Raw genomic sequence first — 133,158 nt, forward strand, 5'->3', positions numbered from 1 at the left:
TTTTAAGTATTCTTATCTAATGAGAATGTAACATTTTTGTAATAAGGAAAATGTTAGTAAAAACAAAACACAGCATGTTTCAGCATGCCCTGACTCTTCTTTGAGGATATGTGATACAATAGATTGGCCTTTTGTGACTTTTACAAAAGGTTGTAGTTTTTGTTCCCTCCACACTTAAGAATTTTATCTCACATCATGAATATCTGACTTCTGGCTTTTTTTTTTTTTTAAGGTAAGCAAGCTAACATTTAAAACTGTGATTAAATAAGAGTATCTTTCAAGGTTTGGCTAAGGAGAGCTAACATTTCCGTGCTGTGCTGTTAATCAAAGGAACTTCTTCAGCTGGTTTTGTTTTGTTTTGTTTTGAGACGGAGTTTCGCTCTTGTTGCCCAGGCTGGAGTGCGGTGGCAGGATCTCAGCTCACTGCAACCTCTGCCTCCTGGGTTCAGGCGATTCTCCTCCTCCTGGGTTCAGGCGATTCTCCTGCCTCAGCCTCCTGAGTAGCTGGGATTACAGGCATGCACCACCACACCGGGCTAATTTCTGTATTTTTAGTAGAGACGGGGTTTCACCATGTTGGTCAGGCTGGTTCCTTTTTAACTGAAACATGTCAGAGAGGAAAAATTTTCCTCAACCCTCTTATGTTTTGTAACTGAGGGCCTGCAAATTAAACTAATAAAAGACATAGTAACAGGAGAAAAGGCACACCATTTTTATTAATATTTGCATGCAAAAGAGTTCTCAGGAAAGAAGTAGTTAGACTTGCGGTTTTATGTACCTTTTTAACAAAGGAAAGAGGGTTTGAGCTTCAAGGAACTAATTGTGGGGCACTGAGTAGGAAACATGGGGGAATTAATGGAAGATAAGGGCTATTTTAGAAAGATCTGTTTATGCAAATTCATCTTGGTGTTAATTCCCATCTTTGGTAAAAATCACTCTTCTCTCCCTGGTACTGGGTGGGTGGGGAAGCACCTTCCTCAATGGGAAATTTATGCCCTGCTTTTAGGCTCTGTCACCCAGGCTGGAGTGCAGTGACATGATCATGGCTCACAGCAGCTTCGACCTCCAGGGTTCAAGCTATCCTCCCGCCTTAGCCTCTTGTGTAGCTGGGACCACAGGCTAGCACCACCACACTCAGCTAATTAAAAAAAAAAATTTTGGTGGAGATGTTCCCGAACCGAACCAGGCCTGGCTGTATGTTCTCACAGCCCAATAATGAGATGCAGATGGACTGGGAAAGAAGGGAGTTTATTTCTGTAACTGGATACAGGGAGAAGATCAGAGATTATTCGCCAGACCAACTCAAGGTATTACAATTCTTCCCATGCTCATACATGTTTGGACTACATGCCTACGTGCAGTATCACATTTGCCTAAGTTTATCAGTAATTAATTTTGCTTCAACTAGAAGGTCAGAGGCCAAAAATGCCCTCTAAATCTACCTAATCCGTGAGGGTCCTCGTACCAGGGTGATTAAGAAATGTCTCCTAAATTTACTTAAGGAGGATCCTGGCACCAGAGCAATTACTTCTACTTTATCTTACCTACGGTTTGGTCCTAAGAGTTGCTCCAGACCCTCCTCCTTAAAATAAATCGTTTCAAGGACTGTCTATGTTACCTTGACTCGCCCCAGATGTCAACCCGAGACAGATCCTGGTACAAGGAATGTAAGGCTGTCTCCATTATCTTGACGTGCTCCAGGTTTTAGGAGAAGCCTGTGCAAGGCACTTACTGAACATATATTTCATTTCTGGTTCTGACGTCCGAGCATTGATTTTCCCTAGACTTAATTGTTAGCCCAATATTAAGGCAAGCGCTGTGGAAATTCATCTATGTAAATGGAGTGCTATGGAGCCCTGTCTGTGTGACTGTCAGGGAGAACTGGCCTGCCACAGATATGAGGTCTCACTATGTTGCCCAGGTTGGTCTCGAGTTTCTGGGCTCAAGTGATCCTCCTGCCTTGGCCTCCCAAAGTGCTCGGATTACAAACATGAGCCACCGCTCCCAGCCACCTGCATCTCCTGATTCTCAATTACCTTCAGCTCAAAATTTTCCTATGACAATGTGTCATATTTTGGGGTCGCATATTCAGATCCCCTTCAAACAAAGATGAATAAAGTCAAAACACCTATGGGGTAAAAATTCCTCATTCTGAAGGCACCAGGTAAAGATTATGCTCTTTGGAGAGACAAGATAGAAACTGCCATTGCAAAATTATAACTGAGAAAATTATGACAGTAAAGGAGATCTGAGCTAACCAACTCCATCTTGCTTCAAGCTATCCAATTTGACTCCTGGGTGTACGTAGAACTAACTCAGGGAGGAACTCAATTTATAGTTTAACTTTCCCCAAACAAACTTCCTTCCTGCTTGGGGACTAGACTGCCTTTGTAGGACTAAAAAATTCGCCACGAGATCAGAAATTATGGTTTAGGAGTTATGCAGCTGGAGGCTACAAGATTCTGACTGTCCTCAAATTTCTCCTGGGGATAACATTACTATTGTAAAACATAAGATTAGTGCTTGAGACATTTTGCAGACCGTACACTTGATGGATCAGCTGGCACTACCTAGCTTGGTAAACTGGCTCATCTAATCTTGTAGCCCCCGCCCAGGACCTGACTCAAGCAAAAGGACAGCTTTGACTCCCTGTGATTTCATCTCTGACCCAACCAATCAGCACTTGCAACCCACTGGCTTCCCCACCCACCAATTTATCCTTAAAAACTCTGATCACCACGAGGTCAGAAGTTTGAGACCAGCCTGGCCAATGTGGTGAAACTCCATCTCTACTAAAAATACAAAAATCAGCCATGCATGGTGGAGCACACCTGTAGTCCCAGCTACTCAGGAGGCTGAGTCAGAAGAATTGCTTGAACCTGGGAGGCAGAGATTGCAGTGAGCCGAGATCGTGCCACTGCACTTCAGCCTGGGCAACAAAGTGAGACTCCATCTCAAAAAAAAAATAAAAAATAAAAAACAAAACTCTGATCACCAAATACTCGAATGCTTGGGGAGACTGATTTGAGTAATAATAAAACTCTGATTTCCCACACAGCCAGGTCTTCATGAATAATTCTTTCTCAGGCTGGGCGCCATGGCTCATGCCTATAATCCCAGCACTTTGGGAGGCTGACACAGGTGGATCGCTTGAGCTTAGGAGCCTGGGCAACATGGCGAAACCCTGTCTCTACTGAAAACACAAAAATTAGTGGGGTGTGGTGGTGTGCACCTGTGGTCCCAGCTACTTGGGAGGCTTATATGAGAGGATCACTTGAACCTGGGAGATGGAGGTTGCAATGAGTTGAGATCATGCCACTGCACTCCAGCCTGGGCGACAGAGTGAGACTGTCGAGGCAGCGAGCAAGGTGAACCCACTGGGTGGTTACAAGATGGCACAGAGTTTATAAGTAGAAATTCTCTTGACTGCACAGCTTTCCATAGTCTAGCAATGTGCCCTTGGGAAAATGTATTCATCTCTTCGAGCTCAATGTCTTCACCTGTACAATGGTGTTCTGGTGAAGATCAAGTGAGATAAGGCACACTTAGCAAAATGCCTGGCACATGGCACAAAATTTTGTATTCCTCTTCAGATGTTTATTTCATAAGTATATGGACTCCTACTATCAGTCAGTTTGACCAGAGAAACATAAACACTATGAGTAACAGAGTATGGTTTACGATAGAGATTATGAGGATTTATCATAGGGATTAGAGTATAGACAGTTGTGGGAGCTGTTGGAGAGGTCTACACAAGGCTGTCGCCTTGGGTTGTGGGTTGTGTAGGGTCTGAAGTCACCCAGGCTGGCAGTCAGGAAGGCTGAATGTAAAGTAGGGAAGAGCAAGACTTGGGATCCATATGGATAGACTAGAAATCACAAGGACAAGCAATGACATTGGGCGACCTGCAGGAGAAGCTGTTGCCCTCTGCCACAGAACCACCCAATCACCTGGCCCAGGTCTAAGAAAAGCTGAAGGAGGAGATATGGTAGGAGCTTGAGGGGCCGTGGATACCACCGTGTAGGGAAAACTCTCCCTAACTGTGTTTTTCCCCTACTCTCACACCTCAACAATCAACACAGAAGACTTCTGTGGCCATGTGTTGTGTGGTTTTTTTTTCTCACATACCAAGCTGTGAAGAGCATGTGGGTACCCTCTAATTCTGATGCTATCTACCCAGAGATAGTGTCAGATGCTACAGGTTGAGGGCTCAGTACCCAAGACTGCCCCCTCACACAAACCAATCACAAGCCTGCGCCTCTGGAACTTCTGACTGGCTTCAAGTTGAGGTTCCCATGACCCCCTCTTTGGGTTCAATTAATTTGCTGGAGTGGCTCACAGAACTCAGGGAAACACTTACTGATGTTTACCTGTTTATTATAGAGGATATTGCAAAGGATATAGATGAAGAGATGTGTAGGGTGAGGTTTGGGGGAAGGGGCATAGAGCTTCCACACCCTCCCTAGGTGCACCATCCTCCAGGAATGTCCGCGTGTTTGCTATACAGAAGCTCCCTGAATCCAGTCCTCTTGGATTTTTTGTTCGTTTGTTTTGTTTTGTTTTGTTGAGATGGAGTCTCACTCTGTCGCCCAGGCTGGAGTGCAGTGGCATGATCTCGGCTTGCTGCAGCCTTCGTCTCCGGGGTTCAAGTGATTCTCCTGCCTCAGCCTCTCAAGTACCTGGGATTACAGGCACGCACCATGACATCCGGCTAATTTTTGTATTTTTAGTAGAGACAGGGTCTCACCATGTTGGCCAGGCTGGTCTCGAACTCCTGACCTCAAATGATCCGCCTGCCTCGGCCTCCCAAAGTGCTGGGATTACAGGCATGAGCCACTGAGCCCGGACCCTCTTGGGTTTTTATGGAAGCTTCATGATGTCAGCATTTCTTCCCCCAGGGTGTACAAGGGTCTTAAGACCCACAATCAGAAAGGAGGGAAACATTAGTGTCCTGCCTTGAGGCAGGTGAAAGGAGGGCAAGAGAAGCTCAAAGGCCCGCCTCCGAGGTCTGACACACCCCATATTACAACAAGACTGTACCAAGGCAGGGACCATGGATGAAAACCAATATACATCATAATGCCACCCTGCCCCACCCCAGCAAGGCCAGCTAGGGAATCAGCAACAATAACGCCTCACTGCAATAACGCCTGCCACTATAGCCTTACTTTCAGCACAAAGAAAATGGCAGATGCTTCACTTGTGGCTTCTAAAACTTGTTCATGTTTCTTCTGTGGTCAACTGCAACTCAGAATCATTCAGGGAAGGAAGCTGGGACACTTAGTTTGAATTTATCTAAGTCGACAGAGTACAAAGCCATCACACTTTTGTATTACTTATAACCCTGGCTACTTTAGTCTGAAACTAAAAACTTGGAGGCAAAAAACACACAGCATAACATTCAGACTTTTTAAGCCCAAGACTTTTATTTTGAAATTCGGGGACTTCTTTTTTTTTTTTTTTGAGACGGAGTTTCGCTCTGTCGCCATCTCGGCTCACTGCAAGCTCTGCCTCCCGGGTTCACGCCATTCTCCTGCCTCAGCCTCCCGAGTAGCTGGGACCACACGCGCCCGCCACCACGCCTGGCTAATTTTTTGTATTTTTTCAGTAGAGACAGGGTTTCGCCGTGTTAGCCAGGATGGCCTCGATCTCCTCATCTCGTGATCTGCCTGCCTCAGCCTCCGAAAGTGCTGGGATTACAGACGTGAGCCACCACACCCGGCCCGAAATTCGGGGACTTCTAACAGCAAAGCCAGTTACCTTCTCATTTCTGTGAGATGAATTCATAGTGAAGGAGTGAAGGATGTGCCACTCCAAAATCTGCTGAATTAGTATACTGATTATTTAAGCTAAAGACACTTTAGAAACTGTAGTTGCAGAAAGGGCGAGCTAGCCAGGCATGGTGGCACACGCCTGTGCCACAGCTACTCCGAAGGTTGAGGTGGAAGGATCACTTGAGCCCAGGAGTTTGAGGTTGCAGTGAGCCGTGATCGTGCCACTGCACTCCAGCCTTGGCAAAAGAGTGAGACACTGTCAAGAAGAAAGGAAAGAAAGGGCCAGGTGCGGTGGGTCATGCCTCTATTCCTAGCACTTTGGGAGGCCAAGGCGGGTGGATCGTTTTTGAGCTCAGGAGTTCAAGACCAGCCTGGGCAACACAGTGAAACCCCATCTCTACAAAAAATACAAAAATTAGCTGGGTGTGGCGGCATGCACTGTGGTCCCAGCTACTCGGGAGGCTGAGGTGGGAGGATTGCTTGAACCCGGGAGGCAGGGAGACACAGGTTCCAGTGAGTCAAGACCATGCCATGCTGCTGCACTCCAGCCTGGGAGACACAGCAAGACCCTGACTCAAAAAAAAAAAAAGAAAAAGAAAAGAAAGTGAGAGAGAAAGAAAAAAAGAAAGAGGTAGCTGACCTGTCCTTTTCTACCTGTTACAATCCATAAAAATTCCTTTGAGGAGAATGCTTCTTTGTACCAGGGTGAGAAAACAACCCCTATCTCCAGAGACTGGGAACTGATGCTCCAACAGGCCTGTATAAATAAACTTACTAAACTAACCCTTATCTTCCACTAGCTTTACACCTCTCCATAAATCTCCTAGTGACTGCCCTAGAATTTACTACTCCGGCCCAGATCCCTTTGTCTTGTCATTTCTTCACAAATTTATCATTCTTTATCTGAAAAGTAAAAAATCTTCCTACTTTTGTCATTTCTTTGAGTCTTCACTCTCTTGTGAGGGTCCCCATGTACATGCAAAAATTAATAAAACATGTATGCTCTTCTCTTTTTGATGTCTTGTGTCAATTTGATTTCTGGACCCTACTTAAGAAAGTCCTACTTAAGAACTAAGATGAGTAGAGGTGACTTTTAGGCCCTCCTACAATAGTTCAGAAAACAACAAGTATGGTGGTGGTGCTGGTAGTCCTAGCTACTTGGGATGCTGAGGTGAGGAATCACTTGAGCCCGGGAGTTTGAGGTTGCAGGGGAGCTATGATTGCACCACTGCACTTCAGCCTGGGCAACAGAGCAAGACCCTGACTCTTAAATTTAAAAAAAAATTTGTTTGCTTCAAAAGATGTAATTTTGAATGAATTATATATCGCACTAAATAGAAATTTGTTCAGATAAAAACTATCAAACTCTTGTGCAGATTTGGCCTGAGGGATGGCGGGATCTGAGCAAATCTCAGTGGGTTGTGACAGCGTGTGTGGCTTGATAGTTTCCTTGTTTGATTCTCACATAGTGCCCACCCACAGACAGCTTTTTTTTTTTTAAAGATGGAGTTTCGCTCTTGTCACCCTGCTGGGTTCAAGCGATTCTCCTGCCTCAGCCTCTGAGTAGCTGGGATTATAGGCACCCGCCACCACACCCAGCTAATTTTTGTATTTTTAGTAGAGACGGGGTTTCACCATGTTGGCCAAGCTGGTCTCGAACTCCAGACCTCAGGTGATCTGCCCACCTCTGCCTTACAAAGTGCTGGGATTATAGGCATGAGCCACTGTGCTGTGCCCAGCCAATTTTTGTATTTTTAGTAGAGACAGGGTTTCACCATGTTGGCCAGGATGGTCTCGATCTTCTAACCTCGTGATCCACCCACCTCAGCCTCCCAAAGTGCTGGGATTACAGGCGTGAGCCACTGTGCCCAGACAGCAGAGTAGTTTCTTGATGGCCAGGGGTGCTGTCTTAATTTGGAACTGGCTGGAAACCCTGTTGCTGATCATCTGAAGCTTGATGGTCTCTAGGCGAGAGAAAATGAATTTGGTTAAAAGATTTAATGGGAATTTCAGGGGTGGATACCTATGCTGTCAGGGATATTATAGGAATGAATTAAAACATTCTGTTGGCCGGGCGCAGTGTCTCACACCTGTAATTCTAGCACTTTGGGAGGCAGAGGCGGGTGGATCATGAGGTCAGGAGATCTAGACCATCCTGGCTAACCCGGTGAAACCCTGTCTCTACTAAAAATACAAAAAATTAGCCAGGGTTGGTGGTGGGCGCCTGTAGTCCCAGCTACTCAGGAGGCTGGGCGTGAACCCAGGAGGCAGAGCTTGCAGTGAGCCAAGATCACACCACTGCACTCCAGCCTCGGCGACAGTGCGAGACTCCATCTCAAAAACAAAACAACACAAAACAAAAACAACGTTCTGTTTAGGCCGGGCGTGGTGGCTCACGCCTGTAATCCCACCACTTTGGGAGGCCGAGGCAGGCGATCACAAGGTCAAGAGATCAAGACCATCCTGGCCAACATGGTGAAACCCTGTCTCTACTAAAAATACAAAAATTATCTGGACGTGGTGGTGCGTGCCTGTAGTCCCAGGTACTCAGAGGCTGAGGCAGAAGAATCACTTGAACCCGGGAGGCGGAGGTTGCAATGAGTGGAGATCACGTCTCTGTGCTCCAGCCTGGTGACAGAGCAAGACTCCTTCTCAAAAAAAAAAAATTGTTTAATTACTACAAAGGAAGTGATTCCAACCGTTTGAAAGATGGAAATCAATCTGCAAAAAATATAAAAACATGGCTACTGTTATCCAGCCTACAGTAACGATGCAACAAAACACCAAGGAAAATTGGTAGGCTTCTTCTTCTCTTTTGGCTGCCTTCTAAACAGGTACTTCAGGGCTTCCACAGGTTCACAGTGTAGTGGATGATGGGAACTTCAGGTTCCAGGTCTGGGGCTTCAGGTATCGCAGACTTGATCCTTGAAAGATGTATTGAACGATCTAATCCCAGTCCTTTGACCACAGAAGGTGTGGCCATTACCACTGAAAATGGTCCTTTCCATTTGGGTTGCAATTGTTGAGCAGGTGATCCCTCCTTGCATGTTTTAACAAGTACCTTATCCTGACTTGATTTTGGGTTACTGGTTAGTTCCCAGTATAGGGAGCCTTTGAGTTCCAAACTTTTGTAAAGCCTGCTGAAATTGACCTAGGTTAGCTAGGTATTTTACTAAACTGGCTGTTTCTGAATCAGTAATTAGATCATTAGTGAAGAATGCCCTTCCGTATAACATTTCCTATGAGCTTATATTAATTTCTGCTCTAGGGGTATTACAGGTCCTTAAGAAGGCTATGGGCAGTAGGCTGACCAAAGTTTCTAATGTTTCCTGACATAGCTTAGATAACACTCATTTTAGAGTTTGGTTAGCCCTTTCTACTTTCCTGGAGGATTGAGGCCTTCATGCTGAATGTAAATAGTATTTGATTCTATGATGGCTAATATTGAGTGTCAACTTGATTGAAGGATGCAAAGCATTGTTCCTTGGTGTTATCTGTGACAATGTTGCCAAAGGAGATTAACATTCCAGTCAATGAACTGGGAAAGGCAGACCCACCCTCAATCTGGGTAGGCACAATCTAATCAGCTGCCAGTGCAGCCAGAATAAAAGCAGGCAGAAGAATGTGGAGGGATTAGACTGGCTTAGCCTCCCAGCCTACATCTTTCTACCATGCTGGATGCTTCCTGCCCTTGAACATCAGACTCCAAGTTCTTCAGCTTTGAGACTCAGACTGGCTGCCTTGCTTCTCAACTTGCAGACGGCCTATTGTGGGACCTCACCTTGTGATTGTGTGAGTCAATACTCCTTAATAAACTCCCCTTTATATATACATCTATCCTATTAGTTCTGTTCCTCTAGAGAACCTTGACTAATACAGATTTTGAGAGCCTTAGCAACACTGTGAGTTATTTGGGAGATAAAGGTCAGGCCATTATCACTTTAGAGACTCTGAGGTAACCTAAACTTAGGGATTATTTCTTTTTAAGAGAAACTTTAGGCTGGGCGAGGTGGCTCACGCCTATAATCCTAGCACTTTGGGAGGCTGAGGGGGGCAGATCACCTGAGGTAAGGAGTTGAGAGCAGCCTGACCAACATGGAGAAACCCTGTCTCTACTAAAAAATATAAAATTAGCCAGGCATGGTGGCTTGTGCCTGTAATCCCATCACTTTGGGAGGCCGAGGCAGGCAGGTCACCAGATGTCAGAAGATTGAGACCAATTTGGCCAACATGGTGAAACCCCATCTCTACTAAAAAAATACAAAAATTAGCTGGGTGTGGTGACACACACCTATAATCCCAGCTACTCGGGCAGCTGAGGCAGGAGAATGGCTTGAACCCGGGAGGTGGAGATTGCAGTCAGCTAAGATCACGCCACTGCACTTCGGCCTGGCAACAAAGCGAGACTCCATCTAAAAAAAAAAAAACTTTTATCCTCTACAAGCTGGCACATGGGTGAAGTCTAATTGCCAGTCTTCCCCTGGCTAAGTTCCTCTCCTCTGGACTAGTTCTATTAGGGGAGGCATTTTGTGTCCCGGGTTATTAAGTGCACCCAGTGAGCAGACTTGACAGACCTGCTAAGTTAGGCCCAATGAAGAGCCTGTTAACCATGGCCAGGGTGGCATCTCTCCCCATATGGAAGGAGTCAAGCAGGGTTTTTACAATTCTCCATTGGGCTGTTTGAGGGAGATATGCTTTTGATCCCATATACCACCAGGATCCTTGTTTTTGTCCCCCCCTCCGTTATTAACTCTACAGTGTGTATTCAGGTTCTATTGGGAAATCATAGAAAGGAAGTAGTGCTAGGATCTGTTGGGATTGCACCCTGAGGCCTTCAGCTTTTGCTTCTCTATCAGCCTTTCTGTTCCTTTGTGCCATAGGAGTTAAGTTCCTTTGATGCCCCCCACAATGGATTATAGCTACGGCCTTTGGCAGGTGTATTGTTGCTAATAACTGAATAATTTCAAGCCCATGCTTTATAGGACAGTGTTTGCTAGTTAGTAGTAGTCCTCTTTCTTTCCAGATTGTAGCACGAGCATGAACCACAAAGAATGCATATTTAGAATCTGTATAGATGTTAAGGTTTTTCCTTTGTCCCAGCATTAATGCTCCAGTAAGAGCAATGATTTCAGCCTTTTGTGCTGATGTGCCAGGGGGCAGTGGCTGGGCTTCAATAATGGTGTTGTGATTTACTATTACATATCCAGCTCTGCACTCCCCATTTGACACAAAACTACTGCCATCTATGAACCAGTCACCCTCAGAATCTGGAAGAGGCTGATTTTTTTTTTTTTAAGACGGAGTCTCGCTCTGTTGCCAGGCTTGAGTGCAGTGGCATGATCTTGGCTCACTGCAACCTCCAACTCCCTGGTTCAAGCGATTCTCCTGCCTCAGCCTCCCGAGTAGCTGGGATTACAGGCACCCACCACCATGCCCAGCTCACTTTTGTATTTTTAGTAGAGATGGGGTTTCACCATGTTGTCCAGGCTGGTCTCGAACTCCTGACCTCAGGTGATCCACCCACCTCTACCTCCCAAAGTGCTGGGATTACAGATGTGAGCCACTGTGCCTGGCTGTGTCCCTTTATCTCTAAGACTGACTTTACCTGATTGGGGGTTAGAACTTCCAGCAGTTGGCCCAGGTTGATTTTAGTGGCTTCCTCCACTAACATAGCAGTGGCTGCTATTGCCCGCAGGCAACTTGGCCATCAGGAGGCCACTCCATTCAACTTCTTTGAAAAGTGGGCAGTTGGGGCCAGGCATGGTGGCTCACGCCTGTAATCCCAGCACTTTGGGAGGCAGAAGTGGGCAGATCACAAAGTCAGGAGTTCAAGACCAGCCTGGCCAACATAGTGAAATTCTGTCTCTACTAAAAATACAAAAAAAATAGCCAGGCGAGGTGGTGGGCGCCTGTAATCCTAGCTACTCAGGAGGCTGAGGCAGGAGAATTGCTTGAATCTGGGAGGTGGAGGTTGCAGTGAGCTGAGATTGTGCCACTGCACACCGGCCCCTGCAACAGTGTGAGACTCCGTCTCAGAAAAAGAAAAAGAAAAAGAAAAAGAAAAGAAAAGAAGTAGGTGGTTGGTCTGGGTTCTGATCCTAATTTCTGGGCTAGTACTCCCATAGCTATGGCCCTCTTCTCTGCTACATACAAGGAGAAGGGCTTAGTTAGCTCTGGGATGCCAAGAGCGAGAGCCTGGGTAAGGGCCTGTTTTAGCTTGGCAAAGGCTTCTCTCATTTCTGGGGCCCATTCCATTAGCTCATTTTCAGGCCCCCTTGTTGCTTCATATAGAGGCTTTGCTATGAGCCCAAAATTTGGTACCCATATTCTGCAAAACCCAGCCATTCCCCAAAAAGAATGAAGCTGCTGCTTGGTGTTGGAGGCAGGGCTCAAACCACATATGGTCTGTGCTCATTCTGGGGATATTTGCCAGGCTCCGGGTGTTAAGACATATCCAAAATATTGGAACCATTGGAGGGTAATCTGAGCCATCTTTGTATCCCGTATTCCAGGAAATTCAAAGTTTGTATAGTATTTTGGTCAGAAGCCACCCAGGTTGGCTACGCACAAGAAGGTCATCCACATACTAGAGTATACTCCCATTCTCCAATTGCAGATCCCTCAGATCCCTCTCTAAGACTCAGGCAAAGAAATGGGGGCTATCCCGGAAGCCCTGAGGGAGCACCATCCAAGTGTATTATTTTTCTCTGGTACTAGGATTTTCCCATTCAAAAGCAAAAAACCTATTGGGACTCTGGGGGCAGAGGAATGGAGAAGAAAGCATCTTTTAGGTCTAGGACTGAGAACTATTTTGCATCCCCTGGCACCTGAGCCAAGAGGGTATATATGGATCCACCACCAATGGATGGCCAGGGATAATGGCCTCATTAATTATTCTGAGATCCTGTGCTAGCTGGTATTCCCTCAAAGCCTTTAGAACAGGTAAGATGGGGATGTTGCAAGGAGAATTGAAGGGTTTTCAGAGCCCATGGGTAAGTAATATCTCAGCTCTGGATAGCTCAACTATTTTAACTATGAAGCCTTTTCTTGCTTCCAGCTTAATTGGTTTCTTATTTTTGTTTTTGTTTTTGAGACAGAGTCTCACTCTGTTGCCCAAGCTGGAGTGCAGTGGCACAATCTCGGCTTACTGCAACCTTCACCTCCTGGGTTCAAGCAATTCTTGTGCCTCAGCCTCCTGAGTAGCCGGGATTACAGGCATGTGCCACCATGCCCAGCTAATTTTTGTATTTTTAGTACAGATGGGGTTTTACTATGTTGGCCAGGCTGGTCTCAAACTCCTGACCTCAGGTGATCCACTTACCTCGGCCTCCCAAAGTGCTGGGATTACAGGCATGAGACTCCATGCCTGGCTGGGTATTTTTTTGTAGTTGTTGTTGTTGTTTTGAGACAGAGTCTCACTCTGTCACCAGGCTGGAATGCAGTGGCGTAATCTCGGCTCACTGCAACCTCCGCCTCCTCGGCTCAAGTGATTCTCCTGCCTCAGCCTCTTGAGTAGCTGGGACTACAGGTGTGCACCACCACACCCAGCTAAGTTTTGTGTTTTTAGTACAGATGGGGTTTCACCATGTTGGCCAGGATGGTCTCGATCTCTTGACCTCTTGATCCACCCACCTCCGCCTCCCAAAGTGCTTAGATTACAGCCATAAGCCACTGCGCCCAGCCCTGGCTTGGTATTATTTTCAATTGGGAAAATAGCTGGGGTCTTTAAGCTGTGTTTTGACTGGCACTTTTGTTTTAGCCTTCCCCGGTTTCCCAGTATACCATGCTAGCAGGTTAGCCTGTTTATTAATGTGGTCTGGGACATTGTATTTTTGACTATTAGCAATTTCACTGGGTGATGCTTAAATTGTAGTAGTGCCCCTATTTTAACCATAATATCTCTTCCCAACAGGAGGACTGGGCAGCTTGGTACTACTAGAAATTCCTGTTGGAAAAATTGTTTCTCAAATTGACAAATCAAAGGAGGAGTGAAGAAGCTTGTTTGTGGCCTTCCTTCCATTCCCATAACACTCATTGACTGGGAGGAAGGTTTTCCTGCACAAGCAGTAAGGACAGACTAATTTGCTCCTGTATCAAAAAGAAACTGAATTTGGGGGCCCATCACAGCCAGAGTTACCCGGGGCTCCTCATCTAATTCCTCCTTTTGTACTGCTAGAGCTTTGACTGACTGAGCCCCTCAGTGGGAACTGGGGCAGTCAATCCTCCAGTGCCAGGGGTCATAACCAGTACCCTCACGTTTTTGGCAAGGGCCTGGCATATGCTTAGTACAATTCTTTGCACAATGCCCAGCTTTCTTGCATTTGAAGCAAGAGCCCTTGCTGGCATTATCCTTATGGCTCTTCTGGTTTCCTTTGGACACTCTTTGGGCATTCACAGCATCGCCAATGATGGCTTCCATAATTTTGGCTTGCCATTTTTCTTTTCTTTTCTTTTTTTTTTTTTTTTTGAGACAGAGTTTCACTTTTCTTGCCCAGGCTGGAGTGCAATGGCACAATCTTGGCTCACCGCAACCTCCGCCTCCTGGGTTCAAGTGATTCTCCTGCCTCAGTCTCCTGAGTAGCTGAGATTACAGGCATGTGCCAGCAGGCTTAGCTAATTTTGTATTTTTAGTAGAGACGGGGTTACTCCATGTCGGTCAGGCTGGTCTTGAACTCCCAACCTCAGGTGATCCGCCTGCCTCGGCCTCCCAAAGTGCTGGAATTACGGGTGTGATCCACTGTGCCCAGCCTGCTTGCCGTTTTATTTTGCTCCCTTTTTCCTTCCACCAGGTCACGATTGTTATAAACCATAAAGGTGGTATCAAGAAGCTGATTTTGATTAGTTTGTGGCCCCATCTGTAGTTTTTGGAGCTTATGTCTAACGGCTGGGGCAGATTGGCTAATGAAATGCTGTGCCATTCCTATTTTGCCTTTGGGAGAAGAAGGGTCCAGATTAGTGTATTTGTTAAAAGCTTCCTCCAGCCTGCCATGAAACATGGCTGAATTTTCCTCCTTTCCCTGTGTAACCTCCCTTACTTTATCATAATTTACTGCTTTAGTTATTCCCTTTCTCATTCCTCCAAGGAGAGCCTAAAGAAATTTAGCCCAGTTGTTCATTCCCATGGGTGTGTTATAGTCCCAGTTAGGATCAGTAGTAGGGACTGTGTCTGGTCCTGGGTGATTGCCCTGAGGGTTTCGGGCAAATAAATTGTCTGCTTCCTGGCGGGCAGCCTCAAGGATGTGTTCCTTTTCAAAGGAGGTGTAACAGATTGCTAGAATGAATTGAGCGTCCCTCCATGAGAGATCAAAGGCTAAGGTCAAAGTCTGGAGCCCATCTATGAATTTCCTGGGATTCTCAGAACAGCTTCCTCACTTTCCCTTATGTTATTGTATATTAGTTATAGAGAAGGGGACCTGCACTAGGACTGGCCCCTTGGCTTCTGCTACTTCCTAAGGGGTAGCAGGGCTGGAGGGAGAGTTGAATGTGCTGTTCCCCTCCGAGTGTGAGGGGGACTGAGTAGGGTCCCCAGTGTTTGGGTTTTAGCCTCAGGAACACTTGGCAAGCGGCTATATGGAGGCAGTTGCTGTTCACCCTGAGAGACAGGTGGCCCTTGTAAAAGGGGGTCATCTATAATATCTAGTTCTGCCTTTGGACTTCCCTGTGGGGGAATTATTAGGTTTTGGTATAGGGCCATGAAGGCCTATACATATGGGATTTCTGACCATTTGCCCTGCCTTTTAAAAAACAGGTCTAATTGCAGGATGGTGTCATAATTAAGGCTACTATTGACCACCCATTGTTCCAGGCTGGGGAGCTTATAATGGGGACAAACAGTATTGGAGAAACAAAAATCATACGTTTTCTCTTTAGATTGTCAGGGTCAAATTGATTTCAATCCCAGAGGATGCAGCCAAGTGGGGAATCAGGTGGAATTGATGGAGAGTTGCCCATAGTGGTCTAGAAAAGAGAAGAGAACTTTGAAAAGTTGAGGGCTCATTAAGTAACCGAAATTTTAGCTGGGGTATCCCCCTGGAAAAATTCTGGCCCCTGATTGGGGTTCCCAGGGGGCATACCCTTAAGGGCCCCATCTTAGCCTGTCAGATGTCGCTAAACTCACATGGGTGCTAGCACCACTTTGGAATGGTTCCCTCCACCACTGATGGCCCACTATGAGCTTTCCCTCTTGTCCCTGGATGAAGGCCTTGACTTCTAGAATTAATTTGTAGTCAAACCTTTGGATTTTTTTTCCTATCCCACTTAAAACAATTATTTAACTCTCTACATTTAGGCAAGATTAAATTGTATATAAATTCCCTCTTATGAATCCACCCCCATGACTCACACAGACCATCTACAACATGCCCAAGCCCTCTGACTTGTCCTTAGCCAGTCGAGTAGGGAAGGAAAGAATTCAGCATAAGGAAAGAAGGTTTAAGTCACCTGAAACATGTATGAGTTAGCCCCGGGTGAGCTTCCACTGCCAATTACGTCACACATAGGGATCAGGGACTATAACCAGAAAAGATAGAAAAGAGTCCTTCCCCGTTCCAGGCAAGGCAGCCATCCCCATTCACTCCTTGGCCTTCAGGTTACACCAGAGACTGGCCCCAGCCAGTTGCCTTCAATTACCAACAGTCTACTAGAAAATGGCCGCTGAAAGACCGAAAAAGTAAAGGACTTGGTCTCAAGCCAGTTGGTGGCGGTCAGGCGCTTCCACATGGAAACCTTTCAGTTTCACTGGAGAGTGGCCCTGGCCAGAAACATGCTGTTGCCTCCATGCTTAGGCGCTGTCCACCAAGGATCCCAAATTGGAAAGGAAGAGAGAAAGAGAAAGAGGAAAAAGAGAAAAATAAATCCCAAACTTTGGGCTTACCTCCTGGCTGGCTCACCAAAATATGTTACCAGTTGAGGGTAGCTGTCCCAGTTCTTGGCATTTTAAACAAAGAATTGGACAAACACACAAAGCAAGACAGTGAAAGCAGAGATTTATTTTAAATGAAAGTACACTCCCCAGGGTTGGAGCCATCTCCAGCAAGTGGTTCACAGTATCGGTTACAGAATTTTCTGGGGTTTAAATACCCTCTAGAGGTTTCCCGTTGGTTCTATGCAAATAAAGTAGTGGCCAAGAACCAGTCTGATAGGATGCGGGAGGGGACCAATCAGAAGTACCTTCACGTTTCCTTTTTTTTTTTTTTTTTTTTTTTTGAGAGGGAGTTTTGCTCTTGTTGCCCAGGCTGGAGTGCAATGGTGACATCTTAGCTCACTGCAACATCCACCTCCCAGGTTCAAGCCATTCTCCTGCCTCAGCCTCCTGAGTAGCTGGGATTACAGGCATGCACCACCATGCCCGGCTAATTTTGCCTTTTTAGTAGAGACGGGGTTTCTCCATGTTGGTCAGGCTGGTCTCAAACTCCCAACCTCAGGTGATCCGCCAGCTTCAGCCTCCCAAAGTGTTGGGATTACAGGTGTGAGCCACCGCACCTGGCTGTACCTTCATTTTTCAACTGCCATGCAGAAAAAGGAGGGGTTGTAAAGGGAGTAGTCTCTGATATCCAGTCAGCAATCGGCCTTAGGTTCCCTGCCTCTAGACCCTATTTTCCTGCCTCAAATCTAGAGGCAGAAAAGTGGTGTTTTCATTCAAGAATGAGGGCTGAGCTGGGCACAGTGGCTTTTGCCTGTAGTCCCAGCTATGCAGGAGGCTGAGATGGAAGGTTTGCTGAGCCCAGGAGTTCAAGACCAGCCTGGGCAACATAGCAAGGCTCCATCTCTAAAAAGTAAAAGAACAATAAGGTCTGAATGGCATGACAATGAGGTTAAGTGAAGCTACTAAGATTAAGTCTTCAGTGGCTTTAGTTAACTTTGCAGCTGTAAGTACCCAAAGAGGGTAGGCAACTGCTACGGGGCCAAATGAGAAGATGTAACAAGAAACGGGTCTTTGATGTCCATCATGCTGTTAACACCTCTAAAATTTCTCCTGATTTTTTATACACAAATAGAAAGTAGAGTTTATAACAATTAGGGAATTCAAGGGTAGTGAGTTTATTTGGGACAAGAACTCAGGTGTGTCAACTAGTTTTGATTATAGAAAGGGGGAGCCAGTATAGACAAATTCAGAATCCAGTGTCTACAATATCACGAGTCCAAGAAATTCTCTAAATTATGTTCTGGTAATTGGCCAGGTAAAATCATAAAGAGCTTCCTTTCTCTGAAGGAAAAGAGATTTTCCCTTTTGCATGATGATGTCATGATCAAGATAATTCACTTTAGTCTGATAAAACTGGATTTATGGCCGGGCACAGTGGCTCACACCTGTAATCCCAGCACCTCGGGAGGTCGAGGTGGGTAGATCACGAGGTCAGGAGTTCAAGACCAGCCTGGCCAAGACGGTGAAACCCCATCTCTACTAAAAATACAAAAATTAGCCAGGCGCAGTCACAGGCGACTATAATCCCAGCTACTTGGGAGGCTGAGGCAGGAGAATCACTTGAGCCCGGGAAGCGGAGGTTGCAGTGAGCCAAGATCATGCCACTGCACTCCAGCCTGGGCGACAGAGTGAGAATCCATCTCAAAAACAAAACAAAACAAAACTGGATTTATCCTTTGAGAAGTTATGTCCCTAATTCTTCAAGATTTGGCCGGGCACCGTGGCTCACACCTGTAATCCCTGCACTTTGGGTGGCTGAGGCAGGACAGCTTGAGCCCAGGAGTTTGAGACCAGATTGGGCAACATGGTGTAATCCTGTCTCTTAAAAATATATATATAAAATAAAAATTCTTCAAGATCTTCTATCTGGAGAGCATAAGAGAAGATCCATTAATTATATAAGAGTTTCATCATCTCTGAATTCTGTAAGGAGATAAACTCATGGATAGAGATTACAGTATCCATCCTATAAATTCTTTTTTCTTTTTTTGAGATGGAGTCTTGCTCTGTCGCCCAGGCTGGAGTGCAGTGGCATGATCTTGGCTCACTGCAACCTCCGCCTCCCGGGTTCAAGCGATTCTTCTGCCTCAGCCTCCTGAGTAGCTGAGACTACAGGCATGTGCCACCACGCCCTGCTAATTTTTGTATTTTTAATAGAGATGGGGTTTCACCATATTGGCCAGGCTAGTCTTGAACTCCTGACCCCGTGATCCACCCATTTTGGCCTCCCAAAGTGCTGGGATTACAGGCGTGAGCCACTGCACCAGGCCTCCATCCTATAAATTCTTAAAATAATCCTAAATCCTTCAATGAATTTTTCTCTTTACGTAGGAGGATTTAGAAGGTTCTTAACTAGATTATGCAAACCTGAAATTGACCAAGGTTTAAAACAATAAGCTTAGCTAAGTTGGTTGTCATCATCACTTAGGTGTAAGGCATCACGAAGGGATACTGTCCAGTGAAAGGGGGGTGTTTAGGAAGGAGTAATGGAGGAAAGCGAAGAGGACCTAAGGAAGACACAGCAGGAAGGGAATGAGTCAAAGAAAGGTGTTATGGGAAGTCAGGGACCCCGAACAGAGGGACCTGCTGGAGCCGTGGCAGAGGAACATAAATTGTGAAGATTTCATCTTAATATGGACATTTATCAGTTCTGAAATAATACTTTTATAATTTCTTATGCCTGTCTTTACTTTAATCTCTTAATCCTGTTATCTTCGTAAGCTGAGGATATACGTCACCTGAGGACCACTGTGACAATTGTGTTAACTGTAGAAATTGATTGTAAAACGTGTTTGAACAATATGAAATCAGTGCACCTTGAAAAAGAACAGAATAATAGCGATTTTTATGGAACAAGGGAAGACAACCATAAAGTCTGACTGCCTGCGGGGTTGGGCAAAAAGAGTCATATTTTTCTTGTTGCAGAGGGCCTATAAACGGACATGCAAGTAGGAAACATATCGCTAAATTCTTTTCCTAACAAGGAATATTAATATTAATACCCTGGGAAAAGAATGCATCCCTGGGGGGAGGTCTATGAACGGCCACTCTGGGAATGTCTGTCTTGTGCAGTTGAGATAAGGACTGAGATAAGCCCTCCTCTCCTGCAGAATCCTTAGGCTTACTAGGGTTGGGAAAACTCAGCGCTAGTAAATTTGTGGTCAGACTGGTTCTTTGCTCTCAAACCCTATTTTCTGTTGTTTAAGATGTTTCATCACTCTCAGCTTTCACCTCAGAGGAGGCCAAGGTGCAACTTTCTTTAGTCATCCCAAATCCAGGTTCATCTGACACCAGCCGCCTCCACCATGCCACCGAAGTTCAACCCTAATGAGATCAAAGTCGTATACCTGAGGTGCACCGGAGGTGAAGTCAGTGCCACTTCTGCACTGGCCCCCAAGATCGGCCCCCTGGTCTGTCTCCAAAAAAGGTTGGTGATGACATTGCCAAGGAAACAGGTGACTAGAAGGGCCTGAGGATTACAGTCAACCTGACCATTCAGAACAGACAGACCCAGATTGAGGTGGTGGCTTCTGCCTCTGCCCTGATCATCAAAGCCCTCAAGGAAGCACCAAGAGACAGAAATTAATAGAAAAACATTAAACACAGTAGGAATATAACTTTTGATGAGATCGTCAACATTGCTTGACAGATGCGGCACTGATCCTTAGCCAGAGAACTCTCTGGAACCATTAAAGAGATCCTGGGGACTGCCCAGTCTGTGGGCTGTAATGTTGATGGCCACTACCCTCATGACATCATAGATGACATCAACAGTGGTGCTGTGGAATGCCCAGCCAGTTAAGCACAAAGGAAAATATTTCAATAAAGAATCATTTGACAACTAGAAAAAAAAAAAAAAGATGTTTATCAAGACAATATGTGCACCGCTGAACATAGGCTCTTATCAGTGGTTCTACTTTTGCCCTTTGCCCTGTGATCGTTGTTGGACCCTAATCAGTGGTTCTGCTTTTGCCCTTTGCCCTGTTCCCTCAGAAGCATGTGATCTTTGTTAGACTCTTATCAGCGGTTCTGCTTTTTGCTCTTTGAAACATGTGATCTTTGTACCTACTCTCTGTTCTTACACCCTCTCCCCTTTTGAAACCCTTAATAAAAACTTGCTGGTCTGAGACTCAGGCAGGCATCACAGTCCTACTGATATGTGATGTCACCCCTGGCAGCCCAGCTATAAAATTCCTCTCTTTGTACTGTCTCTCTTTATTTCTCAGCCAGCCAACACTTATGCAAAATAGAAAGAACCTACATTGAAATATTGGGGGTGGGCTCCCCCAATAGAAAGGCAGGAGGAAGTTGAGGGCCAGGGGTCTAGGATGTAAGTTAATCCCGGGTTAGGCAAGAGATGGAGAAGAGATTTAAACGTTGGCTTTTAGGTCCTCTATATTTTTATTGGCCTTTTCTAATAAGTCCTTAATAGAAGCTATTTTAGAATTTTCCTTTGAGAGGACTCTTCCTGGTCATTTAAAAACGCTAATTATTGAATATCTGGGAACATTTAACCATTGACTGTAAGGTGCCAAAAACAGATTATCTTATTCACATCCAAAGTTCACCAGAACAGCCACTAAAGTTCTAGAATGTCCTTAGTAAGATTCTGCCATAGGATCCAATATTTAATTCTATTTACCGCACAACATTGAGCTCATATTCAAATAAAAAGAACAAAGAAGAAATAAATACACAGGCCCCAAAATTCTCTTGGAACTATGAGCCCAGGTCATCTGTGAGAACCTTGAGTAGTAAAAACAAATCATATCCAGAGGCTTATACCAAAGACAATAAAGGTAACGAAGGCTTAAGTGGGGCTGGGCATAGTGGCCCACACCTGTAATCCCAGCACTTTGGGAGGGCCGATCACCTGAGGCCAGGAGTTCAAGACCAGCCTGACCAATATGGTGAGACCCTGTCTCTACTAAAAATGCAACAATTAGCCAGGCGTGGTTGCCCGGACCTGTAGTCCCAGCTACTCAGGAGGCTGAGGCAGGAGAATGGCTTGAACCCGGGAGGTGGAGGCTGCAGTGAGCTGAGACTGTGCCAGTGCACTCCAGCCTGGGCAACAGAGTCAGACTCAGTCTCAAAAAAAAAAAAAAAGGCTTAAGTAGGCACAGTAGCTCACACCTGTAATCATGGCACTTTTAGAGGCTGAGGTGGGTGGATCACTTAAGCCCAGAAGTTCAAGAACAATCTGGGCAACATGGTAAAACCACATCTCTACAAAAAAATACAAAAATTAGCCAGGCGTGCTAGCACACACCTGTGGTCCCAGCTACCCTGGAGGGTGAGGTGGGATGATCTCTTGGGCCTGGGAGGTTGAGGCGGCAGTGAGCCGTAATTTTACCACTGCACTCCAGCCTGGCAACAGAGTGAGAACTCATCTCAATAAAAAAGAAAAAAAAAAGGCTGAGGTGATGATTCAAAGTTGTGAGACGGTTGGAAGCAGGGCTCATTCAGCTGAGCAGTCCCTGTGACTTGTAAAGGAGAAATAAAAACATCTTAGGACCCCCAAACTTGTTATGCAGCAGTGCTGGGTCATGCAGCACTGCTATCCTTTTCCCAAATAGACAGCTATTACTTTACAACCTGGTGTCAAAGCATCATACATTACCCAGACCCTCACAGAAAGGCAGAAGGTCTGATACCATCTCCACATGATGGCCCTCATAAATTTTTCCCAACTAAACTCTTTGCTGGCCTCAAAACCTTTCAAGATGTACATCCTCCCATAAAACAAGAACCATGTCCATTTTAACTTTAGGTCTACCATCTAAGTCTAGCTCCTAAAACTAAAGTTTGCTAGAGTCACACTGATAATGTCAATTACAAGCTGATCTTCCCAGGAGCAGAACAAATCATTCCTCCACCTACCCTGAGATGTTTGCATAATTGATTCTTCCTCTACTCCCTTTTTCTCTGAATTCTTTATAATATAATCACCTTATCTGTATAAAATGTAGATTTACTGAGCTCTAATTAATTAATAGTTCCACAAAAGTATAACCATTTGCCTCACCACCCTACCCCCTCCTTCCCACATGCCTTCTCCCCTTTAAAGAAATGTATAAATACTGTATTAGTCCGTTTTCACACTGCTATAAAGAACTGCCTGAGACTGGGTAATTTACAAAGAGATTGAATTGACTCATAGTTCCACATGGCTGGGGAGGCCTCAGGAAACTTACAATCACGACAGAAGAAGGGGAAGCAAGCTACCTTCTTCAAAAGGTGGCAGGAAGAAGTGCTGAGCAAAGGGGGAAGAGTCCCTTATAAAACCATCGCATCTCAAGATAACTCACTCAATATCACGAGAACAGCATGGGGGAAACCACCCCCATAATCCAATTACCTCCACCTGGTCTCTCTCTTGACACATGGGGATTATAGGGATTATAATTCAAGATGAGATTTGGGTGGGGAAACAGAGCCTAACCACATTTTACATATTTGATTTTTTAAAATATTTGATAACTTTCATTTTGAATTAATTTCCTTTGTAATCTCACATATTTTATTTTATGCATTCAAAAGATTATTCTGGCCAGGCATGGTGGCTCATGCCTGTAATCCCAGCACTTTAGGAGACCGAGACGGGTGGATCACTTGAGGTCAGGAGTTTCTGACCAGCCTGGCCAACATGGTGAAACCCTGTCTGTAATTAGCCGGGCTTGGTGGCCCATGCCTATAATCCCAACTACTCAGGGAGGCTGAGGCATGAGAATCTCTTGAACCTGGAAGGCAGGGGTTGTCGCTGAGATCGTGCCACTGCATTCCAGCCTGGGTGACAGAGCAAGAATCCGTCTTAAAAAAAAAAAAAAAAAAAAAAAAAGATTCTAAGAAGGTGTCCATGGGCTCTACCAAACTACCAAAGAGGTTTATGGTCAAAAAAACAGAGAAGAGTTCCTGCCCTCAGGAGTTATTTCTTTTTTTTTTTTTGCATGGTTGAAATTAAGTTACTGCCATTTCTACATTCCAATCCAAGCAAATGTAAGAAGAGTTTCACGGTAAGCCATTCCCTTAGGCAGAAGTTGCATATAACATTTCTGCTTATATGTCATTATGAGAACTGAAACTTGACAACATCTAGCTGCAAGAGAGACTTGGGGGAATATAATCTCTACTTACATTCCAAGTGACTACATACAAACTGACTTTGTACCCAGCTAACCATTACTAACAAGAAGGGGAAAGAAACAAAAAAGAAGGGGAGGCCTGGCGTGGTGGCTCATGCCTGTAATCCCAGAACTTTGGGAGGCTGAGGCAAGCAGATCACTTGAGGTCAGGAATTCTAGACCAGCCTGGACAACATGGTGAAACCCCATCTCTACTAAAAATACAAAATTGGCCAGGTGTAGTGGTGCGGTCCTGTAATCCCTGCTACTTGGGAGGCTGAGGCAGGACAATCGCTTAAAGCAGGGAGGCGGAGGTTGTAGTGAGCCAAGATCATGCCACTGCATTCCAGCCTAGATGACAGAGTGAGGGTCTATCTCAAAAAAAAAGGAAGAACGGGAAACAGATTATAGGGAGCAATCAAGAAAAGAAAAAGAACTAATGACCTCATTTACAACTTAAATGAATAGGCATTTTTTTTTGCAAACCAAAATAACTTTTACTATAGATATGTTAATGATGTCATTAAAACATTTTCTAAAACATATTTTATAAGTTTAAGAGTTAACAAGCCTTGGCCAGTTTCGGTGGCTCACGCCTGTAATCCCAGCACTGTGGGAGGCCAAGGCAGGTGGATCACAAGGTCAGCAGTTCAAGACAAGCCTGGCCAAGATGGTGAAACCCCATCTCTACTAAAAATACAAAAAATTCACCGGGCCTGGTGGCGGGTGCCTGTAATCCCAGCTACTCGGGAGGCTGAGGCAGAGAATTGCTTAAACCTGGGAGATGGAGGTTGCAGTGAGCCGAGATTTTGCCACTGCACTCCAGCCTGGGCGACAGAGCAAGACTCCGTCTCAAAAAAAAAAAGACTTAACAAGCCTTAAGGCTAAGTACTATGCTCATGAAAGACTCAGATAGCATCTAAGAGAGCCTTTGTTTTTGAATGCTGGGAAACATAGGGAGAGGATCCCGTAATTTATGAAAGGGAGCATAGTATGGAGCAATCTAATCTATGAGGGGAATCTTTCCCAAGCCTGACCAGTTGACAAGGCTTTCTGGCACACTAGGTTGTAAATCTCTTAGAGAGAAGACAGTGTAAAGCTTGGCTCTTGAGTAAACAAACTTTCAGGTCCATGAGATTGCATTCTCCCTTTGCAAGTTTCTTACTGGTGACCATTTAAGACTACTCTATTGATGAATATCACTTGTACTTTAAGACTGTGCAAAGATCAAACACTTTTGGAAAAATCAGACAACCTTTACTTACCTAGCAGAGAGAGGATAAAATCAGCACAAGTACAGACAAGGATACATGGCAGAGAGATCAGCTACTTTATCCCAAATGCTTCCCAGACATTAAATCCTAACGGACACTAAGCCCTCCTTAGGCTGTATAGGAGTGGGGTCCCTATCAGAATTTCCGGCAACAAAAGTCCCTCTCCTTGGGTTTGTTTTTACTTGCTGACCTGCGTGGCTAGGTGCTAGAAAATCCCTTATCTGAGCCAAGTGTGTCCAGCTATGTTCCAGGAACTGCTCCTAGTGAGGTATATGTACTAATTCATGTAACTATCTCAAAAATTAAATAAGGTAAGTATTATTGTTATCCCCATTTTTCAGAAGAGCGAAAAAACAAAAAAATGAAGTGATTTTCCCACAAAGTTCTATCACTAGGGAGCTGCAAAACAAGATTCAAACCTTGGGGCATACTTAAGAGCACTGAACAGGTTTGAGCCAAAGAGCCATTAGAGGGCCAGAGCCGGGTCCTGAACCAACAATAGACGGAGATGTGCTAGACACACTGGAGGTGCTGGGGTATAAGGGACCATTGCTAGAGGAGCAAGCCCTTATGAAGGCAGCAGAGTGGACTATATGTAGGAGCATATACGGTATAGGATTATATATATAGGCTTTTATACAGGAAGAAGGTGGTATATACTGTAAAGGAATAGATATATAAACTATATAAATTCCTATACAGGATATGGTTAGGCTTTCAAATAAAATCATTATGCAACTTGGAAGAAAGTATGACTTCTGCTGGAAGAGATGATCTAGAGAGCTTCCAGCTTGAGGTAAATGATTTTTTTAAAAGAAATGGCATGTCCATATTCTGTACTCATATCAGGAGATACTAAAGATCATTTTAAAAAAGGAGGACTGGCTGGGTACAATGGCTCACACCTGTTATCCCAGCACTTTGGGAGACCAAGGTGGACAGATTGCTTGAGTCCCAGGAGTTCAAGGCCAGCCTGGGCAACATGGTGAACCCCATCTCTACAAAAAATACAAAAATCAGCTGGGTGTAGTGGTGCATGCATGTTGTTCCAACTACTTGGGGGCCTGAGGTGGAAGAATTGCTTAAGTCAAGGAGGTCAAGCCCACAGTGAGCTGAGATCGCGCCACTGTAAATAAAAAAATATAAAAAGGACTGTTTGAAACTCCTATTATTTTTAAGTACAGAACTTGAAGCTTCACAGATATTACAGAACAAGAAACATTAAAATTCTCAATTAGATAAAAATAATGAAATTTATCAGGAAGTTCAAGTTCTGTGTGATAACCTTGGTGTACCCAAGTAAACAACTTCTGACATTCTGGTTATGCTAAACCAAGTGGAATCAAAGGTGAAAGACAGGCAGGACGCAGTGGCTCATGCCTATAATCCCAGCACTTTGTGAGGCAGAGATGGGAGGATCTCTTGAGCCCAGGAGTTGGAGACCAATTTGGGTGACATAGCAAGATCCCATCTTATTTCAAATTTTTAAAAATTGTTAATTTTTTTATTAAAATTAAAGAAAACCACTCTGCTGAAAATTAATTTAAATTTGAAACAGGCAGAACAACTGGAAAGAGTCAATGATGCTCTTTCCTGTGAACATGAGTGCCTCTAGCGAATGTTATGAAACAATTAGATGCGGCAATACAGTCCGTTGCACGGTGTGATACAGCCAAGGTAAGAAAAGATGACACAGCAAGAATTTACCAGCCTCAGTGTTATGCTTTGTCACCCAAGACAGCGATTATAATGGTGCATCTACTTGCTGCTCATGATAATCTATCCAAGATCATTAGGACAAGCAGTGGAGCCAGCCAGATGATGGCATGTGCCATTAATAAGGTGCTGATGGGAAGGGTGCCTGACAGGGGAGGCTGGCCAAATGAAATTGAACCACCACCCTCTGAAATGCCCCCTTGGCAAAAGAGACAAGAAGGCAGTGGCGGAAGGGGTGGTTGGGGTGGTGGTTGTGGAGGTAGAGGTGGTAGTAGAAGAGGCTGTGGGGGTGGAGGTGGAAGAGTTGGCTGGGGTAGAGGAGGATGGGAAAGTGGTGGGGGAGAGGGAGGAGGTGGGATGGAGGTGGTAAAGGAGGTTTCTAAGGCAGAGGAGATGATGGTGGGAGGGGAGATTATGGTGGAAAAGATTATGTAGATCCATATGGAGGAGGTGGTGATGGTGGTGGATATAGGAGATACTGAAGACTACAAAAATTAAAAACCAAAACCAACAAACCTCAAGCGCAAAGGAATAGTCTGCCCTCTTATGTCACAAGCACTAACTAACCACCTCTGCCCTTTCTCATCCCTTAATCATTCAGACAAGATTTCCTTGTTTACTTCCTCCTATAAAAACCCTAAGTCTATTTCATTTTCTTTGAAAAGATTCCTCTGCATTAATGGATGTTGTCCTTACTACAATAGCATGAAAAAAAAAAAAAGTCTCCTTAATGCAGCTTAGCAATTTTCCAGGCTTGATATCAGTGACTCCATCTTGGGCTATTGACTCCATGCTGAGCTGCTGCTAAACTTTGAGGCCCACGAAGAAACTGTGAAAAATATTTCCTTCACAAACAACTGTTATAAATAAAGTTTTGGTGTTGCAAAAGAAATAGCACTCGAATATAAATTTTCTTTTTAATTCTCAGCAAGGCAATGTACTTCTTTTTTTTTTTTTTTTGAGACAGAGTCTTGCTCTGTCGCCCAGGCTGGAGTGCGTGTCGCAATCTCGGCTCACTGCAAGCTCCGCCTCCCGGGTTCATGCCATTCTCCTGCCTCAGCCTCCGGAGTAGCTGGGACTACAGGCACCTGCCACCACGCCCAGCTAATTTTTTGTATTTTTTAGTGTTAGCCATGATGGTCTTGATCTCCTGACCTCATGATCCGCCTGCCTCGGCCTCCCAAAGTACTGGGATTACAGGCGTGAGCCACTGCGCCCGGCGGCAATGTACTTCTATAGACGGGTGCGCCCTCACAGATGGAGCAATGGTGAGCTCACACCTGGGCAAGGGAGGGGAAGGGGTTCTTATTCCTGATGCACGTGGCCTCTGCTGCTGTGTCGTTCCCCTGTTGGCTAGGGTTAGACCGCACAGGCTAAACTAATTCTGATTGGCTAATTTAAAGAGAGTGATGGGGTGAGCGGTTTGGCAGGAAAAATGGTTAAGGCGGGGCAGGAAATCGGAATGAGTCAGGGTGGAGCAGGTGATTGAAATGAGTCAGGGTGGAGCAGGTGATGGAAAAAGGTTGCTTTACGAGGAAGTTAAGTTTAAAAGTAAAAGGCAAAGATTGACCATACTGACATATTGATTCTTTGAAGAGAAATTTAGAATTCATATCTAACACAACCGTTTTTGCAACAACACACAACCCAAGAAAGCTGGTCTCAATATTATTATTATTATTATTATTATTTTCCGAGACAGGCTCTTACTCTGTCACCCAGGCCGGAGTTCAGTGGCTCAATCTTGGCTCACTGCAACCTCTGCCTCCCAAGCTCAAGTGATCCCCCCATCTCAGCCTCCCAAGTAGCTGGGACTACAGGCGCATGCCACCACTCCTGGCTAATTTTTTTTGTTTTTTGTATATTTTTTGTAGAGATTGGGTTCACCATGTTGGCAAGGCTGCTCTCTCAAACTCCTGGCCTCAAGTGATCCTCCCCAAAGTGCTGGGATTACAAGCATAAGCCACCACGCCTGATCCCCAATCTTTTTTTGTTTGTTTTGTTTCATGAGACAGACTCTTTCTGTGGCCCACGCTGGAGTGCAGTGGCGTGATCTCGGCTCACTGCAACCTCTGCTTCCTGGGTTTAAGCAATTCTCCCGCCTCAGCCTCCCGAGTAGCTGAGAATTACAGGTGCCCACAACCACGCCTGGCTAATTTTTATATTTTTAGTAGAAACAGGGTTTCACCATGTTGGTCACGTTGGTCTCAAACTCCTGATTTCAAGTGATTCACCCACCTCAGCCTCCCAAACTGTCAGGCCTCTGAGCCCAAGCTAAGCCATCATATCCCCTGTGACCTGCACGTATACATCCAGATGGCCTGAAGCAACTGAAGATCCACAAAAGAAGCGAAAATAGCCTTAACTGATGACATTCCACCATTGTGATTTGTTTCTGCCCCATCCTAACAGATCAATGTATTTTGTAATCTCCCCCACCCTTAAGAAGGTTCTTTGTAATTCTCCCCACCCTTAAGAAGGTTCTTTGTAATCTCCCCCACCCTTAAGAAGGTTCTTTGTAATTCTCCCCACCCTTGAGAATGTACTTTGTGAGATCCACCCCCTGCCCGCAAAACATTGTTCCGCGGAGCCTCTCCCAAAACCTATAAGAATTAAAGATAATCCCACCACCCTTTGCTGACTCTCTTTTCGGACTCAGCCCGCCTGCACCCAGGTGAAATAAACAGTCTTGTTGCTCACGCAAAGCTTGTTTGGTGGTCTCTTCACACGGATGCGCGTGACACAAAGTGCTGGGGTTACAGGCCTGAGCCACCACACCTGGCCACCCCCAATCTTTAAGAATATTCTGGCCGGGCGCGGTGGCTCATGCCTGTAATCCCAGCACTTTGGGAGGCTAAGGCGGGCGGATCAAGAGGTCAGGAGATCGAGACCATCCTGGCTAACATGGTGAAACCCCGTCTCTACTAAAATACAAAAAATTAGCCGGGCATGGTGGCGGGCGCCTGTAGTCCCAGCTACTTGGGAGGCTGAGGCAGCAGAATGGCGTGAACCTGGGAGGCGGAGCTTGCAGTGAGCCGAGATCGTGCCACTGCACTCCAGCCTGGGCGACAGAGCGTGACTCCGTCCCCCCCCCAAAAAAGAAAGAATATTCTGTATGTAGTTTTTTTGTTTTGTTTCTGACAGACGCAAACGCACTCTTCTAGTAATGACTAAAGACTTCTTCGTTTAATTCACCAATGAACTAATCTGACAATTTATGTAACAAATAAATTCCTATAAACATAAGCTCCCTTGCCCCTCTCCAGTGGCACAATCTCTGATTTGCCATCCTGGTTGCAACCTTCATTACTAAGTAAACGCTTACGTAAACCTTAATAATGAGATTCGGGCAATATGATTAAATATTGGTTTATTTGAGTGCAAAGTTTGAGGATGGCGACCCGGTAGGACACAGACTCCAAAAGATGGGGGTCAGTGCTTCGAAAGGGAGAAGTTTGAGGGTCGTTTACACAGGCAGGGTCTGGGAAGCTTAACAGGATGTCAACATTTTCCATAGAAGGTTAACGCATAGCAATTTGATTGGTTCAAGGCAGTGTTTCTTTTTGGGAAGGGTCTATTTAACATTCCACATTAAGGATGTAATAGTCAAGCGGTCATTTATCTTATTCAATGCGTATTTTATCTCAGATGCCATCTGGTCTGAGCTGGGAACAAGAAAATAAGGGAGTTAATCTATAACAAAAGGTCGGCAATTAAGAGGTCGTGCTTCGTGATCTGGTCTCCAAAGTCAACTTTCCTCAGGGACTTTCAGAATCCCCAAATAGACTATCCACTTTCTTTCACACTTATTTGCCTCTAACTTGTTGATTTCTTTTTTTTTTTTCTGTTTTTTAAGGGTTAACAATCTCTTGGGTGCACTCTGACTTCCATGCGCTTTATAGAAAAAATTGGTCCTGAGGCCAGCAGCAACAGTCGGTCTCAGGAACTTGTTAGAAATGCACATTTTTCAGCCCCACCCCAAACCTACTGAATCAGCAGTTTTGCTGGTGGTTCTCAATCTCTCTTTAACGTGCCCTCTGGGTGCTGCGGATGCACGCTGAAGGTAGAAGATCGCTGCAGGAGATTTCCGCGTCGGGCAGATGAAAGCGCTCTGCAAGCCCGGGTGTTATCTGCGGGCCGGGTCCGCGGCTTCTCTGGTGGCACTAGGACCGCGGCGGCGCGGCCCTCGCAGCCACCGCCTCGGGCGTGAGGCGGAGCGTAGCTGTTCCTGGATCCTGGGCCTGGCTCCTCGACCCGCCCCTGGAGGCGGACCCCACTTGACTTAAACTCTGGGGCCCGGGAGGCCGCCGGTTTTCTCCCCGCTTGCCGGGGTGGTCCTCTTCCCTTTGTCGGTAAGTGTGAGACGAGCACCCCGAGGTCCCTCCGCCTTCCGGGGTCCGGGCGGGGCGGGGGCCGGGAGCCGGGAGCCAGAGGCACTCGCGGTCCGGGCCTGCGCGCGGCGCAGAGCGCTTTTGTTCTGCGGCAAAGACGCAGTCGCGGGCGGCCCCGGAACCCGGGCCTCGGGCCCCGCCGGCTCGCGCGTCCCGCCGTCCGCCCACCGGAGCTGGGCCGGGCCGCCGCGCTTGCTTCTGCCCGCCGCACCGGGGCCGGCCCTGGGCCTCCGCGGATGCCGAGCCTTGCACCGGAGGGCGGGCCTCGCTGGCTGTTTTCCCTCATTGCCTGGCTCTGCGCGGTAGAGGTCGCGAGTGGCGAAGGCTAGGACGCATTTTGTCGAACTGCGAGGCGCGGCTGGTGAGGCGGGTGGGTATGAGAGCTGCTTATGTTTTTAAGGCTTTCCTGTCGCTGGAGTGAAAAAGAAAAATCTTTTTTTTTTTTTGCTATTTCCCGAGGGTTCTCCTCCTCCCCGGCCCTCTTAAGCCGAAGCCTCCTGGAACAGAATTGCTGTACTGGCATCTATCTCCAAGTGGTCCGCGAACGCTTCTGCGCCGGCGATGGTTTCTGTTCCTCAGCAATAGTTCCTTGAGGCATTTTTAAATGCACAAACGCATACCCATCTTAGGTGTTCTCGAGGGACACGGATTCCCTAAGCAAACGTCCTTAGGGTCCTGAGTTCAGCAGCAAACTTTCGGGGAATCATTTCCGTGAAAACAATTTATTTGTAGTACATCGAGTGCATACTGTCTTAACATAAGGATGTGTATGAGCTTGAGGCGCATTTTCATTTAGTGGCGGGCGGGTGCATTTCAGTAGGCGGGCCGCAGAGCTTGTTTGGGGATTGCATTTTTCTGCTAAATGTGTTAGCTTTAATCATGTTTCAGTCACTGTTAATGTGCATGCATGTTAAGGTTTTAGGTTTTTTCCCCTGTGCAGTCGGATTTTTTTCTGTTTAATATTAATCCAATAAAGACAAGTGCAGAGATAAAGTATTATTGTTTTGCAGTGATACTACAATAGCGGACCTAGAGGAGCGCACATAAATTCTAACTTAAGTGAATGGTATTTTCAGGCCAGACCTAGTTTCTATTTCTGTTACTTAGGACACTTAATAAGAATTCAGTAAACTTAGCATGCTTTCAGTGCAGCCATAAAAGAAAACAGTTTTGCACAGCAGTGTCATATCTAGTAAACACATTAGCATGTGCTCTTTTATTATAAAATGTTTCTTGCTGTCCCTAGGACCAAAGAAGTAAACACTGTGTGGAGAGGGACTGACGTGTTTGGAGGGAAATGGGAATGTACACGATAATTAAAGAGTAAAGTTGTGCTCAACGGTAAGTGTATCACCTCTAAGAAACCCGCCCTGATTTAACCAGGCGGTTATTCACACTCAACTATGGAGTAATTCACCTATTACCGAATAAAATTACTAGCTCAGTGAATCAACATCGGTTTTAAATTAAACTGTGGGTCACAATGGAATTGACAGCAAAGCTTGAGAAGAAATGTTGTTGGCATAGTACTGAAAAATCAGTTGTTAATCTTAGCAAAATAAGGAAAGAGGTCTTTGGTAAGGGAATTGTGGTGGAAGTTACCTGGGCAGAGGTCTGCTTCTGTCTGTGCTGTGTTTATTTGATTGTTTTTATTATATTTTATTACTGTTGGTGGCACATAGGGGAATGTGGCGCAGAGCACCACTCTGGGAGGATGCTTCCCGTGCAGCCAAAGTGATCATGTCCAGGGCTTTCATCTGTAACCACAAAGTGTGTTAGGAAGTCTCACCTAATGATTAAGACCATGGTCCCTGTAACCACACTGCTTTGGTTCAGATCTTGGCTGTAGCACTCAGCCAACCCTGGAAAATAAACCTCTGCCTGTTCTCTCATCTATAAAATGGGGACAAGCACTAATGTCATAGGATTGTTATGGTAGAGTTACATGAGTTTCATGCATATCACAGTTAAACAGCTCCTGATGCATGGCAAGTGCCCAATAAATGTTAGCTATTGTCATGTTAGAGGAAATAGATTTTGTGGCCTGGGACATGTAATGCTGCCTTAGCAGAAATTCAGCTGGTTCATTTAAGCTCTAAATTTATGAGCTTTTTATTGATTAAACCCATCACTGTAGATCCTCTTAGATTCTCTTTTTTGTAGGTCTTGTTTTGTTAGGAAGTACCTGTCACTACTGGTCCACATCTGGATTTACCTGCAGGCTTGTTTGGAATAAAAAATGCCTCCAAATTCCTAGGCAGGACAAACTTGCCCCAAAGCTTTGTTGTTCTACATTATCTCTGTGATTGTACAGGAATCTCTCTTCCCTCCTAGATTATCAGTGTCTTGGATATAATTGGAGCTCAAATGCTTAGGGAATTGATTTAATGTTGCTTAAAACGTATTTGTAGGCCAGGTGTGGTGGCTCACGCCTATAATGCCAGCACTTTAAGAGGCTGGGGCAGGCAGATCACTTGAGGCCAGGAGTTCGAGACCAGCCCTGGCCTCAAGTTGGCCAACATGGCAAAACCCCATCTTTACTAATAATAACAAAAATTAGTCGGGCGTGGTGGCACATGCCTGTAATCCTAGCTACTCAAGTGGCTGAACCCAGGAGGTGGAGGTTGCAGTGACCTGAAGTCACCCCATCGTACTGCAGCCTGGGTAACAGAGCAAGATTCTGTCTTTTTAAAAAAAAAAAAAAAAAAGCATTTGTGAAGGTGAATTTCAAGAATCTAATCAGGCCTCCCTCCCTCCCCCATTAGAGGCACACTCTATTATGTAAAACAGACAGGGAGTGTATTCATTTTGAGATAAGTCCAGGATAACAGTTGACTAACCCTGGCTATAGATACGCAAGTTAAACATTCACTTTGGAAGAAGATTGTGAAGAAAGAATCTTGGACCTTGAGGAATTCTAAATGCTTTGTTGGGTGGCAACTATGCAATACTTACACTATTCCTAATACCTTAAGTGTACTTGTAAGTGAAGAGCAAAGTTGGAGGCTGTTGAGGTAAATAATCTCAAGTGAGATTGGAACTATACATTTTATGCTCCTGGTTTTCATGATCGCAAAGATTTAATGACAGTAACTTAAGATTCTCTTGATGTATCAAATTACAAGGTTTCATTTGTAAATAAGGTGATTAAAATGACAAAGTGTATTAAAAGAAATTGTATTGTCCAGTGAAGTTTTAAGAAACAGAAACCATAAGGTGATTATTATTTTTCAAGCCCCAAAGGAGAATTCATTAGATGACATACTTTTAAAGTTCATGGATCAGGGTCGGGTGCGGTGGCTCATGCCTGTAATCCCAGCACTTTGGGAGGCCAAGGTGGGCAGATCACCTGAGGTCAGGAGTTGGAGACCAGCCTGGCCAACATGGTGAAGCTCCATCTCTACTAAAAGTACAAAAAATTAGCCAGGCGTGGTGGCACATGCCTGAAATCCCGGCTATCCGGGAGGCAGAGGTTGCAGTGAGCTGAGATCGCGCCACTGTACCCTAGCTCGGGTGACAGAGTGAGACTCTGTCTTAGAAAATAAAGTCCATGGGCTGGTCGCAGTGGCTCACGCCTGTAATCCCAGCACTTTGGGAGGCCAAGGCAGGTGGATCATGAGGTCAGGAAATCGAGACCACCCTGGCTAACAGGTGAAACCCCAAAATTAGCCAGGTGTGGTGGCATGCGCCTGTAGTCCCAGCTAACTCAGGAGGCTGAGATAGGAGAATTGCTTGAACCCAGGAGGGGAGGTTGCAGTGAGCTGAGATCACACCACTGCACTCCAGCCTGGACGACAGAGCGAGACTGTCTCAAAAAAAAAAAAAAAAGTTCATGGAGCACAACCTTTGGGTTTTGATGGATCCAGGATCTAAATCCAAAAGAGAGTTTTAAAGATTTGGGACACTGTATCTTTGAGCTCTGCTGTCCTCTGCTTTGGTTTTCAGGCAGACCATCCCTCCACTGGGCAGCCCTGACATCTCCAGATGCAAGCAGCTTCAAGTTGTTCAGAGCATGCCTTTTGTAACTATAGTTAGAGATAAAATTCATAAGCCATTTATTCACTCATTTACACCCAGTGTACAGTTTCAGTGGTTTTTAGTATATTCAGAGTTGTGCACCCATCACCACGTCAATTTAAGAATATTTTATTACCCCCAAAATATCTCCATACTCAATAGTGGTAACTCCCCATTTTCTCCAACGCACCTTTCCCTAGGTAACCATTAATCTACTTCTGTAGGTTTGCATATTCTGAACACTTCATATAATTGAAGTCATAATATTTTTCATCCAGCATGTTTTCAAGGCTCATTTATGTTAACACATGTATGTTACTTCATTCGTTTTTATTACCAGATATTCCGTTGTATGGATATGCCACTTTTGCTTATTCTTCCATCAGTTAACAGACGTTTGACACGTTTTCACTCTTTGACTACTGTGAATAGTGCAGCTATGATCATTCATAGTGTTTATGTAGACGTGTATTTTTATTTCTTTTGGGTAAATACCTAGGAGTGGAATTCCTTGGTTATGATAACTGTTTAACATTTTGAGGAACTGCCAGGCTATTATCCAAAGTAGATTTACCACTTTATTTTTTATTTAACTTTTGTTTTATGTTTGGGGGTACGTGTGTAGGTTTGGGGGTACGTGTATAGGTAAAGTTGTGTCATGGGGGTTTGTGGAACATTATTTAATCACCCAGGTATTAAGCCTAGTACCCAATTAGTTGTTTTTTTTTCAAATCCTCTCCCTCCTCCCACGCTTTGCCTGCTTATAGGCCCCAGTGTGTTGAGCCCCTCTACATGTCCATGTGTTCTCATCATTTAGCTCCCACTTATGTGTGAAAGCATGCAATATTTGGTTTCCTGTGTTAGTTTGCTAAGGATAATGTCCTCTAGCTCCAAGCTCCTGCAAAGGACATGATCTCATTCTTTTTTTATGGCTGCATAGTATTCCCTAGTGTATGTGTACTGTTTTCTTTATGCGGTTTACCGTTGATGGGCATTTAGGTTGATTCTGGGTCTTTGCTATTGTGAATAGACATGCACAATTTTATACAGCAATGTTTGAGAGATGGTTGGTCTACATCCATAGACACTTAACTTTTATAGCCATAGAAGTGAGCCTGAAGTGGTAGCTCATTGTGGTTGTGATTTGCATTTACCTGATGATTAGTCATGTTAAGCATCTTTTTATGTGCATGTTGATTTCTTTGGAGAAGTATCTATTCAAAACTTTTGGCCTTAAATTTGTGTTGTCTTTGGATTGTCAGGTTGTAAGTTTTTAAGATATCCTGGATTCTGATCCTTCCTTACTAGGGACCATAAATGTGAGGGTTTACTCCTGGGTTCTAGGTTCTGTTCCATTGATCAATGCCTGTCCTGTGTCAGTACTATATGGTCTTGTTTATTGTAGTTTTGTCGTTTTGTTTTTTTGTTTTTTGTTTTTAAGACTGAATCTCACTGTGTTGCCCAGAATGGAGTGCGGTGGTGTGATCTTGGCTCACTGTAACCTCCGCTTCCGATTCTTCTGCCTCAGCCTCCAAAGTAGCTAGGATTACAGACACTTGCCACCACACCGCGGTAATTTTTGTATTTTTGGTAGAGGCGAGGTTTCACCATGTTGGCCAGGCTGGTCTCGAACTTCTGACCTCAAGTGATCAGCGTGCCTCTGCCTCCCAAAGTGCTGGAATTACAGGCGTGAGCCACTGCTCCCTGCCGGCTACTCCCTTTTCAACCCCTCCTTTTTCTGTGTCAAAGTTGCTGAGTGGCAGTCAGAAAATGAAAGTACCTCTGATTGGTCCCCTCCCACAACCAATCAGGCTAGTGGCTGGCCACTACTTCATTTACATAACGTGAATCCATGGTAAACCTCTAGAGAGTATTTAAACTGCAGAAAATTATGTAACTTGACTGTCTTGAGCCACTGCTGCCCCCGCTCCCACCCTGTGGAGTGTGCTGTCCTTTAAAATAAGTCTCTGCTTTGGCTGCCTTGCTTGTGTGGTTTGTTCAGTTCTTTGTTCAAGACGCCAAGAACCTGGACAGCTACCCTCAACTGCATGGTTTAGAGGAACTCTTCTGTTCCACTGAAGGCATTTTGTCTATCTCCAGTGGCAGAAAATTGACTCACTCATAATAGGAGCGATGAAGAAGCGATACTTCTGGCCAACATGGTGAAAAGCCATCTCTACTAAAAATACAAAAATTAGCTGGGCGTGGTGGCGTGTGCCTGAAATCCCAGCTGCTGGGGAGGCTGAGGCAGGAGAATCGCTTAAACTCAGGAGGTGGAGGTTGCAGTGAGCCAAGATCACGCCACTGCACTCTAGCCTGGTGACAGAGCGAGACTTCGTCTCAAAAAAAAAAAAAAAAAAGAAGTGATACTTCGAATACAGTTTTTACCTCAACACAGTGTTGTCTTAATATGGTTTGTACCCGCCTGCCACACACTGATGTGTCATGTATACTTGGGGGTGCTTGTCAGCGCTTTTCAGATATTTAAGATCACCAGACCTCTAGTACACGGTGTGTCCAATCTTTTGGCTTCCCTAGGCCACTTTGGAAGAAGAATTGTCTTGGGCCACACATAAAATACACTAACACTAACAATAGCTAATGAGCTTTAAAAAAAATTGCAAAAAAAAAATCTCATAATGTTTTAATCATGCTTATGAATTAGTGTTGGGCCTCATTCAAAGCCGTCTTGGGCTGCATGCTGCCCATGGGCCGCGGATTGGACAAGCTTGATTTAGTAGATGTTTCCTTGAGTTGGGTATCCAGAGGGCTCCGAAATGAATTACTTGGCAGAATTCTCGTAGGGTAACTGGCTTCCGCTTCATGTGTTCTCTGTTGTCTTTAATTCCCATTTTAGGGAATAATACAAATAGAAAACATGGTCTAAAATTTGTCTCTGGCTTCTCTGCTCTGAAGGCACAACAGACTAGTGTCAGTATTCTAGCCTGAATGATGATAGTCTGTTGCATTGGTCTGAACTTCCTGCTGGCCAGTCAAGATGTGTGATTGCCAGCACTTCATGCTGTACCTGTGTTAACGAGTCAGAAAAAGTAGAGCAATTTATTTCTCCCTTTTTTAGGGAGAAAGCCCTGTGGCTCTCACTGGTGAAGCTTGGTAGTTGGGATATATTTAGCTTACTTGGCTCTGCATGGGGAACGTTTGGTATGTCCTCCACAATAGGTGTGATCATCCTGCTGGGAATCACGATTGCAGGCACTTTTTAATCCAGTGTTGCCTAAGACAAAGTACAATGGATTAGGATATCTGATTGGATGGCCTGTGGTTCTGAATAGAGTTTGTAGCTGGATACATGAAAGATGGGAAGGCAGAGTTGTAGGTGAACAGCTTCACCGTGGTGCCCTGATGACTTGCTCTTCTCATAGACCATGGAGGCAAAGCTTAGGCTTAATCACAGGCTGACCCATATTCTGGCAGGACAACCCTGCAGGTCCTCCAAGAACAAAGTGAGAGAAAAGCAGCCCTGTGAGAAACAGTCACAAAGCAGTTTCTCATCTGCCTCCTTGGTTTCAATTGTGCATAGGACTTTACCACCTTGGGGGGTATACTTGCTGGCTATAAAATGGCCACAGTTTGGTGTTCTCATCTGGCTTGGTGTCATCCCGTGGGGCTGGGGATACTGATCTTGATTTTGCTGTTGGACTTAGTAATATATGAATCCATTTGGCCTTTTGCTGACTGCAGTTACAGAAGCATAGAGAACTGTTCTGCCCCTTCTAACCACTGTGCTGCAAGAGGGAGGATTGCGAGTCTTTGTTAATTTGTTGTGATACTTAAATGAGATAAAAGTATATGAAGCATTCCACATAGTTCTTTACATACAGATTTTCAAATGTTAGTTGTTTATAGTAGTACAGATGTACCTCAGCTTACGATGGAGTTACATTTCGATAACCTGTATTAAGTAGAAAATGTAAGTCAAAAATGGGGTTTTATAGACATGATGGGATGGGAAAACACAACATCCAAAAAACTTAGCTAACACAGTACACCATTGATTGGTTTTTTGTTTTTTTTAATGTGCCGTGGGAGGGGCAGCCCTGCACGCCCGCCCACCCCCACCCCCCACAACACCAGCCTGCCTCCGCAGGGGGGATTTTTGTTTTTTTTGTGTGTGTGTGTGTTTTTCATTGATTGTTAATGCTCATGATCACGTGGCTGACTGGGTGCTATGGCTTGCTGCCACCACCCAGCGTGGAAGAATATCATACTGCCTATCACAGGCCCGGGAAAAGATCAAAATTCAAAGTACAATTTCTGCTGAATGCCTGTATCACTTTTGCATCATTGTAAAGTCAAAATTATTAAGTCATACCATTGTATTGTGGTCCAGGACCATCTGGGCTTAGAAAAATGGATTCTAGAAAGCCTATTTAAGGACTGATAGGCTAATTTTTTCTGTGACTAAGGTGACAGAAAGCCAGAGCTAGTACAGGTTGAATAAATTGTGTTACATTTGGAATTCCTGAAAAGTGGCTTTTTACACTGAATTGTTAGTATTGGTGGTTTGTTAACTTTCTACAGGTATCTCTAATTTTTCGAATGCTTATGTTGCAAGTCAGGTTTTCAATGAAAAATAGACTTTACTCAGTTTAACCATATCAGTGGATACTCTTCAAATAAACTTTCCTTTGTGGAACATAAGAAGTGGAACTTAAAAAGCCATAAGGGAAGTTTTCAATTTAAAATACCAGAGCGAATTTATATATTTTAGGTATAAGAATAGTATTTTAATGTATATTATTTATTTCTTAAGTCCTACGTCTTTTAGGTACTGAAATGCTTACAGATGAAATCATGCTATGTCTGTGGTTGGCATAGATAGAAAAGGAAACAGAAGTGGTCAGGACTTTTTCCCATCTATAAGTTTACATTAGGACTTCTCTTTTTTTTTTTTTTTTGAGACGGAGTCTCACTCTTTCGCCCAAGCTGGACTGCAGTGGCGCTATCCCGGCTCACTGCAAGCTCCGCCTCTTGGGTTCATGCCATTCTCCTGCCTCAGCCTCCCGAGTAGCTGGGATTACAGGCGCCCACCACCATGCCCGGCTAATTTTTTGTATTTTTAGTAGAGACGGGGTTTCACCGTGTTAGCCAGGATGGTCTCGATCTCCTGACCTCGTGATCCGCCCGCCTCTGCCTCCCAAAGTGCTGGGATTACAGGCGTGAGCCACCGCGCCCGGCCTAGGACTTCTCTTTAATGGGGTGTTCAGATAATGTTTGTTTATTCAGCAAATACTGAAACCTGCTAGACATTATCTACATGCATGTGTCTTTTGGGTTGGCCTGAAAGACTTTTATGCCTGTCGTATTGGCTGTTAATAGTACTTTGATTCACTCTGATGATGTTCCACTTACCTTTAATAAATTGTCAACCCACTTTTCTTTCCCTTTTTTGAGACAGATCTTGCTGTGTCATCCAGGCTGGAGTACAGTGGCACTACCATAGTCCACTGCACTCTCGACTTCCCATGCTCAAGTGATCCTTCCATCTCAGCCTCCCAAGTAGCTGGGAATATAGGCGTGTACCACCACGCCTAGCTAGTGTTTCTATTTTTATTTTTATTTTTTTGTAGAGACTGGGTCTTACTGTGTTGCCCATGCTGGTTTTGAACTGCTGGACTCTGCCTCAGCCTCTCAGCATGCTGAGATTATAGGTGTGAGCCACCACACCTGGCCAGTGGTAACCCCTGTGTATAAAACAATTCTTAGGCTGGGATGGCTTGAGCCTCAGGAGTTCAAGACCAGCCTAGGCAACATGGAGAAACCTCATCTCTACAAAACATTAAAAAAATTAGCCACACGGTGGCATTCACCTGTAGTCCCAGCTGCTTGGGAAGCTGTGGTGAGAGAATTGCTTGAGCCCAGGAGGTGGAGTTGGCAGTGAGCTGAGATCGTGCCACTACACTCTAGCCTGGATGACATAGTGAGACCCTGTCTCAAAAAAAATAAACCAAAATTCTTGCTGTGGCTCAGTTTATACTTCCATATTCTATTTCTTGCTGTTTTATCTGACCTACAGCAGACCTGGCCACCATGCCATATTCACAATATTAGGTTCATTTTCTGGTTTGTTTGGTTTTCTTTTGTTTTTGAGACGGAGTCTTGCTCTGTCGCACAGTCTGGAGTGCAGTGGCATGATTCCCGCTCACCACTGCCTCAACCCCCTGGGTTCATCCAATGCCTCAGCCCCCCAAGTAGCTGAGAATACAGGTGTGTGCTACCACAATGCTGCCCAGGTTAGTCTCGAACTTCTGAGCTCAAGTGATCTGCCTGCCTTGGCCTCCCAAAGTTCTGGGATTACAGGTGTGAGCCACTGTGCCCAGCCTAGGTCTATTTTCTTATACTTCTTTCTATTCATGTGTATGTGTGCTTGTGCATGTGTGTTTAACATGGATAGTAATATGGTTATTTCCTATAGGTATAATTTTAGATTATTTTTTGCTTTATAATTTTCTGTAGTAAGCCCAATTTACAAATAAAGGAAGCTGCTGGGTTGACAACTTTTCAGTTATTTGCATTGTGTGGATATAGAATATTTTTTAAATTTCACAGATATTGTTAATCTTAGTGAGATCTTTAATATGAAAGTCCACATCCATAATTATCTTTATGCTTTCTTGCAGCTGTTTACTTCTAATTATTTCCTGATTCACAAATTAATTTTTGCAATTCACAACTTCAAGAATACTTGGACTATTGGATTCAATCCATAGTAATCTGCAAAAGAAGAGAAGCAGAATTATACCTAGAAGTCTACTAATGGACAGTTAGTCACCCACCTACATGTTGAGGTACTCTGGACCTTTTTCTTTCACCTCACTGGAAGGGAATGTGGGTGGGAATTTAAGACATCTACTTCCTTGTTGATTTTCCACCTATTTGTTCTATTCATTGTTGAAAGTAGGGAATTGAAGTCTTCCACTCTTATTGGTGAATTGTGGTTTTTGCTTCTTGTATTTTGATGCTCTTTTAGGTATTAATAACCTACAGATCACATTTGACAGTTTTAAGTAAACAAGCTTCCAGATTAACTTGCTTTGGGGAGGTATTGTGATACAAGATGGTGACATCCTGTCCTTGAGTAAAGAATCTTACACATTCCTCAAATGGGTATACTGATTAATGCATAACCTAACACTCAAAAGGGTGCTGCTTTATTTGTAAATCAGGTTTTATTGATGCAAGTTTTCTTGCACTTAGACATTTTAGCCTATATGTTGCAATCAGTAGCCAATGATTATAACCTCAGTATTGTATCCTCCAACGAAAAAAGACAATTTGAGTATTAGGAGTCCCCCTCCCTTCTCCTATAATTTCATATAAAAGCCTTCCAACTTGTAGCGGACTCCAGAACACTTTGAACTCTGTTGGTATGTCTTCCCAGATTGATCCTCACATTTGGCCTCCAGTAAACCTTTATCAGATTATTTCTACCTCAAGAACCTTCGTTTTAGACAACAGTGCATATATGTTTGTAATTGTTACCTTGATGGGTTGATCCTTTTATCATTATAAAATGCATCTCTTTATCAGCATTTTTTGTCTTAGTCTGTTTTGTCTGATACTAGTATAGGCATTCCTGCTTTCTTTTTTTGAGACGGAGTTTCACTCTTGTTGCCCAGGCTGGAGTGCAGTGGCACAATCTCAGCTCACTGCAGCCTCCGCCTCCCGGATTCAAGTGATTCTCCTGCCTCATCCTCCCAGGTAGCAGGGATTACAGGCATGTACCACTATACCTGGCTAATTTTTTGTATTTGGTGGAGACGGGGTTTCACCAGGTTGGTCAGGCTGGTATTGAATTCCTGATCTCAGGTAATCCACCCACCTCGGCCTCCCAAAGTTCTGGGATTATAGGTGTGAGCCACTGTGCCTGGCCTGCATTCCAGCTTTCTTGTAGCTATTTGTGTGATACTTTTTCATCATTTTACTTTCAGTCTGTGTTTTTGGATCTAAGGTATATCTCTTGGAAACAATAACATATAGTTGGATAGTTTTTAAAATCCAGACTGACATTCTCTGTCTTTTGGATTGTGATATTATGAAATATATCTCTGGTCTTTATCCCTGTTTTCAGGCATACACTCCTAAAATTCGAGCAGTCTCCAAAGTGATAAATGTCTTTTTTGTATGCTAATGAGTTGACTTATGGCTGACATCCCCTAGTTTCAGAATGGAGGGCTGGTCACCTGAAAGACCAAGGCCCGATTAAAGGGTTGGGACTTTTCAGCCCTACCCCTAATTCCTGGTACCAATTGTCTATCTTAGTCCATTTTCTGTTACTTATAGCAGAATAACTGAAACAGGGGCCTTTATGAAGAAAAGGAATTCATTTCTTACACCTTTGAAGGTGCACCTGGTTGAGAGGGAGGGGGTGAGGTTAAGTTGATCACCAATAGCCAATGGTTTAATTAATCAGATCTGTGCAATGAAGCCTCCATAAAACCGGAAAGGATAGAGTTTAGAAGGCTTTTCAGGTTGCTGAGCAGGTGGAGGTTCCTAGAGGGTGGCGTACCCAGGGAGGGCATGGAAATGCTGTGCCCCTTCTCATGTGACCTTGCCTTCTACATCTCTTGAACTGAATCCTTGGTAATATACTTTATAATAAACTGATAAGGTGTTTCCCTGAGTTCTGTGAGCTGCTCTAACACGACAAACCAAAGGAGCGGGACATGGGAATCCCAGTTTACAGCTGGTCGGTCGGAAGCACAGGTAAAATAACCTGGGACTTGGTGTTGGCATCAGAAGTGGGGGGCAGTCTCGGCTGGGCGCAGTGGCTCACGCCTGTAATCCCAGCACTTTGGGAGGCCGAGGTGGGTGGATCACGAGGTCAGGAGATCGAGACCATCCTGGCTAACATGGTGAAACCCTGTCTCTACTAAAAATACAAAAAATTAGCCAGGCGTGGTGGTGGGCACCGGTAGTTCCAGCTACTCAGGAGGCTGAGGCAGGAGAATGGCGTGAACCTGGGAGGCGGAGCTCGCAGTGAGCCAAGATGGTGCCACTGCACTCCAGCCTGGGTGACAGAGTGAGACTCCGTCTCAAAAAAAAAAAAAAAAAAAAGTGGGGGCAGTCTTGCAGGACTGAGCCCTAAACTGATGAGATCTGACACTATCTTCATATAGATAGTCTTGGAATTAAAATGAATTAGAGGACACCCACCTGGTGTGTACACTGCAGAACTGATTGCTTGTTATGTGGGGTGAGACACCCACACATCTGGTGTCAGAAGTGTGAGAAAGTTTATTCCTACATTCTCAGAATTGTTTATATAAAAATGTTATTTTTTATATAATTACATTTACCTCTAATGTTTTACTTTTTGTTTTTATGTCTCGTCTTTTTATTCCTTTCTTATTCCTTAGTGGGGTTTATTTTGCATAAATGAGTATTTTCTAATGTAGCATTTTAATTTCTCTTTGTTTTTTCTGTTTTTAATTTCTTTAACGATATTTTCACTGTATTTTTTGTAACTTCATGGAAGCACAAATTCTTTTTAAAAGTATTTTTTATATTAAACTATCAGTGATGGAGGCTGGCAGAGATCTTGGGGCGAGAATTTATTCTCTCAGAGAAATGGTAGTGATGGACCATGGAAACTTGTCTATGGTAATCTGTGTTAGAATATATTCTTGAAAGTTCTAAGAATACATTATATCCACAAGTAGATTATGCCATCCTAGAGACTGCAGCTGACCCTTGAACAATGTGAGTTTGACCCATGTGGATCCACATACACATGGATTTGACTTTTTTTTTTTTAAGAGATGAGGTCACTCTCTGTTGCCCAGGCTGGAGTGCAGTGTACAGTCATAGCACATTACAGCCTCAAACATCTGGGCTCAAACAGTCCTCCCATCTCTGCCTCCTGAGTATCTGGGACTGCATCCACACACTACCTTGTCTGGCTACACTTGGAGTTTCTTCTGCATCTGCCACTCTACTGCCACCCTAAGTCGTAATCCCTATGTTGTTCAAGGGTCGATTGTATTTTCCTTTCACAGTCTATTTGTGTAGCTAGTAGGCAATCTTCCAAAAACTTCAATTTAGGTCGTTCCGGAGTGCTTTTCGAGTTTTCAGTTTTCTTCTATGCCAGTGAAGGAGAGGGATGGAGGAAAAAAAAAAAACCAAATTAACATAAAGATAGTTTCCCTTCCTACCCATATGCTCTGTATTAATTGCTAGGGCTGTGTTTGAGATAGGAAAACCAAAACTTCTTCACACAACTGACCACTTCATCTCTGGTCACCAGAATGTATTTGGATTTCTTCCCATCCGCAAACTGTTTTCCAGCTGACAACAACTGGGTGTCCTACAATTCAATTACATGTTGGCATCATCTACCTGGAGAAAGCTTCAGATCCCACAGGTTGAGGACTCAGTCCCACAAGACTGCCCCTGACTTCGCCAGACCTGTACTTTTGACCAACCTGTTACAAAGAGGGGATTGTCAAGACTCCCTCCGTGGATTTGATTAATTTGCTAGAGCTCACAGAACTCAGGGAAATAGTTTACTTATTATAAAGCCTATTAGATGAAGAGCCAGGTGGAAGAGATGCATGGGGGAATGCATATGTGAGCGCTTCCATGCCCTCTCCAGGTGCTGCCCCACCCTACGGTCACCTCTATGTTACCAGACACTCCTGTTACTCAGGAGATTACAAAGGTCTCAGGAGCTCTGTGTCAGGAACCGGGTTCAAAGACCACGTATTAGTGCAAAAGATTGTATACCCCAATCTACAAGAGTTTTAGGTGCCCCGTGTCTGGAATCATGGGCAGAGACCAAGTATGTATTTCTTATCGTGGGCTACTATGACAGTAATGCCACAGACTGGGTGGAGAAATTTATTTCTCCCAGTTCCGGCGGCTAGAAGTCCAGGGTCAATATGTTTGATTTCTGTTCTCTTGAAGCTTCTCTCTCAGTGGCTTGCAGGTGACTGTCTTCTTGCTGTGTCCTAACGTGGTCCTTCCTCTGTGGGCCGACATCGCTGGTGTCCCTCTTCCTATGGGGGATACTAGTCGGATTAGAGCCCCACTCTAATGACCTCACTTAACCAATTATCTCCTTAAAGGCCCTATCTCCAAATACACTGAGGGTCAGGGCTTTCACTTATGAATTTTGGGGAGGGTACAATTCAGTTCATGAGACTCTCTCCTCCAAGTTGACGTAAAAGCCAGGGGACAGTGAGGGGGACGGGCAGTTATGAAGCATCATTAATTCTCCTTAGAAGTGCTGCTTTTCTTCTGTCAGTGAACACTGTGACCCATTCTGCTTCCAACCTTGTGGACTAGTCAAAGTAGTGAGAGGAACAGAGTCCTAACGCCTGAGAGTTGTAAAATGAGTGTCAGCATGTGGTGGCTGCCTTTTTTTTTTTTTTTTAACGGATAGACTTTATTTTCTAGAAGAGTTTTAGGTTTAAAGAAAATTGAGGTCAGGCATGGTGGTTCACGCCTGTAATCCCAGCACTTTGGGAGGCCAAGGCAGGCAGATCATGAGGTCAGGAGTTTGAGACCATCTTGGCCAACATGGTGAAACCCCATCTCTAGCAAAAATATAAAAAATGAGTCAGGCATGGTGGCGCGCGCCTGTAGTCCCAGCTACTCGGGAGGCTGAGGCAGGAGAATTGCTTGAACCCGGGAGGTGGAGGTTGCAGATCGTGCCACTGCACTCCAGCCTGGGCGACAGAGCGAGACTCCATCTGAAAAAAAAAGAAAAAGAAAACTGAGCTTATAGTACAGAGCATTCCCATATAAGAGCTTTATAGGAACCTCCCATCTCCAAAACTCTAAGGTTCCACTATTAGCAACTTGGATTAGTCATACTGATATGTTATTATTAAAGTCCATCACTAACATTAGAGTTTACTCTGTATCCAATGGGTCTTACGGGTTTTGATAAATGCTTAATAGTATGCATCTACTATTATAAGAGAGCTTTAAAAAATAACTTTATGAAATCAAAACATACCTAAGAAAGGGTACAAATGGTAAGTGTATAATGCAGTGGATTATGTAGGGAACACACTTGTGTGTAAGTATCACCCTGGTCAAAAGCAGTCTTCATGCTACTTAACTACCAATTGCTATTCCATCACACTTTGTAAAAAGTACCACTACAGTCCCTAGATGGTTGGTTTTGTCTGTGTTTCAATCTTTATATAAATGGAATCATGGATTATTCTTTAATCTCTGGCCTTTTTCACTCAGTCTTGTGTTTGTTAGATTCATGTTGCATATAGCCTTTTATTTTTGTTACTATAGTGTTTCATTAATATGAATACATTTCTATTTTGTTTGTTTCCAGTTTTTGCTTACTGCACCTAATGCTGCTGGCAGTGTTATAATTATGCATTTCTGTTTGGTACATACCTAGGAATGAAACTTCTAGGTCTCAGGGCTTGCATTTATTAACCCTTGGTAGATGATGCCATACGTCTTTCCAAAGTGTTGGTTACTTTAAGGATCATGATATACTCCTATCACCATTGTAGGAGAGTTCCATTTGTTCCATTTTCTTGCCAACATGTGGTATTGAGAGTTGAAAAAATTCTAGCCATTGTGTATAGTATTACCACCTTATGGTTTTCATTTACATTTCTGATATTCATAATGGATTTAGCACTTACCAAAAATTTTGCCATTTAAATATAGTTGACCATTGAATAACATAGGAATTAGGATAACTGACTCTTGTGCAGTAAAAAAAATCCACATTTAACTTTTGACTCCGCCAAAACTTGATTAACAATAGCATGCTGTTCAGTGGAAGCCTTAACAGTAACATTAAACAGTTGATAAACACATATTTTGTATGTTACATGTATTATATGCTGTATTCTTAGAATAAGCTTGAGAAAAGGAAATTTTATTAAGAAAATCATAAGGGATTGGGTGCGGCGGATCACAAGGTCAGGAGTTCGAGACCAGCCTGGCCAACATGGTGAAACCCTGTCTCTACTAAAAATACAAAATTAGCCTGGCATGGTGGTGGGACCCTGTAATCCCTGCTGCTCGGGAGGCTGAGACAGGAGAATCACTTGAACCCAGGAGGCAGAGGTTGCAGTGAGCCGAGATCGCACCACTGCACTCCAGTCTGGGTGACAGAGCGAGACTCCATCTCAAAAAAAAACCAAAATCATAAGAGAATATATTTACTATTCATTAAGTGGAAATGGATCATCATAAAGGTGTTTATCCTCATCACATTTATCTTAACTAGGCGGAGGAGGAGGGAAGAGAAGGGGTTGGTCTTGCTGTCTCCAGGGTAGCATAGACAAAAGAAAATCCACGTATAAGTGGACCCACGCACTTCAAAGCCACGTTCAAGGATCAACTGTAGTGTCTCATACAGTGTTTAATTAAGCTTCATGCTTATTTTTTATTGAGTTGTCTACATTTTTCTTTTTACGTAATTCCCTATATAGGCTGGATATGATCTCTTTGCTATGTATTGCGAATATAATCTTCTAGAGAGTGACTTTACTTTTTCACTTCCTTAATGGTGTTTTTTGATAAACAGTGGTGATTAATTTTGATGCAGTCCGTTTTATGGACCTTTTTTCTTATTGTTCATTGTGCCCTGTTATAGGAACCTTCCCCTATCCCGAGGGCATAAAGATATTCTCATGTTTTTTTGAGATGGAGTTTCGCTTTTGTTGCCCAGGCTTGAGTGCGGTGGTGCGACCTCGGCTCACTGCAACCTCCGCCTCCCTGGTTCAAGGGATTGTCCTACCTCAGCCTCACGAGTAGCTGGGATTACAGGTGTGTGCCACCACATCCGGCTAATTTTTGCATTTTTAGTAGAGACGGGGGCTTCACCATCCATGTTGGTCAGGTTGGTCTCAAACTTCTGACCTCAGGTGATCTGCCCGCCTCGGCCTCCCAAAGTGCTGGGATTTACAGGCGTGGGCCACCATGCCTGGCCTGTTTCTGGAAACTTTAAAACGATAATCTACCTGGGATTGATTTGTTTGTATATGTCTCTTGCTGTGTAATTGGATAAGGCTTATTTTCATTCGTGGCATATAGATAACCAATTGACCTAGCTTCATGTATTGAAAAGAACTTTTTTCCTAACTTTGTCATAAAACAAGTGTCTATATATAAAAGTGTGTGTATGTCTTCGCTATTCATGCTTGTTTTGCATTTCCATGGAAAGTTTATAATCAAGCTTGTTACCCCAAAAAATCAAAAAATCCACTGGGATTGTATTGACTCTTAATTACTTTTTCTTTCTTTCTTTTTTTTTTTTTTTTTTTTTGAGACAAGAGCTCATTCTGCTGCCCAGGCTGGAGTGCAAATGGTGCAATCTCAGCTCACTGCAACCTCCACCTCCCAGGCTCAAGTAATCCTCCCACCTCAGCCTTCCAAGTAGCTGGGACAACAGGTGTGCACACCTGGCTAATTTTTTTTTTGTATTTTTGGTAGAGACAGGATTTCACCATGTTGTTCAGGCTGGTCTTGAACTTCTGACCTCAAGCAGTCGCCCAGCTCAGCCTCCCAAAGTGCTGGGATTACAGGCAAGAGCCACTGCGCTTGACCTAAATTTTGAGATTATTGGCATCTTTAATGCTGTCTTCAAATATTTGAACATGGCATATCTTTACACTCAGCTGTTTGTTAGAGATGTGACACATCCTTCATTTTCTAAGTATTTTTTTAATGGTATTTTAAAAGATTACTGCTGATAATATTCTTGCATTTTGACCTTATTTTTGGGCATTGTAATAAACAGTAAAACAAAAAGATCTCTACATAGTTTTGGATTTTCTGTATAACATCTGATACTCAGTTTTGTGTTTTCCTCTCTGCTTATACTCCTAATATTTTTTTCTTTATACCAGCTAGGATCTCCAGTAAAATGATTAATGGAGGGATAGTGGCATCTTCCATGTTACTATTTAATTGTTTTAGCTACCATTTATCAAAAGAAGTTTCCATCTTTATAATTTTTTAAATATGTAGGTATTTGGGGTTTTTTTTTGTTTTTTGTTTTTTGTTTTGAGACGGGCTCTCGCTCTGTCGCCAGGCTGGAGTGTAGTGGCGCAATCTCAGCTCATTGCAACCTCCACCTCCTGGGTTCAAGTGATTCTCCTGCCTCAGCCTCCTGAGTAGCTGGGACTACAGGTGCCCGCCACCACACCCAGCTAATTTTTTTTTTTTTTTTTTTTTGTATATTTAGTAGAGGCCGGGGTTTCACCGTGTTGGCCAGGATGGTCTCCATCTCCTGACCTCGTGATACCCCTGCCTCAGCCTCCCAAAGTGCTGCGATTACAGGATTACAGGTGTGAGGCACTGTGCCCGGCAGTATTTGATTTTGTCAGAAATTCTTATCTTAGATTTTTGAAATGATCTCATGATTTTTTTTTTTTTTTTTGAAACGGAGTCTAGCTCTGTCACCCAGGCTGGAGTGCAGTGGCGCCATCTGGGCTCACTGCAAGCTCCGCCTACCGGGTTCTCACCATTCTCCTGCCTCAGCCTTCTGAGTAGCTGGGACTACAGGCACCTGCCACCACACCTGGCTAATTTTTTGTATTTTTAGTAGAGACGGGGTTTCACTGTGTTAGCCAGGATGGTCTCGATCTCCTGACCTCATGATCCGCCCACCTTGGCCTCCCAAAATGCTGGGATTACAGGCGTGAGCCACTGCACCTGGCCCCACAGTACTTCTGACACCAGATGTGTGGGAATTTTTTCCCAACTGACCAATTCTCTCCACATACCAACTGGGTGGCTTGTGATTTGATTCAGTTCTGACACTGTCTACCTGATGTTACCATCAGAACCCACAAGTTAAAGGGCTCAGTCCTACAAGACTGCCCCCACTTGAAGCTAGTCACAAGTCCAGGTTTGTACTTCTGACCAACTGGCTATAAAGCAAACAAGGTATGCTTTCTCTGAGGTCACTACCTTCCCAGCACTTCAGTGTGTTCTGTTCACCAGCCCAGAAGCTCGGCTCATCACATCTCAATGTTCAAGAGTTTTGTTTTTTAAAAAAAACAGCCTTACTCTGTCACCCAGGCTGGAGTGGAGTGGTGCCACCATGGCTCACTGCAGCCTCAACCCCCAGGCTCAGATGATCCTCCCTACACTGCCTTCTGTTTTCTGAGTAGGTGGCTGGGACTACGGGCATGCACCACCATGACGGGGTAATTTTTTTTTTTTTTTAATTTTCAGTAGAGACAGGGTTTCACTATGTTTCCCAGGCTGGTCTTGAACTCCTGGGCTCAAGAGATCTTCCTGCCTCAGCCTCACAGACTGCTGGGATTACAGGCATGAGCCACCACACCCAGCCAAGACTTTTTATAGAGTCCAATCTCCAGCTCCCCCCACCACTTTATGGAGGTCAGTGGTTAGAACTAAAAGTTCCAACCGTCTAATACTTGGTTTTCCTGGTGACCACCAGCTGTATCCTGATGGTATCTAGGGGCCCCCACTTTAAGTCACCTTAGTAGCATAGACTCAGGTATGTGCATACAGAGTTCATTATGAATAACAAAAGATATTTATGAATTAGTGTTTGCTTATGCCAGAAATTTTCTTTTCCTTTTTTTTTTTTTTTTTTTTGAAACAGAGTCTTCACTCTGTCACCCAGACTAGAGTGCAGTGGTGTGATCTTGGCTTACTGTATCCTCCACCTCCCAGGTTCAAGTGATTCTTGTGCATCAGCCTCCTGAGTAGCTGGGATTACAGGTGTGCACCACCACACCCCGCTAATTTTTGTATTTTTAGTAAAGATGGGGTTTGGCATGTTAGCCAGGCTGGTCTCAAACTCTTGGCCTCAGGTGATCCACCTGCCTCTGCCTCCCAAAGTGCTAGGATTACAGGCATGAGCCACCGCACCCGGCCTTATGCCAGAAATTTACTGAGTTCATTAAGGTAACCTTGAATAGCCCTGGGGAGTTTAGACTTTGCGAATGAACAATGAGAATGTTTTTAACCATATGTTTGAACTTCCCTTTTTTTTTAAATTCTCATTTTTATTGTCATGTTAGCTTTTTTAAAAAATGCAGTTAGCATGGATTACTTAGAAGAAAGTCTGTTAAAAATAAGTAAAAACAGAAGGTGATTGGCATTTAAATGTAACAAAAAGCTAGCTGTCATTGTGTGGAATGAATTTCTGTTAAACACGTTAGAAATTTCATTGACACTTGCCTTATTTATTGTTGTATCCTCTATTGCTCCTCTTCTTCCCAAATTAAAGATGAGGCTGCTCTGAAGATTCAGTAATTAGGATGGACAGTCAGCTACTAATTTTCTTAGATATTCTATCTAGGCAAAACAGCATTTTAATAAAATATCTTTATTTCTTACAGATTCCTGACATTCAGACAACTGACTTGTAACTGACTTATAACTGACTTGTAATACACTGCTACTATATCAAACCGACAATGAATTGGAATGAAAAACCAAAGAGTGCTACATTACCACCACTGTATCCTAAAAGCCAGCCACCTTTTTTGCACCAGTCTTTAATAAACCAAATTACCACAACATCTCAGAGTTCTTTCAGCTATCCTGGAAGTAACCAAGAAGCATGCATGTATCCCGGTAATTCAAATCCAATTTCACAGCCACTGCTGAATATCCAAAATTATCCTCAACAAATTTCTGTTTCTGATATGCATAATGGGACAGTTGTGGCCTCACACACTTCAGTAGAAAGAATAACATATGCAAATGTTAATGGACCCAAACAACTAACTCACAATTTGCAGATGTCTTCAGGAGTTACCCAAAACGTATGGTTGAACTCACCAATGAGGAATCCTGTGCATTCTCATATAGGGGCAACTGTATCTCATCAAACTGATTTTGGAGCTAACGTACCCAATATGCCGGCACTACAGAGTCAACTGATAACATCAGATACCTATTCTATGCAAATGCAGATGATCCCTTCTAATTCTACACGACTTCCTGTAGCTTACCAAGGAAATCAGGGACTTAACCAGTCTTTTTCAGAGCAACAGGTTGATTGGACACAACAGTGTATATCTAAGGGACTGACTTACCCAGATTACAGACCACCTCCAAAGCTATACCGTTACTCACCACAAAGCTTTTTACCAGATTCTACCATTCAAAAACAAAACTTTATACCACATACATCATTGCAAGTTAAAAATAGTCAGCTTCTAAATTCTGTATTAACTTTACCATCAAGGCAGACCTCAGCTGTACCATCACAGCAGTATGCCACGCAAACTGACAAAAGACCTCCTCCTCCTCCTTACAACTGTAGATATGGAAGCCAGCCTTTGCAAAGTACTCAGCATATTACTAAACACTTGTCTATGGAAGTTCCTCAGAGTCGAGAAATGCTGTCATCTGAAATAAGGACCAGCTTTCAACAGCAGTGGCAAAACCCTAATGAAAATGTCAGCACAATTGGAAATTTCACTAACTTGAAAGTAAATACCAACAGCAAACAGCCTTTTAACAGTCCCATTAGATCTTCTGTGGATGGTGTTCAGACTCTTGCTCAAACTAATGAAGAGAAAATAATGGATTCTTGCAATCCAACTTCAAATCAAGTACTGGACACAAGTGTTGCAAAAGAAAAGCTAGTAAGGGATATTAAAACATTAGTAGAGATAAAACAGAAGTTTTCAGAACTTGCAAGGAAAATTAAAATCAATAAAGATCTTTTGATGGCAGCAGGTTGTATTAAAATGACTAATACTTCTTATAGTGAACCAGCTCAGAATTCTAAATTGTCTCTAAAACAAACTGCCAAAATCCAGTCTGGACCCCAGATAACTCCAGTAATGCCAGAGAATGCAGAGAGACAAACACCAACAGTAGTGGAATCTGCAGAAACAAATAAGACTCAATGTATGTTGAATTCTGACATTCAGGAAGTCAATTGCAGAAGGTTTAACCAAGTTGATTCTGTTTTACCAAATCCTGTCTATTCTGAAAAGCGGCCAATGCCAGACTCATCTCATGATGTGAAAGTTCTCACTTCAAAGACATCAGCTGTTGAGATGACCCAGGCAGTATTGAATACTCAGCTTTCATCAGAAAATGTTACCAAAGTTGAGCAAAATTCACCAGCAGTTTGTGAAACAATTTCTGTTCCCAAGTCCATGTCCACTGAGGAATATAAATCAAAAATTCAAAATGAAAATATGCTACTTCTCGCTTTGCTTTCACAGGCACGTAAGACTCAGAAGACAGTATTAAAAGATGCTAATCAAACTATTCAGGATTCTAAACCAGACAGTTGTGAAATGAATCCAAATACCCAAATGACTGGTAACCAACTGAATTTGAAGAACATGGAAACTCCAAGTACTTCTAATGTAAGTGGCAGGGTTTTGGACAACTCCTTTTGCAGTGGACAAGAATCCTCAACAAAAGGAATGCCTGCTAAAAGTGACAGTAGCTGTTCCATGGAAGTGCTAGCAACCTGTCTTTCCCTGTGGAAAAAGCAACCTTCAGATACTGCAAAAGAAAAGGAGTGTGATAAACTCAGAACAAACACAACAGCAGTTGGAATTTCAAAGCCTGCTAACATCCACGTTAAGAGTCCTTGTTCAGTTGTGGGAAATTCAAATTCTCAGAATAAAATAAGTAATCCCTCACAGCAGACAGCTTTGTCGATGGTAATGCACAATTATGAGTCTTCAGGTATAAATATAACAAAGGGAACAGAACTTCAGATAGCTGTAGTGTCACCGTTAGTTCTGTCAGAGGTCAAAACATTGTCTGTCAAAGGAATAACACCTGCAGTGTTACCTGAAACAGTGTATCCCGTTATTAAAGAAGGCAGTGTTTGTAGTTTACAAAATCAATTGGCAGAAAATGCAAAGGCAACTGCTGCTTTGAAAGTTGATGTTAGTGGACCAGTAGCAAGTACAGCAACATCAACCAAGATTTTTCCACTAACTCAGAAGGAAAAGCAGAATGAGTCAACTAATGGTAATTCAGAAGTCACACCTAATGTCAATCAAGGAAAGCATAACAAATTAGAGTCAGCTATCCATTCTCCTATGAACGATCAGCAAATCTCACAGGAGTCAAGGAATAGTACTGTTGTGAGTAGTGATACATTACAGATTGACAATATTTGTTCTCTGGTTGAAGGTGATACCTCTTACAATTCCCAAATAGCAAAGATATTCAGCTCTCTTCCCTTGAAAATGGTTGAGCCACAGAAACCTTCTCTACCCAATCAGCAAGGGATTGGCAGCAGAGAACCAGAAAAACAATTAGATAATACCACTGAAAATAAAGACTTTGGTTTTCAAAAAGATAAACCTGTACAGTGCACAGATGTTTCACATAAAATATGTGATCAGTCAAAGTCAGAGCCACCCTTAGAGTCATCTTTTAACAATCTTGAAACAAACAGAGTTATTCTAGAGAAAAGTAGTTTGGAGCATGCCACTGAAAAAAGCACAGCTAACGATACGTGCTCGTCAGCTGCTATTCAGGAGGATATTTACCCTCAGGAAATAGATGCATCCAGCAACTATACTCCCCAAGATCCTGCAAGAAATGAAATCCACAGTGATAAGGCACCTGTCTTATACCTACATGACCAGCTGTCAGAACTTCTAAAAGAGTTTCCTTATGGCATTGAGGCTGTGAATACACGTGAAGGTTCTGTGGGCCAGCAAACTACATACCAGACCTCAGAAGATCAAACTGCTGATAAAACCAGTTCTGACTCCAAAGACCCAGCAGATCAAATACAAATTACAATATTAAGCTCAGAGCAAATGAAAGAAATATTTCCTGAACAGGATGATCAACCCTATGTAGTAGACAAGTTGGCAGAACCTCAGAAAGAAGAGCCCATCACAGAAGTAGTTAGCCAGTGTGACCTGCAGGCACCTGCAGCTGGACAAAGTCGTGATTCTGTGATACTGGACTCTGAGAAAGATGATATCCACTGCTGTGCATTGGGCTGGCTCTCCATGGTTTACGAAGGAGTACCCCAGTGTCAGTGTAATTCCATCAAGAACTCATCTTCAGAGGAAGAGAAACAAAAAGAGCAGTGTTCTCCTTTGGATACCAACAGTTGTAAACAAGGAGAGAGAACTTCTGATAGAGATGTCACTGTTGTTCAATTTAAGAGCCTTGTAAATAATCCAAAGACTCCTCCAGATGGGAAAAGTCATTTTCCTGAACTACAAGACGACAGTAGAAAAGATACACCCAAAACAAAACATAAAAGCTTACCAAGGACAGAACAAGAATTAGTTGCTGGTCAGTTTTCATCTAAATGTGATAAACTAAATCCCTTGCAAAATCACAAAAGAAAAAAATTGAGGTTTCACGAGGTAACCTTTCACTCCAGTAATAAAATGACAGCATCTTATGAACAAGCTTCTCAGGAAACCCGACAGAAGAAACATGTAACACAGAACTCACGTCCACTAAAAACAAAAACAGCTTTTTTGCCAAATAAAGATGTGTATAAGAAGCATAGTTCTTTGGGACAGTCATTATCACCAGAAAAGATAAAATTGAAACTCAAATCAGTTAGCTTCAAACAAAAACGAAAGTTAGACCAAGGGAACGTATTAGATATGGAAGTAAAGAAAAAGAAACATGATAAACAAGAACAGAAAGGAAGTGTGGGAGCTACATTCAAATTAGGTGACTCTTTGTCAAACCCAAACGAAAGAGCCATTGTTAAAGAAAAGATGGTATCAAATACTAAGTCTGTAGACACGAAAGCGAGTTCATCTAAATTTAGTAGAATTCTAACTCCTAAGGAGTATTTACAAAGGCAGAAGCATAAAGAAGCTCTGAGTAATAAAGCATCGAAGAAAATCTGTGTGAAAAACGTGCCATGTGATTCTGAACATATGAGACCAAGTAAACTTGCCGTGCAGGTTGAAAGTTGTGGGAAATCAAATGAGAAACACAGCAGCGGCGTGCAGACCTCTAAAGAATCATTAAATGGCTTGACAAGCCATGGTAAAAACCTCAAAATCCACCATTCTCAGGAGTCTAAAACATACAACATTCTAAGGAATGTTAAAGAAAAAGTTGGTGGGAAGCAGCCTGATAAAATATGGATTGATAAGACTAAATTAGACAAATTAACCAATATAAGCAACGAAGCTCAATTCAGCCAAATGCCTCCCCAAGTAAAGGATCAAAAGAAATTATATCTGAATAGAGTTGGGTTTAAATGCACTGAACGTGAAAGCATTTCTCTCACCAAATTAGAAAGTTCACCCAGGAAGCTTCATAAAGATAAGAGACAGGAAAATAAACATAAGACCTTTTTACCGGTGAAAGGTAACACAGAAAAATCAAACATGCTGGAGTTTAAATTATGTCCAGATATCTTACTAAAGAATACAAACTCTGTGGAAGAACGGAAGGATGTAAAGCCTCATCCTAGGAAGGAGCAAGCCCCTCTGCAAGGTCCAGTATGATTTTCTTGGTGGTGTCTACAATATTGTAAAGAGTCGTAGGTCAATATTTGGGCTAGCACCTCTCATGCTGTCTTGGGCTGCTGGGAAAGACTTTAATGTGTTATGCCACTACCTAGTATTTGTTTTGCCTGGTAAACCAATGTTTCATTGGGCAATATTTGTTTTGTGTTCATTGCCACCTTATTGTAAATTGTAGAAAATTGGTCGTCATGACGAGCTATATGTAAAACTTGCCAGATAGAAATATTTCAGTTAGTACCAAGAAGGCTGTACTGTGAAAAACATTCCACATTCCTTGTGGGAATGTCAGAAAAGTGTCAAGTAGCTAGTAATGTAAGAGTCTTGGTTTTGTTAATTCTCCTTTGGACTTGTAATTTGAAAGCCCTGTGAACTTGAAATTTTGTTCTGAATGTTAGAGGATAAGTAATGATGAATACTGAAGTCTTTTTGTTCATATGGAAATGGGTCAACTAATTGTCCTCTTTGAAACAGTTGATGGCTGTGTTATCACTATATTTAAAATGGTAACATCTAGCCTACTCATAAGATAGAAGAACCTTGAAAGCAGTATTGTCCAGTGTTATAATTTAAAATCTTTAAAGCCAAGCTGGCAGCTATGAATATTAGGTAGCTTAATGGTAGACTTCTCAATGTAGTGCAGGAAGGAAGGAGAAAATTGATAACTAGTTGTTCATGGTACTAAGGGAACATTTAGACATAGTGGATATTATATGTAAAGCATTGTGCTGAGAAAGATTGGAAAACTAAAGGATTTGAATGGAAATTGAAGTCTTTGCTCTGCTTTTCTGACTATATTTGTTGGGGTTCATAAAACAATAGCATAAACAGGATATGTTTTCCTGGAAAAGAAGATAGGGATATATTCATTTTGTAAAAAATTGGTGATTTCAATAGGTTCTTTCATTTGGATCCTTGGAATTTGAGGTGGGGATATAATGGGAACATTGGAAGTGGGTGGGGGCAATGTAGTTTTCTATCTCATGTGTCCTTTAATATCTGGAGATGTATTAACCTCTTCAGTTCATGTGAGGGGAACATAATTACATAGTAAAGATAAACTCATTTTTTAATTGAGGTAAGCATTTCAAATAGAAATCATTTTTCCAGTCCTTTTTTTAGAGTTGTGTTACATGTGGTTATATCTAGGGCCTTTCAAAATCTATTTTCAGCTTACATGATTTTCCTTTGTTATAGTACTAAAGGAGATGATTAGCAATATCTAGAGTTCTGAAAATGAATATTTAAATAGTTTCAGGAATAAAAAGTACAAAAGAAGACTGGTTAAAATTTGTTGCTACAAAGAAAAGGACACAGAAAGACAGCCAAGAGAGAGGTAAAGTCATCTTTTTAAATCTTCATTCACTTATCTCCCTATCTGGTATATGGAAATTGGATTATGGTTATGATATGATTGTAAAGTATGATTTTATCCATGTTCTTTTTTTTTTTTCAGTCATTCAGTGTTTGTGTTTGAGTGGTAGGAGGACATTTTTGTGTTGTCGTGCTGTGGAATGAAAGGCTGAGCTTTATTTTATTTTAATAGGAAAATAAGTCTTATCACAATGAGTTAGCTAAGAGGTTTGCATATTTTACCTGTATAGGACCAGACAGCAAATACTTTAGGTTTTCTGGGTCATAAGGTGTCTGTCCTGACTACTCAGCTCTGACTCTGTTTCAGGGAAATGGCTGCAGATAATATGTAGATGAGTATCAGCTGTGTTCTGATTAACTATTTATTTATTTATTTATTTATTTATTTATTTTGAGACAGAGTCTCACTCTGTCACCCAGGCTGGAGTGCAGTGGCGTCATCTTGGCTCACTGCAACCTCTGCCTCCCAGGTTCAAGCGATTTTCTCCCTCAGCTTCCCAAGTAGCTGGGACTGCAGTTGCATACCACCACGCCCAGCTAATTTTTGTATTTTTAGTAGAGGCAGGGTTTCACCGTGTTGGCCAGGCCGGTCCCAAACTCCTGACATCAGGTAATCCACCTGCCTCGGCCTCCCAAAGTGCTGGGATTACAGACATGAGACACCGTGCCTGGCCTCTAATTAAACTTTATCTACCAAAATAGGCAGCAGGCTGGACTTAGTTTGCCAGACCCTGGATTCAATTATTTACATGTTAATTTGATTAATCTTCAATACAATTTAGGCAAGGATATTTCCATTTTATAGATGAGAGGTTACATCATTTGACTTAAGTTTCATTGCTAGTGACTGAATAGGGACTTGAATCTGGTCCCCTCTTTTCAAAGTCCATTAAGTGTGGTTGAGGTATAGTCAGCCCTCCGTATCTGCGTGTTCCGTATCTGTGGATTCAAGCAACTGTGGATCCAAAATATTTGGGAAAAAAATTAATACAACCATAAAAATAGAAACTTAAAAGACAATATAGTATAACAACTGTTTACATAGCATTTACATTGTATTAGGTATTAAAAGTAATCTAGAAATTATTTAAGGTATGTGTGGGGGGTATGCTTTAGGTTATATACAATATACTATGCCATTTTACATAAGGAACTTAAGCATCCCCAGATTTTGGTATCTATTTGGGTGGATGCTGCAGAAGTGTCCTGGAATCAGTCCCTCTTCAATACCCAGGGATGACTGTATTTTAATAATGAGACCGGTCCTAGCTGTGTTATTTGCTGGGAAGGGATTTGGGCTGAGGACCAACTAGAAAAAGTAGAGCTTTGAGTATTTGATTTTTTTTTTGAGACGGCATCTTGCTCTGTCTCCCAGGCTGGAGTACAGTGGCACGATCTCGGCCTTGCTGCAACCTCTGCATTCCAGGTTCAAGCAATTCTTCTGCCTCAGCCTCCTGAGTAGCTGGGACTACAAGCACACTACCACGCCTGGCTTATTTTTGTATTTTTAGTAGAGACTGGATTTCTCTCACTATGTTGGCCAGGCTGGTCTCAAACTCCTGAACTCAGGTGATCCACCTGCCTCGGCCTCCCAAAATGCTGGGATTACAAGCATGAGCCACCGTGTCCACCCGAATATATGATTTAATTAGTGGAGTGAAAGTACCTTGTTGTTAGGGTTTGGCTTTGAAAACTAAAAGCTAGAGCTCAAGAGTTTTTGTCTTAGTTTTGGTTCATTAAATGGGCAAAGAGGGGGCTGGGCACGGTGGCTCACACCTGTAATCTCAGCACTTTGGGAGGCCGAGGCAGGCGGATCATGAGGTCAGGAGATTGAGACCATCCTGGCTAACACGGTGAAACCCTGTCTCTACTGAAAATATAAAAAATAAGCCGAGTGTGGTGGCGGGCACCTGTAGTCCCAGCTACTCGGGAGGCTGAGGCAAGAGAATGGCATGAACCCAGGAGGCGGAGCTTGCCATGAGCCAATATGTCGCCACTGCACTCCAGCCTGGGTGACAGAGAGAGAGTCTTGTCTCAAAAAAAAAAAAAAAAAAATAGGCAAAGAGGGGTTCAGAGCCTCAAAAATGGAGAGCAGCAGAAACTCACCAAGAGAAACAATAAGAAGCACATTTTATAAAAGGAATTGACAACGGTTGTGAAGAGAGCTTCAAACAAATACTTAGAAGCAGGCGTGTAAAAATTGAGTAGAGGCCGGGCGAGGTGGCTCACGCCTGTAATACCAGCACTTTGGGAGGCCGAGGCAGGCAGATCGCCTGAGGTCAGAGGTTCGAGACCAGCCTGGCCAACATTATGAAACCCCATGCCTACTAAAAATATAAAAATTAGTCAGGTGTAGTGGCACATGCCTGTAATACCAGCTATTCAGTAGGCTGAGACGGGAGAATCACTTGAACCTGTGAGGCGGAGGTTCCAGTGAGCTGAGATCGGACCACTGCACTCCAGCTTGGGCGACAGAGCAAAACTCTGTCTCAAAAAAAAAGTCAGTTAGCATTGAAACATGCATATGGGAAAAACTTGCATCAATGAAGAAATATACTCTTAATCAGAACAGGACAAATAACCTAAAGAGGAGGGAATGAAGAGCAGTGAGAGGCCTGACAGTGGGAAAACAATGCCTCTCGGGTTGGAAGGCAGAAAGCCAAAAATGCGAAAGATACAAATGGGTACGAAGATTGGAGTAAGAAAAAAGCTCCTTGGAAACAGGAGAGACATGATTATCTCAAAGAGAAAGCGAGAGGCATGTTTGGAATCTGAAGCTGAAAACACTCAAAAGACAGATACACAGATTGACCAGAGGCTTCAGAGATAGGCATGAGTTGAATGACATGTGCAGACAGCACAGCAGGATGAGCACTGCACGGTGAATGTGAGGCTGAAATACTCAGAATCATGATGAAAGAAAAACACAAACCAGGTACACTAAGGCAAAGCTGGGTGAGACAGTCCAGGAGACAAGTCATACAGCTTTGTCATGGCACAACAAGACGCAAATAGGTGAGACCTAAGGGAGGAGAAAAAAATCTCAGGTGATGGCTACATGGGCATTTTTATTTACTTATTTTTATTTATTTATTTATTTTATTTTTTAGACAGTCTCGCTGTGTCGCCCAGGCTGGAGTGCAGTGGTGCGACCTAGGCTCACTGCAACCTCTGGTTCCTGGGTTCAAGCGATTCTCCTGCCTCGGCCTCAGCCTCCTGAGTAGCGTGAACCACCTCACCTGGCTGATTGTTGTATTTTTAGCAGAGACAGAGTTTCACCATGTTGTCCAGGCTGATCTTGAACTCCAACCTCAGTGATCCACCCACCTCAGCCTGCCAAAGTGCTGGGATTACAGGTGTGAGCCACTGCGCCCGGCCACATGGGCATTTTTTAAATGCCTATTAGGGGCGAGTGAAGCTGGTTCTGGAGAAGGGATCTCTGGGAAATAGTGAATTATATACCTTAGACAAAGAGGCTGGAGAACAGTGAACCAACTATGAAGTGAGAGAAAAATGCCATGAACTCCCAATCTGCTATAAAGAAACATACATCTGGCCTGGTGTGGGGCCCATGTGTGTCATCCCAGCACTTGGGAGGTCAAGGCCGGAGGATGGCTTGAGCCCAGGAGTTTGAGACCAGCTTCGGCAACATCAGGAGATCCCATCTCTACAAATAACTTTTTAAAAAATTAGCTGGGCATAGTGGTGCGCACCTGTGGTCCCAGCTGCTTGGCAGACTGAGGAAGGAGGATCACCTGAGCCCAGGAGTTGAGGCTGCAATAAGCCCTGATGCAGCACTGCACTCCAGCCTGGGCAACAGAGCCAAGACCCTGTCTCAAAAAAAAAAAAACCCACAGGAGAAACAGATGTCTAAATTCAGTAGCAAAGGTTGCAGCAAACTTGAAGTCCTAAGTTAGGGTAAAGAGATGAAGAGGAAATGACAAGAATTTCTTGGAAAGCAACTTAGAGACCCATCTGGGGCTTCAGTGTTACTAATTCTGAAAGAAAGCAAACGAAAAAGTGGAAGACTGCAGCAGATCTAAAGAACTAACAGGACAGAATACTCCACCCATTCAGGTAGAAAAAGACAAAACAAGACCCCATTATTCAGAAGAAAATAGCTGCAGCAGGAATGAAATGTACAGATAGTCCCTGACTTGGCAGTGGTTTGACTTAGGATTTCTTGACTGTGATGGTATGAAAGTGATACACATTCAGTAGAAAGTGTATTTCGCATACCCATACAGCAATTCTGTTTGTTTGTTTGTTTGTTTGTTTTTTGAGACAGTCTCGCTCTGTCACCCAGGCTGGAGTGCAGTCGTGTGATATCGGCTCACTGCAACCTCTGCCCAGCTAATTTTTGTATTTTTAGTCAAAACAGGGTTTCGCCATGTTGGCCAGGCTGGTCTTGAACTGGCTTCATGTGATCTGCTTGCCTTGGCCTCCCAGAGTGCTGGGATTACAGGCGTGAACCACCATACCCAGCCTCAACATATTTTCAATAGGTGATGGGTCATTATGAAAAAAGGACACTGAAGCTAATGTAACACTGAAATGGTCTCAAGAAACAGGAAACTATAGACATGTTTTAGAATATCCAATACATGGCAAGACCAAAATATGAAACCTATCCTTTTCATGTATTGTTTGGGACTGACTCATATTTGTACTCTTTGTATTGCTAATTTACATAGCTGTTTAAAAGATCACATTCATACTAATGATATGCAATGATACATTTTATTGAGCCAAGAGTAAGGTAGAACAGAACAGCCCAGGGCAATGAGGATGGGGCAAGGAGGCAGGAGTAGAAAACAGCCCCCAAAAGAAAGGCAAGATGTCACGTGTATATAACTTACAATTCTATAAGTGAAGAGCTATGGTTCTGAAACTTTTGCTTAACTCCTTGCCTTAATTTTTTATCCCTCCAATATATATTTTCCCTCTGAATTTTGATTATATATTGATCACAGCTAACATTGAGAAATAAAGTAAGTAAAGTTTTTATTTCCCTTAGATAATGTTAATTCAAGACTCTCGAAGAGAAGCTTCAGTGCAGATGGATTTGAGATGCTACAAAACCCAGTAAAAGATTCAAAAGAAATGTTTCAAACCTACAAACAGATGTACCTGGAGAAGAGAAGCAGAAGCCTTGGTAGCAGTCCTGTAAAATAATTACAAGATGTGGTTTTGTAATTGCCACTGGGAAATTTCTTTCCTTTTCTGTTCAAAATATTTCGCTGAAACTAATGAGAAATGCCATGATAAAGATTTCTCAGAGTTTGGTTCCCACTTTCATTGTATTTCATTGAAAGTGCTTAATTAAAATGGCTTGAGAACTTTGGGTAGCCATGTGTAAGAAATGGATGGTATTCACCGGGGAAACAAGGTATTTGAATTTCTACTTTATTGAACCAGATTTACCATTATTTTAAAAGGAATGCTTATACAAATCAATTTGAAATTCTACCCATCTTGAGGGAGGACCGTTCCTCAGTTAAGGACTTGTTTATTTAAATGGGACTGTAAATATGTTTTGGTTTCTAAGCTATATTAGCAAAATTTATTTTTCAAAAATGCCCACTGTGATGTGAATGTCAAAATATATTCTTAAGTGTTTTATAACTAATTGTAAACTTTTTTTCAGAAGTCTTATTTTATACTTGTGAAACTGAACACAATTTTGGGACAACGTTTAAACATTACTTTTCATACTTGAAATAAACATTTATTTTTTAAAAAACTAATTTGAAACCTTCACAGCTCAGTTTCTTTTTGGTTTCCTACCTTTAAAAGGACGCATTTTGGAAAGTGCTTTCAAAAGCTGAAATGCGAGGTGGCTTATGCCTGTAATCACAGCACCTTGGGAGGCTGAGGCGGGCGGATCACAAGGTCAGGAGATGGAGACCATCCTGGCTAACACGGTGAAACGCCGTCTCTACTTAAAAAAAAATACAAAAAATTACCAGGACAAGGTGGGAGGCACCTGTAGTCCCAGCTACTCGGGAGGCTGAGGCAGGAGAATGGCGTGAACCCGGGAGGCAGAGCTTGCAGTGCGCCGAGATCGCGCCACTGCACTCCAGCCTGGGCGACAGAGCCAGACTCCTTCTCAAAAAAAAAAAAAAAAAAAAGCTGAAATGTCACAGCAGTTGTGCCAGTAGGTATTTTTAGATTGCGTTCACATGAGAACACAAAAAAATTTACTAGGTTCAGGAAATTTCAAGAAACTGGAAGGCAAGATATAACTTTATTTCTAGTTTTACTTTATGACTACGAGAAAAGGGTTGGAGTTTTTGTTTTGAGACAGGGTCTCACTCTGTCGTCAAGGCTGGAGTACTGCGGTGTAGGATGAATGTTCACTGCAATCACTGCTCCTGGGTTTAAATAATCTTCCCGTCTCTGCCTCATGAGTAGCTGGGACTACAGTGTGCTAATACACCTGGCTAATTTAAAAAAAAATTATTTAATTTGCTAATCTTTGTATTCTAGTGTGCTGCCAAAGTGAGCACATAATTTTGTTTTTTTGTTTGTTTGTTTTTGTTTCTTAATGTTTGGAGAATTTTTGTGGTTTTTTTGTTTGTTCTTTGAGACGTACTCCCGCCCTGTTACCCAGGCTGGAGTGCAATTGCGCGATCTGGGCTCACTGCAACCTCCGCCTCCCGGGTTCAAGCGATTCTCCTGCCTCAGCCTCCAGAGTAGCTGGGATTACAGGCGCCCGCCACCACGCCCAGCTAATTTTTGTATTTTTAGTATAGATGGGGTTTCACCGTGTTGGTCAGGCTGGTCTCGAACTCCTGACCTCAGGTGATCCGCCCACCCCAGCTTCCCAAAGTGCTGGGATTACAAGCATGAGCTACTGGGTCCAGCCTGTTTGTTTTTTTTTGAGACGGAGGCTTGCTCTGTCGCCAAGGCTGGAGTGCAGTGACGCCATCTTGGCTCATTGCAACCTCCGCCTCCCGGGTTCAAGGATTCTCCTGCCGAATAGCTGGAATCACAGGTGCCCGCCACCACGCCCAGCTAATTTTTGTATTTTTAGTAGAGACGGGGTTTCACCATGTTGGTCGTCAGGATGGTCTTGAACTCCTGACCTCGTGATCTGCCTGCCTCAGCCTCCCAAAGTGCTGGGATTACAGGCGTGAGCCATCTTGCCCAACCCTGAGCACATAATTTAAAAATACATACATTTTTGGAGACATGAGATTCTACCCTGTTGTCCAGACTGGTCTTGAACTCCTGGGCTCAAGTAATCCTTTGGCCTTGGCCTCCCAAAGTCCTGGGATTACAGATGTGAGCTACCACGCCCAGAGCATGTTGGTTATTTTTATAAAATCTTAATGTTGTATATATATATATAAAATTTTCATTTGAAAACTATGTACAAGGTAGACCAATGGATTTTAATGAAACATTGCAATTTTTTGTGCTTTTAGCTTTCATATTACAACCAACCTTTAGGAAACAACTACGGTCCTCTGTCATTTAATGACAGGGATATGTTCTGAGAAATACATCTCTAGGTGATTTTTTTTTTTTTTTTTAAATGGAGTCTCATTCTTTTGCCCAGGCTGGAGTGCAGTAGCACGATCTCCACTCACTGCAACTTCCGCCTCCTGGGCTCCAGCAATTTTGCTTCAGCCTCCCGAGTAGCTGGGATTACAGGCACACACCACCATGCCTTGCTAAAGTATTTTTAGTAGAGACAGAGTTTCACCATGTTGGCCAGGCTGGTCTTGAACTCCTGACCTCAAGTGATCTGCCCGCCTCAGCCTCCCAAAGTGCTGGGATTACAGACATGAGCCACCACGCCCAGCCTACTTCATTTTTTAAATAGTAAAAATCTATAAATATTGTCATGCCAAAATAAAAGATTGATTCACCTCAGGTGATCTGCCTGCCTTGGCCTCCCAAAGTGCTGGGATTACAGGTATGAGCCACTGCACCTGGCCAATTTTGGTCTTGTGTGACTATCCTAGAATGTACTAGGTTTGTGTAAACCTAGATGGTACAGGTTGAATATCCTAAATCTAAAATCCAGAGCTGGGCACAGTGGCTCATGCCCGTAAACCCCAGCACTTTGGGAGGCCAAGGCGGGCAGACCACCTGAGGTCAGGAGTTCCAAGACCAGCCTGACCAACATGGTGAAACCCCATCTCTACTAAAAATACACAATTAGCATGGTGTGGTGGCAGATCCCTGTAATCCCAGCTACTTAGGAGGTTGACGCAAGAGAATTGGTTGAACCCCGGAGGCGGAGGTTGCAGCGAGTCGAGATCACGCCATTGCACTCCAGCCTGGGCAACACAAGCAAAACTCTGTCTCAAAAAAAGAATAAAATCCAAAATGTTCCAAAATCTGAAACTTTGAATGCCAATGTGATACTCAAAGGAAATACTCATTTGAGCATTTTGGATTTTGCATCCTTGGATTAAGGATGCTTAGGTGGTGAGTATAATGCAAATATTCCAAGATCCAAAAATATCTGAAATATTTTCAGTCCCAAGTATCTCTAATAAGGTGTAGTCAACCTAGATGTCCTACTGCATACCTAATCACTATGGTGTATCTTATTGCTTATAGGCTACAAATGTGGACATCATGTTACTGTACTGAATGCTGTAGGGAATTATAACAATAGTTAAGTATTTGGGTCTTCAAGCATAGAAAAGCTACTGTAAAAATGCAGTATAAAAAAAAATGATGCCGGGCACAGTGGCTCACACCTGTAAACCCAGCACTTTGGTAGGCCAAGGCGGGTGGATCACCTGAGGTCAGGAGTTCGAGACCAGCCTGGCCAATATGGTGAAACCTCTGCTCTCCTAAAAATACAAAAATTAGCTGGGTGTGTTGGCGCATGCCTGTAATCCCAGCTACTTGGGAGGCTGAGGCAGGAGAATCACTTGAGCCTGGGAGGTGGAGGTTGCAGTGAGCTGACGTTGTGCCACTGCACTCCAGGTTGGGCTACATGAACAAAACTCCATCTTAATGAATGAATGATGTACCTGTATTGGGCACTTAATATGAACCATGAATAGCGCTTGCAGGACTGGAAGTTGCTTGCAAGTCAGTGAATTGGTCTGAGCAAGTGAATGTGAAGGCCTAAGACATTACTGTATACTACTATCAACTTTATGAACACTGTACACTTAGGCGACCCTAAATTTATTTTTATTTTTTACTGCAAAACGGGGTCTCTGTTACCCAGGTTGAAATGCAGTGCTGTAGTCTCAGCTTGCTGAAACCTCCGCCTCCCTGTTTCAAGCAGTCCTCCCACATCAGCCTCCAGGGTAGCTGGGAACACAGGCACGATCCAGCATGTCCAGCTAATTTTTAGTAACTAAATTTATTCTTTAAAACTTAAATAGAATTTAGCTTATGGTAACTATATTAACTTTTTAAACTTTTAACTTAATTTTAATTTTGGTTTTGGTTGTTTTTTTGTTTTTTTTAGACGGAGTTTTGCTCTGCCTCCCATACAGGCTGGAGTGCCGTGGCACAATCTTAGCTCACTGCAACCTCTGCCTCCCAGGCTCAAGCTATTCTCCTGCCTCAGCCTCCCAAGTAGCTGCGATTAACAGGTATGTGCCACCACGCCCAGCTAATTTTTGTATTTTAACTAAAGATAGTTTCACCATGTTGGCCAAGCTGGTCTCGAACTCCTGACCTCAGGTGATCCACCTATCTCAGCCTCCCAAAGTGCTGGGATTACAGGCATGGGCCACTGCATCAGGCCATTAATTGTAATTTTTTTTATTCATTTCAAGACAGGGTTAAGAAACTGCTAATTTTGTATTTCTGGTAGAGACAGGGTTTTGCCATGTTTCCCAAAACAGTCTCAAACTCATGGGCTGAAGCAATCCTCCCGCCTGGGCCTCCCATAATAAAGTGCTGGGATTACAGGTGTTAGCCACTGTGCCCAGCCGCCAAATTTTTAGCTTTTTAACTCGTAATAACATGGCTTAAAACACAAGCACACTGTAGAGCTGTACAAACTTTTTTTTTGAGACAGAGCCTTGCTCTGTCACCTAGGCTTGAGTGTACTGGCGTGATCTTGGCTCACTGCAACCTCCACCTCCTGGGTTCAAGTGATTCTCCTGTCTCAGCCTCCTGAGTAGCTGGTATTACAGGCATCTGCCACCACGCCCAGGTAATTTTTGTATTTTTAGTAGAGATGGGGTTTCACCGTGTTGGCCAGGCTGGTCTCGAACTCCTGATCTCAGGTGGTCTGCCCGCCTCGGCCTCCTAGTGCTGGGATTACAGGTGTGAGCCACCACACCCAGCCTTTTCAAAATTTTCTTTATACTTTTTGTATAAGCTCTTTTTTATTAAATTTTTTTTTAACTTTTTTTCAAATTGAAAACTAAAAGATGGGCACAGTGGCTCACCAAGGTCAGGAGATGACTGGACACAGTGCCTCATGCCTGTAATCCCAGCACTTTGGTGGGCCAAGGTGAGCAGTATTGCTTGAGTCCAAGAGTTCAAGACCAGTACAACATGCTGAAACCCGGTCTCTACCAAAAGTACAAAAATTAGCCAGGTTTGGTGGTGTGCACCTGTAATGCCAGCTACTTGGGAGGCTGAGGTGGGAGGATTACTTCAGCCCTGTCTCCACCCCCCCCCCCAACCAAAAAAAAAAAAAAACAGAACCAGGAAAACATTAACCTTGGCTTCCACGTAGTCAGGATCATCAGTATCACTTGTCTTCCTCCTCTACATCTTGCCCCATTGGAAGGTCACCAAGGGCAGTAACACGCATGGAGCTGTCATCTCCTGTGATAACAGTGCCTTCTGGAACACCTGAAGGACCTGGCTGAGGCTGTTTTATAGTTTTTGTTTTGTTTTGTTTTTGAGACGGAGCCCCGCTTTGTCGCACAGGCTGGAGTGCAGTGGCGCAGTCTTGGCTTGCCGCAACCTATGCCTCCCAGGTTCAGGCAATTCTCCTGCTTCAGCCTCCCGAGTAGCTGGGACAACAGGTGTGAGCCACCGCACCCAAGCCTATTTTTTAATTTATTTAAATTTAAAAATATTTTTTAGTTTTTTAAAAAGTAGGAAGCTGGGCACAGTGGCTCACGCCTGTAATCCCAACACTTTGAGAGGCCGAGGCAGGCGAATCACGAGGTCAGGAGATTGAGACCATTCTGGCCAACATGGTGAAACCCCATCTCTACTAAAAGTACAAAAAATTAGCTGGGCATGGTGGTGTATGCCTGTAGTCCCAGCTACTCGGGAGGCTGAGGTAGAAGGATCACTTGAACCCAGGAGGCGGAGGTTGCAGCGAGCTATCACACCACTACACTCCAGCCTGGCGACAGAGTGAGACTTCGTCTAAAAAAAAAATAAGTAGGAATAAATTAACCTACATAAAAAGCATAACATACTAAACACAAACCAGTAACAGTCATTTATCATTGTCAAGTATTATGTACTGTATATATTTTTAAGTCAGATTTGTAAAAATATAAAACTGCCAATCTTTTCTCATTCTCCTGGTAAGTATTTTTCATAAACATTTATTTGGCTGGGTGCAGTGGCTCACGCCTGTAATCCCAACACTTTGGGAGGCCGAGCTGGGTGGATCACCTAAGGTCAGAGGTTTGAGACTAGCCTGGCCAAAATGGTGAAACCCTGTCCCTACTAAAAATACAAACATTGGTGGGCTCGGTGGCTCATGCCTGTAATCCCAGCACTTTGGGAGGCCAAGGCTGGTGAATCACGAGGTCAGGAGTTCGAGACCAGCCTGGCCAACATGGTGAAACCCCGTCTCTACTAAAAATACAAAAATTAGCTGGGCGTGGTGGCTTGGGCCTGTAGTCCCAGCTACTCAGGAGGCAGAGGTTGCAGTGAGTCAAGATCAAGCCACTGCACTCCAGCCTGGGCGACAGAGTGAGACTGTCTCAAAAAAACAAACAAAAATACAAAAGTTAACTGGGTGTGATGGCACGTGCCTGTAGTCTCAGCTGCTCAGGAGTCTGAGGCAGAGGTTGTAGTGAGCTGAGACTGCGCGCCACTGCACTCCAGCCTGGGAGACAGTGAGACTCAGTCTCAAAAAAAAAAAATTATATGAATGTAATGGGTTCATCATTTTAAAATGAAGTATCTTCAAAATTTGTTTCAAGTTCTCATGGAATCGATATTGATAAATATATCTTGGTATTCTTCAGTTTTTAAGGTTGTAAAAATAAATACTTTTTTGGAGATAGGGTCTCTCTCACCCAGGCTGGGGTGCAGTGGTGCGATCTTGGCTCACTGCAACCCCTGCCTCCTGGGCTTGGACAGTCCTCCCACTCTAGCCGCACAAGTAGCTGGGACCACAGGCCCATGCCACTGGCCTGCTAATTTTTGTATTTTGGGAGTTTTTTTGTAGATAATAGGGTTTCGCCATGTTGCCCAGGATGGTGAACTCCTGGGCTCAAGCAATCTGCCCACCTCAGCCTCTCGAAGTGTTGGGATTACAGGGGTGAGCCGCTATGCCCGGTCCCAAAGTCAGTCTCTAACCTAATCTCTGAAATGATGTGTCAATTTTGCTACTTTCTATTTGCTAGAAGTGAGTCACAGAATTCCAGCCCATACTCAAGGGGGTTATCCAAGGGCATAAATATTAGGAAATGTGCTTTTTAAAAGTTTCTGGAGGCTGGGTGGCGTGGCTTACGCCTGTAACCCCAGCACTTTGGGAGGCTGAGGTGGGTAGATTACCTGAGGTCAGGAGTTTTGAGACCAGCCTGGCCAACATGGCAAAACCTTGTGTCTACTAAAAATACAAAAATTAGCCAGGCACGGCTGGGCACGGTGGCTCAATCCCAGCACTTTGGGAGGCTGAGACAGGCGGATCATGAGGTCAGAAGATGGAGACCATCCTGGCTCATATGGTGAAACCCCGTCTCTACTAAAAAATGTAAAAAAAAAAAAAATTAGCCAGGTGTGGTGGTGGGCGCCTGTAGCCCCAGCTACTCGGGAGGCTGAGGCAGGAGAATGGTGTGAACCCGGGAGGCAGAGCTTGCAATGAGCCAAGATCGCGCCACTGCCCTCCAGCCTGGGCGAGAGAGTGAGACTCTGTCTCAAAAAAATAAAAATGTGTATCTCTGTCATTGGGATTCCTATAAGCTTGTGCCTAGACAGGATAGTTATTTTATCTTTAAGACCCTGTTAAAGCCTGCCTGAGGTCTTATCTGCATTCCCCTGTGGGCTGACTCAGCACCTGGTTGCCTTGTATTCTCCTGATTATGAATCTTTCAACCTCTAGGACATGGACCATTAACGTTTAGTATACTTGGCTGTAGCTACTTTAAGCTTAGATATCTGCCTTCGAATATTCTACCTTTTTTAAAATAAAATATAAATGTCTAGTGATTCTTTCGTTGTTGTTTTTATTTTTTGGAGACACGGTCTTGCTGTGCCACCCAGACTCGAGTGCAATGGTGTGGTCACAGCTCACTGCAGCCTTGACCTTCTGGGCTCAAGTGATCCTCCCACCTCAGCCTCCTGAGTAGCTGGGACTGCAGGCGTGCACCACCATCCTTGGATAATTTTTTATTTTTTAGAGAAATGAGGTCTCCCTGTGTTGCCCAGTCTGGTCAGGCTCAAGCAATCCTCCCATGTCAGCTTCCCAAAGTGCTGGATTACAAGCATAAGCCACCATGCCTGGCTGTATCCTGCTTTCTGTTATAATAGAGTGGATTTTGTCATCTTGATAGCCCACACAACGTTGGTCCGTTTCTTTGATGATATTATGCTAATTGGACCTGACAAGCAGAAAATAATAAACATCCTACAAGACTTAATAAAACACATGCATGACGGGATGGGAAGGAAATCTTGAATAAAAATTCATGATTGACCACATTCGTAAGGTTTTTAGGGTCTGATTGTAGTCTTGTGTATATTGTACCATCTACCACAAAGAGAAATGTTTGATGAGCCTGTGTGAAGTTTGGAGGGAACATACACCATCTATGGACATGCCACCTTATGGACGTGTCACCCTAAGCAATTTATCAGGTAACACACACACAGCTCTAATTTCTTTTTTTTTTGAGATGGAGTCTCGCTCTCTCGCCCAGGCTGGAGTGCAGTGGCCCCATCTCAGCTCACTGCAAGCTCCGCCTCCTGGGTTCACGCCATTCTCCTGCCTTGGCCTCCTGAGTAGCTGGGGCTACAGGCACCCGCCACCACACCCAGCTAATTTTTTTGTATTTTTTAGTAGAGACGGGGTTTCACCATGTTAGCCAGGATGGTCTCGACCTCCTGAGTTCGTGATCTGCCCGCCTCGGCCTCCCAAAGTGCTGGGATTACAGGTGTGAGCCACCGCACCCGGCCCACACAGCTCTAATTTTATGTGAGGCCTCAAGCAAGCAAAGGCTCCACAGCAGGACCAGGCTGTGGTGCAAGCTGCCCTGCCCCTTGGGCCTAATGGCCCAGCAGGCCCAATGGTACAGGGAATTTCTACTGTGTGTGAAACCTCTTGCTTTTAGGAGAATCCTAGTAAACCCCCTATGACCTTTTCTGACAAGTACATTCCATTTGAACACAAATTGTAAAACCTGAACTGTTGATGAATTTGATGTCATCTGATTCCAAAAACCATAAAATTTGACTCATGCAGCAGCATTTCATTGTTAAATGAAAATGTATATGTAAGACTAGCCCAAGCAGTTCCTGAGGACACAATTAAAACATACAAGCGGCCGGGCACGGTGGCTCACGCCTGTAATCCCAGCACTTTGGGAGGCTGAGGTGGGCGGATCACGAGGTCAGGAGATGGAGACCACCCTGGCTAACCCAGTGAAACCCTGTCTCTACTAAAACTACAAAAAAATTAGCCGGGCATGGTGGCGGGCGCCTGTAGTCCCAGCTACTCGGGAGGCTGAGGCAGGAGAATGGCGTGAACCTGGGAGGCGGAGGTGGCAGTGAGCCGAGATCGTGCCACTGCACTCCAGCGTGGGCGACACAGCAAGACTCCATCTCAAAAAAAAAAAAAAAAAAAAAATCAAGTAGCTTGCTCGGGGTTCCATAACACCTCTTCCTTCTGTTTCTCTGGCTTTCCCTCAGTCCACATATAAGGCTTCATGAGAGAAGACACGAATGGATATAAACCAATGGGAATAAACCAAGACAAGTCCTGGTTTATGAATTGGTCTGCACAGTATGCTGGCTCCAGCTGGAAGTATTACATAGCCTCACTTAGAGATGACCCTAAGAGACAGTGATAAAGCCAACCTCATATCTTGCTACCAGAAGCACATGAGAATAATTCTTTTAAGAGGCTTTAAAATCCCAGCTACTCAGGAGGGTGAAGTGGGAGGATCCCTTGAGCATCGGAGCTTGAGACCAGCCTGGACAACATAGTAGGACACTGCCTCAATAAAAAATTAAGTAAATAAATAGATAGCTTTTGAGTTATCTATACTGTGATATAATACACCACACCCTTTACAAGAGCAAATTCTGGGGCATGATTAAATGAAAAGCAAAGGTAGTACTTCATAGCATCTGCAAACTGGCATAGTGCAGACAGGCAAAAAGCAATGGTAAATAACTACTGGAACATATGTAGAAAATGTCCTGTTTGGCATCTACTGCAGAGTAGGCTCTCAATCAGATGGGTAAGATAGCTAGTCCTATGGATGTCAGCCTTTTTCCCCAGCCACCCTGGTGCTTAATAGGCCCATTTATAAAGTGCCATGGCAACAAGAAAGGAGGTCTGCATGGACTTCTCACTGAGGCTTCTCTGCCCATGCACCAAGAGTCAAGGCTATGCTGGGCCCCTGACTGATCACACCATTCTCCAGGGAACCAATGAGCCTCTTGGTGGTAGATTGATACATTGGACCCTTTCTACACAGAAGGAGAAGCAATTTGTGCCTTTGGGAATAGAAACATTCCAAATATGAATTTGCCTGCCAGAAATGGTCCTGCTGGCACTAAGCAGAAGGCCTATTCATTGCTGTGATATTCCATACAAATCACTAAGCAACCTGTCTACAGTGAAGGACACGATGAGAGAGAATTACACTGATACAATTTACTAGCACTACCACAAGCCCCAAGGACCCAGAAGCATCTGACTTGACAAAATGGCAGAATGCCTGCTAACAGCTTAGTTACTACATTAGCTGGAGAAAATTAGCTGGAGGATTAGAAGGCTGTCTTACAGAATGAATATATGACTTAAGCCAGTAGCTAATATTTGGTGACGTCTCCCGCATAGCCAAATACCGCATGAACCGAATAACCAAGGGGTGGAGGTTTGGAATGGCCCCTTTCACTTTTTCCCTTTTTATTTTAATTTATTTATTTGAGGAGTTGCTGTGTTACCCAGGCTGGAGTGCAGTGGTGTGAGCACAGCTCACTGCAACCTCAACCTCCCAGGCTCAAGTAATCCTCCCACCTCAGCCTCCCAAGTAGCTGGGACTACAAACATGCGCCACCACCCCCAGCTTATTTTTGTGGTTTTAGTAGAGAAGGGGTCTCACTATGTTGCCCAGGCTGGTCTCCTACTCCTGGGTTCAAGCAATCAACCTGCCTTGGCCTCCCAAAGTGCTTGGATTACAGGTGTGTGCCACTGCACCCAGCCAACATTTTCCCTTTTTAAAGAAAAGAAACATAATTCAGACATACATATAAAGCATACAATTCAGTGATATTTTTTAGTATATTTATAAAGTTGTACAACCATCAACACTATCTAATTTCAGCAGATTTTCATCATCTCCAAAAGAAACTCCATATCCATTAGCAGTTCACTTTCCATTCACACCACCCTACCCCTAGCACCTGACAACCACTAAGCTACTTTCTGTCTCTATCAATTTACATATTCTGTGCATTTTATATTAATAAAATCATGTAATATGTGACCTTTTGCATCTGGCTCTTTTCATTTAGCATAATGTTTTCAAGGCTTATCTGTGTTGTAGTATGTATCAATATTTCATTCCTTTTGGCCAGGCATGGCAGCTAACGCCTGTAATCCCAGCACTTTGGGAGGCCGAGGTGGGAGGATCACCTGAGGCCAGGAGTTCAAGACCAGCCTGGCCAGCATGGTGAAACCCTGTCTCTACTAAAAATACACAATTAGCCAGGAATGGTGGCACATGCCTGTAATCCCAGCTACTCAGGAAGCTAAGGCAGGAGAATCACTTGAACTCGGGAGGTAGAGGTTGCAGTGAGCCGAGATAGCGCCATTGCACTCCAGCCTGGCGACAGAGTGAGACTCCCTCTCAAAAAAAAAAAAAAAAAAGAAAAGAAAAGAAAACACAACTTCTTCCTTTGCTATGCTGAGGGCCTACTGATGGGCAAGTTTTAGCACACATTTTTAGGAGGCTTAGCTACAACTACATTTAATTACAATGACTTGGAGGAGTCCCACTTTTCTGGCCTTCTCATACCAGATGAAATTCCAAAACCCGGGCTGGATGCAGTGGCTCATGCCTGTAATCCCAGCACTTTGGGAGGCCGAGGTGGGCGGATCACCTAAGGTCAGGAGTTCGAGACCAGCCTGGTCAACATGGTAAAACCCCATCTCTACTAAAAATACAAAAAATTAGCCGGGTGTGGTGGCGAGTGCCTGTAATCCCAGCTACTCTGGAGGCTGAGACATGAGAATCGCTTGAACCTGGGAGGCGGAGGTTGCAGTGAGCCGAGATCGCGCCACTACACTCCAGCCTGGGCAACAAGAGCGAAACTCTGTCTCAAAAAAAAAAAAAAAAAAAAAATATATATATATATATATATATATATATGTATGTATATATATGTGTATATATGTATATATGTGCATATATATGTATATATATGTGTAGATATATGTGTATATGTGTATATGTGTATATGTGTATATATGTATATATGTATATATGTGTATATATGTATATATGTGTGTATATATGTATATATATGTGTATATATGTATATATATGTGTATATATGTATATGTGTGTATATATGTATATATATGTGTGTATATATATGTATATATGTGTATATATATGTATATATATGTATATATATGTGTGTATATATATATGTATATATATATATTAGCTGGGCGTGGTGGCAGGCTCCTGTAATCCCAGCTACTCGGGAGGCTGAGGCAGGAGAACGCTTGAACCCAGGAGGCAGAGGTTGCAGTGAGCCGAGATTGCTCCATTGCACTCCAGCCTGGGCAACAAAACAAGACGCCGTCTAAAAAACAAAAAAAATTCCAAAAGCTCCTGTGGACAGAAGGATTCTTCCCCAGCTTTTTTCTGTCTTGGCTTATCTCTGTTGCTGACCTGCTGTCTTAACCACTGCCCTCCAGTTGCCGCATGCCTGTTGATGATAAGAGTGTCCTGGCACATGATCAGTAAGCACCTTCAGGAGGCTGGTGAGGCTTATCGGTCTCAGCCTGCTGCTGCCACGACCCCCTGGACTAGGCCTCAGGCAACCGGAATTTAAGCTTCTGCAACATCTAGAAGCATAAGTTCTCTTCTTCAGTTTCTTCACCTATAAAAAAAACGAGTTTCACTCTACGATTTTTAAAGTTTGTTGTATCATCTAATTCCAAAGGGATTAGGCCTTCAGAAGATGACGTGGAAAGTTCAAAAGAAATTAAAAATCATCTAAAATCCCATCCATTAGCAGTAACAATGATTAATATCTGGCTATATGTCAAATAGCTCGTGTCTAGGGCCCATTCCAAAGCTCTAAGTTTCTTCTCACGGATGCAGTGGACATTTGTGTAAGTTTACTTCACTTCAGTTACACTGGCCTTTTTTGCAGCCCTCAAGTGTTCTCCTTCTTTTTTTTTTTTTTTTGAGATGGAGTCTCACTCTGTCGCCACGCTGGAGTGCAATGGCACGATCTCAGCTCACTGCAACCTCTGCCTCCCGGGTTCAAGCGATTCTCCGACCTCAGCCTCCTGAGTAGCTGGGATTACAGGCACGCATTCATCATGCTTAGCTAATTTTGTATTTTTAGTAGAGACGGGGTTTCACCATGTTGGTCAGGCTGGTCTCGAACTCCCGACCTCAGGTGATTCGCCCACCTCGCCTCCCAAAGTGCTGGGATTACAGGTGTCGGCCACTGTATCTGGCCCTCAAATGTTCTAAGCAGACTCTACCTCGAGGCCTTTGCACAGACTTATCTGTCTGTCTGGAACAATATCTGCCTAGATAGCTACATAGACACTCCCTTCATACAGGCCCCAAATGTCATTTTTCAGAGATACCTTCTCTGGCCACCTGATACAGGTTACACCCGCATCCTTGGGCTGATTTATTTTTTCTCACAGTGTCTAACACAATCCTCAGTGGAGGATTAATAAGTTTATTTGTTTATTGTTCTCTCCTACTAGAATTTAAATTTAAATCTATGAGGACAGGAACTTTGTTTTTTTGTTTGTTTGTTTGTTTGAGATGGTGTCTTGCTCTGTCGCCCAGGCTGGAGTGCAGTGGTGCGATCTCCTCTCACTGCAAGCTCCACCTCCCGGGTTCAAGCCATTCTCCTGCCTCAGCCTCCCCAGTAGCTGGGACTACATGCGCCCGCCACCACGCCCGGCTAATTTTTTTGTATTTTTAGTAGAGACGGGGTTTCACTGTGTTAGCCAGGATGGTCTCGATCTCCTGACCTTGTGATCCCCCCGCCTTGGCCTCCCAAAGTGCTGGGATTACAGGCTGAGCCACCGCACCCGGCCGGAACTTTGTTTTTTTTTTTCCAAGTGGCTACTTTTATTTATTTGAAAAAAACAAGCCCCAGAGCTGCCAAGGGGCTGCCTTCTCTGTCTTGTGGAGACAGTGCTTGATCCTGGAGAGCAGCCATGTTGAGAAAAAGATATTTTGAGCCCTAAAATAATGAGAAAACAGGACAGAGAGAGGTGTTCTGAGCCAGTTCCAGATTTTGCCAACTGTTGCAAGAACTCTAGAATCTTTATGTTAGTAAAATGCCAAAAATAAAAGTCTGCATTGAAAGAACGTCTAACCACTTACTATAATCCAACCTTTTAGGAAGAATGCAAAATGGCATACATGAAGAAGAGTGAAGAATCCAGAAAAACTGGAATTCCTACAAAGAAAAGTCTATAGAAACGTCCCAAAAGCAAGTAAGCAAACAGATAACACTCAGGACCTCTCATATTCATGGAAGTCATTTATAGTATAAATCCCCTTAAATAATGGACTCAGGAGGCCGGGTGTGGTGGCTCACACCTGTAATCCCAGCACTTTGGGAGGCCGAGGCGGGCGGATCACAAGGTCAGGAGATCAAGACCATCCTGGCTAACATATTGAGAAGGAGTCTTTCTCCTTCACCCAGACTGGAGTGCAGTGGCACCATCTCAGTTCACTGCAACCTTCACATCCCAGGTTTAAGTGATTCTTATGCCTCAGCCTCCCAAATAGCTGGGATTACAGACATGCACCACCACGCCCAGCTAATTTTTGTGTTTTTAGTAGAGATGAGGTTTCGCCATGTTGTCCAGGCTGGTCTTGAACTCCTGGCCTCAAGTGATCCGCCCACCTCAGCCTCCCAAAGTGCTGGGATTACAGGCATGAGCCACCGCGCCTGGCCTGCTCTGTAACTTTAACTCCTGGTGTATTCCTTGAGGTCTGTTGAAGTCTGGATCACAGACCATTGTGGGAGGTGGCAACTTTCTAATGCATTAATTAGATTGAAAGATTTGAAAGAAAAAGTTTACATTTTTTTTTCCTGGGATTACATCAAATTAAATAACCTCTGCACAACAAAGGAAACAATCGACAAAATGAAAAGGCAACCTATGGAATAGGAGAAATATTTACAATCTGTATATCTGATAAGGGGTTAATATCTCAAAATTTTTTTTCTTTTTTCTTTATTTTTCTTTTATGTCCACTTCCAAGCTCAAATATCTCAAATATTATGTAAGAAACTCACATAGCTCAATGGCAGAAAACCAAATAACCCAACTGAAAAATGAGCAAAGACCTGAATAGTCCTTTTACCAAAGAAGATACACAAATGGCCAACGGGTGTATGAAAAGGTGCTCAACATCATTAATTATCAGGGAAATGCAAATCAAAACTACAATGAGTATCACCTCACACCTGTTAGGATGGCTATTATAAAAAAGGCAGCAGCCAGGTGCAGTGGCTCAGGCCTGTAGTCTTAGCACTTTGGGAGGCTGAGGTGGGTGGGTTGCCTGAGCTCAGGAGTTCGAGACCAGCCTGGGCAACATGGCAAAAACCCGTCTCTACTAAAAATACAAAAAATTAGCTGGGTGTGGTGGCACATGCCTGTGACCCCAGCTAGGAGGCTGAGGCATGAGAATCGTTTGAACCTGGGAGGCAGAGATTGCAGTGAGCCGAGATTGAGCCACTGCACTCTGCGACTCTGTCTCAAAAAAAAAAAAAAAAAAAAAGGCCAGGCACGGTGGCTCATGCCTGTAATCCCAGCACTTTGAGAGGCTGAGGTGGGCGGATCACCGGAGGTCGGGAGTTCGAGACCAACCTGACCAACATGGAGAAACCCCGTCTCTATTAAAAATACAAAATTAGCCGGGTGTGGTGGCACATGCCTGTAATCCCAGCTACTAGGGAGGCTGAGGCAGGAGAATCACTTGAACCCGGGAGGTGGAGGTTGCGGTGAGCCAAGATAGTGCTGTTGCACTCCAACCTGGGCAACAAGAGCGAAACTCCGTCTCAAAAAAAAAAAAAAAAAAAAAAAGTAACTCTGTGATGTAAAGAATATATCAATTAGTTTGGTTGTGGTAATCATTTCACAACGTGTACCAAATTTTGATGTTGTACAGCTTAAATATATATAATTGTTCTCAATTATGCCTTAATAAACCTGGGAAAAATTTTTCCTGAAGGTTTATGAATTTAAAATGAAAACACACACGAGGCCGGGTGTGGTGGCTTACACCTGTAATCCTAGCACTTTGGGAGGCCAAGGTAGGAGGATTGTTTGCGGCCCAGAGTTCAACCAACCTGTCAAATATAGGGAGACCTCATCTCTATTATTTATTTATTTATTTATTTATTTATTTATTTATTTATTTTTATTTTTTATGAGACAGAGTCTTGCTGTGTCGCCCAGGCTGGAGTGCAGTGGCACGATCTCGGCTCACTGCAACCTCCGCCTCCCAGGTTCAAGCGATTCTCCTGCCTCAGCCTCCTGAGTAGCTGGGACTACAGGCGCCCGCCTCCACGCCTGGCTAATTTTTCGTGTTTTTAGTAGAGACGGGGTTTCACCGTGTTAGCCAGGATGGTCTCAAAAGCATGACCTCGTGATCCGCCCGCCTCGGCCTCCCAAAAGTGCTGGGATTACAGCGTGAGCCACCGCTCCCGGCATATTTATTTATTTATTTGAGACGGAGTTTCACACCTGTTGCCCAAAATGGGAGTGCAATGGCGCGATCTCAGCTCACTGCAATCCCCGCCTCCCGGGTTGATGCGATTCTCCTGCCTCAGCCTCCCAAGTAGCTCGGATTACAGGCACATGCCACCACACCTGGCTAATTTTGTATTTTTAGTACAGACAGGGTTTCACAATGTTGGTCAGATGGTCTCAAACTCCTGACCTCAGGTGATCCACCCATCTCGGCCTCCCAAAGTGTTGGGATTACAGGCATGAGCCACCGCCCCCGGCCCTGTATTTTTTATAATTAATAAAATAAAATGAAACGAACAGGAGTATACGTTAGAACAGAATGCAAATCTGCACAAAAAATTTAAGATAAAACTGGGGCATATAAAGACATGTTTTAGCCAAGCATGGTGGCTCACAACTTAAAATCCCAGCACTTTGGGAGGCTGAGGTGGGAGGATTGCTTGAACCCAGGTGTTCCAGACTAGCCTGGGCTACATAGTGGGACGCCCCCCTCCCCCCATCTCTATTTTTTAAAAATAATTTTAAGGCCGGGGGCAGTGGCTTACGCCTGTAATCCCAGCACTTTGGGAGGCCGAGGCAGGCGGATCACGAGGTCAGGAGCTCCAGACCACCATGGCCAACATGGTGAAACCCTGTCTCTACTAAAATACAAAAAATTAGCCAGGCGTAGTGGTGCGCGCCTGTAGTCCCAGCTACTCAGGAGGCTGAAGCAGGAGAATAGCTTGAACCCGGGAGGCGGAGATTGAGCCGAGATCGCACCGCCGCACTCCAGCCTGGCAGCAGAGCGAGACTCAGTCTCAAAAAAAAAAAAAAAAAAAAAAAAAGACAGGTTTTGCCTGGAGTGCACCCTATAATGGTCGAGAGGGAAGCACATTCACTCTTTAAGAAGGAAGGCCCTAAGGAGAAGGCACTTCACTGGGAAAGCTGGAAGATGGGGGTGCTTACAGCAGAGGAGCAGGAGGAAGGAAGAAAGAAAGAGCAAATAACCCGGGCCACAGAAAGCCAAGAGTTTTGGCTGTTGCAGTCCACAGTATTATCTTGTTCCTAGTATTAGCTTGCTCCTAGTTCCACAACATCAACAATGGAGCATGAAAATGTAAACACCTAACCAAATATTTGCACCTTTTGGATGATTTCCCACTTCTAGAAAATGAAAAATATTTGGTTGTTTACAGTCCCCATCCATTTATCTGTTCCCTTCCTTCCAGTTTTTTGCTAAGACAGTGGGACACCCTGGCTGGAGAGCAATATTCAGTTTATAGCTTGATTTTGTTTACCCCTGAGACCAAGGACAATTTTATCTATGTTTTTAAAGGCAGAAGATAGAAATAAAATCTAAATAACTTGTCCTTGAGCCTGACCTAAAGCCTAGACAGTGGAACAGAATTCGGGAGTAAGGAGCCTGGAGAGGGTGGAGTAAGTTTATTCAAATTAATAAATGCTAAATCAGAATTATTTAAAAAATTTAGGCAGATGATTACTCACTCTCCCTGTCTTTGGAATGTTTTAGAGAGGTATTAATGAACAATCTTATTAGCACAGACCAGGACTCTTCTTGATTCAATTGCATGAAATTGAAAAGAATTTAAAGATACTTTCTCATGTGATTTCATGCCTTTTCCTTATACTGATGCCCACATGTTGTGAAACATATAATTCTCGCAACAAGCCTGTATTATAATCCTGTTTTAGATGAAGACAGCTGAGGCCAAGAAGGGTTATATAATTTGCCCAGGCCAGGTGCGGTGGCTCATGCCTGTAATCCTAGCACTTTGGGAGGCTGAAAAGGGTGGATCACTTGAGGCCAGGGGTTGAGACTAGCCTGGGCAACATGGTAAAACTCTGTCTGTACTAAAAATACAAAATAAACAAATTAGCTGGGCGTGATGGCCCGCACCTGTAGCCCCAGTTACTCAGGAGGCTGAGGCAGGAGAATCGCTTGAACCTGGGAGGTGGAGGTTGCAGCGAGCAGAGATCACATCACTGTACTCCAGCCTGGGCAACAGAGCAAGACTCTGGCCACTCCACCCCACCCTCCAACCAAAAAAAATCAAAAATCAAAAAAGAGATAAAAATAATACATAAAATAATTTGCCCAAAGACACATGGATGACAAGTGTCAGAGTCAGGTTATAAACACAGGCAAGAAGATAACACTGCCTCACACTGCTATTTTGTGTATTTTGAAGTTACGAGTAAGAAAGGATGTCTCCTATACTTCATTAACTTTTTTTTTTTTTTTTTTGAGACGGAGTCTCGCTCTGTCACCCAGGCTGGAATACAGTGATGCGATCTCGGCTCACTGTAACCTCTGGCTCCCGGGTTCAAGCGATTCCCCTGCCTCAGCTTCCTGAGTAGCTGGGACTACAGGCGCCTGCCACCACGGCCAGCTAATTTTTTGTATTTTTGGTAGAGATAGGGTTTCACCCTATTAGCCAAGATGGTCTTGATCTCCTGACCTCGTGATCTGCCTGCCTCAGCCTCGCAAAGTGCTGGGATTACGGGCGTGAGCCACCGCGCCCGGCCTTCATTAACTTTTTACTCATTCTTCAGCAATCATACATTGATGAAGGAACTGAAAAGGGGGTAAGAAGGTTGTGTGAAAGGAAAATAAATCTTGGCGTCCCAAAATCACTAAGCTAAAAGGAAAAAAAAAAGTCAAGCTGGGAACTGCTTAGGGCAAACCTGCCTCCCATTCTATTCAAAGTCATCCCTCTGTTCACTGAGATAAATGTGTATCTGATTGCCTCCTTTGGAGAGGCTAGTCAGAAACTCAAAAGAATGCGAACATCTGTCTCTTATCTACCTATAACCTGGAAGCCCCCTTCCCTCTTCTTGTTGTCCCGGTTTTCCTTCTAGTTGTCCCACCTTTCCAGATGGAACCAATGTTCATCTACATATGTTGATTGACATCTCCTGTCTCCCTAAAATGTGTAAAACCAAGTTGTGCTCTGACCACCTTGGGCATATGTCATCAAGACCTCCTGGCTGTGCACCTGTAATCCCAGCACTTTGGGAGGTCCAGATGGCAGATCGCTTGAGGCCAGGAGTTCCAGAACAGCCTGGCCAAGATGATGAAACCCTGTCTCTACTAAAAATACAAAAATTAGCCCAGCATGATGGCTCACGTCTGTAATACCAGCTACTCAGGAGGTTGAAGTAGGAGAATCGCTTGAACTCAGGAGTTCAAGTGGAGGTTGCAGTGAGCTGAGATCATGCCACTGCACTCCAGCCTGGGTGACAGAGTGGAGACTCCTTCTCAAAACAAAACAAACCTTCTGAGGCTGTGTCATGGACACAGGACCTTAACTTCCTAAATTGACTGAGATCTGTCTCAGATTTGGGGGTTCCCAGTTCTAATTCCATATGCTCCCATTCTGAAGTCTCCCTAAAAAATGTTTCTTCTCGTTTGAAGATGGCTTTTGATTATTTTATTTTTCTCACTTGTAAGACAACTTACTCTTGATGTTAAAAACATCTTACTCGGCCATACACAGTGGCTCACGCCTGTAATCCCAGCACGTTGGGAGGCCAAGGTGGGTGGATCACCTGAGGTCAGGAGTTCGAGACCAGCCTGGCCAACATAGTGAAATCTCATCTCTACTAAAAATACAACAATTAGCTGGGCATGGTGGCACGCACCTGTAGACCCAGTTACTCGGCAGGCTGAGGCAGGAGAACTGCTTGAACCCGGGAGGCGGAGGTTGCAGTGAGCCAAGATTGCGCCATTTCACTCCAGCCTGGGCAACAAGAAAACTCAAAAAAGAAAAAAAATCTTACTCATCTTGTAGGGAGGGAAAGAACCCTTTTTCTTCTGCCCTCCTGGGGTGGGGGCTGCAAATTAAACTGAAAAAAACCAGATTGACATGTAAACATGTGGAAACTCAGTGATAAACAATGCCATCAAAGGAGTGGTTAGAATTTGGGTTTAACAAAAGAATAAGAAATTTGTAAAGAAGTGAGGAGACAAAGGTGAAGGTTTCAGGCTTCCAGGGGTAGCAAACTGGGAAGAAACAAATGGAAGATCAGGGTTGTTTTAGTAAGGTTTCTTATGCAGATTCTTCTCAGTCTTCCTGGACAGAGTCTAGAGTTTTCACCAGTGATTATCAATCTAAGTCTGTTTTTAAGCAAATGAAGGAAAGAGTAGGCCTTGCCTGCCTGCTTGTCTGTCTGTCTTTCTTTCTTTTCCTTCTTTCTTTCTTTCTTTTCTTTCTTTTTCTTTCTTTCTCTTTTCTTCCTTTCTTCCTTTCTCTTTCTTTTCTTTCTTTCTTTCTTTCCTCTTTCTTCTTTCCTTCTTTTCCCTCCCTCCCTCCCTCCCTTCCTTCGTTCCTTCCTTCCTTCCTTCCTTCTCTCTTTCTCTCTTTCTTTGCATCTGCTGTTCCTGAATCATCTTCAGCTCAAAACAGTCCTTATTTAGGGGTGGCATATTCTGATCCCCTACAATATAATTTAACAGAAACTGTATAATCAGAGAAACTGTATAATCAGAACCATTTCTTCTGGACAGTATTATAAACTAACTGCAAAAAGTAAAAACAGAAATTATTTCATTTTGTTTTGAACATTCAGAATATAGTGTTCTAGCAGGGATTATGTCCATGAGCAAATCAGTAAATAATTTGGAGCTGTGATAAAAATGATAAAAATGTCTCTCTTCCTCAAAAAAAAAAAAAAGGTTAAGAATTAAAAGGCAGGCCGGGGGTGAGCCGCAGCTCATACCTGTAATCTCAGCACTTTGGAAGGCCAAGGTGAGAGGATCATTTGAACCCAGGAGTTTGGGATCAGCCTGGGCAAAATAGTGAGACCCTGTGTCTTCTAAAAATATATATTGTAGGCCGGGCACGGTGGCTCATGCCTGTAATCCCAGCACTTTGGGAGGCCGAGGCGTGTGGATCACTTGAGGTAAGGAGTTCGAGACCAGCCTGACCAATATGGAGAAACCCCGTCTCTACTAAAAATACAAAAATTGGCCGGGCATGGTGGCTTGCGCCTTTAATCCCAGCTACTTCGGAGACTGAGGTGGAAGAATCACTTGAACCTGGGAGGCAGAAGTTGCAATGAGCCAAGATCGTGGCATTGTACTCCAGCCTGGGCAACAGAGTGAGACTCCATCTCAAAAACAAAAACAAAAACAAAACAGACACACACACACACACACACACACACACACACACACACACATATATACTAAATAAATTAAAAGAAAAAAAGAATTGAAAGGCAATCTCCATCTCACATAGAGGACTGGGCCTTGATGTATAAAGAACATGAGGAACAATGCACATGTCCATCAGCTGGTGAGCAAATAAACAAAAGGTGGAAAATGTATGCATTGGAATATTATTCAACAATGAAAAGAAATGAAGTACTTATACAACCTGGGCGAACCTTGAAAACATTAATTATGGTAAATGAAAAAAGCAGTCACAAAGTGTTACATATTGTCTGATTCCATTTATATGAAATGCCCAGAATAGGCAAGTCTATAGACCCAGAAAGTAGATTTGCGGTTTCCTAGCGCTTAGGGCAGGAAGGGTTGGTGAAAGGATTGGGGGTGACAGCCAAAGAGTATGTGGTTTCTTTTGGAGATGATAAAAATAGTCTAAAATTGACTGTGATGATGGATGCACAATTCTATGAATACACTAAAAACCATTGAATTGTATGCTTTAAATGGACGAATTGAATGATTCTGAATCCTATCTCAATAAAGCTGTTAAAAAAAAGGTTTTATGGGCCGGGCATGGTGGCTCATGCCTGTAATCCCAGCACTTTGGGAGGCCGAGGCAGGTGGATCACGAGGTCAGGAGATCAAGACCATCCTCGCTAACACAGTGAAACCCTGTCTTTATGAAAAATACAAAAAATTAGCTGGGCATGGTGGCAGGCGCCTGTAGTCCCAGCTACTCGGGAGGCTGAGGCAGGAGAATGGCGTGAAGCTGGGAGGCAGAGCTTGCAGCGAGCCAAGATCATGCCACTGCACTCCAGCCTGGGCGACAGAGCAAGACTCCGTCTCAAAAAAAAAAAAAAAAAGGTTTTATGGCTGGGCTTGGTGGCTCACACCTGTAATCCCAGCACTTTTGGAGGCTGAGGTGGGAAGATTGCTTGAGCCCAGAAGTTTAAGACCAAACAAAACAACAAAACCAAAAAAGCCAGACCCAGTGGTGCCCAAGTGCCTGTAGTCTCAGTGACTCAGGAGGCTGAGGTGGGAAGATCACTTGAGCTCAGGAGATGGAAGCTGCAGGGAGCTGTGAGGGCACCACTGCACTCCAGCCTGGATGACACAGAGAGATCCTGTCCCCAAGAAAAAAAAGTTTCGTATAATTTAGGTAATTGTTAGTAAGAGTGAAATGACATTTGTTGGTGTTAACTATCAAATCTGAAAGAAGATCAGAAAATTAAACTGTTGATCAAGTAAAGCTGAGTTTAGATTCACGGCAGCAAGGGAGAATACCACCTTAACAGAATCTTAGTTGTGTCTCAGAAGAGGGAACTGTGTCTGCACACACACACTTACACATAGGCTAAAAAACTGTGACTAGGCCAGGCGTGGTGGCTCACACCTGTAATCCCAGCACTTTAGGAGGCTGAGGCAGGTGGATCATGAGGTCAGGAGTTCGAGACCATCCTGGCTAACACGGTGAAACCCCATCTCCACTAAAAATACGAAAACTTAGCCGGGCGTGGTGGTGGGCATCTGTGGGCCCAGCTACTTGGGAGGCTGAGGCAGGAGAATCACTTGAACCTGGGAGGCGGAGGTTTCAGTGAGCCGAGATTGTGCCACTGCACTCCAGCCTGGGCAACAGAGCGAGACTCTTGTCTCAAAAAAAAGGAAAAACTGTGACTAGTTCTTGTTTATACGATTGGGGCAAAGAAGTTTCTCCCTCGCCTTTGGGAAGTTTGCTGAAAAATCACCTAATAATAAGGCAGATTGAGAGGAAAAGCATACAAATTAACTTGACCATGCACATGGAGAAAACCAGTGTGATTGCTCAATATCCCAATAGGACACAAATAATAATAATAATTATTATTATTTTTAATTTTTTGAGACAGAGTCTCACTCTCTTGGCCAGGTTGGAGTGCAGTGGCACAATCCCAGCTCACCACAACCTCCGCCTCCCAGGTTTAAGCAATTCTCCTGTCTCAGCCTCCAGAGTAGCTGGGATTACAGGCGCCCGACACCACACCCAGCTAATTTTTATATTTTTAGCAGAGATAGGGTTTCACCATGTTGGCCAGGCTGGTCTCCAATGCCTGACCTCAAGTGATCTGCCCACCTGGACCTCCCAAAGTGTTGGAATTACAGGCACTAGCCTCAGCACCTGGCCCCAAACACTTATATAACCTCTTTTCAGAGGGGTGGGGGAGATGGGGAATATAGGTAGTTCAGTAGAGGGGCATTAAGTGATGATTTAGGTGAATAAATGGATGGGGGAACACAGATTGACTTGCAAATAGTTTTCTTTGGAAGTTAAATGAACCTGAGAGACAGACATTATTTTGCAAAAGGATTGGGCCTGCTCTGGTTACCTTCCTCACCTTCTTTCCTGCAATAGATAATGAGATAACAGGGAAGGGAAGAAAAAGCAATTGTTCTCTTGGGGGCTCTGGGTCTTTATGTAGATTGGGGAAAAATCTCTTCCAAGGCCTGATAATCTCTAAGAGTTTTTATTTTATTTATTTATTTATTATTTATTTTATTTATTTATTTATTTATTTATTTATTTATTTATTTATTTATTTTCAGACAGGGTCTCACTCTGTTTGTTGCCCAGGATGGAGTGTACTGGCTCCCTTGAGGCTCATTGCAGCCTCCACCTCCTGGATCAAAGGATCTTCCCACCTCAGCTTCCCGAGCAGCTGGGATAACAGGTACACATCACCATGCTCGGCTAATTTTTGTATTTTTTTGGAGAGACGGCATTTCATCAAGTTTCCCAGGCTAGTCTTGAACTCCTGGGCTCAAGCAATCTGCATGCCTTGGCCTCCCAAAGTGCTGGGATTACAGGCATGAGCCACCAGGCCCAGATTATTTATTTATTTATTTATTTATTTATTTATTATTTTTATTTTTTGAGACGGAGTTTTGCTCTTCTCACCCAGGCTGGAGTGCAATGACGGGGTCTCTGCTCACTGCAACCTCCGCCTCCTGAGTTCAAGCGATTCTCCTGCCTCAGCTTCCCGCGTAGCTGGGATTACAGGTGCCCACCACCACGCCCAGCTAAGTTTTGTATTTTTAGTAGAGACAGGGTTTCTCCATGTTGGCCAGGCTGGTCTTGAACTCCTGACCTTAGGTGATCTGCCTGCCTTGGCCTCCCAAAGTGCTGGGATTACAGGCGTGAGCCACCATGCCTGGCCACCAGGCTCAGTTTCTAAGAATTTTTTGTTTGTTTGTTTGTTTGTTTTGAGACAGGGTTTCACTTCTGTCATCCAGGCTGGAGTGCAGTGGCGCGATCTCGGCTCATTGCAACCTCCAGCTCTCAGGCGGCTCATTGCAACCTCCAGCTCTCAGGCTCAAGCGATTCTCCTACCTTAGCCTCCCAAGTAACTGGGACTACAGGCGCACACCACTGCACACAGCTAATTTTTGTATTTTTATTTTTATTTTATTTTATTTTATTTTATTTTATTTTATTTTTCTGAGATTGAGTCTCTCTGTGTCACCCAGGCTGGAGTGCAGCAGCGCGATCTCAGCTCACTGCAAGCTCCGCCTCCCAGGTTCATGCCATTCTCCTGCCTCAGCCTCCTGAGTAGCTGGGACTACAGGCGCCCACCACCACACCCGGCTATTTTTTTGTATTTTTAGTAGAGATGCGGTTTCACCATGTTAGCCAGGTCTCTATCTCCTGACCTCGTGATCTGCCCGCCTCGGCCTCCCAAAGTGCTGGGATTACAGGTGTGAGCCACTGTGCCCGGCCTTTTGTATTTTTAGTAAAGATGGGGTTTCGCCATGTTGGCCAGGCTGGTCTTGAACTGACCTCAAGCGATCTTCCCACCTTGGCCTCCCAAAGTACTGGGATTACAGGCATGAGCCACCATTCACAGAAGAGTGTTTAATTCAAAATATTCATTATACAAGGGAGTCATATTTTGGGGTGAAATTTCCTTTTCTCCTTCAATACAATAATTAAAAGAAGGAATACTGTTGTTACTTTTATGGTTTAGTCAATTTACATTTTCAGTGGGTTACTGTGTAATTCAATAAAATTATTAATCCTTAAAATACATTTGTTGGCCGGACGCTGTGGCTTATACCTGTAATCCCAGCACTCTGGGAGGCCGAGGCGGGTGGATCACCTGAGGTCGGGAGTTTGAGACCAGCCTGGCCAACATAAAGTGAAACCCCATCTCTACTAAAAGTAAAAAATTAGCCAGGCTCAGTGAAGTGGGCCTATAGTCCCAGCTACTCGGGAGGCTGAGGCAGAAGAATCGCTTGAACCTCCTGAAAAGCGGAGGTTGCGGTGAGCCAGGATTATGCCACTGCAATTCAGCGTGGTCCAGAGTGAGACAACGTCTCAAAAAAAAAAAAAAAAAGTCAACTGTATTAGGTATTATAAGTAATCCAGAGAGGATTTAAAGTATATAGGAGGATGTGCATAGGTTATATGCAAATACTACACCATCTTATATAAGAGATTTGAGCACTCACAGATTTTGTTATTCAAGGAGGTGCTGGAACCAATCTCCCACAGATACATAGGGAACGACGATGTTCTGGCTTTGTTATAGTTCACGCATCTATCTTCCCGTTTATTCAACTCAAAAATTATTAGACATCTTTTGTGTACCTACCTCTGTGTTAGAGCAGGGCATACAGCAGCAAATAAGATAATGTCCCTGGTTTTAGATAAGTTAAAATTTAGCAGGAAAAACAGGTATTATATTTTACAAATTAAATCTCATATTTTTAAGCATATTTTAACAAGAAAAAAATTCTCTGTGAATTCCATTGTAACGTTTTACATATAAAACTCTCCCTCTTAAGTCTCTAAACTTTTTTTTTTTTTTTTGAGACGGAGTCTCGCTCTGTTGCCCAGGCTGGAGTGCAGTGGTGCGATCTCAGCTCACCGCAACCTCCGCCCCTCCAGGTTTAAGCAATTCTCCTCCTCAGCATCTAGAGTAGCTGGGATTACAGGCGTGTGCCACCACGCCCAGCTAATTTTTTTTGTATTTTTAATAGAGACGGGGTTTCACCATCTTGGCCAGGCTCATCTTGAACTCCTGACCTCGTGATCCACCCGCCTCGGCCTCCCAAAGTGCTGGGATTACAGGCGTGAGCCACTGCGCCCGGCCTTAAGTCTCTAAATTTTTAAAAAATGCATTTAATACTAAGGTCTCAAACAGTTTTCTAGACATGTAAATCAAAAACCCGTTTAATTAATTAAGATCCTGGGGGGAAAAAAAGGTTACTTGCTGAACAAAATGAAGTTTACTTATAGGAAATAGCACTATAGGAAAGTAGACAGCATTTTTCAGGAGTTGTCCATGAATGTATCTTTTTTTTTTTGTAATTTAAAAAAATACAAAAAAGTACGTAGAATAATAAAACACACCTGCTGGAGAAATGGAACTAAAAACAAAATCTCCAATAAGTCTTTCCACAAAGATAGTAGAAAAATAATTTTATTATTGAATAAGCATTAAATCAAAATGTGATATTCACCACAGGCAATCCACTAAGAGATTACAAAACAGAATGTAATCTGTTTTGTAAAAGTCTCCCTTTTATGTAGCTAAGCAGACACAACCCTTAACATAGATGTTCTTGAGATAAGCTGCAAGTCCTAAGTAAGCTGACCTGACAGCACTATTTGTAACAAATAGTTCATTCTAAATTCACCTGGTAATTAAGGGTGACCATCTGTGGTAATTGGTAAAGTTAGCTGAAAGGGGTCCTGATTCAGACCCCAAGAAAGGGTTCTTAGCTCTCGCACAAGAAAGAATTCGGGATGAGTCCATAGGGTAAAGTGAAAGCAAGTTTATTAAGAAAGTAGGCCAGGCACAGTGGCTTACGCCTGTAACCTCACAACTTTGGGAGGCTGAGGCCAGCGGATACGAGGTCAGGAGTTCGAGGCTAGCCTGGCCAACATGGTGAAACCCTGTCTCTATTAAAATAACAAAGATTGGCCCAGCCTGGTGGTGTGTGCCTATAATCAATCCCAGCTAATTCCAGGAGGCTGAGGCAGGAGAATTGCTTGAACCCGAAAGGCAGAGGTTGCAGTGAGCCGAGATCACACCATTGCACTCCAGCCTTGGCAATAGAGTGAGACTCTGCCTCAAAACAAAACAAAACAACAAAAAAAGAAAGTAATAAAGAATGGCTACCCCATAGGCAGAGCAGTAGCATGGGCCACTCAGCCACTTAAACTTATTGTTACTTCTTGATTATCTGGTAAACCAGAAGTGGATTATTCATGAGTTTTCTGGGAAAGGGGTGGGTAATTCCCAGAACTGAGGGTTCCTCTCCTTTTTAGACCATGCTGGGTAACTTCCTGATGTTGCCATAGCATCTGTAAACTGTCATGGCGCTACTGGGGCTGTCTTTTAGCATGCTAATATATTATAATTAGTGTATAGTGAACAGTGAGGATGCCCTGAGGTCACTCTCATTGCCCTCTTGGTTTTGCTAGGTTTTAGCCGGCTTCTTTACTGCAAACTGTTTTATCAACAACCTGTTCTATGGTCTGTATCTTGTGCTGACCTCCTATCTCATCCTGTGATTTAGAATGCCTTAACCTCCTGGGAATGCATCCCAGCAGGTCTCAGCCTCATTTTACTTAGCCCCTATTCAAGATGGAGTCACTCTGGTTCATACGCCTCTGACAGTGTTACATAAAGGAAAAATAAACTTCTCCTATCTGTATGGGTTTTTTTTGTTGTTGTTTGTGTTTGGTTTTTTGTTTTGTTTTGTTTTTGTTTTTAAGACAGGGTCTCACTCTCACTCAGACTGGAGTACAGTGGCATGATTACAGCTCACTGCAGCCTTGACCTCCTGGGTTCAGGTAATCCTTCCATCTCAGCATCCCAAGTAGCTAGGACTACAGGGGCGCATCACCATGCCCAGCTAATTTTGTATTTTTCATTTTTGTACAGACGAGGTCTTGCTATGTTGCCCAGGCTAGTCTTGAACTCCTGAATGAAAGTGATCCTCCTGCTTTGGCCTCCCAAAATGCTGGGATTATAGCTGTGAGTCATTGCGCCAGGCCAACTTCTCATACCTTTGTGAGAGGAGGTAGTTTGGCAATTTGGAGCAACATTCTCACCAACGTTAGGCTCCTGCCTCCCACGGGAACTGGTGCTGTAGGAGTTATTAAGAAATTATTTTAGGTATATAGAGAAGAAAAGGGGTCCTTGGGAAGTTTTCGGGTTTTTTTGTTTGTTTGTTTTGTTTTGTTTTGAGAGGGAGTCTCGCTCTGTCGCCCAGGCTGGAGTGCAGTGGCGCTATCTCGGCTCACTGCAAGCTCTGCCTCTCGGGTTCACGCCATTCTCCTGCCTCACTCAGCCTCCCGAGTAGCTGGGACTACAGGCACCCGCCACCACACCCGGCTAATTTTTTGTTTTTGTTTTTTTTTTTTTTTTTTTTTTTAGTAGAGACGGGGTTTCACCGTGTTAGCCAGGATGGTCTCGATCTTCTGACCTCGTGATCTGCCCGCCTGGGCCTCCCAAAGTGCTGGGATTACAGGCGTGAGCCACCGCACCCAGCTGGGAAGTTTTCTTTAAAGCATCTTCGGAAAAGTTTCTTGTATAGCCCCGGCTCTTAGAGCCAGGCTGGCAACCTTTGATATGTAAATGCAAGCCATTAGAAACTAGGTCCACCCAAACATGGTGATTCCCCTGCCTTCTTGCCCTTTCCCCACAAGTTCCTGGCAACATGGCCGCCCCCATGTATTCCCACGTGTGTTAGAACATCATGGTGCCCCGCTTTTGCATATTAAAAGGCTATGGTGGGAGGGCCAGCTTTTTCGCAGATATGTGAATGACATGCCTAGTCAAACCAATCCCCTGAGCCCTATGCAATTCAGACACCGCCTCCTCCAGCCTCTGTGTACATATATCTAGCTGGTATCTGTGGCAGGTCGGGGTTCCCCTCTCTCAGCTTTGGAGCCCCCCTCCCTCTGTCTCTTTACAGGGGAGCTTGTTCCTCCTCCCTTCCTTCTTGCCTCTTCTTGCCTATTAAGCTCTCAAGCTCTCCACTCCTTAAAACCACTCCACGTGTGTCTGTGTCGTTTTATCTAAACTGGCACGAGGACCAAGAACCCTGGTGTTCCTCCACTCATCGGAGCTGTATCACTGGTAGATAGGAGCACTGCCATTTTTGATGCTTACATTTCAAAGAGATCTCAAGTCCTTGAGAAAGACATTCCTGGGTTTTACACATTTACAAGAGGCTTTTAGAAAGATTTATATACATCTGGGGCCAGGCGCGTTGGCTTATGCCTGTAATCCCAGCACTTTGGGAGGCCGAGGCGGTTGGATCACGATGTCAGGAGATGGAGACCATCTTGGCCAACATGGTGAAACCCCATCTCTACTAAAATACAAAAAATTAGCCAGATGTGGTGGCGCGTGCCTGTAATCCCAGCTACCTGGGAGGCTGAGGCAAGTGAATCACTTGAACCCCGGAGGCGGAAGTTGCAGTGAGCTGAGATAGCACCACTGTACTCCAGCCTGGGCAACAGAGCAAGACTCCATCTCAAAAAAAAGAAAAGAAAAGAAAAGAAAGATTTATATACATCTCACAGGGGCAGAGAGAATTTACAATGACAAATCCTCTAAAGAAAATGCTTTAAGAAAAGGGAAAGAATAGTCTTTTCCCTAATTTTTTCTTTTTGCTTTTGTTTGTTTGTTTAGAGACGGGGTTTTGCTATTGTAAACCAAAAGGTATCTGAGACAGGTCTTAATCAGCTTAGTTTATTTTGCCAAGGTTAAGGATGTGCCTGTGACACAGCTTCAGGAGGTCCTAACGACATGTGCCCAAGGTGGTCGGTGTGCAACTTGCTTGTATACATTTTAGGGAGACATGAGACATTAATCAATATGTGTAAGATGTGCATTGGTTCGTTCTGGTAACGCGGGATAACTTGAGGCAAGGGCTTCCAGGTCCCACATAGGTAAGAGACAAAAGGTTGCATTCTTTTAAATCCTTGATCATCTTTCCACTGAATACACAATTTAGGCTGGCTCAGTGAATCTGCATTTTTACATAAACAATAGGGCAGGGGAAGCAATCAGATATGCATTTGTCTCAGGTGAGCCTCCTCAGAGGGATGACTGAGTTCTGTCTGTCCCTTGTCCACAAGGAATTTCCTTCTGGGCAAATTGTGAGGGAGGTATGTAGCTTTTTTTTGAGACGGAGTCTTGCTTATTCGCCAGGCTGAAGTGCAGTGGCGCCATCTCGGCTCACTGCAATCTCCGCATACCAGGTTCAAGCGATTCTCCTGCCTCAGCCTCCTGAATAACTGGGATTACAGTCACGCACCACCACGCCCAGCTAATTTTTATATTTTTAGTGGAGACAGGGTTTCACCATGTTGGCCAGGATGGTCTCGATCTCTTGACCTCATGATCTACTCGCCTTGGCTTTCCAAAGTGCTGGAATTACTGGCTTGAGCCACCACGCCCAGCGGTGTGTAGCTTTTTATCTTTTTTTTTTTTGAGATGGAGCCTTGCTCTGTTGCCCAGGCTGGAGTGCAGTATGCGATCTCAGCACTTTGGGGCGGGGGCAAGATGAACAGATCGCTTGAGTTCAAGAGTTCAAGACCAGCCTGGGCAACATGTCTAAACCCCATCTCCACAAAAAAATATAAAAATTAGCTGGGCGTAGTGGTACCCGCCTGTAGTCCCAGCTACTCAGGAGGCTGAGGTGGGAGGATCAGTTGAGCCAGGGAGGCAGAGGTTGCAATGAGCTGAGATTGCATCACTGCACTCCAGCCTGTGTGACAGAGTGAGACCCTGTCTCAAAAAAAAAAAAAAACTTAAAATCTTTTTTTTAATTCTCTCAATTTCAATCTCACTTACTTCTTCTTTCAAAGCCACCACTGTCTGAACCTGGTGCCCTTCCTTCTGATTATAGTTTTCGTTGTTGTTACTGTGTTTTGTTTACTTTTACAATTTTGGAATATGAAAATATCTTTCTTTTGTAACGACAAATATGGAATACAAACATTACAACTTCTTTTTTTGCCCATCCTGGATTAAAAAGGAAATAATAGATGAAATGCCTTGCAAAGAGGACAAAATATTTTGGGGTCTAAAATGTGCTTTGCCCAGGATCTTGCCTTGTAATGATAATGACTCTCCCTTAGTGATCCAAACAAAGGAATGTGGTCAACTGTATGAACAAGGTTCAGTGAAGTCCTGAGTCACATGACAATCTGTCCTCCCCAAGCCTCTGTGCTTCAGAAGCTGGAAAGTCGTTCTACCCTTGGGCACAGGGTACATGTGCAGTAGCAATAAATAGCACCAGGAGGAATAGGAGCAACAAGTGTTACTGGTAGAGGGTCTTGACTACGAGTTGTCCAGGTCCTTGGCATTTTGAACAAAGAATTGAACAAAACGTACGAAGTAGCAGAGAAATGAAATGCAGGAATGAAGCAACGAGAGCAGGAATTCATTAAAGCGAGAAAGCACTTCACAGGGTGGGAGTGGGCCTGAGCAAGCAGCTCAAGGGTGCAGTTACAAAGCTTTCTGGGCTTTAAGTACCTCATTTGAGGTTCTTATCTAGATGAAGGATTTGGTCTGTGGCAAATTAAAGACTGAGGTGAACTGGCGCCCTGTGCAGATAAAGGGATGGTCCCTGCTTCGCCAGGGCCAATCCAAGGCACTCTCCTTTTCCATCCCAGCACTTTGGGAGCCTGAGGCAGGTGATCACTTGAGCTCAGGAGTTCAAGACCAGCCTGGCTAACATGGTGAAAACCTGTCTCTACTGGTGCTCTCGCCATTATTCCATCTGCTATGAGCCCCTTTCTGCATAAAGTAAAGTTTGCCTTGCTAAGAGAATTAAATTTATGTTTGAATGTTATTTCTTTGTAGCACTGGGGAACAAGCATTCTATTTCTAAATAAACATTTTTACATATAAGAAATGGTGGTCCGTACAGGGATACATTTTCCTCTGGGGTGGTCTCTAGTCCTCTCATGAGGGGGTCTCCCACTGCCTCATTGTGGTGGCCTCAGGGGTAGTAAGAAATTGAGACCCATCTGGTGTGATGAATAGACCCGGACTCTCAACAAGGCAGAAGAAACTGGCCAGCAATCTGGAGTAAATGATCCTCACATATGATGTGGACCAGGCGACCTCATGCATGAGCCAAGAAAGGAAACAAACCAGAGGAGCCGTACACCAGCACCTGCCTGGAAACCACATCCTCATCAAAAGATAGAAAGAAGAAAAACTCGAGGCAGCCTAAGAACCCTACCTTGTGCTGCTAACCACCGAGACTGCCGTTCGCACAGCAGAAAAGGATAGACACATCATACCCAAGTCAAAAAAGCGTCATCACCATCAAAGTTATAGGTCATTGTTCCAGGGTCAAGCCCTACCAAGTTAAAGCTAAGAAAACTTTATCTATCTTTTCTTTCCTTTAACTACTCCCCATCTTATTAATGTAACTAAATCTAACTCACCTCAAATTATTACTTTTAATGCCTGTTCAGTTATCACTCCTCTCATACCAAATGACAAAACCAAAGTCTTTGTAGTAAAAGTAAAAAAATCTAAAGCAAACCACAGCAATTAAAACAAGATATCAAGATGTAAATGACTAGCTAAAATACATTAAATATTCTGTCCGCACTCTAAATAAAAGCAATTGTTATGCTTGTGCACACAGTAGGCTAGAAGTCCAAGTTATCCCCTTTCCACTCAGATAGTCCTCTAATCGACAAGGCATGGACTGCATGGTAGCTCCTTTTCTTCTTTTGTCTTTTTTTCTTTTTTTTATCTGAGACGGAGTCTCGCTCTGTCGCCCAGGCTGGAGTGCAGTGGCGCAATCTCGGCTTACTACAAGCTCCACCTCCCGGGTTCAAGCCATTCTCCTGCCTCAGCCTCCCAAGTAGCTGGGACTACAAGCGCACGCTGCCAAGCCCGGCTAACTTTTTTTTTTTTTTTTTTTTTGTATTTTTAGTAGAGACGGGGTTTTACCCTGTTAGCCAGGATGGTCTCGATCTCCATCTCCTGACCTCGTGATCCGCCCGTCTCGGCCTCCCAAAGTGCTGGGATATAGGCGTGAGCCACTGCACCCGGCCGGTATCAAAATCCTGCAGCCTAAGATAGTAAAGTGTGCCAAACTCTCTCTACTATTTCCTAAAGTGCAGTACCCTGAGGGTCAGCCCCCCGAGGGCCATTCAGCCTCCATCTTCCAAGACCAATTTTACCTCGTGTCTCCAACGATAAAAGGAAAATTTAGCGTACTTTGAAGACTTAACATGATACAGCGAGGTCAGGCACTTCCAAAAGCTAACCCATCAGTCCACCCTTATTCATCCCCAAGCGGATGCATAGTAATACTGTAAAAAACCTTTACTAGACACTCTACCAAATAATTAGAGCAGCACTTATGCTCTAGTTCAATTAGCTATCCCTTTTACCCTGGCATTTCATCAATCAGAAAAAGAGAAATTACGACATAAGCAAATAAAAGAAGCCTCAAAAGAAGCAGCCCCTTACAGCTATTTTGATTCCCATGTCTATTCAGATGCAATTAGAGGTCCTCACAGAGTACCAAATAAATTTAAAACCAGAGATCAAATAGCTGCAAGGTTTAAGTCAATGTTGTTTTAGTGAGTAGCAATTAATAAAAATGTAGATTAAATAAACTGCATTTATTACTACCAGCAGCAATTTATTAACTATACCAAAGATGCTGTTAAAGAAATAGCTGAACAATTAAAACCCACAAGTCAAATGGCCTGAGAAAATAAGATAACTTTAAATATAATATTAACAAAGAAAGGTAGTGTTTATATTATAATCAAAACTCAGTGTTGCACCTTTATTCCAAACAACACTGCTCCCAATGGGAGCATAACAAGGACCCTCCAAGGACTTACTGCCTTATTAAATAAGTTAGCAAAAAATTCCAGCATTAACAACTCTATTTCAAATTAGCTCGAGAAATAGTTCAGCCAACAGAAAGAGACCATGGCCTCAGTCCTTACTTCTCTAGCAACTGTAATAAGTATACTTCTCCTTATTAGATGTCATGTTATGTTATACCATACATTTAAAAGCTAATCAAAACAACTAAGCCAAGACATATTTAAAAAAAAAAGTTTGAAGAAGAAAACTATAAAAACAAGACAAGGAAATTGTAGAAAGTAAAAAGTTCCTCTTCAAAGTTTCCCTTCTTGTTCAAGAATAAATCATAAGTGTTAGAAATAGTAGTTTCTTTTAAAGACTAACTGTATGCTAGACATGCGCACAGGCCTGTCCCGGCTCGCAGCCTATGCCCCTTCCTTATTTAAGAATGTTATTACCTTTCTAAGTCCTTTCGTAAGTAACTTCCTCTTTTCCTTTGTCTTTCTATTGCCTTTGCCTATTTAGAAAAGTTTTAAACTGTTAGCTAATCAGGTTTTAGTTTAGATTGTGAGGTCTGGCTTTAGCCAATGGAGACAGGACACAGTAGCAGGGACAAACTGCGTAAAGGATAAAAATTACTTCCCTCCATTGTTCAGGTGTGCTCTTGCCATTATTCCATCTGTGGTGAATACTTGACTTTCTGCAAAAAGTAAAGATTGCCATGCTAAGAGAATTAAATTTATGTTCGAGTGCTATTTCTTCGTAGCACCAAGGAACAAGCATTCTATTTCTAAGTAAACATTTTTTACATATAACCAACAAACAAACAAAAACCTGTCTCTACTAAAAATACAAAAAAATTAGCAGGACGTGGTGGTGCACACCTGTAATCCCAGCTACTCAGGAGGCTGAGGCAGGAGAATCATTTGAACCCGGGAGGCCGGAGGTTGCAGTAAGCCAAGATTGTGCCACTGCACTCCAGCCTGGGTGACAGAGTGAGACTTCGTCTAAAAAAAAAAAAAAAAACAGATAAAAATGTGTTATTTGTAAATTAGCTGGGTGCAGTGGTGTGGGCCTGTAATCCCAGCTACTCATGGGGCTGAGGTGGGAGAATCTCTTGAGCCAAGGAGGCGGAGGTTGCAGTGAGCCCACATCACGCCACTTCACTCCAGCCTGGGTGATGGGAGTAAAACCCGGTCTTAAAAATAAGTAGGCCAGGCTCTGTGGCTCATGCCTGCAATCCCAGCACTTTGGGAGGCCGAAGTGGGTGGATCATTTGAGGTCAGGAGTTTGAGACCAGCCTGGACAACACGGTGAAACCCTGTCTCTACTAAAAAAAATACAAAAATTAGCTGGGCATGGTGGCGAGCACCTGTAATCCCAGCTACTTGGGAGGCTTAGGCAAGAGAATTGCTTGAGCCTGAGAGGCAGAGGTCGTGGTGAGCTGTGATAGCACCACTGCACTCCAGTCTGGGTGAGAGAGTGAGAGACCCTGTAGGAAAGAAAAGAAGGAGGGAAGGAGGGAAGGAGGGAAGGAAGGAAGGAGGGAGGGAGGGAAAGAAGAAAAGAAAGAAAGAGAGAGCGGGAGGGAGGCAGGGAGGAAGGGAGGGAGGAAGGAAGGAAGGGAAGGGAAAGGAAAGAAAGGAAGGGAAAGGAAGAAAGGAAAAGGAAAGAGAAAGAAAAAGAAAGAAGAAAGAGAGAAAGAAAGGAAGGAAGAAAGAGAAGAAAGGAAGAAAGGAAGAAAGGAAAGAAAGAGGGAGAAAGGAAGGAAAGGAAAGGAAAGAAAGGAAGACAGGAAAGGAAGAAAGGAAAAGGAAAGAAAGAAAGCAAAAGAAAGAAAGAAGAAAGGAAGAAAGGAAAGAAAGAGGGAGGAAGGAAGGAAAGGAAAGAAAGGAAGAAAGGAAAGGAAGAAAGAGAAAGAAAGAAGAAAAGAAAGGGAAGAAAGGAAGGAAAGAAAGAGGCCCTGTGCACAGCCTCACACCTGTAATCCTAGCACTTTGGGAGGTCGAGGTGGGTGGATCACTTGAGGTCAGGAATTTGAGAACAGCCTGGCCAACATGGTGACACCCCATCTCTACTAAATATATATATATATAAAAAATTTAGCTGGGCATGGTGATAGATGCCTGTAATTTCAGCTACTTGGGAGGCTGAGGCAGGAGAATCGCTTGAACCCAGGAGGGAGAGGTTGCTGTGAGCCAAGATAACACCACCACACTGCAGCCTGGGCTACAGAGTGAAACTCTGTCTCAAAAATAAATAAATAAAAATAAATTAATTAATAATTGTATTTATTGCTGCTATTTTTGAAGTTAATTAAAGGTATTTTAAGCTGGGTGTGGTGGTTCACACCTGTAATCCCAGCACTTTGGGAGGCCAAGGTGGGTAGATTTCTTGAGGCCAGGAGTTCAAGACCAGCCTGGGCAACATCGTGAGCCCTCATCTCTACTAAAGATAAAATAATTATCCGGGTGTGGTGTCATGAGCTTGTAGTCCTAACTGCTCAAGAGGCTGAGGTGGGAGGATCCCTTGTGCCTAGGAGGTGGAAGTTGCAGTGAGTCGTAATCTCACCACTGCACTCCAGCCTGGGTGACAGAGCCAGACCCTGTCTCAAAAGAAATAAATAGGCCGAGTGGGGTGGCTCACGCCTATAATCCCAGCACTTTAGGAGGCCAAGGCAAGTGGATCACATGAGGTCAGGAGTTCGAGACCGGCGTGGGCAGCATGCTGAAACCCCGTCTCTACTAAAAAAAAAATGCAAAAATTAGATGGGCGTGGTGGCACACGTCTGTAATCCCAGCGACTTGGGAGGCTGAGGCAGGAGAATCGCTTGAACCCCGGAGGCGGAGGTTGCAGTGAGCCGAGATTGTGCCATTGTGCTCCAGCCTGGGCAACCAGAGCAAAGCTCTGTCTCAAAAACAAACAAACATTTGCTTTTTTGTTTTTAATATTACTATTTTACTAATGGTACAATACTCCCCCATTTACCACAAGTGATAGATTTTCTGTCAGGTTTTCTTCCATTCCATGTAAAGCCATTTGTCTCCTCCATCAAATTATTTTACTGCTAATTCTGCCTTTAGTCATCTGCATTGTAATCTTTTACCTCTAGTTTTGTATGAATTCAACAGCCTTAAATAACTGCACGGAGTGATGCAACTTATTTATGATTAGAAAATGCTTGTTAATGAACCACATGCAGTCATTTTTGAAATTGTAAATGGCATTAACAATTTTTCTTCTTTTCTTTTTTTTACTTCTTTTTAAAATAACTTGGGTACTCTCTTTTCCTTATTCTTGCCAAGCATATATATTAGTGAAAACCTATGCGGGAAGTGGCAATTTGGTCTCCTCTTCCTCCTGTAGTTGTTAGTTATTTGAATAAGGTGATTTGAGTTATTTCTAATTCTGGCTGTATTCTCTTGGGTTCCCACAGACACACACCCTGAGAAAGGATTTGAAAGCAAGTATTAATAATTCACTGGGAGGTGATCTCAGGAAACACTGGTGGAGGACTGGCGACGTGAGATAAGGATGGAAGGGAAAAGCAGTTAAGAAAAGGGTGAGCTATCAATCCAGCTGCCACTGTGAGCAACTGTAGCTGCATCTTGCTGCAGAACCCTGGGACTCAGTGTAGAGAGCATGACCCAGACTTACCCACAGGATGAGTGAGGGAGCTGGTTATGAACTGCTGGGGGAGTGTTACAGTTCAGGCTGCCAGAGCAAACCTTGTCATGGAAATCAGCCGGGCATACACTACAGAGTCAGAAGTAGGGATGGAGGCACTGAAGATGGCAGGCACAAACACAGTGCAAAATTTTCATCATCAACTCTATGTTTTATATACTTTGAAAGATTTAGATAACTGGCATCAACTTATTTATCAGAGAAGAGTTGAAGAGTGAGACCATTTAGGAGGCTTGAGATAGTCCAGGTAGCAGCTTAGACTTGATTGTATGGAAATAAAGACCACCTACAGGAGAACAAATAAAGGCTATCTAATCAGAGCTTGCTATATAGCAAGAGAGAGAGCCACCATCATGTGCATTTGGTAAAAAGTCAAAGTCAAGCAGAGGACTGCGAAAACTTGATAGTGGAAAAAGCAAAAAGTTTCAGGTCTACCCTGATTGGACGCTGTCGACCTGGAGAAGCTGTAGGCAGCTAACTAGAAGAGGCGCATCCTATGGGATTGGTTAGGGGTGCATATTTGGCTTTCTCCTGTGGGTCCTAAATTGGAAGCTGGGACAGAAATGAGAGAAGCTGGCAGTTACTTGAGACAGGGTCTCACTCTGTTACCCTGGCTGGAGTTGCAGTGGCACGATCATGGCTCACTGTATCCTCAGCCTCCCAGGCTCATGCAGTCCTCCCACCTCAACCTCCCAAGTTGCTGGGACTACAGGCATTTGCCACCAAGCCTGGCTAATTTTATTTTTAATTTTTTGTAGAGATGAGATCTCACTGTGTTGCCCAGGCTGGTCTCAAACTCCTGGGGTCAAGAAATCCTCCTGCCTCAGCCTCCTAAAGTGCTGGGGTTATAGTCATGAGTCCCGTGACAGGCAAAGCTGGCAGCTATCAGGGCATACTTGAAACCTTCTCTTTTTCCACTATAAAAATTTCCCACTCCTCTGCCTGCCTTTGAGTCTTTGCCAAAACACAAGTGACTGTGACTGACGCTCTTGCTGTAGCAGGCTCTGGATAAATAGCCTTTGATTGTTCTCTTTCGGTTGGTCTTTGTTTATGTCCATAGATCAAACCATTTTTACTTGCATCTTCTTGCTCCTGTCATATACTTGTTTTGTGCCAGCCGTATGAAACTTCTCACTTTCCTTCAAATCAGCTTGCCAGTCCCTAGAATGTGCAAGCTGCTCATGTTGCTCATGTTGTATGTGTCCTGTATCTAGAAAACCCTTTTACTGCTTCTCCAGCTGACGGAAAAAATCCTACTCGCTTTACTCCAAAGGCCAGCTCAAGTATCACCTCATCTGTGAAGCATTTCCTAACTCTTCCAGGGAGAATTAATTGAGCCCTACTTCTGAGATCCTATTACACTTTACTCATGCTGGTAGCAGGACCCGATTGCAGTCATAGCTTTCAGGCAGTGTCTGCATCACCTGAGGAAATGTCAACTCCTTTAGGGTAGGGGGCCTTCATATTGCTCCTGACTCTTAGAAGATGCTCAGTAAATGTTTGTGAAATGAAGTTGAATAAAATCCTTACTCTCAAAACTCATTTTTGCTATATTCTATACAACCAAAGGTAAATGGGAGGATTGGTAGAAGTTTTCCTTGGACCGGCAAACCTTTCCCTTGTCCCATTTTAAAAAAACATAAACCGAGGCGGGCAGATCACGAGGTCAGGAGATTGAGACCATCCTGGCTAACACGGTGAAATCCCTTCTCTACTAAAAATACAAAAAAATTGGCCGGGCATGGTGGCGGGTGCCTGCAGTCTCAGCTACTCGGGAGGCTGAGGCAGGAGAATGGCATGAACCCAGGGGACGGACCTTGCAGTAAGCAGAGATGCGCCACTGCACTCCAGCCTCGGTGACAGAGACAGACTCTGTCTCAAAAAAAAAAAAAAAAACAAAAACCATAAACAGGGTATTGTTAATAGTGTTATCAAAATTAGCTGGGATGGGTTTGGTAGACTTGCACTTTGCACTTCTAGCTTCTATCATGGTCTCATTTGGTGGTGTGTGAGGCACTTGTGCTGTGAGCTCTCTCTCTCTCACTCTCACTCTATTTTTTAGAGATAGGGTTTCACTATATTGCCAAGGCTAGCCTTGAAGTCCTGGGCTGAAGTGATCTTCCTGCCTTAGCCTCCCAAGTACCTGGGACTACAGGCATGCGGCACTGTGCCAGGTTCAGGTTCATTTCAAATGGAAAAGACAATCTTTCTTCCCTTCCCAATCCTTGCCAGACCTCATTTAACTAATAGCTTCCTTTTCAAGGACTGCAGGCAGAGGCAGAGTGCTTGCTGTTACATGAAGTGTGCTCCAGTGCTGGTGGCTTGGGACAATGAATTCATGCAGATCTCAGGCGATGGCAGGAGAAGTATTGGATGCTCCTGATCAGTTGGTACATCTGTATATGAAATACAGGAGGAAACAGGCCGGGCAGTCCTGCCCGCTGTACAGAGAAAGTGGTCGACACAGCAGGGGAATTTAAAGATCACCTCTAACCATCTCAGTTCTTAAGTGGCATCTTTAGTTGGGCCTAGGAATTAAATTGACAAAGGCAGATTAACAGAAGAAAAGCACACAAGTTTTATTAATTTTTACCTGTACAAAGGGACACTTACAAGAGAGTGAACACCTGAGGAAATGGCCAAAGCGGAAAGCTTTTCTACTTTTTAGATAAAGAATGGTAAATCTGTGAAGAAAGGACTGGACAAAGGGATCCAGGTTGGGGACAGTAAATTCTAGGGGAGTCACTAGGAGATTTATGGGGGGATGTAAACCTAGTGGAAGATAAGGATTTATTAAGTAAGTTTATCTGTACAGGTCCAGCTCAGTGGCAGTTCCCAGTCCCTGGAGATAAGGGTTATTTTCTTGCCCTGGTACCGGAAAGGCCTCCTCCTCAAAGGAATTTTTATGACTTGCTACATGTAGGAAAGGACAGGTCAGAGAGCCCTTTCTGCAATTACAGTCTCTCAAGTACTTTCAGCTTGAAATAATCAGTACATCACATCAGCCAATTTTGGGGTGGCTCATCCTTAACTCCTGCAACACTTTTGCTTAGTGGTTTTATCATTATATATTGTATAAATATATATATATAGTATACATCTATAACCATTTATTTATTATACTTACATTAATTTTTTTCCTATAGACTCTTCCAGCAAGAATAAGGTTTTTTTTTGTTTTTGTTTTGAGAGGGAGTCTTGCTCTGTCACCCAGGCTGGAGTGCAGCAGCATGATCTCAGCTCACTGCAACCTCCGCCTAGCGGGTTCAAGCGACTCTCCTACCTCAGCCTCCCAAGTAGCTGGGACTACAAGCACCCACCACCATGCCCGGCTAATTTTTTGTAGTTTTAGTAGAGACGGGGTTTCATCATGTTGGCCAGGCTGGTCTCGAACTCCTGACCTCCGGTGATCCGCCTGCCTCAGCCTCCCAAAGTGCTGGGATTACAGGCATGAGCCACCCCGCCCGGCTGCAATAATATTTTTTTTAAGGTTTTTTTTTTTTGCCTTTTTGTAGGGTTTTTATTTATTTATTTTGGTGGGTTTTTTTTCCTTTCTTTTTCTTTTCTTTTCTTTTCTTTTTTTTTTTTTTTTAAGACAGGGACTTGCTCTGTTGCCCAGGCTGGAGTGCAGTGGTGCAATCACAGCTCACTGCAGCCTTGACCTCCTGGGCTCAAGTGATTCTCCTACTTCAGCTTCCTGCGTAGCTGGGACCCCAGGTGCTCACAACCATGCCCAGCTAACTTTTATTTTTTGTAGAGATGAGGTCTTACTTTGCTGCCCAGGCTGGTCTCAAACTCCTGAGCTCAAGCGATCCTCCAGCCTCAGCCTCCCAAAGTGCTGGGATTACAGGTGTGAGCCACTGTGCCCAGACACAAAAGTTCTTAAAGAAGGAAAAATTAGGCTGGGCACAGTGGCTCACGCCTGTAATCCCAGCACTTTGGGAGTCCGAGGCAGGCAGATCACAAGGTCAGGAGTTCGAGACCACCCTGGCCAATATAGTGAAACCCCAACTCTACTAAAAATAAAAATAAAAAAAATTAGCCAGGCATGGTGGCACATGCCTATAATCCCGCTACTCGGGAGGCTGAGGCAGGAGAATCACTTGAACCTAGGAGGTGGAGGTTGCAGTGAGCTGAGATCACACCACTGCACTCCAGCCTGGGCGACAGAGTGAGACTCTGTCTCAAAAAAATAATAAAAATAAAAATAAATTAGCTGGGTGTGGTGGCCTGTGCCTGTAGTCCCAGCTACGTGGGGGGCTGAGGCAGAGAATTGCTTGAACCCGGGAGGCAGAGGTTGCAGCAGCTGAGATCGAGCCACTGCACTCTAGCCTGGGTGACAGAGCGAGACTCCATCTCAAAAAAAAAAAAAAGAAAGAAAAAGAAAAATTAAGTCTGAACTTTGAGTTTCTCAAGGAAGCTAATGATGCATGTATAAATTGCACAAAATATTTATCAACATTTACCATCCCCGGTGAAGGCTGTAGTAATATCATTGACTACATGAAAAAATAGAAGACACAAATTTGCTGAAGAAGAATCAGTGTCTACTTCAAATGATAATAATTCTTTTAAGCAGATCGTGCCTGAAAATGACAAGGTAACATATGCAGATGCAGAGGTGAATTTCCTTATCACTCTGTGAAGTACGCATCCCATTTAGGGCAAATGACAGCCTTTTTAAGTTAATTTTGCTCTTTTTTTTTTTTTTTTTTTTTTTTTTTTAGATGGAGTCTCGCGCTCTGTCGCCCAGGCTGGAATGCAGTGGTGCAATCTTGGCTCACTGCAACCTCCACCTCCCAGGTTGGAGCAATTCTTCTGCCTCAGCCTCCCGAGTTGCTGGGATTACAGGTGCCTGTCATCACGCCCGGCTAATTTTTGTATTTTTAGTAGAGACGAGATTTCACCATCTTGGCCAGGCTGGTCTTGAACTCCTGACCTCAAGTGATCCACCTGCCGTGGCCTCCCAAAGTGCTGGGATTACAGGCATGAGCCACCGTGCCTGGCCAAGAAAATTCTTAAGTTTCAAACCACTTGTGGTTTTGTTTTCTTTTTGGATGTTTTAGTTAGCTATGGATAAAATCTCCACAAGGTGTCCCTAAGCTACAGATATGAAAATGTCCTGCTCAGAACACCCTTGGGAGTCCCCATCCCCAAACTCCACTTAGGCAACTGATTAGTGAAATCCAATTAGATCCAGCATCTCTCCCAAGATACTTTGACTCCAGGTAAATTCAGGATGAATGGAGAGGAATGGCAGCTTCACTCACCACCACAAGGTGCTGCCTCCTGCTGTGTTCCAGACAGTCCCAAAGCCCCAGAAGCACAGCGCAGGGACTCCAGAGTGAGACTGAATGAAAACATATCCACACGTAAGTGCCACTCACACACTCTGTGTCCGGGGCGTGGAATAGGCCAGGAGAACCTTGGTCTGAAAATACGAAGAGCTCGTTTCTTCCTCTTAATCTATCACTAGTACCACAATACTGAGTTGAGATCATTATTGCTATATTACCTCAAGCCAATCATTAATGTCAATGGTATTAACTTTTTCTCATTTGTAAAAATGATCAAACTTGGTTTAAGATGTTCCGTATAGTCCCTTGAAATTACTTTTGTTTGTTTGTTCATATCTATCTATAAAAACAAGCTGATGTAGCATTTTTTGTTTTGTTTTGTTTTGTTTTTGAGACAAGGTCTCGCTCTGTCACCTAGGCTGGAGTGCAGTGACACGATCTCAGCTCACTACAGCTTCGACTTCCTGGGCTCAAGCAATCCTCCCATCTCAGCTTCCTGAATCTCTGGGGCTACAGGCTTATGCCATCATGCCCAGCTAATTTTCGTTGTTTTGGTTTTTGGTTTTTTGTTTTTTGAGACGGAGTCTCACTCTGTCGCCCAGGCTGGTGTGCAGTGGCGTGATCTCAGCTCATTGCAACCTCCACCTCCCGGGTTCACGCCATTCTCCTGGCTCAGCCTCCCAAGTAGCTGGGACTACAGATGCCCGCCACTACGTCCGGCTAATTTTTTTGTATTTTTAGTAGAGACGGGGTTTCACCTTGTTAGCCAGGATGGTCTCGATCTCCTGACCTCATGATCCGCCCACCTCGGCCTCCCAAAGTGCTGGGATTACAGGCGTGAGCCACTGCACCCGGCCTAATTTTTCATAGTTTTTTGTAGAGATAGGGTTTCGCCGTGTTGCCCAGGCTGGTCTCAAACCCCTGAGCTCAAGTGATTGGCTTGTCCTCCCAAAGTGCTGATTATAGGCGTGAGCCACTGCACCCGGCCATGTTTTTTCTTTATGCATACTTACCCTCTTTATTTCTTACTGGCTTACCTAAAATATGTGAAGAGGCTGCTTGCCAGGAGGTGAGAGAAACTGGAGGAGAGTGGTAATGCAATGAGTTTTGGATTTCTTTTTTTTTTTTTTTTTTTGAGGCCGAGTCTCAATCTGTCACCCAGGCTGGAATGCAGTGAGTGGTGCAATCTTGGGTCACTGCAACTTCTGCCTCCCAGGTTCAAGCGAATCTTCTGTCTCAGCCTCCCAAGTAGCTGGGATTACAGATGTGCACCACCACACCTGGCTAATTTTTGTATTTTTAGTAGACACGGGGTTTCGCCATATTAACTAGGCTGGTCTCGAACTCCTGACTTCAAGTGATCTGCTCGCCTTGGCATCTCAAAGTGCTGGGATTACAGGTGTTAGCCACTGCACCTGGCCGAGTTTTGTGTTTCAAATGCCAGACTTGGGACAGCTGAAGACTCCTCAGGTGATATGGACTACCAATAATACTGATTGGTAGGTAAATTGCGGGGATGGAACTAAGATCTCAAAGCCTGACCTGTAGCTATCTAAGACATTTAGTATCAACTGACTTCTTTCTTCCTTCCCTTCAGGTAACTATTAGGGATTTCCTAGGCCAGTTCTCAAAGAAACACAGCTTATCTTATGACCCAGGACACAGGCACACAGACACACATACGTGACTGAATTAATACTTAGCCTTACACCATTGCACTGTTTTATTTTCTTTCCTTTTCCTTTTCTTTTCTTTTTTTTTTTTTTTTTGAGACGGAGTCTTGCTCTGTGCCCAGCCCAGGCTGGAGTGCAGTGGCGCAATCTTGGCTCACTGCAAACTCTGCCTCCCGGGTTCACGCCATTCTCCTGCCTCAGCCTCCCGAGTAGCTGGGACTACAGGCACCCACCACCACGCCTGGCTAATTTTTTGTATTTTTTTTAGTAGATACAGGGTTTCACTGTGTTAGCCAGGATGGTCTCGATCTCCTGACCTCGTGATGCAACCATCTCGCCCTCCCAAAGTGCTGGGATTACAGGTGTGAGCCACCGCACCCGGACTCTTTTTTTTTTTTTTTTTTTTTTGAGATGGAGTTTCGCTCTTGTTACCCAGGCTGGAGTGCAATGGTGCCATCTCGGCTCACTGCAACCTCCGCCTCCCGGGTTCAAGCAATTCTCCTGCTTCAGCCTTCTGAGTAGCTGGGATTACAGGCATGTGCCACCACGCCCAGCTAATTTTGTATTTTTAGTAGAGACAGGGTTTCTCCATGCTCGTCTCGAACTCCTGACCTCAGGTGATCTGGCCACCTAAGCCTCCCAAAGTGCTGGGATTACAGGCGTGAGTCACCGCGCCTGGCTGTTTTCTTTTCTTTTCTTTGTTTAGAGATAGGGTCTCACTCTGTCACCCAGGCTGGAGTGTAGTGGTAAAATCATAGCTCACTGCAACCTCCAACTCCTGAGCTCAAGAAACCCTCTCTCCTCAGCCTTCCAAGTAGCTAGGACCACAGGTGCACACCACTACACCAAGCTATTTTCACAAATTTTTATACAGACAGCATCTCAGTATGTTGCCCAGGCCGGTTTCAACCCCCTGGGCTCAAACAATCCTCCCACCTTGGCCCCCAAAGTGTTGGGGTTTCAGGCATGAGCCGCTGCGCCCAGCCTTGTTATTTTCTATTCTATTGTTTTGTTTGCTTATCATTCTTGGCTTCCAACAGCAATTTTTAAAAACTGTTTTGGGGTAGAGGGAGTATGGCTAACAGCTGTTTTTTCCTTAAATCTGCGCTGTGGATCTTAGAACCAGATGCCTGTTATTCACTCCCAAGCCTCCTAGGCAACCCGCCAGTGAGATCGTCCCGCCAGTGAGATCGTCCCGCTGTTAGTCTTTGAGTTGATGGCCAGTCAGCCCTGGGTCTTAGTGGGTGGGAATAGAAGTGGGGGATGCAGAGAGAAAGCTCATTAAACATGGCCTTGCCCTAGGATTCAGAATGCAGTGCGCCTGCACTGAATCAACCTGTCAGAGAGGCTGTTCTTTGAAAAGAAGTTTGGGTCTGTCATTTAAAAAAATTAAACAATTTAGAAATGTAGTCCTCTCCTGCTTAACATCAGTAATCTATTACTGAAAATTGGTTGTTCTGCATGAAAATGCTAACCTTCAGCCTATTTATTTTATTTTAAACAGAAAAATTATACTATGTCAACCCCAAACCCTCAATCAATTTCTTAAAAGGTTAACTAAAGCATGGTAAGGTACCTAAATATAATTCTTATAAAACAAAACATCTGGTCAGTTGTGAAATGTTTAAAACATTGCTTCTTGATCACCAAATAATTAATATGGTGAATAACAGATAGGGGCTTTTGTGCAGTAGAAGATTCAAGACCAAGACAAGCTCATGTTTCCCTTTAGGCGGGCTTCCTCCTGAGGGAGGCCCCTGACCTCCCTCTTCTTAGAGCATTTGCTTTAGAAAACTTGTAAATTTTCTCTCTGATACTTCGAGATGCCAATTTTTTTTTTTTTTTTGGTCATTTTACCTTTAGTCGATGCATAATCTTTAAAAAAGCTTTGTCAGTTTTACAACCCAGGAAAGTCTTTCTCCAAGACCTGGGAACTATTTCTTTGAAATGCAATCAGCAGGACATAGCATCCTTATCTCTGTTTCTGTGGGAGGGCAGCAGGAGCCTGACTCCAAATTGCCTTGCTCCAAGTTTCAAGATATCGTGCTCTAAGTTACAAAACTAACTCTTGTCACAAAGCTAGGATACGTTTATTTCTCCTTTTTGTTGATTTTTGAACAATTAGAATTTATTTCTCACAGTTCTGAAGGCTGCGTGTCTGAGAGCAGGGTCCCAGCACAGCCAAGTTCTGGTGAGGACCCTCTTCCAGTGGCAGATGCCCACTTCTGGTGCTATCTCCCATGGAGGACAGCAGAGGCTATAATTCCTTTGGAGAAAGCCTACTAGCAAATACACAATGGAATTTTATTTAGCCTTTCAAAAAAAGGAATTTCTGCCATTTGCGACAACATAGATGAACCTGGAGAACTATGCTAAATGAAAAAAAGCCAGGCAGGGAAGGACACATACTGCAGGATCTCACATGTATGTGGAATCTAAAACAATCAAGCTCATAGAAGTAGAGAATAAAATGGTGGTTACCAGGGGCTGGGAGCGAGGAAATGGGGAAATGTTGGTCAATGGGTACAACATTTCAGTTAGACAGGAGGAATATTTTTTTGAGATCTATTGCACAGTATGAGAACTATAGTTAATAATAATGTACTGTATATTCCAAAAATGCTAAGTGAATACATTTCAAATGCTCTTCCTACCAAAAAAATGATGAGTATTGGCTGGGCATGGTGGCTCACACCTGTTATCCCAGAGTTTTGGGATGCCAAGGCAGGCAGATCACTTGAGGCCAGGAGTTCAAGGCCAGCCTAGGCAACATAGTGAAACCCTGTCTCTATAGAAAATTAAAAAAATTAGACAGACGTGATGGTGTGTGCCTGTAGTCTTAGCTACTCAGGAGGCTGAGGTGGGAGGATGGCTTGAGCCCAGGAGTTCAAAGTTACAGTAAGCTATAATGGTGCCACTGCACTCCAATCTGGGCAACAGAGTGAAAACTTGTCTCTCTAAAAAAATAAAAAAAAAAAAAGATGAGTATTGAGGTAATGGGTATGTTAATTAGCTTGATTTAATAATTTCACATTGTTTACATATATTACAACATCACTCCGTACCCCATAAAGACATCAAATTATAAAAAGCCAACGGCAAACACAAATGGCCTGTGACTTCCCTTATGTCCTTCAGTACTAATTCACCCAATCCTTTAAAACCTATCCCTTCTGGGCCGGGTGCGGTGGCTCATGCCTGCAATCCCAGCACTTTGGGAGGCAGAGGCAGGCAGATCACGAGGTCAGGAGATCGACGTCAACCTGGCTAACACAGTGAAACCCCGTCTCTACTAAAAATACAAAAAATTAGCTGGGCGTGGTGGTGGGCACCTGTAGTCCCAGCTACTCTGGAGGCAGAGGCAGGAGAATCACTTGAACCCGGGAGGCAGAGGTTGCACTGAGCCGAGATCCCGCCACTGCACTCCACCTGGGCGACAGAGAGAGACTCCGCCTCAAAAACAAACAAACAAACAAACAAACAAACAAAACCTATCCCTTCTGATGAGCAGTTTAGTTCATACTTAGTTCTGGCCCTCTCCCCTCCTGCAGTTTAACTTTGCCTAAAGTTTCAACGTTGTTCAGTGCAATTTTTCCTTTGACACCACCAGTGGTCCTGTGTTGCACCCCTTTTGTTTTGTTTCATTTTGTTTTTTTGTCTTTTGGTTTATTTGGTAGAGACAGGGTCTTGCTTTGTTGTCCAGGCTGGCCTTGAACTCCTGGCTTCAAGGGCTCCTCCTGCCTCGGCCTCCCATGGTGCTAGGATTATAGGTATGAGCCACAGCACCTGGCCTATTGCACCCCTTTTGTTGTTGTTTGTTGTTTTTTGGTTTTGAGACAGTGTCTTGTTCTGTTGCCCAGGCTGGAGCACAGTGGCATGATCGTGGCTCACTGCAGCCACTACCTCCTGGCTCAATCGATCCTCCAGCTTTAGCCTCCTGAGTAGCTGGGACTACAGAAGTGTACCACCATGCCTGGCTAGATTTTTGAATTCTTTGTAGAGACAGAGTTTCACCTTGTTTCCTAGGTTGGTCTTGAACTCTTGAGCTGAAGCCATCCAACTGCCTCGGCCTCCCAAAGCGCTGGGATTACAGGCGTGAGCCACCGCACCAAGCCTGTTTCGTGTTTTGTTTTTTAAGACAGGGTCTTACTATGTCACCCAGGCTTGAGGGCAGTGGCGTGATCATGGCTTACTGCAGCTTTGACCTCCCAGGCTCCAGTGATCCTCCCACCTCAGCCTTCTGAGTAGCTGGACTACACACGTGCTCCACCACACCCAGCTAATTTTTGTTCTTTTTTTTTTGAGACAGAGTCTCGCCCTGTCACCCAGGCTGGAGTGCAGTGGTGCAATCTCAGCTCACTGCAACCTCTGCCTCCTGGGCTCAAGCGATTCTCTTACCTCAGCCTCCAGAGTAGCTGGGACTACAAGCTCAGGCCACCACACCCAACTAATTATTTTTATTTTTATTTTTATTTTTTGAGACAGAGTCTCACTCTGTCACCCAGGCTGGAGTGCAGTGGCAACCTCCTCCTCCTGGGTTCAAGCAATTCTCCTGCCTCAGCCTCCTGAGTAACAGGGAATACAGGTGCCCACCACCACGCCTGGCTAATTTTGTATTTTTAGTACAGATGGGGTTTTACCGTGTTGGTCAGGCTGGTCTTGAACTTCTGACCTCAGGTGATCCACCTACCTCAACCTCCCAAAATTCTGGGATTATAGGCGTGAGCCACCACTCCTGGCCAATTTTTTGTATTTTTAGTAAAGATGGGGTTTCACCATGTTGGCCAGGCTGGTCGTGAACTCCTGATCTCAGGTAATCCACCCACCTTGGCCTCCCAAAGTGCTGGGATTACAGGCATGAGCCACTGCACCCAGCCTTAATTTTTGTATTTTTTGTATAGACAGGGTCTCACTATGTTGCTCAGGCTTATTTCAAACACCTGGGTTCAAGTGATCCTCTGGCCTCAGCCTCCCAAAATGCTGGGATTATAGGCGTGAGCCACTGTGCCCAGCCCCTTTTGTTGATCGCGCCACAATTTTCCAAAACGTTCATAGGGACTCTATATTAGCTTTCTAGAGCTGCCATAACAAAGCACCACAAACTGGGTGGGTTAAAAAAACAGAAAATGTATTATCTTACAGTTCTGGAAGTCAGAGGTCCAAAATCAAGGTCTTGGCAGGGCCATGCTCCTTCTGAAGGCTCCAGGGAAGAAATCTGTTCCATGCCTTACTTTTAGCTTCTGGTGTTGCCAGTAAATGCTTGTTGATACAGCACTTTAATCACTGTCTCCATTGCCTCATAGCATTCTTCCTGGGTCTGTCTCCGTGTCTCTTCTCTGCTTCTCATAAGGACAGCAGTCATATTGGATTGAGTCCATACTACTTAATATAGTTTGAATATTTGTCCCCTCCAAATCTCAAATTGAAATGTGACCCCCAGTGTTGGAAGTGGGGCCTAGTAGGAGATGTTTGGGTCATGGGGACAGATCCCTCATGAATGGCTTGATGCCCTCCTTACAGTAATGAATGAGTTCTTGCTCTATTAGTTAATGTGCAATCTGATTGTTAAAATCTCTCGCCATGTGACACACTGGCTCTCCTTGCCTTCCACCATGATTGGAAGCTTCCTGAGGCTTCCCCAGAAACAGACACTGGCACCTTGTTCTGTTAGAAATAAAAGCTCAGAGTCGTAAAGAAAATGAGCACTCAAACACAAGATTTCTCAGCAAGGCAAATTTTCTTCTGCAGAAGGGTGCAGCTTGCGCCAGTCATTATCGCAAGAGCACACCGAGCAGGGTAGGAAAGGGGTTTTTATCTCTAATGCAGTTCCTAGCACTTCTGTGTCCTTTCCCCATTGGCTGGGGTTGGACCTCACAATCTAAGCTAACTCGATTGGCTAAGGTTTAAAATTGAATAGGGTCTATTAGGTGAAGAGTCCGTTACTAGGTGGGAAAAGAGTCTGTTACTAGGCGGGAAGGCATATCTGGACTTGTCTGGGCATGGCAAAGGCAGGAAGGTTGTTTACAGAACAGGTAGCTAGGAGACAAGGAAGTACAAGGAAGTTGGTTTTAAGAAACAAAGAACAGGGAACGAAAGCTTTTTGAAGAGGAATTTATCATCTCTGACACTTCTTGTACAGTCTGCAGAACTGTGAGGCAATTAAACTTCTTTTCTTTGTAAATTACCCAGCCTTAGCTATTCCTTTATACAATGCAAAATGGACCAAATATAGTACTCAAGTATAACCTCATTCTAACTTAAATCTTAATTACATCTGCAAAGACTATTTCCAAGTAAGGTCACATTCACAGGTACCAGGGGTTAGGACTTCAACACATCCTTTGGGGCAGATACAATGTTGAGGATTGCCTCAACAGACTCTGAAGAAATAGCAATAATATTTGGAATAAAAGGCCTTTCTTGCATTTCATTTTTTGAAAAATATTGTATCATGTTTAGGATGTAAAAATTTTGTGACTTTTCTATAGAATTGTTAGCCAGAAATGTTATATTGAGAGATACATATGTTCTATGAAGTTTGAGTTTTAAAAATGAAGAGAAGGCTGGGCATGCCTGTAATCCTAGCATTTTAGGAAGCCAAGGCAGACAGTTTGCTTGAGCCCAGGAGTTCAAGACCAGCCTGGGCAACATAGCAAAATCCTATCTCTACAAAAAATAAACATTTAGCTGGGGCCGGGCACAGTGGCTCATGCCTGTAATCCCAGCACTTTGGGAGGCCAATGCAGGCAGATCACCTGAGGTCAGGAGTTTGAGACCAGCCTGGCCAACATGGCAAAACCCTGTCTCTACTAAAAATATAAAAATTAACTGTGTATGGTGGCGTGCACCTGTAATCCCAGCTACTTGGGAAGCTGAGGTAGGAGAATCATTTGAGCCCGGGAGGCAGAGGCTGCAATGAGCCGAGATTGGGTCACTGCATTCCAGCCTGGGAGACAGAGTGAGACTCAGTCTCAATAATAATAATAATAATAATAATAATAATAATAATAATAATAAAACTAGCTGGGTGTGGTGGCCTTTGCCTGTAGTCTCAGCTACTCAGGAGACTGAGGTGGGAGGATCATTTGAGCTTGGGAGGATGAGGCTGCAGTGAGCCATGATTGAGCCACTGCACTCTGCACTCCAGCCTGGGCAATAGAGCAAGACTGTCTTAAAAAAAAAAAAAAAGAGGTATTTCTCTTTTAGGGGAGAAGGTTTACCTGGGAGGCATTATGCAGGGTGAGCAGTAATCTATCTGGAGGACACACTTGGGTTTGGTGAAGGTGACACTTCTTCAAAGAGAAATCGAGGGTTGTGTCAAAGACAAAACCCAGAGAAGTAGGCAGATTGATTAAAGAACACTTGAGAGGCAAAGATCAGAGGATCTCAGCAGGGTGCTTTTGCCCTAGACTTATATAGAGAGGAGTAAACAAGCTGAAGTGGGGTGATATGCAGTTGGGGTTGTTTTGTATGCAGAACTGTCTGTCACTTAGCTGAACCAGAAATATTATTCTCAGGGAAACAAATTGTTCTAATCTTAGCTAGTCAACTACAGCAAAGAATGGGAAATTGGAGGATTTGTGTTTGGCCTTGTTGCAGATGAACAAGGGAGCCAACCCTGAGAACCGTGGGGTCACAAGAGAGTGGACGGTGAGTTGTACCTATGTCCTATGCAGAAGGATGGTTCTCTGAGCAAGTCTTCTCCAAGAACACAAAAGAATGGGGGATTTTGAAAAACAAAAGGTGGTGGAGGATGGGGGTTGCATGGGGTTCAGGTTGGGGGTGGGGGTACTGGGGGTGCAGGGTGCTTTATCATCGCTGCTTTCTTTTCTTTTTAAATAAATACATTTTCTTTCTGTCTTCTTTATTTTATTTTATTTTATTTTATTTTTTTGAGACAGGGTCTCACTCTGTCGCCCAGGCTGGAGTGCAGTGGCACAATCTCAGCTCACTGCAAGCTCCACCTCCTGGGTTCACACCATTCTCTTGCCTCAGCCTCCCCAGCAGCTGGGACCACAGGTGCCCGCCACCATGCCTGGCTAATTTCTTTTGTATTTTTAGTAGAGACGGGGTTTCACTGTGTTAGCCAGGATGGTCTCGATCTCCTGACCTCGTGATCTGCCCACCTCAGCCTCCCAAAGTGCTGAGATTACAGGCGTGAGCCACCATGCCTGGCCTCTTTCTGTCTTTATTTTATTTTACTTAAATTTTTTTGATTTTGTTTTTGTTTTGTTTTGGAGTTTTTTGCTCTTGTTGCCAGGCTGGAGTGCAATGACACGATCTCGGCTCACTGCAATCTTTGCCCCCTGGGTTCAGGCAATTCTCCTGCCTCAGCCTCCTGAGTAGCTGGGATTACAGGTGTGCGCCACCACGCCCAACTAATTTTGTATTTTTTTAAGTACAGACGGGGTTTCTCCATGTTGGTGAGGCTGGTCTCAAACTCCCGACCTCAGGTGATCTGCCTGCCTTGGCCTCCCAAAGTGCTGGGATTACAGGCATGAGCCACTGCACCCGGCCAAAAAAAAAAAATTTTTTTTTTTTTTGAGACAAAATCTCACTCTGTTGCTGAAGCTGGAGTGCAGTGGTGTGATCTCGGCTTACTGCAACCTCCACCTCCCTGGTTCAAGTGATTCTCCTGCCTCAGCCTCCTGAGTAGCTGGGACTACAGGCACGTGCCATCATGCCCGGCTAATTTTTTTATTTTTAGTAGAGACAGGGTTTCACTATATGGGTCAGGCTGGCCTTGAACTCCTGGCCTCAAGCGATCCACCTGCCTTGGCCTTCCAAAGTGCTGGGGTTACAGGCATGAGCCACAGCACCCGGCCAAACAAATTTTTTTTGAGACAGAGTCTTACTCTGTTGCTCAGACTGGAGTGCAGTGGTGCCATCTCAGCTCACTGCAACCTCTGCCTCCTGGGTTCAAGCAATTCTCCTGCCTCAGCCTTCCAAGTAGCTGGAATTACAGGCGCCCACCACTAAGCCATGATAATTTATTTTATTTTATTTTATTGTTTTAGTAGAGACAGGGTTTCACCATGTTGGCCAGGCTGGTCTCAAACTCCTGACCTCGTGATCCACCTGCCTTGGCCTCCCAAAGTGCAGGGATTACAGGCATGAGCCACCATGCCTGCCTGATTATCACTGCTTTCCAGAGGTGCAGGGTCTCAGATAAAGGTCAACAGTGCTCAGTGGTCAGGAGGAAGAAAGACCTATGTGTCACTGAGCAGAGACTGTAACTTCCTGCCTTCAGTTATTCCCAGTTACTCTTAGAAGTGTTTTATTTATCTTTGCAAAATGGATCTCACAGTCATGGGGTGCCGCTGCCACAGTGGCGGGGCCCACTTAGTGACTGCCAAACTTCAGACTTGAAAGGGTATCCTTTTGTCAGACTCCAGTGGGCTGTGCAAGAAATCCGGGGAAAGTGCAAGTGAGGCCTCTGAGATGCAGGAAGACCAGAATTCCTAGTCCATTTTATTTTTATTTAAAAAAGCAAGAATTTAAACTTTACTGACATTGATTATAGAGTATGCACTGGATTTGTCACTCTGAATCTATGTCACCGTTATGTGTCACCTCCTCGGGGAAGAACAGAAGCGTCACATTGTGGTGACTTTCCTCCCTGAACCCCTTCAGAGTGCAGCATATTACAGGTTAGGAGTGCCTGGTTAAAGGCAGATGGAATGATCTAGTTTCAACTAAACCTATCTTTACACAACAGATAAGTGGCTTTAAAAGACTCCTACAGAGAAACTGCTGGTTTTCAAGATAACTCTAATAATGCATGTGGCGGCAAACAAGGAGCTGTTTGACAACACTGACATCTATTCCTACAGGCGTAGAAGCCCTTTGTCTACTATTTGACAAGAAAATATAATAAAAATCTAACATAGTTTATTAGAAGTTGGTCAAAACATTCAAAATTACCAACACTGTTTGAAATACGGATTTATATTATTGTTACTATGAGCCTCACCCTAATTGTTGTGTATGAAGAGGTTTCATGAAATGTCTGTTCTGGTTATTACAGCCATGTATCCACCAAGATTTGAAATAAACTGAACTTAGAAGCAGTTCTTGGCCAGGCGCAGTGGGTCATGCCTGTAATCCCAGCAGTTTGGGAGGCCGAGGCAGGTGGATCACCTGAGGTCAGGAGTTCGAGACCAGCCTGGCCAACATGGTGAAACCCCATCTCTACTAAAAATACAAAAATTAGCTGAGCATGGTGGCACGCGTCTGTAATACCAGCAATTTGGGAGGCAGAGGCAGGAGAATAGCTTCAACCTGGAGGCAGGGGTTGCAGTGAGCCGAGATCATGCCACTGAACTCCAGCCTGGGCAGCAGAGTAAGACTCTGTCTCAAAAACAACAACAACAACAACAACAACAACAACAGTTATTTACATCAAGGGTCCCCAAACCCTGTTAGGAATGGGGCCACACAGCAGGAGGTGAGTGGTGGGCGAGGGAGTATTACTGCCTGAGCTCCGCCTCCTGTCAGATCAGCAGTGGCATTAGATTCTCATAGGGGCGTGCACCCTATTGTGAACTGTGCATGTGAGGGATCTTGGTTGCACACTCCTTATGAGAATCTAATGCCTGATGATCTGAGGTGGAACAGTTTCATCCTGAAACCATCCCCACCCCACCACCAGTCCATGGAAAAGCTGTCTTCCACGAAATTGGTCCCTGGTGCCAAATAGGTTGGGGACCACTGCTTCACATCACTATTTCATAGTGTTGAACCAGACTTTCAAAATTAGTGAAATGCAGAACGTACAACCACTGGTCCCCTTCCCATGATAGTGGGAAAGACCTGGGTCTAGAGTCTATATTTTTGTACTTATGAGACATGTTAAAGTATAGTTTTCAAGAAGGTAACAATGTGGCTGTCTGGCAAATATGCAATGAAATGTGTCAAAGATTTTACTTAGCTCACCGATTAATGAGGGAACCAGTAAAGATGCAGTGACCAGTTCAAAGAGCATTTGAGAAACAAGAAGATTTCTAGGACAAGCCATGAGTGTGATGGTTAATTTTAGGTGTCAGTTTGACTGGATTAAGGAATATCTAGAAACTTAGTAAAGCATTGTTTCTGGGTGTGTCTGTGAGGATGTTTCCAGAGGAGACTACCATATGAGTCTGAGTGGACTAAGTGGGGAAGATTCCCCTCAATGTGTGTGGGCACGGTCCAACTTGCTGGGGGCCCAGAGAGAACAAGAACAGAAAGGGAGAATGTGTCCATCTGTCTGCCAGAGCTGGGATGCACTTTTCTTCTTCTGTCCTCGGACAACAATTCCAGGCTCCCGGGCCTTTGGACTCTAGGACTTACATCAGCGGCCCCTGGAGTTCTCAGGCCTTTGGCCTCAGATTGAAGTTATACCATCAGTTTCCCTGGTTCCGAGGCTTTCACACTTGGGCTGAACCACACTACTGACATCCCAAGGTCTCCAGCTCGCAGATGGCCTGTGATGGAACTTCTCAGCCTCCATAATTGAGAGCCAATCCCTCTAATAAATCCTTTTTCCTATATCTATATTTATATCTATATCATCTATCTGATCTATATCTATCATGTCCCATTGATTCTGTCTCTCTGGAGAACCCTAAGATAGTGAATTAAATGTTAATGTCCAACAAGCCACAAATCGGGAGTTACAGTCATGCACTGAATAACAACATTTTGATCAATGGCAGACTGTATATATGACAGCAGTTCTGTAAGCTTATAATGGAGCTAAAACATTCCTATTGCCTAGTGACACTGTGGCTATTCTGACGTCATAGCATACTGGATTACTGGTGTGTTTGTGGTGATGCTGGTGTAAACAAACCTGCTGTGCTGCCAGTCATATAAAAGTATAGCAGGCACACTTATGTACAGTCCATAATACTTTATAATGATAATAAAAGACTATGTTACTGGTTTATGTACTTACTCTATTCTTTGTTGTTATTTTAGAGTATACTCCTACTTATTTAAAAAAAAAAAGTTAACTGCAAAATAGCCTCCGGCAGGTCCTTTAGGAGGTGTTCCAGAAGGCATTGTTATCATAGTAGATGACAGCTCCATGCATGTTATTGTCCCTGAACCTTCTAGTGGGACAAGACGTAGAGGTGGAAGACAGTGATATTGATGATCCTGAGTATAAGTAGGCCTAGACTAATGTGTGTGTTTGCATCTTAGTTTTGAACAAAAAAAGTTTAAAAAATAAAAAAAGCTTATAGATTAAGGATATAAAGAAAGGAAATATTTTTGTATCACTGTACAATGTGTTTGTGGGTTTTTTTTTTTTTTTTTTTTGAGACAGAGTCTTGCTCTATCGCCCAAGCTGGAGTACAGAGGCATGATCTCGGCTCACTGCAACCTCCACCTCCTGGGTTCAAGCAATTCTCCTGCCTCAGCCTCCTGAGTAGCTGGGATTACATGTGTGTGCCACCACACCCTGCTAATTTTTGTATTTTTAGTAGAGACGGGTTTCACTATGCTGGCCAGGCTGATCTCGAACTCCTGACTTTGTGATCTGCCCACCTCGGCCTTCCAGAGTGCTGGGATTACAGGTGTGAGCCACTGCACCCGGCCAATGTGTTTGTGTTTTAAGCTAAGTGTTATTACAAAAGAGTCAAAAGTTTTTAAAAATTTTAAAGTTTAAAAAGTAAAAAAGCTACAGTAAGCTAAGATTTATTATTTAAGAAAATGTTTTCCAGTCTGGGCAACATAGTGAGACCCCATCTCTACAAAAATTACAAAAAGTTAGCTGTGTGTGTTGGCTGATGTCGGTGGTCCCCGCTACTTGGGAGGCTGAGGCAAGAGGATTGCTTGAGCCCAGGAAGTCGAGGCTGCAGTAAGCCATGATCACACTACTGCACTCCAGCCTGGGAGACAGAGTGAGACCTCACAAAAAATTAAAAAATGTTTAAAAATAAATGCCCCACCTGAGCAACATGGTGAAACCTCGTCTCTACAAAAAATTTAAAAACTACCCGGGCATGGTGGCGGGTGCCTGTGGTCCCAGCTATTTGGGAGGCTGAGGTGGGAGGATCTCTTGAGCCTAGGGAGGTCAAGGCTGCAGTGAGCTGTGATCGCACCACTGCACTCCAGCCAGGTGAGAGAGCTAGGCCCTGTCTCAAAAATAAAATAAAATAATCCATCCATAAATAAATAATAAATGTAGCATAGCCTAAGTGTCCAGTGGTTATAATCTACAGTAGTGCACCGTAATGTTGCAGGCTTTCACATTCAATCACCACTCAGTGACTCACCCAGGCAACCTCCAGTGCTGCAAGCTCCATTCATAGTAAGTGCCTGATAAACTACAGGGCACTTTTGGGCAGTTGACTTTAAAGTAAATAGGCTTCTAAATTAACAGCCTGAGGGAGGGCTTGTGATTCATGCAAACATCTTGTCCCTGAGTAACGAATCTTATTGTGAGTTCCTCAAATTGTCAAGTACTGATTAATGCACAACCTCCTGACACTGAAGAGGACTCTGACTCACTTTTGAATCAAATGTCGATATTTTAGCCTTTATATTGCAGTCTGTAGCCAATGATTGTAACCTCTGTGTTGTACCTCCAGTGAAAAGGATGGTTGTGCTGTCAGGAGTCCTCCCTTCTTCTAAACTTTCCCATAAAAGCCTTCCAACTTGTAGCAGACTCCAGAACACTCCCAACTTTGTTAGCGTGTCTTCCCAGGTCAACCATACATATAGCCTAGGTGTATGGTAGGCTAGACCACCTAGATTTGTGTAAGTGTGGCAGGCCAATTCTCCCTGACAATCACACAGACAGGCCTGCATAGCACTCCAGTTACACAGATTTCCACAGAGCTGCCTTAACATTGAGCAAATAGTTAAACCTAGCAAAATCGGCACCCAGACAGCAAAGCTAGAAATGAAACGTATGGTCAGTAGGAGCCTTGCGTGGGCTTCTCCCTAACCTGGAGCAAACCAAAATAATACAGTCTTTCATTCCTAGTGCAGGACCCATCTCGGGTCAACGAAATCTGAGACAGTCAAGGTAACAGAGCTGTTTGAGTAAATTCATTGGAGAGTCTAAGGCAGCACTCCAGACCAAGCTGTAAAGGAGATAAGATAGAAATAATCACTCTGGTACCACAGTACACAGGCCTTGAAGGTACTGAGGCCCTTTTAATCAGACTTAGTAAGCATTAGTTTGCCTCTGACCTTCTAGTTGAAACAAAATTAGTTACCAATAGACTTAGGTGAATGCTATACTGCATGTGGGCATATAACCCCAACCTATATAATCATGAAGAAAATTGTAACACTTTGAGTTGGTCTTGTGGAATTATCTCCAGCCTGCTCCCTGTAACTGGTTACAGCAATAAATTCTCTTCTTTCCTAGTTTTTCTGCTTCTTGTTATTGGGCCCTGAGAAAACGTAGCTGGACCCGGCTTGGTTCCGTGAACATAAGTACACTCTGTGATGTTCACACCATTTGGCTTCCAATAAACCGTTTTTTGTTGTTGTTGTTGTTTTTTGGAGACAGATTCTTGCTCTGTTCCCAGTCTGGAGTGCAGTGGCACGATTTCAGCTCACAGCAACCTCTGCCTCCCAGGCTCAAGTGATTTCTCGAGCCTCAGCCTCCTGAGTAGCTGGGATTATAGACACGCACCACCACGCCCAGCCAATTTTTTTTTTTTTTTTTGAGATGGTGTCTCACATCTGTCGCACATGCTGGAGTGCAGTGGCACCATCTCGGCTCCTTGCAACCTCCACCTCCCGGGTTCAAGAGATTCTCCTTCCTTAGCCTCCCGAGTAGTTGTGATTATACGCTGTGCCACCATGCCCAGCTAATTTTTGTATTTTTAGTAGAGACAGGTTTCGCCATCTTGCCCAGGCTGGTCCCGAACTCCTGACCTTGTGATCTGCCTGCCCCGGCCTCCCAAAGTGCTGGGGTTACAGGTGTGAGCCACCGCGCCTGGCCAATTTTTGTATTTTTAAAAGAGACAGGTTTTGCCATTTGGCTAGGCTGGTCTTGAACTCCTGACCTCAAGTGATCTGCCCACCTCTGCCTCTCAAAATGCTGAGATTACAGGTGTGAGCCACCATACTTGGCCCCAATAAACCTTTATCAAATTATTTGTGCCCCAACAGCCTTAATTTTGGTAAACATGTCCTATACAGGTGTACCATTTTTTATCTTTTATACCATATTTTTACCGTACCTACTTATGTTTAGATACACAATTACTTACCATTGTGCTACAATTGCCTACAGTATTTAGCATACTAACACACTGTACAGGTTTGTAACCTAGGAGCAATTTGCTATTCCATATATAGTAGGCTGTATCATCTAGGTTTGTGTAAGCACACTCTATAAGGTTTGCACGAGGACAAAATCACCTCACGCATTTCTCCCTGCTGTTAAGCAATGTGTGACCTGTATCTGTCCCACCAACAGAAGTTATTTGCATTTCTTCCTGACAAAAATCTTCAAGTTAACAAGTAATTTCACGAATTCTGGGACCCTTAATCAATAGTAAATAATGGGATAAACTTTACGTTACTATGATCCTCTGGCTGAATCCAGCCCACATATTTTGTAAATAAAGTTTTGTTGGAGCCCAGCCTATTTCTTCCTTTGCTTATTGTCCATGACTGCTTTTGTGCCACAATGGCAGTCCTGAGTACACACAGCAGAGATTCTAAAGTCCACAGATTTAGACTTGAGTTCTCAACACAGAAATCCTAAAGCTCACAGTAGAGACAGGGTTTCTACCTGACTCAGAGCCTGAGAAATTTACTATGACTTAGAGCCTGAGAAATTTACTATGTGAACCTTTACATGCTGGGGAAAGCCTGAGGGTCATGACCAACTCAGCACTCCACTGGAGGCTATATGATAAAAGAGCAAACTGTTTATCACGAATGCAGGATGTGGGGAAACTCACATCTGCACCTGCCACCAGAAGGTATGCTGAGGGCAATCACTCCCTGGCGCCGTGCTCCTTGAGGTTATCTACTGGAACATCTGGAGCCTACTGTTCAAAGAAAGCAGTTATGCAGGCCTGCACTAAGTGAAACAGCTGACTGACAACCACCCCCTCCTCATTATTTCCTTTACTCAATAAATACAAAGGGCTATAGAAGCTCAGAGCCCTTGTTCACTAGAAGCAAGGAGACCCCTGACCCCTTCTTCCAAATATACTTGTTTGTCTTTGTCTTTATTCCCGCATTCGTCCTCCTTTGTTCAGTCCACCAGGGTCCGTGGCACAGTGGAGCCTGAGGGTTGTGACCAACTTTTACAAATAAAGTTCGTTGGCCCTCACTCTAGACAACCCTATGATGATCTTTGCCACTGCATGAAAGTGAAATTGTCAGAAGCATGTGAACCAGAGCAACTCCATCTTGAATAGGGGCTGGGTAAAATGAGGCTGAGACCTACTGAGCTGCATTCCCAGATGGTTAAGGCATTCTAAGTCACAGGATGAGGTAGGAGGTTGGCACAAAATACAGGTCTTAAAGACCTTGCTGATAAAACAGACTGCAGTAAAGATGCCAGCTAAAACCCAACAAAACCAAGATGGCAACAAGAGTGTCCTCTGATTGTCCTCTCTGCTACACTCCGTCCAGTGCCATGACAGTTTACAAATGCCATGGCAACGTCAGGAAGTTACCCTATGTGGTCTAAAAAGGGGAAACATGAATAATCCACCCCTTGTTTAGCATATCATCAATAAATAACTATAAAAATGGGCAACCAGCAGCCCTCGGGGCTGCTCCGTTCATGAAGTAGCCATTCTTTTATTCCTTTACTTTCCTAATAAACTTGCTTTCACCGTACTCTACTGACTTGCCCTGAATTCTTTCTTATGCAAGATCCAAGAACCCTCTCTTGGGATCTGGATCAGGACTCCTTTCCTGTAACAAAAGGATGTGCTATTTAGCTTTTTGCCTTATTTCCAAGTTTTGCATACTTTTTCTGACCAACACTTGAGAACCTTTAATATATAGTTTTTCTGTTTCCATTGTCTTCAGTTCCAATTGTCTTTTGGTTCCAATTCTCTAAGTTTTAATTCAACCAGTGTTTACTGAACACATACTATGTACCAGAAGCTACTGCAATGAATGGAACCTAGCCCTCACCTTCACATTTTGTGAGGAAATCAAATGTGTGACTGTGAAGGGTTCTTCTTTTAGATAACTCTTTTTTTTTTTTTTTTTTTGAGACAGAGTCTCACTCTGTCGCCCAGGCTGGAGTGCAGTGGCACGATCTCAGCTCACTGCAAGCTCCATCTCCCGGGTTCACACCATTCTCCTGCCTCAGCCTCCTGAGTAGCTGGGATTACAGGCGCCTGCTACCATGCCCAGCTAATTTTTTGTATTTTTAATAGAGACGGGGTTTCACCGTGTTAGCCAGGATGGTCTGGATCTCCTGACCTCGTGATCTGCCCTCCTTGGCCTCCCAAAGTGCTGGGATTACAGGCGTGAGCCACCGTGCCTGGCCAAGAGGAGAACTGTAAGTCCAATCTAAGGAAGATATCCTAGATATGCGAAGATTGAAGGCAGGGGAGAAAGAGAAATAAGACATGTTAATAGTTGCTAGAGGGAAACATGTGAATTTGTTTTGGGGACTCTTTGGTTTTAAGAAAATCACTTTGGCCAGACACGGTGGCTCACACCTGTAATCCCAGCACTTTGGGAGGCTGAGGTGGGCGGATCATGAGGTCAGGAGCTTGAGACCAGCCTGACCAACATGGTGAAACCCTGTCTCTACTAAAAATACAAAAAAATTAGCCGAGCATGGTGGTGTGTCCCTGTAATCCCAGCTACTCAGGAGGCTAATGCAGGAGAATCACTTGAACCTGGGAGGCAGAGGTTGTAGTGGGCCGAGATGGTGCCATTGCACTCCAGTCTGGGTGACAGAGGGAGACTCCTTCTCAAAAAAAAAAAAAAAAGAAAGAAAGAAAGAAAGAAAAGAAAATCACTTCAATAGGCCTTTTGATTGTGAAAAAGTGAAGGCAAAGTCCTATTTTAAAAAGGAGACATTTGAAGTGAGGACCCAGCTCTGATTTTTTTTTTTTTGCCCAAATTCCTGTCTAAGAGATCTGGGGAGTCATGCCCTACAAACTATAAATTCTCATCAGATGGGTTTTATTTAACCTTATATATCGTGTTTTACTTTCCAATCTGACTCAGGCATAACATTACGTGACAAAGAAGAAAATCAAAATATTTTATCCCAAAACATGTTTCTTTGCCATATTTTGAAATGGCCCTGCAAGCCATCCTTTGTGGGGGAAATTTTGCATGTGTAAAGAATCTCTGTTAACATAGCTAGATCTTTTCCTTCCAGGCCCTCTCAATCCTGAAGAAATTAACTAAGAGTCTAGCACCTTTTAAAGGTCTGAATAGGAAATATTTGCCATCTATTGTCTCTAAGGGCAGCCACTGTGAAACTTCAAAAGAACCTCGATCTCCATAATCTTTTTTCTTAACCCGAATATTTCCTTGCTATTAATCCCAGGTCTTTTTAAATTTTTATTTATTATTTATTTATTTTTTTTTGAGATGGAGTCTCACTCTGTTGCTCAGGCTGGAGTGCACTGGCGTGATCCTGGCTCACTGCAACCTCTGCCCCCTCGAGTTTGAGTGATTCTCCTGCCTCAGCATCTCGAGTAGTTGGTATTACAGGCACCTGCCCTGTGCCTAGCTAATTTTTGTATTTTTAGTAGAGACAGGGTTTCACCATCTTGGCCAGGATGGTCTTGAACTCCTGACCTTGTGATCCACCCGCCTTGGCCTCCCAAAGTGCTGGAATTACAGGCGTGAGCCACCGCGCCCGGCCAATCCCAGGTCTTTAGACAAACTCAACCAATTGTAAACCAGAAAATGTTTAAATTTACCTATAGCCTGGAAGCCCCCTACCCCAACCTTGCTTTGAATTGTCCCACCTTTCTGGACGAAACCAATCTGTTTCTCAAATGTATGTGATTGATGTCTCATGCCCTCCCTAAAATGTATAAACCCAAGCTGCACCCCAACCAACCTCCTTGGGCACATGTTCTCAGGACCTCCTGAAGGCTGTGTCACAGACCATGGTCACTCATATTTGGCTCAAAATAAATCTCTTAGAATATTTTACAGAGTTTGACTCTTTTCGTTGACACAAGCAATAGGAAGGTAAACTGTTCTGCTCAGGATCATAAAACCTTGTCTTTTTTTTTTTTTTTGGAGACGGAGTCTTGCTCTGTCACCCAGGCTGGAGTGCTATGGCATGATCTCGGCTCACTGCAATCTCCGCCTCCCGGTTTCAAGTGATTCTCCTGCTTCAGCCTACTGAGTAGCTGGGATTACAGGTGTGCACCACCACACCCAGCTAATTTTTGTGTTTTTAGTAGAGACGGGGTTTCACCATGTTGGCCAGGCTGGTCTCAAATTCCTGACCTCAGGCAATCTGCCCACCTTGGCCTCCCAAAGTGTTGGGATTACAGGCGTGAGCCACCATGCCTGGCCAAAACCTTGTCTTTTTATTGTGCCTTGTTTCAGTAATAAATATGTTGTAAGACACTTTTCACTATACAACTACTTATACACACAATATACAAAAATCAACAAAATGCTTCAGTCGAAGCACACAGGAGTGGTAAAAGTAAAATAATTTATATTAAAAATAATATATACAGTCGGCACACCATGTGGATTCAATCAACTGTGGATGAAAAATATTTGAAAAAACAATAGAACAATAAAAATGATACAAATAAACAATACAGCATAACAACTATTTACATAGCATTTTCATTGAATTAGGTGTTATCAGTAATCTAGAGATGATTTAAAGCAGGAGTGTCCAATCTTTCGGCTTCCCTGGGCCCCATTGGAAGAAAAATAATTGTCTTGGGTCACACATAAAATATACTAACACTAACGATAGCTGATAAGCTAAATATACATATATATAGCAAAAAATTCATAATGTTTTAAGACAGTTTACGAATTTGTGTTGGGCCACATTCAAAGCTGTCTTGGGCCGCGGGTTGAACAAGCTTGATTTTTTTTTATTTTTTACTTTGTATTTATTTATTTTTTTGAGACGGAGTCTCGCTCTGTCGCCCAGGCTGGAGTGCAGTGGCGCCATCTCGGCTCACTGCAAGCTCCTCCTCCCGGGTTCACGCCATTCTCCTCCCTCAGCCTCCCCAGTAGCTGGGACTACAGGCGCCTGCCACCACGCTCAGCTAATTTTTTTTTGTATTTTTAGTAGAGACGGAGTTTCACCGTGGTCTCGATCTCCTGACCTTGTGATACGACCGCCTCGGCCTCCCAAAGTGCTGGGATTACAGGCGTGAGCCACCGTGCCCGGCCGGAGAAGCTTGATTTAAAGGACAGAGGAAGATGTGTGTAAGTCATATACAAATACTGTACCATTTTATATAAGGAACTTGAGCATTTACAAGTTTTTGGTATCCTTAGGGGCCCTGGAACACCCTGTTTGATGCTGAGAGATGACTGTAGTTAACAGTCGCATTACTTGGATATGATAACATCAGAAGGCATAATGAATAGTGAGATGCTTGGGCCTCTATGTTGAGGACGAAGCTCTGATTTTTTTTTTTTCCCCAAATTCTTATGTAAGGAGTCTGGGGAGTCATGCCCCACAAATCATCAGTTCTCATCAGATGGGTTTTATTTAATCCTGTATATTGAGACTTACTTTCCAATCTGACTCTGGCCATGGCAAGGAAGAAAATAAAAATATTTTACCTCAAAACATGTTTCTCTGTCATATCTTGAAATGGCCCTGCAGAGCCATCTCTTGTGGGAAAAATCCACATTCCGTAGAGAATCCCCTTTTCCCCTTTTTTGTCCTTCCTTCCTTTCCAGATCCAGGAGATAATCAACTAAGAGCCAAGCACCCTTTTAGTTCCGATAAGAAACATTTTGCAACCTGCTCTCTCTGAAGTCTGCTATCTGAGATCTTCCTCTGCACAATAAAACTTGGTACCCACAATCCTTTATCTTAACCTGAACATTTCCTTTCTATTGATCCCAGGCCTTCAGATAAACTCAACCAATTGTCAACCAGAAAATGTTTAAATTTACCTATGAAGCCCCCCCGCGCTTTTTGTCCTGCCTTTTGGAACCAAACCAATGTTATTTCTTAAATGTATTTGATTGATGTCTCATGTCTCCCTAAAATGTATAAACCCAAGCTGTGCCCCAACCACCTTGGGCACATGTTCTCAGGACCTCCTGAAGGCTGCGTCACCGGCCATAGTCACTCGTATTTGGCTCAGAATAAATCTCTTAAAATGTTTTACCGGCCAGGCATGGTGGCTCACGCCTGTAATCCCAGCACTTTGGGAGGCTGAGGCGGGTGGATCACGAGGTCAGGAGATCGCGACCATCCTGGCTAACATGGTAAAACCCTGTCTCTACTAAAAATACAAAAAATTAGCCGGGTGCGGTGGTGGGCGCCTGTAGTCCCAGCTACTCGGGAGGCTGAGTCAGGAGAATGGCGTGAACCCGGGAGGCGGAGTTTGCAGTGAGCCGAGATCGTGCCACTGCACTCCAGCCTGGGCGACAGAGCAAGACTCCTCTCAAAAAAAAAAAATGTTTTACAGAGTTTGACTCTTTTAGTCAACACCGTTAAATACTGAAAAAGGGATGGATATAGAAACAGTTATGGTGTATCACTGACTAAAATACCAAAATTAGGCTTTCCTTCAGAGACATGATTTTCCAAAATGGTGAGTAAATAAAATCCTGAGCCAAGAAAAGTACAGTATTTCCTAGATTTGCAAATCTACAGTGATTGAATTCCTGGAAAATTCAGTGTCTAGTAAAACTATGCAAAAATATTTTGTTAACATGTAAAAGTTAGGCCGGGCGCGGTGGCTCATGCCTGTAATCCCAGCACTTTGGGAGGCCGAGGCGGGTGGATCATGAGGTCAGGAGTTCAAGACCAGCCTGGCCAAGATGGTGAAACCCCGTCTCTACTAAAAATATAAAAATTAGCCGGACATGGTGGCGGGTGCCTGTAGTCCCAGCTCCTCGGGAAGCTGAGGCAGAGAATTGCTTGAACCCGGGAGGTGGAGGTTGCAGTGAGCCGAGATCGCGCCATTACACTCCTGCCTGGGCAACAGAGCAAGACTCCGTCTCAAAAAAAAAAAAAAAAAAAAAAAAAAAGAAGTAAAAGTTAGGTTTAAGCTCAGATAATTATAAACAGGTTTTTAACCTTCATAAATGGGTGGAGGGACACTAAAAGTTTATCTGGGCTGGGGAACAATTTTGCTTTTGGAGGCTGTTCTACACATTGTTTACTGTCGCTGGCCTCAGCCGGGCCCATGCAAACATGCAAATCCCGCCAGCCCTCTAAATCGTTGGTACAGACTTCAAAAAATTTCCAAATTGCCCTCTAGAGGGCAGTACTAGCACTGTAGAGAGTCACTGAACCAAAAAGCTCTGCTGTGGACTAAACCTGCCTTGCTTCTTGGGGCGGGGTAGGGCAGCATTATTCTGTGGTCTGGGCTGCCTGGGGTTGGGGATAAGTGGTAGGGGCAAAGACATTATTTTCCTCTCACCAGCCCCTTCGGGAAGGCTGGAATGCTGGAGATTTTACAAACACGAATCGCTGACACCTTTTTTGTGTATTTTAAATCTTCTAATCAATTTGGGATAGAAAACTGGAGTCAAAAACTCTTCCCTACAAAAATAATGCAATATTTCTATCTATCTATCATCTATCTATCTATCTATCTATCTATCATCTATCTATCTATCATCTATCATCTATCTATGTCTATATATATCAGTATGTGTGTATATATATGTATATACATGGCTGTATATTTTATGTATTCCTACACAATTATGATGTCATGGTTTGTACTGTAGAAAAAGTGGGGGCAATCTAAATGTCCATGAACAGGAGAGTAGATTTTTTATTTATTATTTATTATTATTTTTGAGACAGAAAAATATGTCACCTAGGCTGGAGTGCAGTTGCGTGATCTCGGCTCGCTGCAACCTCTGCCTCCCAAGTTCAAGCAATTCTCTTGCCTCAGCCTCCCAAGTAGCTGGGATTACACACTGGGCTAATTTTTGTATTTTTTGTAGAGACAAGGTTTCACCATGTTGCCCAG

General features: G+C 43.9%; 1 protein-coding gene, 1 long non-coding RNA gene and 2 pseudogenes across 6 annotated transcripts, besides 16 other annotated features; 3 read left to right on the forward strand and 1 right to left on the reverse strand.

Annotated features, from left to right (window-relative positions):
- RPL12P32 (ribosomal protein L12 pseudogene 32) lies at nt 19,916–20,541 on the forward strand (annotated as a pseudogene).
- Nucleotides 20,552–20,752: a silencer, noted in NCBI's record as "peak1659 fragment used in MPRA reporter construct". NCBI's record gives its function as "represses an SCP1 promoter by STARR-seq MPRAs in K562 erythroleukemia cells {active_cell/tissue: K562}" and the evidence as "EXISTENCE:reporter gene assay evidence [ECO:0000049][PMID:32103011]".
- Nucleotides 23,978–24,479: an enhancer, noted in NCBI's record as "NANOG hESC enhancer chr12:32105242-32105743 (GRCh37/hg19 assembly coordinates)". NCBI's record gives its function as "activates a minimal SCP1, AML or CMV promoter by ChIP-STARR-seq in primed H9 embryonic stem cells {active_cell/tissue: H9 hESC(primed)}" and the evidence as "EXISTENCE:reporter gene assay evidence [ECO:0000049][PMID:30033119]".
- Nucleotides 25,523–27,313, forward strand: LOC100132543 (family with sequence similarity 98 member B pseudogene; annotated as a pseudogene).
- Nucleotides 28,707–29,206: an enhancer, noted in NCBI's record as "H3K27ac hESC enhancer chr12:32109971-32110470 (GRCh37/hg19 assembly coordinates)". NCBI's record gives its function as "activates a minimal SCP1, AML or CMV promoter by ChIP-STARR-seq in naive H9 embryonic stem cells {active_cell/tissue: H9 hESC(naive)}" and the evidence as "EXISTENCE:reporter gene assay evidence [ECO:0000049][PMID:30033119]".
- Nucleotides 29,210–30,003: an enhancer, noted in NCBI's record as "H3K27ac-H3K4me1 hESC enhancer chr12:32110474-32111267 (GRCh37/hg19 assembly coordinates)". NCBI's record gives its function as "activates a minimal SCP1, AML or CMV promoter by ChIP-STARR-seq in naive H9 embryonic stem cells {active_cell/tissue: H9 hESC(naive)}" and the evidence as "EXISTENCE:reporter gene assay evidence [ECO:0000049][PMID:30033119]".
- On the reverse strand, nt 30,163–30,974 carry LOC105369725 (uncharacterized). Its single transcript, XR_931503.2, has 2 exons — nt 30,798–30,974; nt 30,163–30,474 (listed from the first exon to the last, which is right to left on the reverse strand). It is a non-coding gene; the product is annotated as an uncharacterized LOC105369725 (long non-coding RNA).
- Nucleotides 31,056–31,395: a silencer, noted in NCBI's record as "silent region_4332". NCBI's record gives its function as "represses an Ori minimal core promoter by ATAC-STARR-seq in GM12878 lymphoblastoid cells {active_cell/tissue: GM12878}" and the evidence as "EXISTENCE:reporter gene assay evidence [ECO:0000049][PMID:35858748]".
- On the forward strand, nt 31,085–64,777 carry RESF1 (retroelement silencing factor 1). 5 transcript variants are annotated; one of them, XM_011520722.2, is made up of 6 exons: nt 31,085–31,570; nt 32,447–32,541; nt 41,859–42,026; nt 52,548–57,627; nt 58,909–58,992; nt 64,048–64,777. In XM_011520722.2, the coding sequence occupies exons 4-6, from the start codon at nt 52,626–52,628 to the stop codon at nt 64,203–64,205; spliced, it is 5,244 nt and encodes a 1,747-aa protein (XP_011519024.1). In that variant the 5' UTR covers nt 31,085–31,570; nt 32,447–32,541; nt 41,859–42,026; nt 52,548–52,625; the 3' UTR covers nt 64,206–64,777. The 5 variants fall into 5 exon arrangements, with proteins under 5 accessions (XP_011519024.1, NP_060639.4, XP_016875039.1 ...); NM_018169.4 differs by having other exon boundaries at nt 31,085–31,161; XM_017019550.3 differs by lacking the exon at nt 41,859–42,026.
- Nucleotides 33,739–33,798: a silencer, noted in NCBI's record as "silent region_4333". NCBI's record gives its function as "represses an Ori minimal core promoter by ATAC-STARR-seq in GM12878 lymphoblastoid cells {active_cell/tissue: GM12878}" and the evidence as "EXISTENCE:reporter gene assay evidence [ECO:0000049][PMID:35858748]".
- Nucleotides 34,725–35,225: an enhancer, noted in NCBI's record as "H3K4me1 hESC enhancer chr12:32115989-32116489 (GRCh37/hg19 assembly coordinates)". NCBI's record gives its function as "activates a minimal SCP1, AML or CMV promoter by ChIP-STARR-seq in naive and primed H9 embryonic stem cells {active_cell/tissue: H9 hESC(naive and primed)}" and the evidence as "EXISTENCE:reporter gene assay evidence [ECO:0000049][PMID:30033119]".
- Nucleotides 38,792–38,861: an enhancer, noted in NCBI's record as "active region_6180". NCBI's record gives its function as "activates an Ori minimal core promoter by ATAC-STARR-seq in GM12878 lymphoblastoid cells {active_cell/tissue: GM12878}" and the evidence as "EXISTENCE:reporter gene assay evidence [ECO:0000049][PMID:35858748]".
- Nucleotides 65,558–65,722: a silencer, noted in NCBI's record as "fragment chr12:32146822-32146986 (GRCh37/hg19 assembly coordinates)". NCBI's record gives its function as "represses an EF-1alpha promoter that drives an FKBP-Casp9 reporter gene in an ReSE screen in HepG2 liver carcinoma cells {active_cell/tissue: HepG2}" and the evidence as "EXISTENCE:reporter gene assay evidence [ECO:0000049][PMID:32094911]".
- Nucleotides 84,888–85,613: an enhancer, noted in NCBI's record as "OCT4-NANOG-H3K27ac hESC enhancer chr12:32166152-32166877 (GRCh37/hg19 assembly coordinates)". NCBI's record gives its function as "activates a minimal SCP1, AML or CMV promoter by ChIP-STARR-seq in primed H9 embryonic stem cells {active_cell/tissue: H9 hESC(primed)}" and the evidence as "EXISTENCE:reporter gene assay evidence [ECO:0000049][PMID:30033119]".
- Nucleotides 87,845–88,840: an enhancer, noted in NCBI's record as "OCT4-NANOG-H3K27ac-H3K4me1 hESC enhancer chr12:32169109-32170104 (GRCh37/hg19 assembly coordinates)". NCBI's record gives its function as "activates a minimal SCP1, AML or CMV promoter by ChIP-STARR-seq in naive H9 embryonic stem cells {active_cell/tissue: H9 hESC(naive)}" and the evidence as "EXISTENCE:reporter gene assay evidence [ECO:0000049][PMID:30033119]".
- Nucleotides 88,841–89,837: an enhancer, noted in NCBI's record as "OCT4-NANOG-H3K27ac-H3K4me1 hESC enhancer chr12:32170105-32171101 (GRCh37/hg19 assembly coordinates)". NCBI's record gives its function as "activates a minimal SCP1, AML or CMV promoter by ChIP-STARR-seq in naive H9 embryonic stem cells {active_cell/tissue: H9 hESC(naive)}" and the evidence as "EXISTENCE:reporter gene assay evidence [ECO:0000049][PMID:30033119]".
- Nucleotides 93,377–94,050: an enhancer, noted in NCBI's record as "OCT4-NANOG-H3K27ac hESC enhancer chr12:32174641-32175314 (GRCh37/hg19 assembly coordinates)". NCBI's record gives its function as "activates a minimal SCP1, AML or CMV promoter by ChIP-STARR-seq in naive H9 embryonic stem cells {active_cell/tissue: H9 hESC(naive)}" and the evidence as "EXISTENCE:reporter gene assay evidence [ECO:0000049][PMID:30033119]".
- Nucleotides 94,725–95,398: an enhancer, noted in NCBI's record as "H3K27ac hESC enhancer chr12:32175989-32176662 (GRCh37/hg19 assembly coordinates)". NCBI's record gives its function as "activates a minimal SCP1, AML or CMV promoter by ChIP-STARR-seq in naive H9 embryonic stem cells {active_cell/tissue: H9 hESC(naive)}" and the evidence as "EXISTENCE:reporter gene assay evidence [ECO:0000049][PMID:30033119]".
- Nucleotides 96,665–96,959: an enhancer, noted in NCBI's record as "tiled region #8759; HepG2 Activating non-DNase unmatched - State 3:PromF". NCBI's record gives its function as "activates a minimal TATA promoter and a strong SV40 promoter by Sharpr-MPRA in HepG2 cells {active_cell/tissue: HepG2}" and the evidence as "EXISTENCE:reporter gene assay evidence [ECO:0000049][PMID:27701403]".
- Nucleotides 115,532–115,732: a silencer, noted in NCBI's record as "peak1660 fragment used in MPRA reporter construct". NCBI's record gives its function as "represses an SCP1 promoter by STARR-seq MPRAs in K562 erythroleukemia cells {active_cell/tissue: K562}" and the evidence as "EXISTENCE:reporter gene assay evidence [ECO:0000049][PMID:32103011]".

The sequence above is a fragment of the Homo sapiens genome, chromosome 12 (assembly GCF_000001405.40).
Source record: "Homo sapiens chromosome 12, GRCh38.p14 Primary Assembly".
Taxonomy (NCBI): domain Eukaryota; kingdom Metazoa; phylum Chordata; class Mammalia; order Primates; family Hominidae; genus Homo; species Homo sapiens.

Coding starts and splice junctions, on each gene's coding strand:
- RESF1 (XM_011520722.2), top strand. CDS start 52,626: ATGAATTGGAATGAAAAACCAAAGAGTGCTACATTACCACCACTGTAT. Junction 57,628..58,908: donor GGAGCAAGCCCCTCTGCAAG/GTCCAGTATGAT, acceptor ATATTTAAATAG/TTTCAGGAATAAAAAGTACA. Junction 58,993..64,047: donor GAAAGACAGCCAAGAGAGAG/GTAAAGTCATCT, acceptor TATTTCCCTTAG/ATAATGTTAATTCAAGACTC.